General features: G+C 24.8%; 4 protein-coding genes and 1 long non-coding RNA gene across 5 annotated transcripts; 3 read left to right on the forward strand and 2 right to left on the reverse strand.

The window, feature by feature from the left end:
• Nucleotides 1-27869: 27869 nt before the first annotated feature.
• LOC129616221 (uncharacterized) lies at nt 27870-107250 on the reverse strand. The gene is made up of 3 exons (XR_008697525.1): nt 106888-107250; nt 64528-64650; nt 27870-28368 (listed from the first exon to the last, which is right to left on the reverse strand). It is a non-coding gene; the product is annotated as an uncharacterized LOC129616221 (long non-coding RNA).
• Nucleotides 107251-112024: 4774 nt separating this feature from the next.
• On the forward strand, nt 112025-113283 carry LOC129615928 (NAD-dependent protein deacylase Sirt4). Its single transcript, XM_055531392.1, has 3 exons — nt 112025-112321; nt 112437-112551; nt 112613-113283. The coding sequence occupies exons 1-3, from the start codon at nt 112144-112146 to the stop codon at nt 113238-113240; spliced, it is 921 nt and encodes a 306-aa protein (XP_055387367.1). The 5' UTR covers nt 112025-112143; the 3' UTR covers nt 113241-113283.
• Nucleotides 113284-113510: 227 nt separating this feature from the next.
• On the reverse strand, nt 113511-115472 carry LOC129615558 (zinc finger CCCH-type with G patch domain-containing protein). The gene is made up of 5 exons (XM_055530847.1): nt 115338-115472; nt 114952-115287; nt 114425-114890; nt 114204-114364; nt 113511-114121 (listed from the first exon to the last, which is right to left on the reverse strand). Exons 1-5 carry the CDS (start codon nt 115374-115376, stop codon nt 113516-113518), a joined length of 1608 nt encoding a protein of 535 aa, XP_055386822.1. The 5' UTR covers nt 115377-115472; the 3' UTR covers nt 113511-113515.
• Nucleotides 115473-116104: 632 nt separating this feature from the next.
• LOC129611417 (40S ribosomal protein S12, mitochondrial) lies at nt 116105-126377 on the forward strand. Its single transcript, XM_055524600.1, has 2 exons — nt 116105-116243; nt 125907-126377. The coding sequence occupies exons 1-2, from the start codon at nt 116192-116194 to the stop codon at nt 126287-126289; spliced, it is 435 nt and encodes a 144-aa protein (XP_055380575.1). The 5' UTR covers nt 116105-116191; the 3' UTR covers nt 126290-126377.
• LOC129612599 (uncharacterized) lies at nt 118770-121097 on the forward strand. The gene is made up of 4 exons (XM_055526330.1): nt 118770-118815; nt 119458-119666; nt 119744-120569; nt 120646-121097. Exons 1-4 carry the CDS (start codon nt 118770-118772, stop codon nt 121095-121097), a joined length of 1533 nt encoding a protein of 510 aa, XP_055382305.1.
• Nucleotides 126378-144179: the final 17802 nt, after the last annotated feature.

Here is a 144179-nt window from a genome sequence, read left to right on the forward strand (position 1 = left end):
GTCCCAATAAGATTTAAATGCTTTTACAACAAAGCATAATTTTTTTTCGATTCAATCCATAAACTGTTGAAAATTCCTTCGAATCAAATAACAAGAAAAAGATAAGAATAAAATCATCAAATCAAAAACATCCAAAAAAAAAATGAAGAAAGTCCTTACGCACTTATTTCTATCTATTTATTTCTTTATTATGTAAATTGCTATTATCCCTATTTTACTTGTCACATTCTATAAACACTTTAAGTAGACAATTTAAGTGTAGAAAAGAAAAACATCAAAAAATATGTACTTTTGTCATAGTAAATTACAACAATAATTATTTATTTTGTAATAAATACCAATAAAGTACATAGATGGCGTATAGATATTTGCATACACGTTATATACAAGGATAAAATAATGTACATACTCGTATTTGTGTTAAAAATGTTAATAAAGGAAAACGTTGAACATTAAACGTTTTGTTCCATAAAGCACGATTCCAAGAAAAAAATAATATGTCAAAAGCTCAAAAATTCAAGAAGCACTCATTCTTACTCGAACTTTTCTTCTTTTCGATGAACACACAAATTTGTATATCTACATATTTCGAACACATGAAAATATATTCAATAAACAATTTCAAAACAGAATCATAATGTTACTGTTTTCTAATGTGTTTCTATTATGCATATAAATATGTATATAATATATGTATATACGTATTTATTATTACTTATCCTTATACTATGAAAGGGTATGAATACTTGAGACTTTAAATAGTATATAATGGTCTTAATCAATATTACTACTTGGTCTATCCTTATTTAATCCCCATGATGTAAGTTTCAAGGATAAAATACTTATCATATCCAAAAGAAATGATTAAATATTATGTGATTTTATTATTATTTTGCTTCTTATATAAACAAGAATATTATAATCAAAAAGGACCTAACCTTTTTATTAAGTATGTATGTAATATCTAACTTTAATATAATAACAATATTGAATCTGACATTATTGTATCACAAAAAAAAAAAAAAAACAAATAAATCTTATCATTCCGTAACAATCATTAAGAATTTTGTAATATAAGAAATTGGCAAATCTTCAGTTAACTTTAACAACTCTGAGATCCACAGATACAAAATTTTAAATGTTCGAAAAATTTTAAATTTTCACTTTTGATTCAACTTTTACAAAATTTTAGTTTTCTAGATGACGTAATATTAGAGCTTTCTCCAATATAAGCGTATACGACACAAACTTGTCAAGTGAAATTTAATTTGGTATATGAGTTATCATGTTTTACGAAATACCAATGAATTTCTCCAGTTTTCTCTATACGACACGTACCATGAATTTATATCTGATTGCCTCAGGTAAACAACCTTAAAAAAATGACCTCCATATAACGCAAGTATTCACAATTCCACACTTAAATAAATAAGACTTTAGAGTCTAAACGTTAAATCAATATTTACATGTACAATTTATTTTCTGATTCCATTTGCCGCTACTTTGTGGAAACAGTTTTGCTACCCTTGTCATAATCAAAATCAAAGCCGGATATCTCAATTACGATGCGAATAACTCTATTCTATATCGAACATAGATTCGATTCACTAAAACATGAAAAACAGCTAGAAATATCTCCTTAGGTATTTAACATAAGTATGTATCATTAAATTAAAACAGTTTAACTTAAAATCAGAGAGAAAGTTAAAATAATTACTATTATTTTTTTTACTTTTAAGGGGAGGCGAACGGGCGCTTTAGTCCAGTTTAGAGGGGCAAACGCGAGAGAAGGTCGAGAAATATTTTAGAATAAAAGCGAATATATCTATATAAATTGTCATGCTCAAAATATGTACATATTATGATTTTTTGACAAAAAACAGCAAAAATTACCAAACATAACATCATTTTATTTCTACATTACGATTTTTTGTTATTAACAATTTATCAGAGAGACTTGCCACTTAATATTTGAAAAAAAGGCTACTAATATCCTTAAATAACTTTAGTTTTTACACGCGCCCAGTTTATATCAATGTATTTTAAATTATTCACGCGTAGAAATCTTATCGTACCACGCAAAAAAACAAAAATGTCGAGAAATCGTAAAATTAATTTATTGACTAGAATTTTATATAGAAATTTTGAAATTTTAATATCTACTGTTACTAAAAACTAAAGGGCACTTGTTTCTTTAGCAAGTTTCAAATTTAATTTAAGTACGCAAATTTAAAATCATTCACTTAATTCTTACAGAACTCCTGATTTTTTTAAAGAGAATACAAAACCTAAAACCAATTTTGTGAAACTAACTTAAAAAAATTACAATTTCATTTCATTTGATAAATTCATGTGATTTTTCTCTATATTTAGAGGTTTTATCATTTTTACACTTAAAGAATTATTTAAGTCTTTAAAGATCATAATTTACTGGTTTATATCGAATTAACACAAATGAATTTTGTTAATTTATGCATAATTTGTTTTCAAACACGGAATTTTAATTAACATAATAATAAATTCCGCAATATAAAATATTTTGGTATCCTTTATAATATTACAATATTAAAGTTGAATATAGAAATATATGTACATAATTTATATTGCCATAAGCTCATAAACAAACATATGTTACATAAACGCTTATTCAATTTTCAAGTCTTAATATGCAACATTCGTACACGTATTAAAATAGTTAATAATGATTTATAGTGCGTAAACGTAAAACACAGGCAAGTCATTAAAAAGTCACTATGAATATAGTTATTGAAAATTTCATATAAAAAATTTTTTTTGGAAAATTTATTGAGAGAACTGTCAGAATTGTGTTACTTAAACAATTTCAAAATTTGCAAGATTATGTTTATTAAATTTTTAATTGTAAAATTCTTAAAGAAATTCTAAATAATTTTGAAAAGAAAATAATCAAATTTCTAGCTTCCTTGACCTTTTTTCCTTTGTTAAAAATGATTTCAGTGTGTCTGTCAAATATTCAATATAATACGAGTATTAAACACAAAGTAGCAAGGCTCCAAAATCAAATTTTTGGGGAAAAAGCTAATATGAAATGATTTTGTAATACCATATTAGATATGATTTGTGAATCATGATTGTTATAGAAACACGAAATAATATAATAATAAATACTAAAATGGAAGCAAGTAACTTATTGGTTTAACAAGTAACTTATTGGAAAATTTGGTTTATTATGTGGTAATGTATATCCAAAACAAATGAATGAATATAATAACCTTTAGTTTAGTGAAAAGGGTACTCAGACGTAATTAAAATTACTAGTAGGTGCCGCACACTGCAAAAACTTGAAAATCATTTATGTATGTACAAACTTTAGGTTTAATAAATTCATACAAAATTTAGGTTTAACAAATTTAATAAACTAATTTAAAGTATATTAAGTTGCACATAGCTCTTGAATAAGTGAAATTACGTCCTAAAAAAATTTTCTTTTGTTTTAAAGATTTAATTAAATATTGCCACACAAAACAAAGATAAACATCGCTGTCAAAAGTTTGTTATTTTTCCCTTTTCATTTCAAAATAAACTTGTTCACCTAATTTAAGGTCTTTCGAATTTCAATGTAAAAACCATCGCAATTTGCAAAAGTTGGATCATATTATAAAATTTTTTCATTGAAAAAGACAAGCAAAATAAAAAATACTCCTAAAAAATACTATAAAAATTACGATCAAAATTACCAATTTAACAGTTTTTGGAAACTCACTATATTTAAATATTTGTTAAACAAAAGCGACATTTAAATTTTTATGTCGATATGGAATATTAAATATACTAAGGTTCTACCTAACTTAACAAATTTAAAAATTTTAGAACCCTATGAAAGTAATTATTATTCGCTGTATGTTCCAAGTTATTACAATATTTAAGTCGTAATCTTGTCCTGTATTCTTTCAATAAATATATTTAGAGAAGAAAATATTCCACTGAAAATCGTTCAATTTTTAATTTTTATTGATGTATAGCAAAAATTTTTAATTTTTAGCAGTTTAACTCACTCTTTAAATAATGTTCGCTACCTATGCCACAGCCTTTGTATCCAAGTTAATTAAGTTTTAGCAAATGATACAATATTTGAAAATTTTACAGACCCGTCTTCTATTTTATATAATCAAACAGCGACACTGTAATACATACCTTGCGCTTGTATAAATGTATGTAATTCTTTACGCATTTATGCTATCATAGCTATTGATTTCAATTTTAAAGAATTCAAGTTATTTCAATTTTAAAGAATTCAAAATTATAAAATTTGCATGTTCCGTCATATATGTATATACATATGTAGAAAAATTTCTATATATCTGAGTTACCTACCGAATCGTCTTATCTTAAATATTTATATGAAAAATTTTTACTTGTTGATTTTGTTAAAAAATGTAACCGGATCAAATTACAGGTGTGTAAAGTAGCGCCTTTTCCTTGAAAAAGTGTAAGTCTTTTAAAAAATGGTTTTTATTAATACCAAAATTATGTAGTTATATCAAGTTATTGCATACATTTAAGATTAAAAAAAAATATTCAAAGAAGCGCCAACTTATGAAAAGGAGAGGTTCGACAGGTAAGTAAGAAAGTTAAGAAAAATAATTATATTATTTAATAACATTATATCTTTGCTTTAATAGAAATTTGAAAACGTTTGCGGTTCCGAAAGTATAAAAGTCGATAATCCGAAAGTATATAAATCGATAAATTGTTTATTCATTTCTAGAAGCTGCTAACATTTCAGGCTCTCTTACAAGTTTCAGTTTACTGGAAAACCGATATTTAAAACTTACGTAGAAACGGGTTTAAAAATAGCAGTTAAGATTTTCGTATAAAGTATCAGTTTTCTTCCTCAAAAAGTCATAGCAATTTTGTAAACAGAAACACGAAAGTACTAACGGACAGACAGAGTGACACTAATTATCATTTTTCCACTTTTGTTGGAAAAGTGATGAAAACCGAAAATAAATAGAGAAACGTTAATTAAAGAGTAATGTTGTTTGTTTAGAGCAATCGTGGTATACTTAAATAAACATGATCCGTATATTCGTATGTATACATATATTATGTAAACACATTAAGAGTGCTAAATATTGGTTTTTAATAAAAAATTATTATATTTAAGCTGGAATAATTATATTTCGAAATTTCATTTTAAGGAAAAACTACATCTAATTGAGAAATATCTGATATTATATAAATAGGCAACGATTGTTTTTTTTTTACAAAAACAATTTACAATTAAATAATGTCCTGCAGAGCAGATATAACAACGATGTATCCACTTGGAAGTAGACAATTAAATGTATAAAATTTATTTATTTAAACAAACTATGTCTACATTGAATTTTTTTCATACATAGAAAGTGAGGTGTTTACGTTTATTTAGGCGCATATATAAACTTTAAAAGATAAATATTTGTAATACACCACGCAAAAAATTATATTAGGATTAAATTAAAGAAATATATGGATAATCTAAGCTGTTGGGTTTGTAAATAAAATTGAGAATTCAGAACTTTTTCAGATTGATTCAGTACCTTAATTTTTCAGTAACTAACTTTTGTTGTACATATTTGCATTTAAAACGTTTTCCTATCTATATAAATAAATTAGAAAAAGCCCGGAAATGTTGTTAACTTTGTTTACCACTTTTTAAACTGACCTCCCTTTTCACTTACCTGTACTAACGGCAAAATGGTTAATTAAAACCAACAATGAAATTAAAAATTATATTTAATAAAATAAAAACAATAAAATCGGTAAACGACCTTATCGATTTCATGCAATGTAATATTTGGTATTTAATTTCAGTAAAAAAATGTAGAAACTAGAAAAATTCTGTTCTGTTTTCAATAATTTTATCTTATTCATACATAAAATGGAAAATACATACATATACACACATATTCGCCTTTAAATTTCTATTTGATATTTGATTATTATTAAAAAATAATCAATAAAATTTTATTCATTTTGATAGTGCATATAGTTTTTATTGTATATATATATATATATATAACTTATTATATGATGCGTTCCTTATACGGATCAGTTATTTTGTTATACTGTATAAATCTTTTTACGAATTTTGGTCAATCTTAACTCTGAACATTAATATTGAAGGCTGATTTTTTTCAGAAATTCCAAAACTCTTTTAAATAATCGAAGATTGATTATATGAGCACTAAAAGGTAAATTAAACTATTTTGCAAAATTAACATCAAAAAACGAGTAATTGTACGAAATTGGATGATAATAAACATGCCTCCTCTATAGTCCTAGATTTTTTTTTTTGTAAATTCTATTATTGGCTCATTTTGTATTTTGTTCACGAAATAGATTCCGAGATGGGGGAAAAGATATCATGCAAATGTTTTCGTGTTGTATATTACAAAAAAAGGTTTTAAAAGTTGTACAAGTTTTATTGCGAGACGTTTTTAAAAAATAACCAGTCCTGAAACAAAAGATCCCAATCATACTCAGCAGGATAATGTAGAAACACTCTTCAAAAGTTACTAGTAATGTTGTAAAAGTTCAAAGATTTTCTTGAAAAATAATGCTAAGCAGGGCATGCTAATTTTGAAACAAAAATTTCATATATACTTTGTTTATAATTTATTTTATTTATTTAAAAATTTTATTTGTAGCCTAATCAATAAGCAATTATGATCTTAACTATAAAAGAGTTGGATAGCCATGATCTACATTATCATTTATTTTTGAAAAGGATTTTATTTAAGTATTCACAACTTTTTTTTTCTGTTTTAAATTAGTATGTCGAGCTAAAACCTTGATAATTAAAATTTTTTTCTGATTTCAACCATAACTGAATATGACAGCGCCAACAATAGATAATAAAAATTTTTTGCATTAATTATACACAGAAAAAAATGAATTAGATTTTTCAACTAATCGTAATTAGCTGGTTTCAAATTAGGTGTTTTATATAAACAATTAGAAGTATTGACAACTTCTTTAGCTGTTTTAAAATTCACTATTAGCTGGCTCAACTATTTGGAATTAGTTGAATGCAATATTTAAAAGATTAGGTGATTTGTCTACTCATTTAGATGTATTATCTAAAATAAATAGTTGAAAAAGTTCAACTAATTTAATTAGATATTTCATCTAAACATTTAGTTATTTTAGAAAAGAAAACAAAAAAATAAGTTTACAGTTTTTATGTAAATTCCTAATCAATGACTACATTTTTAAATATTTTGACTACAACTTTAGTTGATTCAGCTATTTCATTTTATTGCAAAAAATTGACTAAAACATTAGTTGAACTACTGAAAACATTGGTTGAGTTATCAAAAGATCAAATGTTTTACTTAGAAATAAATACCGTTACTTTTTTCTTCAATGACTACTTTTCTAGATATTTTAACTATTACCTTAGTTAATTCAGCCACTTTATTTTACTAAAAAAATAATTAACTAAAACAGTAGTTGAAATATCGAAAAAATTAGCTAAATTTAGAAAAAAACATTTGTTTTATCAAGAAAAAATTCAAAATACCGCTACTTTTTTTGTATTCTAATTTTTGAAGTTTTTGAACAGAAATTAGTACATGTTGAATATTGGCGTAGTAAATAAGCATAGTTTTATTATTGTAAAATAAATTTTTCGTGATTGAAATTAACTTAAAAATAATTATTATTATTTAAAAAAAAATTAAAAAAAATATTCAAAAAATTTACATATGGGACTAAATAAAAAAAGTGATAATCGTGTTAATAGTAATAAAAACAGCTTCTTACTTTCGAAGATATAGTTCTAGTATGATGTAGAAGTTTTGAAAAGTCAATCATTACATTTGCAGCCTGAAGGTAATTTTAATTTTATATAAATTTTATAATAATTATTATAACTTTAATATTAATTTCAAGTTTTAATTCCCAGTTTAAGAAAAAGGAGACTGAAACTTAAAGCAATGTAATTTGGCTCAAAAATAATATTAATCCTGAATAAATCGTAATTAAAAAGTGGAACTTGACTTTTGATATACGCAGAAAAGGCTTTTTAACACTAGGAAATTGGAAAGAAATTTTTAATAACACAATTTTGGAGCTTCTTTGGTAAGTTTTTATATGATCAATTAATTTTATTTTTTTCCCAACAAAAAATATGCAATTGAATTGTAGATTGAACTGGACTTCGAGAAATCATTTCCAATGAAAAATTCATTACTTTTTTTACTATTAAAACAAGATATTTATGAAGGTAATTTGAAAATAAATTTTCGCTTATTTTTCAAAATTTTTAGAAGAATTATTATTTTTAATTTATAGATTGAAAATAGATAATAATTATAGATTTGAAATCACAAACCATAAAGTCTTACATGTGGCGAAAAAAATAATGGAAACCTTCAAATTTAGATGTTTTGCATTACACCTTACGGTATTACAATACTTTGAATTTTTTTTTACTCTATTTGTTTATTAACGATATTAAAATTTATAAAATATTTTAAGCACACATCGTTCATCAAATTACAACTCAATGTTATAAAGGAGGAATATTAACTTGTCAATAATTTTAAAAATACAAAACCCATCATCATTGTTGTTGAATATTGCTTAGAAAAACTTTCGTGTTTTTACATTTAACATAATGTGACATTAACTGAAAAAATATTGGATAAAATAAAATTAAACGAAACAAAACTTAATTTTTAATTTATAGTACCTTTTTATTTTCAGGATTAAACCTAAATAAATTTAGAAACGAGCCTAATTTATTTAGATACTTTTTCTAATATAATAGGTAAAAACCCTATTATAATTAACTAAAAAATAGTTATATTTTCTATTTTCTAACTAAATAATTAGGTATATTATCTATTGTTGAGAATATTTTTTAACTATTTATTTAGGTGAAATTCCTATTTCTCTAGTTAAATTTCAAAAAGGTTTTAAAATAAATCAACTAAATGATTAGGTGAACCGACTATTTGCTTAGTTCTAATCCACCTAAATTTTTAGGTATTTTAGCTAGTATTGTAGATAAATCAGCAAATTTATTTGGTTAATTTTCCTAATTATTAAAAAGTAAATTCAGCTAATTTAAATTAGGCAATGTAGCTAAATAGTTTAGGAGGCTGAAAATCAAGCATTTCATTAGGTGATTTATACTATTGTTTTAGCTAAATGTTCTACTCTTTTTTTTCTGTGTAGTCTAGCTACCATATTTTAAGTTAGATACAATAGACTGATAGCAACAACATTGCACATAATATTTCTACATAAGTTTGAAAATATATGAAAGGACATTGAATTGCATTGAATAATATTCGAACGAAAAAAAACACAATATTAATTTCTAGATACATACATATTATATATGTACATATGTATTGCAATTATTGTTTAAAAAATATTTTTTATTATATTTAAATGAACGGATACGTATATGTATGTAAAACGATAAATAAAAAAGTTTATTTTAATATTCAGTCAATAATAAAAATGTAAAATTTACGCAAACAAATAATGTACATCTATTTTAAAATATACGAAAACTTGCACACATATGTATGTACTCGTATATATATATTTCATTATACCCTGCACTTCGTGAAGGGTATATTAACTTTGGTATGGAGTCTGTAACTACTTGAAAGAGTCATCTGCGGTATGGACATATATATATATTCTTGCTCAGCGTAAAATTCTGCGTCGATTTAGACATGTCCGTCCGTCCGTCCGTCCGTCCGTCCGTCCGTCCGTCCGTCCGATCGCACGATAACTCAAAAACGAATAACGCTATCGACACCAAACTTTCACAACTTTTTTCTTTTGTGCCAAGGACGAACCCTATTGTTATTGGACTAATTCGGACAACGGGTTCGGGTAGCTGCCATACAACTCAAAGAGTTTATTTTAAATATTTCAAAAACTAATAAAGCTATAAATATAAAATTTTGTACACATGTGTCCAATTACATTTTACACATGCTCTAAAAATTATAATGGGATAGCTGCACCGGTTCGGGTGGCTGCCATACAACTCCAACAGCAAATTTTTTATATTCGGCAAAATAATAAAGTCAGATTCATTAAACTTGGCAGTCATGTGTCCAATTATAGGTCAAATATATTTCTGAAGTTTTAGAAGAATTGCTTGACAGGTTCGGGTACCTGCCATACAACTCCAGAAGCTAATTTTAAATATTTGGAAAAATAATAAAGTCAGATTCATGAGACTTGGCAGTCGTGTGTCCAATTATAGGTCAGATATATTTCTAAAGTTTTGGTGGGATTGCTTGGCAGGTTCGAGTAGCTCCCATACAAGTCCAAAAGCTTATTCTTAATATTTCGAAAAATAATAAAGTCAGATTCATGAGACTTGGCAGTCGTGTGTCCAATTATAGGTCAGATATATTTCTAAAGTTTTGGTGGGATTGCTTGGCAGGTTCGAGTAGCTCCCATACAAGTCTAAAAGCTTATTCTTAATATTTGGAAAAATAATAAAGTCACATTCATGAAACTTGGCAGTTGTGTGTCCGATTATAGATCAGATATATTTGTGAAGTTTTAGTTGAATTGCTTAACAGGTTCGGGTACTTGCCATACAACTTCAACAGCAAATTTTTTATATTCGGCAAAATAATAAAGTCAGATTCATGAAACTTGGCAGTCATGTGTCCAATTATAGGCCAAATATATTTCTGAAGTTTTAGAAGAATTGCTTGACAGGTTCGGGTACCTGCCATATAACTCCAGAAGTTTTTTTAAATATTTGAAAAAATAATAAAGCCAGATTCATGAAACTTGGCAGTTGTGTGTCCGATTGTAGATCAGATATATGAAGTTTTGATGGAATTGCTTGACAGGTTCAGGTACCTGCCATACAACTGTAAAAGCTAATTTTAAATATTTGGAAAAATTATAAAGTCAGATTCATGAAACTTGACAGTCGGATGTCCAATAATAGGTCAGACATATCCGTGAAGTTTCTATAGAATGTCTTCACGTGTTCGAGTAATTGCTACACAATAACGAAAGGTGCAGGGTATAATTCAATCGGTTTATACCGACTGAAACGTTTTTACTTGTTTTAATATTCATTTCTTCCATTATTGAAAGTGATTAGAAAAAAAATTTTCAATTATAAAAGTTTACAAATTGAACAAAAAATTACAATTATAAATTGAAATTTTATAAACAATAGAAAATAAACAAATGCGCAAATGTGTGTCTATTAATTGGAACCCATTGTATATTTAATAACTTCTATTGTAAAAATTAGCGAGAATTTAACATTTATCATCAGCTTCCCCAAAATAATAATGGCACGTGATTTAAAATTAGATATTATTGATATTGTACATCCATACTCTACAATATTTATTGTAAAATTATTTCTACTGGTAATTTAGAAATGGCCACTCCTGTGAACAATAAAATCACAATTTTGCGAGATAAATGAATTTTTTAAGAAGCTCAAATTATTTTCCAAAAAAAACATATTTTTTAAAAAAATATATCAGCACTAAATTAATTAATTATTATAAGACTTCAAGCGGTATATTAAATAAATAATACACGATTTTTTATAGTTTCGAAAAGTAATTCTGCATCAAATGCCTGCAGAAATGTGTACGTTAATTTTTGAACTAAAACAGGCAAGTTAGTATTTTGGTCATATACAAAACATAATAGTAAAATTGGTTCGTATACAATAATTTAAGATGCGAATCATTTCAACTGGTGTCAAATCTAATTTAATACCGAAGTAAAACCGCCTTCGTTGTTTTACTTGTTTCGAAATATACTGTTATTGATTATTTGACTGAGAAAAAAAAAATTGTTAAATATTGCTTAAAATATATTTATGCATACATACGTATATATATGTATATACGCTGTATCCCTGTATATATATATATATATATATATACAGGGATATATATATATATATATATATATATATATGTATATATATATATACAGGGTGATTGAGAAAAATATACAAAATATACCATTGGTTAGAGGATTGAAAATGGTTAAAGCTCTTCCTCCGGACTAGGCGGGAAATCTCAAGGGATTCGGAGCTACAGATATTTTCACGAAATTTTTACTTATCTAAGTTTTTTTGATTATAACTTCCGTTCTAAAAAGGATAAGAACTTCAAATAAAAAGTTTTTGATATGCCTAGTAAAGAGCTTAAAATAAACAAGTTGCTCCATTCTGTATTTTATGTACCTGCGCAATACCAAGCATTCGAACTTTAGGGAAAATCTTGTTTTTTGAAACCTTGAAATTTTTTTATAGAATTTTGCTCAGCTGCTTAAGCTTTAATTTAAGTCCTCAAACATTAAAAAAATTTTTATGTTACAGAAGTTGTAGTACAAAAACCACAAATATTGTGAGATATAAATTCAATTAAAATCAAACCAGATGTAAATAAAACTAAAATCAAATTCAATTTAATATTCCAATTATTGTCAAAAAATTTAGAAAAATACGAATTCCTTATCCAAAACATTTACAAATTTCTCAAAACAAACCCCAAGTTCTCCTATGAAATTCACCTAAAAATTCAGTAAAAACTTATGTTTTTTCTCTTTCAAATCAATTTCTGTTCAATCGCATGTTTTAAATTAATTACTTTACTGGAACACTTTTTAAGTTGCATCAACCGTATGCCGATTTTAGCTTTTGCAGATATAATATGTTTAAAATTAATTAATCCCATTAAATTATTTATTTATTACCTTCATAATGTGATTCCATATCATTTATAAACTCCATTTTGTTAAAAAAAAAATTGAATTTTCTAATAAAAATTTTTTTTTTATTAAAATGTCAAAATTTATATGGCATGCCTTTAAAAATTCGCTCCAGCTGGATAATTTTAATAACTTCAGATGCCAAATGGTGTGTAGATTCCGAAAATATTTTTTTCAAATTTTTAAATTGCACTCAAACTAAGAAAAATGCATTTAAAAATCTCAAACCATATAGGTACCATTTCTTATAAAAATTGGCAAAAATTAAAAACCTATAATTTTCTTTACCAAGAAAAGTTTCGAAAAAAATTTTTTGATTACTAGATTTTTTTTTGTAATACAAAATTTTAGTTTTTCTTTTCAAAAATTTCAAATTTTTTAAAATCAATTTTTGTTTTTCAATTAAAAAGTTTGTATAAAATTTCGTTTCAATTTTATTATTATTGTTTCTTACATTTCAAGAAAAACATTTAAATCCGGATTTTTTATCAAATTAACGGTTCTTAAAAATGTCATCTGTGTTTTTTCGAGTGACTCTTGTCATCAAAAATTAATGATAGTTGATAATTACAGCATTTAAAGTCAATAAAAATCAAAAAAGTGAAAAATAGGTTCTTTAAAATCTTGCCATAGAAATGGTTTTTGTGCTATATCTTCTGTACCATAAAAAATTTTAAATTAAGGACTTAAATTAAAGCTTAAGCAGCTGGGCAAAATTCTATAAAAAAAAATTTCAAGGTTTCAAAAATACCTTACGAAATTATCTGGTAAGAAAAAACTAAAAAAATAAAACAAGTGAAAAATTTGATTTTTCCTATGGTGCGAACGCTTGGTATTGCACTGGTACATAAAATGTCTATTTTAAGCCCTTTACTAGGCATTTCAAAAACTGTTTGTTTGAAGTTCTTATTCTTTTTAGAACGGAAGTTATAATCAAAAAAACTTAGGTAAGTAGAAATGTCGTGAAAATCTTGTAGCTCCGAATCCTTTGAGATTTTCCTAATCCGGAGCAAAAGTTTTAACCATTTTCGATCCTCTATATGGTATATGTTGTATTTTCTGAATCACCCTGTATATATATATATATATATATATATATATATATAAGTATAAAAATTAAAATTTAAAATTCACAATTATGATAAATAGCATACTTACAAAATGTTTATCAAGTACGAAAATCCTAGCGAAACAATTTTTAGAGAAATGAAAATTTTCACGTAATATAAATGAACTTAAATGTTCTTATTTGAATTTTTCTATGAAAATAATATTTAAATATGTGATAAAACATTACACTACACATCTCTACAAATTACAGTAAAATGATTGAATTTTTATATGTACATACACACATATAAAATAGATGTTTAGTAAATCTATATAGTATCGATTTATTTACGTACGATAGAAAATTTAATGATACTCCTAGTATTGCATTATGAACTCTTAGTGTGATATTTACAATTTTCTTAAATTTAAATTTTATTTAAAAAAAAAATTACATAGTTAGGTGGAAATGCTTTTTTTTGAAACTTAGAAATTTTATTTTTGAGTCTTTTATTTTACTCAAAAATGTCAGAAATCATGTTATATTCGAATGTTATCAAAATTTTCTGAAAGACATATATAACTTCTAAAGCTTAAATATAATGAGTTCGAAAAACAACACTACGGAAAAATTGACAAATACAATTTTATTGTTGATAATTAAAAATGAAACATTAAAATTATAATATATTGGTATATTACTTACTAATCGTATAGTCTACCTATTTAGACAATATGGACTTTAAAAGTATGCCTTTATATTTTTTAATTTATATTTAATTGATTTGTTGATTAATCTTATGTGACTGGATTTCATAAATTATTTTATTTATTGACACAACGCGGACAATTATGAATAGTGAAATCAGAAAACTTTATATTCAAACATACATATAAGTACATATTAAATGGTATATCAAAAGGATTAATTTAAAACTTTTAACAAAATTTCTTTTCTCTCAAAACCAATTAAAATGATTTAATGCTAATATTATTCGAAGTTATATGAATTTAGATAAACAGAAAAATTCATTTAGCCAATTGAAAATAAAAGCATTGTAAATTTTTATTTGAAGAGTAAAATTAAAATTAAAAAATTAAATTTTTCATGCTCTTAGAAAATAATTTGAATATGCAATTAAACTTGAAGAGTAAATTGAATTTTTTTCAACTCATTTTTAACACTTTTCCAAAAAAAAATTTGAAAAAAAGTTCTTATTAGTTTCATTTCCGTCCATCCGTGGGCGTGTTTACAAAACTTCTACAAGCTTGAATATAGAAAGCTGAAATTTCATATTCTGAACTTATTACCGTAGAACAAATTTTTTACCTATCTCCACTTCTCTTGAAGCCCCTAAAAATTCCGTCTTTCAACTATTAATTACAGCAAAATAATAAACATTTTCTAAATTTTGCAAACGCTGAAAAGTAATGGGTGACTTCTTCTACCGTGCGATACCGTACTAGAACTTTAAAAAAAAGAAAATGGCTGCTAAAATTTACCGTTACCTAAAATCCGTTTTTACCAAATTTTTGTTATCGTTTTTCTTCTATACCGAAAGGTTCAGGAGTTTGAAATGTTAGCAGCTTTTAGACAACAATAACCAGTTCATTTCGTTAAAAGAAAATTTTTTTCTACCTCTACCCCTCTCTAATTATTGTCTCTAGAACTTTGTAAAATTTGTATTTTTGGAACCTTAAATTTCCGTAAGCTTTTCCAAATTTCTATAAACGCAGAAAGCTAACGATAAATTCCATGCCACTAAAAAATATAATTATTTTTCTTAACTCACGCAAATAACCTTTAAATCCGAGTATTATTTTAACGCCTCTTTTAACTTTTTTTTTGTTTATTGCAACGTATTAAGAATACTCAGCCTAAAAGCATGCAATTTTTTATTGAACCGATTGGAGACAAATTTTGGAATTCAACTTTGTTTAACACATTTACTAAAAACAAAGTTTTCTCGTTAAATTCTTTATTTCGAAAGTAATACGAAAAAAATACATGTAAGAAAAATTTTCTTAACGAGTCCAGTTCATTTCAAAACTTGCATATTATCATAATCAAGAACACAGACATGTGAGACAGTGTCAATGACCGTGAATGAATTGTATAAACACTTTACTAAGAGAACTTTTTGGGAAAATTAACCTTCTCACTGTTATAAACCCGATAAGATTTTTTTAAACAAATGAGAGAGATCCATAGCGAAAAGACTTACTTTAACTCCCTCGATTTTTGAACTTATTTTGTAAAAGACTTGATACACTTCAAAACTTAACACAGTCACAAAACCGATTTTGTATTAAAGGTATAAAAATATATTAAAGGTATAAAAAAGGTTTTACGAAAGGAATATTGAGAATTTTTTTAGACCCAATTCTTTTCCAAAACAGAATTTTAACCTTTACAAAAGTATAGCAAATAATTAGTTTTTGAAAACCATTGTATTTTATTTCTAAACATTTCTCTTTAACAACAAGCACGAAAATATTTCAATATCAAAACCTCATAGTTGAAAAAATCGCTTAAAAAACAATAATTTTTGTTTCTTTTTAATTTTTTTTCTAAAAAAATTTTTCGCGTTTTTTAAATTCCATTAATTTTTTTCATATCTTAAATACTTGCATTACATTATGATGAAAAACAAGAAAAACCAAGAAAAAAGCAATATGTGTAACCAAAACAAAAGCATAGCGTAGCAGCAAAACCCTATCATCTTTATACATAACACTATAATAATGTTATATAACATCCCCAAAACGAAAACCCCAACATATTTATAATATTTCCCAGAACAACGACAAGACAACAAAAATTAAAATAAAAAATCACAAGAAAATTGTTAAAAAAAATATCAAAAATTCTCATATTCCCTTGTCCTCAAATTTTATCTTTGTGTTTTCAAAAAATGTTTCCAGTATTTATTAAATGTCATAAATTCGTTTTTGAAAATAAAAACATAATAAATGAAAGAAGAAAAAAAGGTCTACAGCTGAAAAGAGGAAAAAGAAAAGGAACAATGTTTTCTCTCTCTTTCTCTTCAATCAGCTCCTATAGCTGCTTTTCTTGATCCAACTCATTGCTTTTTCTTTTTATTTTACATAATTTTCAGTAGAAACTTGGTATAAACTGTAACAAAAAATAAAAAGAAAAGTAAAATTCGTAACTTTTCGTTTTTTCTGTTTTTTTTCTTTTTTTGTCGCAGTACTCAGTTTCAAAATTATGTCTCGAAGCGAAATCAAATTAATCATATCTGGTGGCATTTCATATCAAATAAAAATATATAATAGTGTTAAAAATTTTTTGGGAAAAATATGAGATGACAACAAAATTTAATTCCAGACTTGGACATCTGAGACAAAAACAGAAATGATACATTGTAAACATGCTCATGGTATCAACTTCTGAATTAATATGTGAATGTATGTAGGTAAATATTTATAATTTGACATATACATTGTATATGTCATGTAATATGACTTCATAAAAAATTATGATTGAAATGCTACTAGACAGATTTCCTCTTTTTAATATTTAAAATTTACGAATTATATCAAAGGTTTCCATATGATGCATTAATGTACAAAAAAAAATAAAACATACAACAAAATATTTTATTGAATCAGTATTTTATTAATAAAATTTAATACAACTAATAGTCTCAGTCTATCTGACCATTGGTGCAGTGGTTATGGCACCGGTCCTTTAACCGAAGGGTCTCGGGTTCAAACCCCGGTCAGGTCACTATAAAAATTATATTCAATATTATTATAACTTAATATACAATACTAATAAATATTATACAAGTAATTTTCATATATTCATAATTCGATATTAAAAAAAACTAAGAAAAATAAACAGTAAATATTAATAACCTCAAAAATAAAACTACGGCAGATTAGTCACCTACCTAGTTAAACCCTATGACGCTATGAAACTAGTGCATGAGAAATCATGCACTAGCCCTATGCTCCTTCTAGGAGTGAATAAGGAAAAAAAAAAAAAAAAAAAAATAGTCTCAGTCTCATCTAACATTAGCCAAATTTATTTTTCCAATTTATTCACAATCAATATTTTTAATTCAACATTCATCTCAACACAAAACTTCCGCATAAATTCGACAGCTAAACTATTATAACAGTAAAAGTATAATCCGCAAATGCATAAGTGATTTATGTCTTCGACAACAAATAATTGTAGATTTGAATTTTCTAAAATTTTTTGGAAATGTTTATTTCAACGAAGAATCTGCGGTGTCATCATCTTTTTGACATGCAAAATTAACGTTCGGTATTATCCGATCTTAATAATTTTAAACAAAAGAATGTCGAAAAAAAACTTTTTTATGTAAAATATTGCTTTCAAAAATTGCAATATGTTGTAAGAAATTTATTAAAAATCTTGTATATGCGGTAAATTCATCTGTTACAAAGTGTCCTTAGAAAAGTATGTGTCGCAAATCATCTATTATATGTGCTACGAAAAACATTGTTATGTTGATCTAATATTGTTATACCATATGAGTAATATGACAAAACCCAAACCAAATACATATTTTTATAATCAATGCGGTTGTTATAATTGATGCAAAAACAAAAATGTAAAAAATCCTAAGTTAAATAAAAAAAATTTTTCAAACCAACTGTTGAATTTTATTTATTATAAGCACAACATATTGATTCACCGCATGTCATCGCAATTTAAGGAATATCTTTGAACTTTCCTTATTGTTTTGTAGCAACAAATCAAAAATAAATTTTAAGGTCATAAGTCATGACCTTGTAACAAGTTCTTATACCAAATTGTAAGTATCTGTAGAAAATAGTAAAATTCTTATATTTTACGTACGAATTTACAAACACTTTTACCCAAAGCAATGAATACTTAATATAGAAGTTAAAGATCCAATACATATAGTTCAATTTTTTTTAAAAGCTGATTTGATGCAAAATAAAAGACAAAAATTGTGGAACTCCGTGATAAACCTTTTTACTGGTCATCTTAAATTTTTTATACTGCGCTTTTTAGCCCATGTAAATTAAGCTGTATTTTAACAGGACATTTACGTCCAGAATCCGAACCAAGTGTTAAGTAACGTCTTTCATTACTTCGACAGGAAGCATATAATGTGGATATATTCGGTTGCATTTCAAACATTAGAGGATTCGAATTCAGGACTTATGTAGCATAAAAGCTGAAAAAAGCAAATTTCGAAAATATAGACAAGGCTTTAAAATTTTTTTAACAATATCATTTAATATTTTTTTTAAATTCGTAAATAATATATTCATGTCGAATGTTCGATTTTACAAGTAATTCTTCGGAATAAATTCTTCTCTCGGAAAAACATTTCTTCATAACATGTGAAAATTAGTTTTGTTTTTAATACTCTTTCAAAAAAACTGGAAAAAAAATTTCTTATTAATTTCACTCTGTCACACAGCCGGGTCTGTTCGGGCGGTGTCTGTTTGCAAAACTTGTTTACTTGACATCTTCTTCACTTTGTGAAGGTAAAAAGTTGAAATTTCATATGAAAATAGATCTTCAATAGAAACTTATTTCTATAGAAAAAGAAAAATTTTTACCTATCTCCCCTCTCTAAAAGTTATAGCCCGAATTTGTAAAAATCCCATTTTTTGACTGTTTATTGTATACGTGCTTTTTTTACGTTCCACATCGTATTTGAACATTTAAACAACAAAACGGCAGTTAAAATTAACCTTTATCTGAAATCCTTTTTCTTTTCAGCTTTTGAAAATTTTTTTCCACCTCCTCACCTTTCTAAGCTGTCACCTCACGAAATTAGCAAAAATTTGAATTTTGGGTGCCCTATATTTCTGAAACTGTATAGGGTTTTCTAAATTCAATTAACCGCTAAACTCAGCCATTATGTTAACGATTTTTTCAATTTTTTTCCTTCGGTCATCCTAAATGTATGCAATAAATTTTATACTTTTATATACGAGTATAAATTTAAGTATGTACATAATTCAAATAACAGATTGTTTTGAAAAGCCATTAGTTTGATCTAACTTAATGTTTTAACAATGTGCTTTATAAATAATTAATTTTTTTTTAATAAAGACAATATCTTGCTGTTAGTATAAAACAAATTATGTAACAATTTCCAGAATATGAGAAAAGAAGAACAATACCAAAAATTTTATGTCAATGAATTTATTTAATCAGTATCTTTAGTTCAATTATAGTTCAATTAAACTTCGGATTAAATTACTACAAGAGTCCTATTGTCTTAGTTTAACGTATCAGATTCCACCTCAATATTCGCAAATTTGATTCAAAAATAATTTTATAAATAATTGGCGTAATTAAATTTAACTCAGTTAATTAGCAAGAATCAAAATATGATCTAAAAATTATATTTAAATTCATCTAAAAGCAATCAACTAATAACCATATAGTTTTTAGCTTTTTATAAAATAAATAACAAAATATCAAATATTAAAATGCAATTTTCCCTCAACAAAAAAAATACTAATTACTCTCTGCTTGAAATCATCAATTTCACACGTTATTAAGCATTTAATTGTTGTGTTACAAATTATCGATCAACAGTAATATATAAGTTTCGAAATGCGCCTATTCAAATCAAAAACACGCAACACAGGTGTTTATACTCTAATTAATATGTATATGCAATACACTCATACTATTATATACGCGTTATAACAAAAGTACTAGAAAAATTATATTAAATCAATATAACAAAACTTTTCATATATCCGCTACTGCATTCTCTAAGGCATTAAAAGAATACAAAAAAAATTATTATATTAAATTTTCCGTTGATAAAATCACACTACGAGTATAAAACAATAAAATTTCAATTAATATCTTTAATAAAAAACAGCATTTTCACCTCAAGGGATTCATGAACTATCACACTATTAATTGCAATATGAATATAAAAGGCAATAAAATTTAACTACATTTATCCTTGTATTGGTAGAATGTGATAGTTACAAGATTGGTTGCGTATATAAAAAATTCAAGTGAGAATATGAAAAATATGTAAAATCCGCGGAAATTTTTAAATTTAAAAGTATTTCAATACTTATTCCTTTTAAAAAGTTATTAAGAAAATACCAAGTGCAATTGCTATCTATAGTGATTATATTCACATTTCAGTGTGGATATTAACTAAAATTTTTTACCCTTAAAGTGGAATGCTAAAAAATTTTGGTAAAAGGCGAAAGCCTTTAACGTTATCAATTCACAATAACTATGCTTTCTGCAGGAAAATTACCAATTGTTTCACTTTTTTAGATTTTGTTAGTAAGTTGTATCGCGATAACATATCGTCGGTATTATGGAAGAGCCATGAAACTGCTTTTCTTGTGTTTCGAAAAAAAAAACTCATATAGGTTTTTTTTATTTAGTAACTAAAGACATTATTTAAATTAATGCGTATTAAATTTTGTTAGTTTAAATCGTTGTTAACAAATGATACAGAACAGACCAAAATCAAAGAACAAATAAAAGTCAAATAATTATTAGCTTTTTTTAACTATAAGAAGTCAAACCGCATTGCTTTCTTTTCAACAAAAAAGCCAAAAAGAATACTATATATTTTTATAAACTATATATTTTTATGTATACGTGAGTGTGTGTGTATTGAAAACTTTCACAGCTTTACTTATTATAATTGTTTGACAAACAAAAATACTTCCGCTACCAGAAGACACAAAGTTAGTTAAAGAAAGAAAAACTGAAAACAATGACAGTTACAAAAATTCCAAAAAGAAAGAATTCACTTTTCTATTTAATTTTCAGGTTATTGTTTTCCTTTTTTTGCCTTTATAAAACAAACAGTTTGGAACAAACGAATAAGAAAAACAAAGAGAATTTATAAAAAAAATTATCTTTGAAACTCGCTTTTAATTTTGTATTTTTAGAAAACAAAAAATATAATAAAAAATTTTAATCTTAAAACGAGGAGAAAATTATCAAAAGAAGTTTTTCTCTTTTATTTTTACCCCCAATTTCTTTAGTTCTCAGATAGTTATAGTGTTCCCTTAATGTCTTTAGGTATCTTTCTTTACTATTAATAGTAGATGCAAAAAGTTGCAATAGTGTCCAAACCCAAATGCATTCTTAGAAAAACTAAAGTGTCTTAACAAAGTAAAATGAAAATCTTTTTGTTTTCGAGGTTGAATTTTCTTTTGGATTAGCCCTTAAACTATTGTACACGTATTCTAAAAAATGATTTGCCTTAATAAATTTAATTGCATTCTAATTTAGTTTAAAGTGGAATGTTTTTATTTAATAAAAACCAAATGTGTAAGTGTGCAACTTATACTTATATTACGAGTAGAACAGCTATAGAAAACTACTATAACAGAAATAACCATGAAAATGTAAAGTGTAATCAACTTTTTGTGTAAGAAATTTATTTTCAAACTAAATTTTTATTTGAAGATATTTTAATTAAATACAGATTCTAAATAATTTAGTTTACATTTTATAATCCTGTAAATTTTACATGACGGATAGACTCAACTCAATTGCCTTTGTCAGAAAAAAAACGAAAAAGAACTCTGCATTTCCTTCTTTTTTGCCAAATTGATAATTTGCCATCCTTATTTGAATCGAAACAATTTGAATCGAGACTATGGGCGAACAACTAATTGACAGTAACCCTTAAGATAATGGAATTATTATTTTCTTCCCAAAAATCAAATGCTTCTCATAAGTTTTAGTGTATGTGCTTTAGCTTTTACTCAAACTGATTTGTTTTAGAAAGCGTAAAAAGAATGAAAATATTACTCTTTCAAAATTAAACACATTTTTTTTTACATTATACAGGCTTTTATAAAAAGCATATGTCTACTTTTTTTTTGTCACCATTTTAAATTGTTATATTATTGTCGTTTGCACACAATTTTTGTGGTATAAGGAGTACAAATATAATGATGAAATGAGAAAAAAAATTTTGCATCGACGAAAGTCCTTTTCAATCTCTGAATATACATTAACACATACATCTTCATATTGAATTATATAATATAAGTGCCTGAAAATACAAATAATGAGGAAAAAATTCTGAAACTTCCAGCTAAAAATACATAAAAAGTGACTCTTTGGTTATTGTTATATTTAAGTTGGCAACGATACATTGTTATTTAGAGATATATAAAACTTGAAATTGTATAAACACATCTGTATGCACATAACATGAATATAAATGTATACATAAATATATTTTAATATTATATACATACATATATAAAGTTTATGGTCTTTCACTTCTAAACACTTATAAACGCCAAACAATAGGAGGCAGAAAACAATAAAAACATTAACAAAAGAACAATTTATTTTAAACTTTTCTAAATTTTCTAAATTTTTTTTTTTCTTTTGAAACTTTTTCTTGTTTCATCTGAAAAACACATTTATACTCACATAAGCTATATTCAAAAAAAAAAATGTAAGAAAAAAAGTAAAAATATTCTATTATATTATTTTGTTTAAATGTTTTTTAAATGCTGCAAAGTCGAATCCGAAGAAGCATAAATAAGTAAAAAGAAATTAATTTTGTTCTCGTTTTATTGTTTAAGTCAACATTATTTTTATATTATTTTTCTGCAAGCCAAATACGAGTAGTAAGTGAATTAAATATAACATAATATACAAAAAATGGACATTCTGACAAAAAGCCGACATGAAATTGTACCGCTAAATGAGAAATAAATTATCATATTTCATCTAGTTTTAATTTTCAATATCGAAACAATGGGTGATTTTTTTTTTTTCAATTTTGTTTCATTTTTTCACTTTTATGATTCGCAACAATTGTCAACGTCAAACAATTTGGAACGTCAAACAAATTGGTTTGTGGTTTCGAAAGTGGTAAGATTTGATGCGTCTTACACTCTTCGAAGGCACAAGAAATATCTTTTTTATATCGACTATGATAATAAACATTTATTAGAGAATTAACATTTTTGAGAAAGTTTAATGCAAACGTTAAATATAAAACTTTATATAAAAGAGACCATAAATGAAATTAATGTTAAAATGGCTTGAGTGTTTCAAACTATAAAAAACATTAAAATTGAAAAATATTAGAAAGATTATAATATATTCAATTGGTTATTTTTTGGTAAAATTATGACACACCACGAACACTGTACCAACTGCTCCAAAGTCGAAAAAGAAATAAATTTACCAGAAAAATAGAGAATAAAAATTTATTTATTTTATAAGCATCATGATTATAGTACAGAACATGAGTTTTCCCATTTTTAATTTCTTGTTAGTATAATCCAAAACATGCATGCAGTCAGCACATAACCGACCGCATTGTGTATTGTCTAGTTAAATGAAAGTGTTACAGAATATTATAAAAATGTCTGTTAAATACTTCTTTCCAATTTTTAGGCCATTAATAAGCTTATAGTTAACATACCTAGAAAAATGTAAATTTGGCTCTTAGTAGAGTTTCGCTTTGTGCTACCCGAATTCTCTGAAATGCTTGCCAGTTAGTTTCGGTAACAACCAGAACTGAAATATCAAATTTCAAGAAATTCCATCAATTCGTTCCGTAGATATGGTGAAAAATGTAAAATCGGCCCGCAGATCAGTTTTCGAGCCCTGATCTTTCCAAAAAATTTACATATTCATTTTTTTAATACGAGAAATTCAAATATTAAATGTCAATGAAATCGGTTGATTATTTCTCTTTAAATACACAAAAATGTATATTTGGCCCGTAGTAAACGTCCAGTTGCCGATGCCTGATTTGTTCCAAAAGTTAGGAATTTTCGCGAACGGTCGAGCAAAGCTCAAATATGTAATTTCAAGTAAATCGGTTGAATATTTTCTTCAAAATGTTGAAAAATGTAAAACAGGCCCGCTAAAAAGTGCAGTTCCCGGGGCCTGATATATACCAAAAGTTGATCAATCCGTGCCATGGTGGAAATAAACTTACATGTAAAATTTCATCAAAATCGGTTCAGCCGAACTTGAGATACACGCGTGCACACACAGACCGACAGACCGACAGACCGACGGACCGACAGGTTGCTAAAAATAGTTTACTTACACTTCCCTACTACGGAGAAGTGCATTTCCACCGAAAACTCGATATGCAAAATTTGTTGCATTCACATCACCTACCTATTGTTTACACAATACGGTCGATAAAAATAAAGCAAATAATAAAAAGCAATAGAAAAATTTTTTCTCTTCGACCATAGCAAAACCGCAGAATTTTTGTTTGCTATTTTTTCGTTTGTTCCTTCAACATAGATTTCATATAAATTGAGGTCAATTATGCACGAAAAAGAAGTATAACATCAAACCATTTCCACATAATTTACAAAGTAACGTTTTAAAGCAACAAAATATGTAGATTAAAATAGAAATATAGAAAGAAAAATAAGGTTTTTCCCGTTTATCTTTTCCAAAATCTTTACCTCACCTTCTTTTTTTTTATTATTCTTTATATTATAAATTATATTGCAGAGTTTTAAACTGGTTAAGAAGGTATTAAAGTTAAATTTTTCTTTTCCTTTTTTGAACTTTTCCAACAAAATTAAAAAAAAAAACGACTCCCACTGTTTAAAAAACTTCAATTAACCCTTTAAGACCGAAAACCAAAATTGAAAATAGAACAAATAGCTCTTTGCACGAAAACTGCTTCTCTAAAAGATAGTTTAAACTTATCTTTCTCTTTCTAAAAAGTTATAGCCCCTTGAGGCTCAAAAATTATTTCGTTGAAAGAAATTTTTTTTTTAATTTCCCTCTTCTTTTAAGTTAACGTCTCACGTATTTAGTAAATCCTCCCTTTCATTAAGTATATATAACGAAATATATGCTAAAATTTTCGCCCATGATACTTAAGTTTTTTGTTTGTGTCAATGAATTAATTTAAATAGTTAAATAATATTTTTTTCTTTAAAACGCATTTTTTGAGAAAAGGAAATTCAAAATAAAGATTTATGTAAGTCAAAATAATCATTATATGGTACCAAAATGGCAGATGTATTATGTCTAAAACAAATACGAACTACAAATATTTATTCTAACTTTTCCAAACATGCAAAAATTTATAATTATTCTCAAGGGCTTTTTTTCGTTCACATGATATTTCATTGATAATCAAATAGATAAAGAGACAGATGTATAACATAAATCAGTAGTTCGCATTTTATCAGAGTACACGTACGTTTCCTTACTACTATTCCTAGTTTTTATCAAAGAGCACTATTCTTAGTTAAAGCTTTTATTAAAGAAAACAAATTCTTTATTATTTTTTCTATGTTTTTCAAATTTTTTTAAAACTTTCTCTTAATTAATTTTAATTTAATGAATAAAATTGAAAAATTCAACTTATTTATTTAAAAATCCACTTTAATATTTTATTTACAAATGACAATATCATTAAAATTGTAATTTATTAGAAATACAAAACTTCTGAGTATAAATAAAATTGAATGCAAATACTGAAATATTTGTTTATAGATTTTAAAAAATTTGTTTAAAAATTTACATTTTATTCCCATATTTTTGAACAAATTTTGAAAGGTTTTTGTATAGTTTTATAGCAGTATATAAGAAGCTCCTGAAAAAGAACAGAAAATTTAAACTAGAACAAGGCATAGATATTGTATTCCGTGACATATGAACAATTCTCAAGGTTAATTAAACGAAGCAACTAGCAAATGCTTACTACATTTACTGCTTTATGTCACTCAATTGATAAAATTTGATTAATACTTCTTAAGTCTCTTCTTAGTTTTATAATGTTTCGCAATGGTTACAACTCAATTTCTTTCAAAATCACGTTAAGACAATTAATGGAAATAGGCCTATCACTTGGTTTATTTTTTGTAAAAATATTTTAAATCCATTCAGTTTATACAATTAATCATTAAAAACAAGTTAATTTTCCATAATTTTTTCCAAAATATCATTTTGTACGCCATATAGATATTAAAATGAATAATGTTATTTAAAAATTAATTTACATAATAATATTTATATATGTATGTAGAATTTTTTAAAAAAGATTATATAATAATAATGGCAATAATATATTCAAAAAGAAAAAATTGCAAAAAAAAAGTTAAGAAAAACTCACGTTGTGAATTTGATCGCCTTATAATGTTCTCTAAGAATGTATTTTGCGGTGCAACAAGTCCTCTTCGTCCTCCAGGCATTTTATTTTATTTAATTTAAATAACAAATTTAATTGCAATTATATTAATTACTTTCTTTTTTAATTTAATAACAAATTTAATTGCAATTATATTAAGTAATTTATTTTTCTTTATATGTGATAAATTATATATGAATATTTTTGTGTCCTTTGTATTTTTTAATACATTTCGTTATAATATTACTAACATTTTTAGAGATAGATTTTTTTCTTTTTAATATTTTAAAATTATTTTATATTTTTGAATAAAAATATAAGTAATTGACAGAAAGCGTATTGGTTTTAAGTAATTTTAAAAGCATTTTTAGGTTTTTGTTTTCTAATTACATAATTTCACAATTAATATTAATAAATATGTAAATTATAATTATCTAGATGATTTTCTAAAACGGTTCTTTTTTTAATTTATACAAATGCAACTTTTTTTTTTTTTTAAATATTTTTCTTTAATTTTTCTTATTGAGTATGTAACAGAAAAGAAAATAATTATTTTCTATTTAATTTTTTTTTTTTTTTGGTATCTATATATAAATTAATTTTCTTCTATCGATTTTATTTACAAAAATGTTTTAATTTAATCTAAGAATTTATGAACAAGTGAAATATTTTACTTTGACAACAAGTCAAATATTATTTAGTAAAGTGAAAACCATTATAATTGTGTGGTTTTCCTCATTTTTTGTTGAATAGAAAAAAAACGAATTAAAAATTCATATTATTGTTTTCTCTTTTTTTAATAAACTAGATTAATTCTAAACTCATTTTCTCTTAACTAATATTAAATAATTTATTTATTTAATTTATTTTAATAATTATTTACATACGTTTTAATTAAATTAAATTCACTTTTAATATATTTAATGTGTATGGAGGGAAATGTTTTTGGTTTTTTCTCATAATACTTATTAAATTTATTTTTTAATTATTTTATTAATTTTTTATTTTTATTATTTTACAATTTAAATAGAAGTAAAATAATTATTTTAAATAATTTATTTTTAGATTTTTCAATCATTTTTATATCATTTTTTTTTTATTTCTTATTATTTTGTCATTTATAATGCCTTTCATATTAATTTTATATTTAAAAAATAAAAAGCAGAAAAAACAGCGTGTGTTATAATATTGTCATATTTAAAATATATTTTAAAAGATTAAAAAATGAGTAAAAATAAAATAATTAACTAATTATTTATATTCAAGATTAACAGTTCAACATTTTTAAAATATATATGTATTAAAAATATCGTATATTTTTTCTTAATATCGTATTTTAATTTTAACAACAGACATACAACTTATTTCTGTACATATTTATATTGCTTTTTAAAATGCTATTTTAAATGCATTTTCAATAGGAAATCTGAAAAGAGAAAAGTAAAATTAAATTTTTATTATATTACATAAATTATTTAAATTATTATATTAATTATAGTAATCAAATAGTTTTGTGTGTTAAAAAATTATTTTTGTGCATTAGAAAAGTTTTATGTTAATTGAGTTTTGAATTACGAAAAAATCTTAAATCAAACTCAAATTTCATATTAAGGTATAATATTAAAATCTTTTCATCAAGCCATACGCCTAATTTTCCATATGTTAGAAGAAGTGAATTCGTATTTTAATGCGTTTATAAAATTTAAGAAAGCCCCTTAAATAATCTTATATATGAGGCTATCAATTTTGGAGTTCTGAAATAGAGGGGGAATTTAGATTGAAAATTTCTTCTTTTCCTTCACCAGAATTCATTTGTGTATATAAATTTAAGAATATCATTATAAAGCCTTTTCCATTATAAAGTTATTCAAGTAAATGAGCCATTGAATACATGAATGACAAGCACGTTATTTTCTTCTTTAAAATAAAGTATGTAACTTATTCCTCTCACTTGAGTATTTTTTTATAATTCGATAGCGTTTTTTTTATAAAACACTTTATTTATTTTATAAATTATCTATATTTTAATGTTAAATTATATATTCGATTTCAATTAAAAAAAAACTTATTTAGTTACGAATTGTAAATTCTAACTAAATTAATCAAATCATTATGGTATAAAAAAACAAATCTAAAATAAGGAAAGAAATACGTAGAACAATTAAAATTCCCAAAAAACCCATTAACTGACAATTTTACCAAAAATTTTTTGAATAACGTGTATCCGTAAATACGTATATTCAAACTATATAAACCTATATTACATACATATGTTTTTGAACAAGTATATTCCTTTAAAACCATAAATTTTATACAAATATTCATGTACAAAATTTAAATTGAATTATCAAATAGAGAAATAGATTATATAAGTGTTATTGAATACAAGTAAATTATGGTTACAAATTCAGTTATTTTTGTTTACTATTTTGTGTAAAAATAAATATTTCCCGGTAAATTTTATAATTAGATGACCACATTCATTAATATACCAAAAATATTGTACTAGTTTTGGTTTATAACAGACATTAGTTCCTCAAATGCTATACAATTTAATTTATCGAATCTGTACCACAAATTAACTTTAGTGTACAAGTTATTAAATTCAGTTTACAATTTAATTCCTTAACGTTAAATATTGATCTTTTTTGATTTTAGTGGTAGTAAATCGCTTGTTGTCTGCACCAATTACTGACAGAATTTTTTATTTTTTTATTAGATATAGCCATAATTTCAAATTCATTGAGTTTCAGATTGCATAATATTTTGCGTTATTCACCTACATACATAATTAGTATTATTACATATAATATTTGAAATTTTTATGAAATTTTAAATCTGCTATAATTTCGCAGTTACAAAGTCAAATTTTCTTATATTGTATATAAATTTTCATTTCGAATTGAAATTTCAATAAAATTCATAATTTTTAAACTCAGTAAAATTTATAATCTTCATACATTTTCAAATAATATAGGAACGAAGTTTGTTTAAAACAAAATTAAACTTATACACAAACACAAGGACGGAAATTATATATATATATATAGAGAATCACTGATGATCTTTAACCTAGTCATAGATTAGAACATTTATATATTTAATAAATTACTACACTTATCATAACATTTTATATAAATCAGCCTGTACTCAAACATACAACCATGTGTAATTTATAATATTTATATAATGGATAAGTATTTTATTGCATAAAATAGGGCGCTTCTATATCTAACTATAAAAGACATAATATTATAATATTCATGTTTTACAAAAAATCTCATTTTTCTTTTTCTGCCTTTATGATACTGCTCACGTAAAAGATAAGCGCAATGAAACCAATAGAATTAGAAATCATTCATGAATATTAATAAAAAAATATTTTTATATAAGTACGAGTATGTATAATATTTTTATGTAGATTTGTGTATTTCTATCCTCATTTTCCTTTCCATCAATTTTCCTACATATTACTCACATTTATATACAGATATCATACATACATACCATATAATATATACTAATCTAAATACCTATACATTTACCTTAAATTGCTAAAGGTGAAACTCATAGAAATGGCTTCCAAGTTGGTAAAAAACAAAATACCAGATTACTATTACACATTTTAATGTACACCGCTTATATACTTGTACATACGGTTGCGTATAAGTTTATCATATACTTAGGTAAGAATAAATATTAAAGAAAATTTTGTTATACATGCCTAGATATATATGCGGGTATATGCTACGTTATATATATGGCTTAGTTTATTTTCGTTCGTTTTTTTTTTCTTGACTAAAATTAACACGCAACACTCAACCTTATAACTTTTAAGTATAGCAGTGTGAATATTAAAATGAAAAAGTGGTTTATTCTCCAATGTGGTTTTGACTTGTTTTTATATTTCGACATCCATAATTCCTTTTACTTTTTCCTAAAAAAAATGTTTTTCTGTTTTTGTGATATTTTGTTGTTATATTTGTTCTTATTATTCCGTTTTCTGCTATGTGAAAGGCGAATTTAAATGGCTAAAAAAATATATAGAAAATTTATTAGAATTGCGTGTAATTCTTCATTTTAGGTAAATAAATAAATTAAGATTTCATTACAATAATAATTCCGAGTTTTTAGATTATAGTTAAGCTAGACAGAGTTAAAGTATAAAAATAAAAAATATATAGTTGAAAACGCTAACTCTAGGAAATTCATATATAAAGTTCAGAATTTACAAAAAATTGTTAAAATTTAATAGCCACAAAATAATTCGTAATTTTCGCGCAAGAATTGTTTTGAACTTTTGATTGTTGATATTTGAGTGACTTTTTAGTGCGCCGTACAAGATGAGAAACATTGTTCGAAAGTTTTCAGTGTTGTTAGATTTTAAGAAGAGATCATTTTCAAATACTGTCAGTGTTCTTAGATAAATTACACAAAGGCCACATAAGATGCATTTTAATAATGTTTTAGCAATACACCCTCTTTCCTTGCACAAAGGAAAATTTTTAAGTCGATATGTCAATCAACTAAATATTTATCATTTTTCATTCATCCCAACTCTGCTGCCCTTAAATTAAACCCTTCCATGTTCTAGCTAACAAATAACATAATTATTTTGCCCACTGTTGGAAAAATATTACTTTGCTCCAGAATCAGATCCAATTACTAATGGTATATCCTAAAAAATTACCTAAGAAAAGGCAAAAGAAGCTAAAATTTTGTTTACAACCATTTTCTGCAGATTAATCCATATAAAAACCTGCGACACTACTATAAATCTTAAATATTTATTACAAAGGAAACAAAAATTCGAGATATAAATTGATTGATTCAACATATAAATAAAAATAATATGGTTCATTTATTTTTTCTAATATTATTAACTGACATTAAAAACCACTCGACAATTTACTAATAAAAACAATTACTCTGAATACAAAATATTTTAATGTATCCTAATATAGTAATTATATAGTCTTAGCTACTAATTGAATACCTATAGCTCTATGCATTTATAAGCTATTGTATAATATAAAAAGTAAGAATATTTAAGAAGTTAGACCTTTAAATTTGTAACAATATTTATATTGTAGAAAAAAACAAATAATTTCAAGAACAAAAATTTATCATGAAATACGTCGTACCCTTGAATTAAATTTTCAAAAAAAAATTTTTTTTTGTTATGTAATCCCTGATAAGGTCAGTTACACCTTGAATAATCAACAATGCACAGCGTAATGAAGATAAACTTTAATAGATTACTTTAATAAATCTAAAGCATAAAACAAACTACTCATTATACCTTAAAGAATATTATATAAAGTCATGGGGATGAGCAGTTTTTACAAATGGGCTGGAAATTAATTTAAAATTAAATCGTGCCTTTTAGGTCACTATAAAAAATATTAGGTCTAATAAGTAACGGAAAAAAATCAGGATTTGACTACTCAATGAAGACTATTATAAACTAATTACATATTTACTCAATTGTGCGACTTAAGTTATTATTTAACCCTAATCATATAACCAATTCTTGAGTCATTTCACGAGTATTAGGAAGAAAGTAATTAAGGCAAATAAAAGTTTTTCAAAAAAAAATTAAAAATACATTAAGAAATTTTGAAAACTTTATAGAAAATTTAAGAAATTTTAAAAAATTAAAACTTCAAAATTTTAGCAAAAGTTGTGAGGTTTAACGGGATGCATCTACATTAGGTCTTTAGGATTTTAAAATTTGGCGTTTATAATAAGAAATATAGTGACAAATTTTTAATAAATAAAAGTAAGCAAAATTTTTTAAAAAATTCCGAAACAAACATCTGCCTTATTTACATCTTCTCAAATCGAAAAGATTATTCGAAATTATTAATTAAAAGAACTCTTAAAATTTCTTCAACTTCCAATAAAAATTAATCAATTGAATCGAGATTGTATCTATGAGAATAAGCTTCAAATTTCCAATCATTCAGCTCATATACTCATAGCTTCCATTTCTGCTTAATTCTTATTGTAAAAAATTAACGCTTAAATGACATTATTAAATAGGTTTAGAGTATATTTTGAACTTTTTATTATGAAAATAATATTATTTACTCTTTTAATTAAAGGCGAACAAAAAGGTACTCGAATGTAACTTTATTGATAATTTACTTTCAAACAAAAACAAATGGTAGAATCTTTACGGTACTAAAATAAATTTCTAAAACTGTGTAAAAAAATCATTTTAACTCTCTGTGATAAAAAAAAACAGCAATTTCTCAGAAGATTCCAAAGAATACTTTTTAAAACTTTTCGTAGCGAAAAATTCAAGCTTTTTTAGCACTTTTCCAAAAAACTTTTAAAAAAACTGCTTATTAGTTTGGCTCTGTTCGTCAGTCCGTCCATTCATCCTTGAACATATTTACAAAACTTCTACTTTCTTGAAGATAGAAAGCTGAAATTTAATATGTACATATATAGATCTTTACACGGTTTTTCTAAAAATGCCATTTTTCAACTATATATTACAGTGACAACGTTAGCATTTCTAAAATTTTGCAAACGCAGAAATGCAGTGGCTGCCTTCTACTAGGGCATACTACATTTGAACTTTAAAAGAACAAAATAGCTGTTCAAATTTACCGTTATTTAAAATCCGTTTTTTCCAAATTTTTTAAGTCGATTTTCTTCTAGACCCCAAGTTGTAGGAGCCTGAAATTAGCAACTTTTAGACGCTAGTAAATAGTTTATTTCGTTAGAAGAACATTTTTTTCCATCTCCACCACTCTCAAGTTATCGCCTCTTGAAATTTGTAAAATTTGAATTTTTGATACCTTATATTTCCGAAACCGCAAGTTAATTCAAATTTCTATAAACGCTAAAAGCAAACGTAAATTCCATGACATTAAAAACTGCAATTATTTTTCTTAACTGACGCAATTAACCCTTAAAATCGAGCATTATGTTAAACCCACTTTATATTAATTTTTGCTTTATTTCAAAGACTGCATAAATCGTTCATCCTAAATATATGCCATCGTAGAAATAATTTTGTATATGAATGAAAATAATTTTAATAGTTTGGTAAGTATACAAAGACTTTAAATACAGCAGTACTTTCACTTGTTGAAGGGAAAAGTGCTAAAATGCAAACCATTGGTTTGACCAAACTTTACGCTGTAGTGTTATAAAGAAGATATGGCATACATTGCTTTTTAACAGCGATTAATATGTATAAAAATATATTTCTGGGTATTAATTTTCTGAAAAAACGTTAAAAATTTTTGTCAGAATTTTTAGTATTCATATAGTAAACTTATCGGAAATGCGTTTTATTACGTTTGTACTGTTATGTGTAAGCTTATGTGTATTCGTTTGCTGAAAATGTTAGTTCCATGTAATATAAAGCAAAGCAGCCATTTAGCAGTTAATCAGATTCTTATTAAAATTCTATTTAAAGTATTTTAAATTTTTCAATTTGAAATTTTACAAAAATAAATTATTCCATCCAGCACTTTTTTAATAATCTAAACGGGTATGATAAATGCTTGCGACTGTATGTCCTCATTTTTAAAGATGATGTAATGTGGGCAATGTGTGCAATTTATGAGTTTAAATCAAAAATGGGTTAAACATATTTTGTAGATTTTTAAAAATGGGTGTTAAAGCACGACGGTTTCTAAATTATACACTAGATTTTTTTTTAGATTTGTTAAAAGAGAGCTCTCTTTTCTTCGGCAAACCATCTTTGATAAAGCGAGTATGTAGCGCATGAAATACATATATTAGCAAATATAAAAGTATTTTATTCCGAAGAAAAGGAAGTTTTATTTTAATACATCTAAAAAAAATCAATCTGTCAACATTTTCAACGAAACATTTTTTAATTATACAGGAGTTTTAAAACAATTTAAAAGTAAAAATTTGATCAAATGTTCTTAAAATCTCTGTGGTTCTCAAAACGTTGCACTTTAATACCCACTATAAACAAAGGTTATACTTATTATTGCGCTTAATATTGAAACAACCTCTATTATGTTATGGTGAATTATTAATGTCAATACTGACGATATTTCAAGTAAGAAGTGCTATACAAGCAGTATCGTGTATATTGTCATTACATGGAGGTTCAGTCGCGTCCAGCCCATTATTAAGAACAAATCCCATCGAAATTTTATTTTACAAAAATTTACTGACATATATATATATTATGTACAATATGTTTACATATGTTTTTAAAATTACAAGAACACAAAAGAAAAATAATGAATATTATGTAAGTAAAAAGAGTTAATCATCAATCATTTTGAAAGCCAATGTTATTTAAAATTATATATTGATATAAATACACATAATAATGTATATATATACATATGTATAAAATTTTAAACAAACACAAGTATAATACATGCATATTATTAATTTATTGGGAAAAGTAAATAAATAATAATCAATCAAATTGGCATCAGGTTTCATTTACTTTAGCAAGCGCCATTATAAATCACATAAAAAATAACTTTAGTAATAAATTTATTGTGAATCAACTGAGAATTAATTATATTATTTAGGTATACAATATAATACATAATTATTTAAATATAATATACAAATGGTGTTGACGTAGGCAGGAAGATTGTAAAATCGAAAATTTATACGTATTGGATTTAAGGTTAAAAGGTTTTCTGAGCAAAATAACTTGTTAAAAATCTCGAATTTCAATTGCATAAAAGCTAAATTCATAGTTATTTAATTAATTTATTTAAATTTTTTGTCGTTTAAAAAAAATTTGTATATACAAAAAAATTTACATACAAAAACAATAATTTTCTCACATAATAAGTGAAAATATTTAATAGTAAAATAGATAAGAAATGAAGAAAATTTGAAATTTGCATTTTTGATTGGTTAAGCTGTTCTGAATTTTTAAGTAATTTTCGAAATAAAATTTACAATATAAACCAACAATTAGGTATTGGACAATAAAGCAAAGATCAAGCATGTAGTATTTATTATTCATGATTACTTGCTCGTACTTGCTCTAACATCAACATTACCTATTTATTATATGTATATTAACATTATTATAAGCTAGTATAATATAAGAACTTATTAAAGCACTACCTTAAGCATTAACTTTACTTTAAGGTTTTCAATACACCTTAAAGTTAAAATTGTTAATCTAAATTCCTAATTTCTTAAATGAGGATAAACTGTGTTTTCGTTCTATTTATCATGATTTTATATGAATAATAAATTAAAAGTCTATATTTTGATATGAAATAAAATAGTGAAATTTATAATAAATTAAATCAGTTCCCCAGTTTTATATTTAAATAAAGAATGCTTTAAGATAATTGTCTTTTATATTTTTGCGTTTTTTTACATTATAAATAACATAATCCTTTTTTACACTCGAACAAAAATTTTATATAAATTATAGGGTTTTTTTTATATTCTATGTTATTTTCATAATTCATAATTAAAAAATATATAATATCATGAATATACAAGTTTTTTGTACACATTATAATAATATTTAGTTTAATAACACACAGTTTTTACTCATATAGAGTTTTTCAATAATACAAAAGGTATGGGTATATTATTTTAAATTTAAATGCTGTCACAAGTTAAAACTAAAAAAATAGAATAATAATAGAAATCCCATACGTTTAATTAGTTCTCAATTACAATGGGGAAATTGAAAATGTAATAAGCGTTCAAAGTTGAAATAAAAATTTAATATTATCATAACAATTTAAATAAGTATGAATATAATATAATATATGTAAGTGAATTTTAAAATAAAAATTGTAATTCCCTAGGTGCCTTATATTCAAAAGAATTCCTACAATTTTTGTTGTTGTTTAAAAGCTAAATTTTATTAATTTAGCTTTTCGTTATTATAAATGAATCAATATGAATAGTTCCAAACAAAACTAAAACTTTACAACTCAAGCGATCGAGTACATTGTGAAAGGAATAAAGGAAAAAAAATATTTCGATAGAATTTTTACTTAAAAAACTGAATCAAAAATAAAACATTTATGATATTAACGGAACTGTTTTTATAATTCCCTAGTTTTCATAATTTTTGTTTATAACATCGCCTAGCCTCTTTATATACATTCACGGGCTAACATACCTTTATATAATATGAAAAGCTTTAAACCTAACTTGAAGTTAACTTCCACCTCCTTTTTGTAAAACCCGTTTAGTATACACGTTCTATAATAAAAATAAAATATTTTTTATTTAAATATTTTTGAAGTAAATCCGCGGACTAAAACAAAAATAGTTTTACATTAAAGTTTTCAAACCTGTTATTTACATTTGCATATTTAGAGTGACAACAAATACTCGTAATACATTTTAAAAATTATATTTTAAAATTATTAAATACCCTGTATACAGTTATTTTCTAATATGTGTATATTTTTATATCCATATCATACTATTATGTAAATTCTACAGCTAGTAAATTATTATGACATTCATTTTGTTACTTCTGTTAATGGAAATAGCAGTAATTCTATTCAAAGCTTTAAATATAAAACAAAAAAAAATTATATGATTATAAAGACAACATGAGGGTAAAAACTTTATAAATGCACACATACCTATATGTGTATAAAATGGTATAAGTACTTTTTATAACATGAATTACGGTATTACGTATAATACGTAAGTTTAATTTTTATTATGTATTCATATTCATAATTAATAAATCGTACGCCTAAAAGAATGTAAAATTAGTACTGGGATTTGTTTGAATGAAAAAAAGATTTTTATCTGTTACATAACATTTATTTTAAAAATATTGTTCCTGTTTACTTTTTACAATTAACTTTAAAATATTCATACAGTTTTATAAAGGTATAAAATCTAGGTCTTTTATATTACATTACTATACGTAAATAACATGATAAAAGTAAATAAATGTGCATGTATTCTTATTGTAAGTTTATTACTTTTGTAAATTAAGTTAATTGAGGAAATTCATCATATTTCTATTTTTATACAAAATTATAAATATTCATGATACGTTTTTCGTAATGTTTTGCTGTATTAAATATTTTGTATTTAAATATTTTTTAGCATTCGAACAATTATGTATAGGCAATGCTTAAAATGTCATCGTTTTATAGTTCTTAACTACTGGTATATTTCAATTAATCCCGTTTCTATTTATAGTTAAATAAGCAAATTAAAAATTAAAACTTTTTTGAATATTTAGTAAATTTATTTACACACTCTGACAAACGTATTTAATAATTTAATTACATGAAAATTATGATAATCTTCATAATAACCTTATTTCTTCTTAATATATCTAAGCATTATACTGAAAAATTATTTCTAATTGCCAATAGTTATAAGAACATTTCAAATTTAAGTGCATTTTCTAATTTCAAAAATATGATTATATTTTAATTGCTCAAATTACATAGTCAATTACTATAATGCAAGAGTATAACCTTAAAATTTTTATTATTTTTAGTATATATAGTTAATTTATAATAAATTATTCCTATACATATACATACATATATAGACAGATAGACTTCGGAAATCTTTAAATAATTGAATGTATACTTAATTCTTTAAAACTATTATATACAGGAAATACTTAACGATTTAAAAAGAATAGAAAAACAAATACTGAAATTTCTAATTACCTGCCATAAATAAAAAATTATTAATAAATATAGTTCAAGAATATTGTCAAACAAGAAAGTCAATTGGTATTAAAAGAAAATCCAAAAGTGCAGGCCTTTTGAATAAAATTAAGAAAATCGGGTTTTTTTTTATTTTTTTCTTTCCTATTATAAAATTGATTTATTCTCGTGTATCATTTTCGAATTACATGAAAGAAAACGTTGGGTTAGATGGTTACTAAGGCTTCAATTAAAATTAAATGTTATAAAAAATAATACGAAAACAAATCTACCCGCATTTTTTAAGTATACATATATATAGGTATTCTTACGTGTGAACTATAGCCAGTGTTGCCAATCCTTAAAAATTTAATGTGCCAATTTCTACAAATAAAATTGTGACATTTTTTGCTGGTTTATTTTAATATAAAAATAAAGAAAAAATTTAAAGATAAGTCACAAAAATCAACTTTTTAAAAAATGACAACAATAATTAATTTTCTTCTTATATAATGACTAATAAAATAAAACAAAATGGAAGTAAATAGAATAAAAACCCGATCATGAAAAATATCTCGAAATCCTGAAATTAAAAGAATAATTAAATCGTTGTTAAAAAATTAAAAGTTTTGATCCAAAAATAATATAATTGAATAAAAACCCTGAAAAAAAGATATATTAAAAAAATTTCTTGATCTTAATAAAAATTATTTATAAATTCGAGTAGTTACACAAAAATGACCAAAGCAAGTAGACACTTTCAAAATATATTTTATAATAAATTTAAACTTAACCTTATTTTCAAATATTCTGAGTAAATTTTAAATTAAATTTTTTATACTATAAGAGCAGATCGTATGCACCAAAACTAGATTTAAGCCTCTGTTTTGTATAAAAATTAATAATGTCAAACTTTCATATGCAAAGGTAAAACATATTAAACTTTAAATTAAATATTTTTATTAAAGAGCTTTTCTAATACAAAATTTATATAATTTAATAACATTCATTAAGGCCACACACATTTGTTTTTAGAACAGTAGAGTTTTAAATAAAATTATTTTTTTATTTTTTTTGTGAAAAATTTAAAAATTTTAAAGAGTAAAAAAAGTTTACCACGTTAATTTTTTTTTTTACTTTTAGTTTTGTCATGTTATATAAGGTTGGAATTTAATTTCCCAAGCGGCATAGATAACTTTTTATAATGGAAAGGAAAATCTCTACAAACCCATTTAGCATGTATGTGTGTTTCTATACACGTATTTATGGAAATATAAACATGTATATGTGTTGTATTATCTGGTTCATGAAGTTTTTTTTTTTTACTTATATTTCTGTAAACTTTTTTAATCTAGAAACAATACAGAAAAAAAAACATATAGAAAAGTTAGCACCAACTTTAATTTTAAATTTACCAAATGTATAATTTTTCCAAAAACTCAAAAGAAAACAATGATAATTTATAGGTTATGAAACGTTAAAGTTAGTCTCGGGAAGAACTACTTGTAAATTTTCAAGTAGCTCCAAAAATGAAAACCTAATTTTACGTTTAAGTTTTTTAATTAGGTGAAAAAAAATTAAATAAGATTTCAAAATATTATTTATATAGTTAAGATATGTTTAGGGAACTAAATAATTACATGGAACTTCTACAAGCAATTGAGCTCATAGTTTAATAATTATTTCTATAAAGAAAATAAACGCCCTCTTTCTTGTAAGTCTTTCTCTTTCTCTTCTTAAACTGAAGGAAATATGGACTTCGTTGTGTCGGACAACTATAGAAATTTCTTTCTTGTGGGAACTAATTTCCATAGAAAAAAAATTTTACCTATCTCTCCCCAAGACTGAATTTTTTATAAATTTTCTTAAAAGGAAATCTTTTATCACCTCAACCCCTCCCAATATAAGTTGTCACTTCTCGTAAGTTGTAAAGTTTGAATTTTCGATTGTTATATTTCCGAAACAACAAGTTTTTCCGAACCTCTGTAAAAGCAAATATTTAACGGTAAATACAATGACATCAAAAATATAATTATTTGAATTTTCGGTGCTTATATTTCCGAAACAACAAGTTTTTCCGAACCTCTGTAAAAGCAAATATTTAACGGTAAATACAATGACATCAAAAATATAATTACTTGTCTAAACTAAATTTCTTAACCTATAGAATTCCCCCTAGTATGCAATAGTTTGATATACCAATGAAACCCATTTTAGATAAAATATTGCAGATTTCTTTTAAAGCTGCATTTTCAATTGTTCAAGAGAAAAGTACTATTTTACAAACTATCGATTTCATCCAACATTATTAATAGTTTACTTTTCTTCACGGTGTATAGAACTGGTTCAATTAAAATTTCTTTAATTAACATTATTTATGTTAAATTTTATAAATTTTAAAGAATTTTATTAAGGATAAATATAAGTAAATTAAACAATATTCAGTTTGTATACAAAACCCATTAAATGAATTTATTTTATCCTGTGTGTTAAAAATTTAAGTAGCTTAATTAGCAATAAATTAAAATACATCAAAATCAATGCACTCAAAGGTGATTTCCTTTTGAAATAAATTAAAACCATTGACTTTATTAAAAAAAAATTTAGCAAATAAGACAACGTACATTGTACAACAATGAAAATATTGAAAAATCCAATTTCAAAAATTTAACGTTATACTCTTACGTATTTATCAATATTTGTTTATCACCTACTCTCATAAACAAGAATTTTACCACAAAATATGCCTTTATTATTGTATTGTAGAAGCTAAAGAGCTTTATGACTCTTCATCGTACAATACCATTTTTCATTTAATTTTTAAGTGTTAAAATTTACATACAACTGTACATAAACGATAAATACTGTACATAGACGTAAATTTTTGCATATACACATCACACACAACATTGAAAAAAATTAAACATGTCAATAAATTCTCAAAGCCAACATTATAGAATCCACACTATCTGTATACTTTAACAGATTTACGCAGGTTCAAAATTATCTATTATTATATCTGTGATTGCATTTTCAAACTTAATTTGTTTTTGACTTATTAATGATAGATCCTGAATCCTCTGATTTAGGTTTTTCCTGTGGTAGAAAAAAGAACATTTCAATTCTATAATTATAATCCAACTTCTTAAAAGTGAATAACAGAAAATATGTATAATAGATGCTAGATGTATGAATAATATTGTGGAAATGTGTTGGTTTTTCAGATCACATTATTAGTTTGAAAAATGTGTCATACTTATTTTTACAGCATAATCGTTTATAGCTCACTTTTTACAAACTTGCTCTTCTTCTAGAACTAACCTCCAAAAACAAATAAAATAGCATTTATAAAATCACAAAGCGGCTAACATTTGAGTACATTTTGGAAAAAAACGAGATGCGCAATACAAAAAAATTTTCCCCACTAGAAGATTTCATTTTACGAAAATATGGACTCACTTTCTGATCATAATACACAATAAGGCCCCCTAGTAAAATGGATACTGATCTTCACCACTTTCAAAAAACCAGCTCTTGTTCCTCTCTTCTAAGCCCCTTTGGAAACTTTGAAAAGTTTGAAACCGGTACGCGAGCTAATAAGATTCAATTTGATCTCTAATGATTCATTTACTTACAGATTTAAATGGCATCCGTGTAGTGCTTTTCAAGTAAACGAATTTCAAAACATTTTAATTCCTTTTTTTTTATTTTACATTTTAACTTAACCCATTTTATAAAATTAATGTATATATACATACGTCTTCACAAAAACATAACATAGCATATACGAGTATGTTATGTAACTGTGAGAACACTTCAAAGGACACTCATGACCAAAATGTTTATTACCTGAAAATTCATACACAAACAATTTTTTTTTTTCGGTATTAATACTGAAGGATTTTTTTCCTTATTTTCTCGTGTTGACTTTTAAAGTAAAATTGCTGCAGTTGACTTAATATGTGATCTAGCATACAAACGTATGTACATGTATACTTTATTTGTTTTGGTATAATTTACTCGCAAATGCTGTTTTTTTTAAGATTACAATAATATAGTAAAATTTCCGCAGAGGTTTTTATATTCTATTTACACCGTTGTGGGGTTTGCTATAAAAAGCAGTACATAATGTTAAAAGCAAGTAGAAAAAAGCGAAAAGGAAAATCTATATGCAATGAGAAAATTAGAGAAATGAAATTTACGAACTATAGTTAAAGCATTGGTAAAATACGTTGAATATTTTAGATTTTTAATATTTTGAACTTTAACTTTATTTTTTTTTATATCCAACCCAACTGCATTCTTAATTAATGCGTATATAAAAAGAAAGTGCATTTCATATAAGATATTAGAGCTAATTTTAAAATTGCAACCATAGATCTTAAACTACTTTCGTTTACATTTGGGTTTGACAGCTTCGTAAAATTTCCAATGAAGCAAAAATTAAAGATGAATTAGTTTCACATAGCTATTATTATAAAAACTAATGTACTATGGAGACAGTGATTTTAGTTAAACCATTCTCAGAAAGCGTTATAGAAGTAAAAAATTCAAGGTGGCTTTCATAAAATTACAAAGTCACAAACGCTATTTATTATAGCTATCTATAATAAATAGCTTAATATTCAATACTTATAAAAAAGTTCAACAAATTAGTATACAATTTTAATATGTCCATAATACTCGATACACTTTTTCTTAGATTTAAAACCAAGAAAAATAAACAATAAATACCAATAACCTTAAGACTAGGCAGGCTATTCACCTATTCACCTATACGGCTATACCTAATTAAAATATCTATGACGCAATGAAACTGGAGCACAACTATCTATGATGGCATGCACTAGCCCTATGCTCCGCTTCTTCTAGGAGTGAACAAACGGCTCTTCTAGGATTAAATATAGTATTTTATTACCGTAATCAATATTTTTCAGTAATTTTTTCAAATTTGAAAAATTGTTTTGCTATTAATACCAGAAATATTAGTGAATCTCATTCATTCAATTGTATGTACGTTATGAACTCTCATATTAACGCTGTTTAGTTTTAATCACTTCACTTTTATTTCATAATTGGTTCACTTGACAAAAACTGTATAAAAAACTGAATAATTACTTCATTTAAAACTGGTTTCATATTATCAATGTACTGATTTTTTAGCATTCAAAGGTGGTCCATTCGGGTGGTTGAATTTAGTTCGGGTCGACTCAAAGTAAAAATAAATTAGCAAATTAATTTTTTCACAAGCTTATTTTTTTTGTCGCTACATTGTCTAATTGCAATTGTAAGCAATTTAAACCATAATACTCGTACCAAAATTATTATTAATTTAAAATTTTTTTTTAATTCTGTTAAATTCATGTACCTATGGTATGCGCTATTTATCTAAATGCCTACTAAATTTTTTCTTACTTTAAATTTTAAAATTAATACGTATGTATAATAATTATGTTATCATTAAAAATATAATCTTGACATTAAAGTTTGTTATTATTTATAAATAATAAAACAGCAATTAAACGAATTATAATTAGAAGAAACGTGAAACTAAACTTTAACTGACAACATTTTTATAATTTTTTATTACTTTTCATGATTTAATTTTGATTAGAATATTTAAATATAAAAAGTTTAAAATTTATGTGCATATTTTTATTTAAAAAAGAGAAAGCTTTCGCCTTTGTTAGTATAACAATAATTTAGATAACAATTAGGTTTGTCCCAGAAAATTTTAGAATAACTTTAATCGGTTATGCAAAATTTTAATACTAGGAAATATTGAATTTTTGATCATTAGAATTTTTGGTTCTTTTTGATTATTAAAAGATAAAACTGCAAAGGTAGCTTTGAGAATCAAAAAATCGATAATCAGAAAATGTTTAAATTTTATTGTTAGTTCCGCATGGTTTTGTCAATGTTTGAATTATTGCCAACAGTATTTAGCGCCTAAACCGACAAAAGTGAGTGATTCACGCAAATACTACGTGATATGCAGAAGGGAGTGAATTACGCAAATGAAATATTCGATACTTAAAACTAATATTGTAATTATAAATTATCCTAAGTAAAATCAATCGAAGACTTTCAGCTATATAAAAAAGTACTTGAAATTAAGGCACATTCAAATTTTATACTTACACAAATATAATGATAATCTTTACTATATGTCAAATCAAACAAAACTCATATTTTAAAGACTTAAGCTAATACTTCAAAAACATATTTTAATTATGTTAATCAACTGTTACAAACTAAAATACTAAAAAAAATACTTAAAAAAAAAGAAAAATTATTGTTATACTCGTAAAAACTATAACGGAATCAACATATAAAACTAAAATCAACATAAAATTGAAACTGCGGAATCAACATATAAAATTGAAATTGATATAAAAACTAAAACAGATTTTCCCAATCGCTTAGATTATTGATCTATTAGGCCAATTTTGAGAAATCAAAACTCGAGAACGGAGCTGAAAACAGGAAAGTATCTACACTTTTTTGTTCGCCGGAATTCATTTTGTTAACCTTCATCGAAAGTACCATTGAATCTAGGGCAGACTGCAGACATAAATTTTATACAATTAATGAAATGTTATGATTTTTTAATTTGCTCATTATTTAACTTGGGTCGATAAAGCCAGCTTTTCATAAAATTTTAATATAATATTTTTCTTCTAGCCGATTAGTTGCAGAAACCTATAATTTGTAAAAATTTTGTTTATATTATCACCACGAAATTTGCTTCCATCTCCTTTCCTTTCCAAGTTAATTTATCGACCTAATTAGCTGTAGAATTAAACTACGAATTAATAATATTAATTGTAGAATTATTAGTAAATGTATCACAATTGCATAACAAAATTATGAAATAATTTTGTATAAATGTGTTTATACATATAATTAGTATATAATATGTATGTCACACATGTTATATTTTGAATAAGAACAATTTATAAATGGAAGATTATTTTAATAACAAACCATTTGTTCCATTCATTGGATATTGTCTTTCTTATTTGATTTTGCTTATTGAATTTGTTTCTTTAAGTTTCGGAATTTGTTTTAAACGTTTCGACGTTATATCAATAATGTTGAGATGTAGAACGAAATAACTAGTTTCTAATGTCTTCTCAACATATTTCATATATGAATAAAACTCTTCTATAAAGTATTCTTCCATTAGCTATGTTTAACATAAAGAAAACTTTTTCATATTAAAACAAGAGATTAAAATAGTTTTTAATCTAACTTAGAAATAAATTAATTTTTAGATTAATTAAACCCTAAAGTTTTTAGAGACGTTCTTATGCAAAAGACAGAGAAAATTATGTAGATAAAAATTGCAAAAAGGAAACTTTTTTATTATAAATATTTATAAAAAAATTTTCAAAAGCTCTTTAAATTTTTTTTTATTATTTCCGTATATTTCTAGTATTTAATCTTAAGATTAATTAAAAATATTTTTTTTTTCAAATAATGCTAGATTATCAACTTTTCAATATAAAAATGTGTGACCATTTTACACTAAACTAACAAATTTTGTCTGTTATCGAATAAGATTTAATGTTCAATTCTTCAACAAATGGAAGTTCTCAAAAAATAAGAAATATTTCAGCAATCCTTTCAGAAATAAGAAACTCAAGTTCTGCTAAAAGTCTTACATTTATTAAATACTGATTAAAAAAAAATTGACGACATGTGATGTGATCCAGTGATCGGCAAAGGTTGTTACTCTTTATAAATCTGAACGTAAACCAAATATTAACATTCCAAAACCAAAATGAGGCCTCTAAGATCCTGCGTTATTCATTTTTCACACTGAAACGATCTTTAAACATGATCATTTTTACAATTCTGATCAATTTTTACAAACGGTTAGCCACACAGCCACATTTGCTAAGCGTTGGGTAGAACTATTTCAAGCTGAAAAAAATAAATATCCGAACTTTTTGAACCCTTTCCATTAATCAATTTGCTTCAGATCTCTATATTCCTTCTAAAATTTTCTGCTTTTTTGGCATAATTTTATGTATTATGGCATAATTTGCTATTACATAGTAGTTAGAAAAAACATAATTTCAATATACTCGTATCATATATAGATAAATTATCAAACCTGTTTCTAATTTGAATTGTATTATTTAGGCTACTTTATCTATTGCAATATTTTATAATTTTTATTCGCTTAACAACAATTATGGTACAGTTACGTTATAACGTACCGTGATGTACAGTAACACCTTGTTGCCTCGCCTATTTTGTCGTAAAAATTAGGCAGCTATGTCAAAAAAGCAATTAAAACAATTCTTTTAGCTGCACAATTGATGCACTTAACTGAACCCGCTTAACTGCCTTAAACGGGCTGTTAAATAAAATAAAAGAAAATAGTAATGTCAAACAAATGTGTACATGTATTCATATTTATCCAAAGTTTTATACTATGTACGATACTACGCAAATATGTAATATTTATCACTTTAAATAACAAAAACCAGGTTGTTCTACCACTTTTTGCGTATTAATTAAATTTCAGTAACTAAAAAATCTGATGTGATCAGCACATAACCGACCGCAATGTGTATTGTCTGGTTAAAAATACCTTTTAAACACTTTCTGATTGTTATGGTTTTAATTAACTTTTAATTAACACCATAATCTTAATTAAAGCTTTTAATTAACACACCTAGAAAAATATAAATTTGGCCCTTAGTAGAATTTCGCTTTGGACACTACGAATTCCCTAAAAAGCTCGCCAGTTAGTTTCGATAACAACCAGAGCTCAAATATCAAATTTCAAGAAATTCCATCAATTAGTTCCATCATATGATAAAAAATGTAAAATTAGCTCCAGTTTGCTTCCCGAGTCCCGATCGTTCCAAAAATATTTTATTTTCATTGTTTTAACACTCCAAATTTAAATATTAAATTTCAAGGAAATTGGTTGATTATTTATTTTTATATGCGCGAAAATCTAAAATGGGTCCGCAAAATCGTCCAGTCACAAGGCCTGATATATCCGAACAATGATCAATCCGAGACTAAACTGTTATGTATTTAATTAAGTAACCTGATAACTAATTATAGTTATCAACTTAATTTAATTATTACAATATTTTTTCCCTTTTTCTTATTTTTATTGACCTTTACAAAACATTTATTAAAAACGATCTTAAGCAATCACGTGCAAAGGAAAGACTAAGTCGAATGTTCATTTTGGCTATTAAAGAAAATGAGAAATGAGAAATTTTTGGTTAATGGGAAATAAATATGTTATGTGCTGAATTATAATTTATGTGTTTATTAATTAACCCTTTTCAAATGGTAATTATTTTAGGTTATTACTTAACCCTTTAGGTTTTAATTTTAATATTTTTTATTGCTATATAACAATAGCCAAAACAAACTCACATATAAAATTTCACGAAAATCGGTTTACCCGAACTTGAGATACACGCGTCCACACACAGATAGACAGATAGGCCGACAGACCGGCAGAACAACAGACCGACAGACCGACTTCTCTCTAAAAATAGTTTATTTACACTTCCCTAATATGGAGAAGTGCGTACCCACAGAAAACTCGATATGCAAAATTTGTTGCCATCAAATCACCTCCCTTTTTGTATACAATGAGGCTGAATTTGAAAAATGTGTAAATCATATGTAAATGCTTGTAATCAGTGGCAAATATTAGCAACATACAGTTTAAGGTTATTAATAAAAATTTTTGTTTCTGCGATGGTTTGGTTATGTTTGCTATAAAAAGAATTTTTTAATATAAAGACGAAAAAAGCGTTCGGAATTTGATGCATTAAAGTAAAATTGTGTAACTAAAAAATGCATTTAAAAGAATTCTTTTGCATGTAAGTAAATGGGGAATAAAATGAGACCACAAAACTTTGTGTTGGTATGTAAAAAACGCTATTAAAAGGGGAGCGGCTAACGGGGTTTTACAGTAGTAAATAAATTTCGTTGCCTTCAAAATTCTGCAAAAATTTAATTTAATTTTCACCTAAGCAAAAAATTTTTTAATAAATCGGGTGCAGGAAAAATGCTAAAGAAAATATTTTTATTTCTTCTTCAATCTTTATGACAGTGTTGTGCATTATGTATGCAGTGTTGTGCATTATGCCAGTGAAAGCAGCAATTATATTATGTACATTGTACATAATTTAAAATTCGTCTAAATTATCAGAAATACGAGTACTACTTTTCTGTTTTTACTTGTAAAATATACTAAATAATTGAATTGGTGTAAATAAAAATTTTTAAGCATTTTAACATTTTTTTATTTTATATTATTTTTAATTTGACAAGTATTCTTATTGAATAAATAATGTAGTTCACACATGTTTTGTAAAACCTTGATTCGTACAAATATCCTTCTTTTGTTTAATATAATTTTATCTTTTTATCAACAGAAGCGTAAATCTTAAATTATATTACCGCAATTATTTCGTCTATGTAGAAGAAGAGTAACATCAAGAGAGTTAATATTATATTGAAGGAATATTATGGAATTAAAATCTCCAGATCAGGGATACTTTAAATTGCTGATGTTCTTATATACTTACATAATAAATACATACATATTAAATGCAATCATGATTACATAAACATGTTCCGCTCGAAAATAAAAATAAATGAGAAAATTTAATATCTTCTTATAATCTGCAAATATTAATAACGAAATTATTTTTTTATATAATATTTAACAGATTTTGCCGTTCCACACACACATTTTTATTATTATTTTTTTTGCAAGCTTTTAAATTAATATTTATGATACATCTGCATGTGAAAAAATCTAAAACAAATACTAAAATAAAAAAAAATTCTTTGCTATACGTTCTTTTAACGTAATATGACACTAATAAATAAAAAGGATATTTTCATTAAAAAAAACATAAATGTCCAATAAAAAATCAAAAAAGATTTTAATATTTTACAATTCTTTGGCAAAACTTACATTCAATTATAAAAGTAAAAGAGATTTCGTTCTTTCAATTACAAGTAAGCAAGTAATATAAAAAATAGTGAATTCGAATAATTCGAACCTATTGATTAGATAGGCTTGAACGAAATTCTCAATTTACAATCCATTATTAAGTATGTATGCCAAATAATTTCCCATAGCGTATATAGAAATTTTCCTTGGGAACTTTACGTTATGTTTCAAAATTTAATCAAAATTTCAACTTTCGTATTAGCACGCATTTCAGAAAATCTGACTTCAATACGTTTACAAAATACAAGGTGAATTTCCCTTTAGTATTTAAATGAAAACACCAAGTCAATTGTTTGACTTGATTAAAAATTTGAGATACATGTACAAAAAGATAATTGCAAAACCATGTTACATTTTCTTTAACTCATATAACTGTTTATTTGTATAACTTAATTCTTACTAATATAACTAAAAATTTCATTTCACAACTTTTTTCTTAAAAAAGGAAAATGATAATATAAGATTCATGGACCTAGTATTTGAAGATTATTATTTAAAAACTTGGTTTTTTTACTATATAAAATTCAACTCGGCTCACGATACTGACAATCCGTTATATAAACCGCATAGTAGCAAAAGAAATCAAAATATTATATTTATACCAGCTTGTTTATTGAATTTCTTCTCATGCTAGATACTATCATGAACATTTAGGGCACATGGACTTAATAAATTCCATAAGAGAACAAAATTAACATTATATAACATGTACATTCTACATATACAAAAAAATTTAACAAAATTCAATTGTGATCATAAAAATAAATAATAATTTTATTTTATTTTTGTTATTAATTTTATACTTTTCATTCGTCACACCAAATCACATTTTTATAACCATACAAATTTAATTTACAAAAGTACTGTAACGTAACTAAAATTTCTTTTCAATTTTATAACACCATAAATGAATTGTAATAAGATCGGACACCTGACCAATGGTGTAGTGGTTATAGCATTGAAGAGTCTCATAAAAATTTTCGATATTAAAAAATTCGATAGCTTTATACACATTACATATAAAAATAAAAATTATTATTTACTAATTGCCATATTTCAACATTATCCAATGTCGAAAGAAAACAAGAAAATAAAGCAATAAATATCAATTTCCTTAAATATTTAATATAAAGAAAAAGCTTCGGTAGGCTGGTCACCTACCTAGTAAACTCAATGACGTAAGAAACTGGTTTATGGTTATCTGGAACATCATGTACCAACCCTATGCTACTCCCAGGAGCGAAGTAAGATAAAAAAATAAGATCGGATTCATAACATAATTTGAGATAAATTTTAAACTAGAAGCTATCTACATACAATACATTACTACTTTAACTGAAAGAAGGCTATTTTTTTTCCAGAAATACATTTTTTAAAAAAATTTTTAAAAAAGCTAAAAAATTTCCATTCATAATATAATGAAATTTTTAAATGATAAGGGCTTCAATAAACTTGATTAACTTTTACAAAATTAAAAACTTTTGAAAATTTATCAATTTAAGCCTGAATTAATGAAGAACGATTTACAAATTATTGAAAATTAGAATCTATAAAACCACTGAATTGAGATTTTTTTTGATGTATTTATTGAATTCACTTAATACACACTTATAACGTAAGCATAAGTGTATATTAAGTGAAGAACAATATTACGTAAGAAGAACAATATTACAAGAACTTTGTACCATAATGACATCTCAGTTTTGACAGAACAACTTCAAATTTACACACAAACATTTATGTGTTAATTCTTTTTGTTCTTCATTTTTATTTTTCCTAGAGACCATAAAAAAAATATGTTTAAATAGAAGAAAAATTGTTTTGCTTTGCTACAAACCATACAATTATCAAAATAATTTCAGTCTTTTTCAAAAAAGGAATAAAAACCATATTTTTTTTGTGATTTATGAGTATTATTCCTATTTTTTTTTATAACAAAAAACCCAATAACAATATATGAAAACAAAAGCAGAAAATTAATAATAAAAAGTTTCATATTACAAAGAAGCTTTAAATTATTAAAGCATTCTTAAATTTTATACAAAAATCAAATCGCCTAACATGAGTTTTAATATTTTTTACTTAAAACTTTTACAAATTTAAAAATTAAAGTGCTATGCAACTTCAAATATCGCCGCAAACTATGTATGAAATGTGTTCAAAAAGGTAAAAGATGGTCCGAAACTGTTATAATTATTCTCCATAATAAACCTATAAAGTTTTAATAAAATATATTAGTAAGTCTAATATAGAATACACTAAACTAACTTTATATATTAAACCGTCCATAACCTATGATGGAATATTGCTGCCAAATGGTAATAATGAGACAGTTTGAAAAGGAAATTTCCCTTTTTTTTTGATTATACTGTTTTTACGCAATAAAAATTTTTAAAATTTAACATAATAAAAAATATTTGACATTAGCTATTGATTTTAATAGGTAAAAATTTTATAGATAAAGCTTATATTGCATGCAATAAGGGCATAATGGCATAAAATCTGGTATGTGGAATTTCCAGCGGAAATTAACTATTTTTATGGTCTATCTGTGCGCTCAGTTTACTTTGGTAGAGATATGAACGGCATCAAAAACCGAACCTTTGATATGAGATGATTTCATATCTATTTTTGGTTATTTTTAAATAATAACCAGAGCATTTTTTTGAAGTCCTTAATTCTTTCCTTCATAATACAAGTAGGACTTTACATTTGCATAGCAATAAGATGCCAACAACAGACTTTACTTTTCAGAGGATTCGATTCTGCATTTTTAATCATATGTCTATGGAATGAATCAACAGCATTTCTTAAAATTTAATCTATGTTAACTAAAGAATTACTAGTTTTCTTAAAACTTGAGTTGAGTATATAAAGGATATTTTCAGAATCTCGTGCTACCCTCGTATATCAAGGACATTTTCAGAAGGACCTTGTATAGTATAATAAGGACATTTTCTGAATTTCGTGCTACCCTTGTCTCAAACTAATAAAAATAATTTCATAAGGATTTCTTATTATTATTCACATTACAACCGGTTACGTGCCACTCACTTCAAATTTATTTTGTTTGCCACTAACAAACTCGAAAAAGACGAAAAATTTTACGTACAATTTTATATAGTTCCTTTAAAATATTTATGCATTTAATACATAGAAATAAAATTTATCAACTTATAAATCCTATTAGTTTTCAGGATATAAGAGTTGCTGGCTATAGCAAATTAAATGAAAATAAAATGTAATAATTAACATATACATACAGTACGTATATTCACTCTATATATTGATTAACTATACTATATATTCTTTTCAAATATGGCATTTATTTTCCAATATAATAACTATGAAATAAATATCCTTTTACAAAATAACAGAAATTAATACACATCCAAAAATTTGTTCTTGATGACAGTTATTATTTAGATGATGATGATTATGATGACGATGACAATTATGATAGTTCCAACAACAATACTGTTACTGATTGTTAGATATTAACAGTATAAGATATCTGTTTTCGCGTTTATGATTGCGTATACCGAACTTTTATAATAGATTTATATATATAGCATAATTCATTTATGTACACATTCATTATTATATTATATACTGGTATAGTTGATGTTATTATATAAAAAATTCATTTATGTGGAAATTATAATGAAAGATGAATTCATATTTGTTTTAACCATTATTTTTTTTCATAATGTCATAAATCCAATTTTTATTTCATAATGGCAATATACAATGAGATTGTACTAATTGTACATTTCACTATTATGACTTTAATAAAAAGCCACGTAAAATTTAACATCAAAATTATGTATTAGTGCTTATTGTGCTAATATCATTTCATTATTTTTGTTTTTTATATGGAAAAATAGTGTTTCATAATTGTTATATTTATATTAATTTTACTACATTTTAGAATTAAATTTCAGAAATGAAAACTTATATGCAATTTATAGTAAATTGTATACACTTATGTTGTTTTCATTGTAAATTGTGTTCATGCACTCAGACGTAATACACGTTTACGTAGCCACGTAGCCAATAATACAACCCTTAAGAAAAAATTATAATTTTTCACACAAACACTCTAAAATTGAAAAATTTCAAAATACACAAATTTTTTATTAGCAAAATTTTCATACGCACAACTTTTTATAAAAACTCATTTGTTTCAAAAACGTTTTGTCATATTATTTTGAGCTAATTTTTACCCCTTTGCGCATAATTTTTTACCCGTTGCGCGTCATATTTGCGTATAATGCCATTTTCAAATGAAAATAATATTTTTCGCATATTTTTTTTGAAAATAAAAATAATAATATTGGAACAATTGTAAATGAAACTGAGTAACTGAACTGATATAATTCTAACTCGATATTTTGTTATTATGGTTTTTCAAAGTAAAATTTCGGAAAGTTGTCCGAAAAATTATGGATACGAGTATAAGAGATTAAAATGTGGCATAGTATAGCATTTATAATTTAAAATATGTACAATTTAATAAAACTACGTATAAGAATATAAGAATATTTTTAAAAACAACATAATATTGCACGACATTTCCAAGAAACGAGGTGGTATCGCCTTACCTATTAAATTATTATATAAAAATATTCCATATGAAGAAAATTTTTGATTTAAACAGTTGATGCTGAAACGATTTTTCTAGACTTGACGATATTGTTATTATGTACAACTACAGAAGCTGTTTAAGACGTATTTTAAATAACAAAATTTATAATTCGAATAAACTATATTATAGAAACATATAAATATCATATCGTTTTTCTAAAATTTATTTCTAACTAATTAAATTGAATATGAAATACTATATAAGAAAAACAGTTTTTATAATTCATAAAATGTATTTGAATTTACTATATCTTATTTTTGAAAGAGTTTTTACAATGCCATCTCCTATTCATATTTCATTTTTATATACCCACTTTTTATGTATTTATGTATATATTGTAAAATGGAAATGTATCATTAAATATTTCAGATTAATATGCTAGAAAAGGACGGAATTTTTTCAAAAAATATTTTTCAATATGATTCATAAGGAGAAAATATAAAGGATAAAATATTTTAATATTTTAAAAAGTAAGAGAAAAAGTCATGAGACGACAAGTTATTTTCCAAGAAATAATGTAAGAAATTCAATCCTATCATCATTATCATTATACTCTTCAAAATTCTTGTCATCATCAACATCATCATCATCATCATTATGGCTTACGAAATAAAGAGAAAAAAATTTTTTTCGTTTTTCAACCCTCTCTCCACCCATTCATTGTTCCAAAAACAAAAATTCACGGTTTTATATTCTTTTTTTTTATTTTTTCATAACCACAAAATTCTATACGACATAAAAGATATAGAACACTAACAAAAAATTATAACAATAATAACATTAAAAGAAAAGAATAACGCTTTTACCCTTGTAGGAAATATTCATTTCATCTATGATGCCATTTTCCTTTTGATAGGTTGTTCTGTAACTAATATTACATAAGCAACACATTGGTACTATGCAATATACTATTTTATACATTAGGTTCACACATTTTGAAACACACTTCACAAATACCGCAAATACAGAAACTTACATCAATATTATGTAAGAACAAATACAATTATGTATCAAAAGCTTACGGCGACTGCTCTAAACCTTTTATTTTTACTAAAAATATTTTTAATGGGAGCTACTGTTCTTGGTACCATCAATCAAACTGCAATAATTTTCTACAACTTGAACTACTCTTTAGGTCTAAATTATTTCTATTAGCTTAGATTACAGTTATTTTGATCGTTGCGATATTTTCTCGACATTTTGTTTGATTCTTGTAATGAATGTTCCATTGTAAATTGGAATTGTTAATATGGGGTATATATCAAGAACATTATTTAATTATTATCTTACTCTGTCTTCAAAAAATTGTCTTAAAACAGATTTAGTCTATTCTTACTTTGTGTCTTTCTTCTTTCTCTCCTCCTTTCCATCTTTGAGATTTTTTTCTTTTTTTATATTTCGCATTGCCAAAAAAGGTAAAATAATAGTTTCCTGCTGAATTATGGTACTTATAGTATCGCAAATTATAAATCAACTTACTAATTGAATTTTTTGATGGCTTTAAACAGCTTAACACAGCATTACACAATCTTTTTTTTCATTTAGCAGCTTAACACAGTTTTCCTCGCTCAGCTTTTTTAGTTGATTAGTAACTATGTTAAACTAGTAAGAATGAAACCTGTCTCTTAGTCACCTTGATTAGTCACTTAAAGAATTACGTAATTATATTTCCGAGAGTTGGCTTCGCACAAATTATATATAACAACATAATTTACACAAAGCTTTTGTATCAAATTACTTTCAAAGATAGCATCGTACTACGTATATTCATTCGTAATATACGTATGATTTTATGTTTGATGTATATAGGTATAGAGTAAGTAAAGAACGGTTTAGATTGAGTGGCTGTGATATGATCCTGTCAATCAGCAAAATGTAATGGAAACAATAAGAAAATAAAAAGAAGTATAAATAAAATTATTTTTTTTCGTTCTCTTTTAGTTTGTCTTATATTCGCACAACAAAGTTTTCGAATAAAGGTGGTGTTAGTATATGTGTATACTAACTACACGTACAAGTTACTAAAAATACAGTATAAACCCAAAATTTATACATCAGGCATACATAATATACGAATAATATACTTATATATATAAAACTAATAAATGAAAAAAAAATTCAATGCTTTTCAAGTAAACTTACAAATGAAAAATCAACACAAAAAAGTAAAATAAAGTAAAGAAACGAAAAAAAAAATAAAAATACTGCAAAACTGATTTGGGACCTATTTTAGTTGTTGCCATTTTTTATCTCTTCTTTTTAATTTTTTCTTTTTGTAAAATTCAATTTGTCGTTTTTGTATTTGTTTAATTTTTTCTGTTAATATTTCACTCAGGAAAAGGAATTTTATCCTTTAAATCTGTTCACTCATTTTAAGGAAATTATAAAAAATCAAAGAGTGTATAGATTTCAAGTTAATTGCGTGGAAATATCAGATTTTAATTGAAAGAATAAATAAATAAATTTAAAGTTTTGTCCTTTTTCGGCTTCTTTCTCTCTATTTCCCCACACCCCTTTCAATTTTATTGAATATTTTTACAATTCAACAAACAAGCTACTTATCAGTAAATAAATTTAATACTTATCAAAATACAATAATAAGGTTAATAAATATTTAATATTTACAAAAAACGTTAAAGACGTGAAGAAATCAAAAGATCAATAAAAAAATTAAGTTTCTGTGTGTTTATTTTATAAATTTTTTGAATATACACACTTTCTTATGCAATATTCTCTAGAATTGATTCGAACTTTTTGCAAATTTCAATTTTTCGAACTTTTTACAAATTTATTCTAGAGTTTTCATGTTCTAAAGTTGATTTTTATGTCACAGCTCCTTTTCAAATCAAACTATGCATATTTCTATGTCATAACTGTATACATGCATATTGGATATTATTTTATAAAAATTATTTTTACGTATTATTAAAAAACATTAATTTAAATTTTATTTTTTAAATGGCCAAATTTTTTAATGGCACCGAAATTTTGGCAAAAACGCAATCGTTTCAGGAAGGTTAGCGTAAATAAAATAATTTTTGAATAGATTTTAACTAATTTACTTTAAGTTTGTTAGGCATTGGTCAACTGAGACCTATTCAGGTCTCAGAAATTTATTCTATATTATACAGACCAATTTTGCATTTTCAAAAAAATATTCAACACATCATCTTAAAATATACATATATAATATTTGTACATACTGGGACTGTTACTTCGACTCAAATTTACATTTTTGTGTATATATATAGAAAAGTGATTAACTAAATTCCTTAAAATTTAAAATTTAAGCTCCAAACGTTCAAACTTTTATTTAGCAAATTTTTTAGAATATCAGAGCCCGGGAACCGAACTTTTATTAGAGATCAGCTTTATATTTTGTACCATATCTTTGAAATTAATTGACGGATTTTCTTGAAACTTAATATTTTGGCTCTGTCTGCTACTGAAATTAACCGAGGAATTTTTCAGAGAATTCGGGTAGCATAAAGTAGGCACCAATTATCCTAAGTATGTTAACTAAAAGTTTACACATCGTTGCAATACACATACAAATAATTAGCTACTAATTCGTCAAACATTTTGATTCGCCAAATTTTGTTAAATTTAATATTGAAGTTAAATATAAATTTCTCATATGGATCTATAGACGCAAACCAGCCCCCAAATATTTTACCGATACTGTAATTCCCTCCTATAAATTTTATTGCGGAAAACATTTAAGAAAATGAGGATATAAATTTGATGGTTCAATTATTGCCTACATGCATTTATAAATAATAATTTTTTACATTCGTTTCTTATCTTTATTTTGAGTTTCTTTATTATGAACAGATAAAGTTTATCATATAAACAATTTATTTAACTTTTACCTTTTACTTAAGAATTTCAAATTCATACAATACATACTTGTATATGCTTTAAAACTGTTGGCATAAGGCGTATATTATGATGTACGTGTAGATGTGTGCATTGTTAAAATAACATAGAACATTTATGATTTAGCTATTATAGCAAATGTTCTAACCATTTCTCACATCATTTATTTCGTTTCAATCATTAATTTTTTTTCAAAAGGAACTTTATTATAAAATAAAATATCATAGAGTGAACATATAGAAACAAATTAAACGAGAAAAAAAATAGAGTTGACCTTGTCAACTCTGTGATACCCGTACGAATTTGTTATCCTATGTGCGAATAACTAATGTGCCATAACTAACTATGGGGCAGACTATGACTTTAAGTTGCCGTATTATCATATTAATTTATGCAAAATTTCAGTACTATGTGTTATTCAAAATACTGGTTGTGCTAAACTGCTATTGATGTTGTATGGCAGCTACAAGAAAGAGCCAAGAAATTTTAGCGAATTTTATCAAGCACATCGGCCCTACTAATATACTCACTTGTGTGAAATCTCAATATCACAGCTTTTATAGTTTCTGAGATATGGTCAAATAACTTTTGAAGTTGTATGGCAGGTACCAGAAGGAGCCAAGTAATTTCAACGACTTTTATAAGCCACATTGGCCCTACTAATATATTCGTTTGTGTGAAATTTCAATACCATAGCTTTAATAGTTTCTGAAATATAGTCAAATAACTTTTGAAGTTGTATGGCAGGTACCAGAAGGAGCCAAGTAATTTCAACGACTTTTACCAGACACATCGGCCCTACTAATATATTCACTTGTGTGAAATATCAATATCACAGCTTTTATAGTTTCTGAGATATAGCCAAATAACTTTTGAAGTTGTATGGCAGGTACCAGAAGGAGCCAAGTAATTTCAACGACTTTTATGTGACACATTGGCCCTACTGATATATTCGTTTAAGTGAAATTTCAATACCATAGCTTTAATAGTTTCTGAAATATAGCCAAATAATTTTTGAAGTTGTATGGCAGGTACCAGAAGGAGCCAAGTAATTTCAACGACTTTTATGGGGCATATAGGCCCTAATAATATATTCGTTTGTGTGAAATTTCAATACCATAACTTTTATAGTTTCTGAGATATAGCCAAATAAATTTTGAAGTTGTATGGCAGCTACCCGAACCGGTACTCCGATCATGTCCAATTTAAATAGGGTTCTGGCACTTACTACAATAAATCATTTGTGAAAATTTGGCGAACTTAGCTCAATTATTTTTTGAGTTATCGTTCGGACGGACGGACGGACGGACGGACGGACGGACGGACGGACAGACAAAGCTAAATCAACTCAGAATTTGACGCTGATCAAAAACATACACTTGAGTCTATATCTAACACCGTTATTTCTTAGCGTTACAAACGGTAAGGCAAATTTAGTATACCCTTCGAACATACGTTCGTACGGGTATAATTACTAAGTCATAAGAACAACCAAATTATGATTTTATTAAATTTTTTAATAAAAATTAAGTCAGAATATTGTTGTATTAATGTCATTATATATTATAATAGTTATTGAGTCCAATATAACCCATCTTCTGCGACTTTCGTCGAATACAAAATTCGAGTTACGTACATACATATATAGTTATTTGAGTTAGAGAAATAAAAATAATTAATATATAAATAATCGGGACTTCGATTTTCATTGATGAATTTGCGCGAAGCCAAACAATTCTATATTCATATGGTATATTTTAAAGGAACTTACTGCAATTCAGACGTTCATGTTAAAAATAAAAGAAACCGAGGAATTAAATTTGAAAAAACACCTTTAACACCGTAATATTGTTATAAAACACAATAACTTATTCTAAAATTCTTCTTAATTATAATTTTTTTACAATCATACTCTTTAATTATAATTTCAAGCAACTTATAGAATTCCTTGAGTTACCGATAATTTAATTCAAAATTTATAAAAATATTCAAATTTAATCGCATTTCAATATTCGAATTTGGAAAAAATAATAAAAATACACAAAAAAAATCGTATTTAGAGCAATTTATAAGAAAAAAAATCCTATTGAAATTTCTATAATATTTCGGATTTCCAATTGATTTGTTCATTTTAATTCGATTACTAAAATTTCATTGAAATGACAAATTTGAATAAGTACAATGCGAAGAAGAACAATTTAATATATGTACCTAAAAAATTGTTTAATCCCAGAAAATATTGAAAAATTTATTGAAGAATAAAAGTATAAAATGATTTTTTTCAATAATTGGAAAATATAAATTTTTTTTAAATTCTTAAAGCTTTTTTTCCTTTAATAATAGTGGCTTATATTTCGATATTAATTGTATAGAGATATTTTAAGTATTTTGATCGTTTGCACAGAAATTTTAAGTATTATGGAATCGTATCTTTTTATTTATATGTATAAAATAAAGATGAAATTCACGTTATCATATTTTTTGCGTATTATCCTGTTAAGCGTAATTAAATATGGCAAAAACAATAAGAAATTTAAAAAATAGACAGCTATTAAAATGGTTATTGCTATCGTACCCATAATAATGCGACAACTGCAACAAACAGTTGACGATCTTTGCAACCAAAGAATTTTTAATCAGCTTATCTTTTAAGCAAACCGAAGTTTACAAGTTTGACATTTGTTTTCAAACATTTTTTCTATAATCATCTGGAAAAATACTCTCAGTACGGAATACGCACACTAAGATCAAATATTTTTCATTCATTGCTCTTATCAATTTCATAAAGATTTTGCCAATTCTTTATATAACCGGAAGGCATTAAGAACGATAACTGAATATGATAATATTAATATATGCAAAAAATTATTTTAAAAATTTCTGTTTTCAAATAATTTTAAAAATCATTTACATATGCATTTGCATTTGCATGCACATTATAGAGAATACTCAAATATTGTATATATGTACTTGTGTTTGTTGGAAAAAATCAAATTAAAATGATCTCTGAATATATTCTGGCTTCGGAAATTATTCAAATGTTGTGAACAATAACAAATTTATTGTTATTGGTAATTTATTTGGTGTACTATCGCCTTATACATAAAAATTTGCTTAATACACTTTTTACACATTTAACAGTTCTTTAATGTTATAAGGGGACACTTGCATATTAAATTGTCAGCTTATTTTATATCCTATTACATCCAAGTACATTACATTTTCCTGGACTTCTTTTAAACATTTTCTTGTCTATAATTTAAAGTCCACAATACGTTTAAACTGCTTAAAATAGAATACTTCTTAAGTCTTTTAAATTTAAGTTCTACTCTTTTGTACACAACATACGAGTATAACATTAATATTTCTTTTATTAAAAAAAAGAACAAAAAATTTTACTTTTATTTTACTAAAAGTAAGAAAATTATTCAAATGTTCACTGATCTTTAAAAAGTCTCGAAATTTTACATTTTCCTACTGTTTTGTAATTAAATGAAGCACTTTATATAAATATAAAATTTTCTTTTTATCCTTATTATATTTATTCAGTGAAGATGAACAAAAAAGTAAGGAGCAATAGAAATCCTTAAAAAAATTTATGTGCATTTTAAAAAAAACTTTTCTCAATTTGCCTTTGGAATGCACTTTTTTTTCAAAAAAAAACAAAACATAACAGATAAAATCACGTTTTGCCTTTTTGATCTTTGATATTAAAAAGTATAAAACCCCTGCAGTTTTTCTATCTTAAAATTTGCATTTACTTTATGTGTACTTAAATGAATTTCATATAAATAAAATCTGAATAACATAAATACTTAAATATATTATACACACTTACATACTTAGTATATTTTATAGCCATAAAATTTTTAATGAGAAAAAATAAAGATATCTAAGGTTTTTACTCTGTGTGCTCCATATTTAGCAATTTGTTGCGTAACTTTATAGTCCAAATTAAAGTTCCTTAAAATAGCAGAAATATAGACACTTATAGATTTAGTCCATGTTTAATCTAACAAATTCGAAAATAAAGACGATTTTATTGCTTTTTTGCATATATGGTAAAATAAACCAAATTACAGATTTGCTTCCTCATCCTCGTATATAACTTAATAATTTTAATTTATTCCATATTACTTTATCCAACGCTTTGATGATTAAATTGCTAACAAATTAAAATTCATTATTTTTTATAATTCAAGTAGAAGTGGTTTTTAATTCTAAGTAAAAATTTCACAAATTTTAAAAGTTTGTCTTGAAATTTTATATTTTGCTTTCGAACAATGTCTGGAGATATACTGTTAATGCTTACATTAAAATAAAGTTGGGTCAAATCAATGGTTTGTATTGTAGCACTTTTCGCTTCAACAAGTGAAAATACTGCTTTGCAAAACAATCGATGTATGCCCACCAAACTATTAAAATTCATATACGAAACTATTTCTGGGATTGCATATATTTAGGATGAACAGTTAATGCAGTTTTTAAAATAAAGCAAAAATAAATTTAAAGAGGGGTTAACATAATGCTCAATTTTGAGGGTTAATTGCGTGAGTTAAGAAAAATAATTATATGTTTTAATGTCATGGAATTTACCGTTACCTTTCTGCATTTATAGAAATTTAGAATTGCGGTTTCGGAAGTAGAAAGTATCAAAAATTCAAAATTTACAAATTTCAAGAGACGATAACTTGAGAAGGGGGAGAGATGGAAAAAAATTTTCTTCTAACGAAATGAACTATTAGTTAATACCTAAAAGCTCCTAAAATTTTAGGCTCCCACATCCTAGAAGAAGGGTCTAGAAGAAAAACAACATCAAAAATTTGAAAAAAAACGGATTTTATGTAACGGTAAATTTTAATGGCCATTTTGTTATTTTAAAGTTCAAGTATAGTATGCCGTGATATAAAAAGCATCCCACTGCTTTTCTGCGTTTATAAAATTTGAAAAATGCATATGATTTAACTACACCACATTTTTTCAAAAATTTTTTGAAAAAATGCTAAAAAATAATAATTTTTAAATGTAAAATGAGTCTAACTTCGATTTTTTCGTTTTTAATTCTAATAGTTCAAGATAAAATTTAATTTTCATGGGCCATATTAAACATATATTAATTAAACATATATTTTATTTCTATATTTTATCTTGAACCTATATTCTATCATGATATCTGAGGCAGAAAGTTTCTTTATATAGAACTAACTAGCAAAAATATTTTTTTCTTTACAAATAAAAATACCAAATAATATAATATTGCCTGAGTGGTGTGAAATATTTTATATTTTATTCTTTCTTAATATTAAGAGTCTATCTTAATTGAATATGTACATAAACAGAAAATGTATTTTTGTTTTTAAAATATTCGTAACTCGAAGTCTCTGTACCTTGAACTTTTTTTCGACAATCAGAGAGCTTACGATATTGTGTTCACCTGTAGTGGCGTCAAATAGAATTTTTTAAAACTAAGCTTAATGTCTTTAATTTAAAATAGATATTTTTTTACGAAAGGAGCAATCAAAAAACGGAAAAATTGAACTCGCAAAGCTTATGTACAATAATAAAATTTAAAGAAATGTAAAATTTTCCAGAGATACCAATTAAATTTATATGTGCCAATTAAACTAAACTATGGTTATTATGATACTTTAAACCATACAAATACTGTTCTATGAAAAAATTAACTGAAATTATATAACAGATTTTCAATGGTAAAGTTACAATTTTCAATGTAAAAATTTTAGAGTTTTGTGCTTGCATGCTTGTATTTGTAATACAATTTAGAAAAACTAGATGGATTTTTGACAAAATAAAAGAACTACACTTGCAAACTCTTGGATAATTCGGATTCATATATCTAATTAGGACAATAGAAAGTTAATTTTTTTTAAATAAATAATTACGTATATTATTATAAAATATATTTTCAAGTTTAATTTAAATAATTTCACCACCTCAAGTATTCCGCTAAATTCATAATGATAGCCAAAAATTAATACTTATGGAAAAACGGCTAAAGAAAATAAATACTTTGCTTTGGAATGCGATCAGGAACGGAACCCATAGTCAGCAGTGCAAACTGCTTTCTAAAAAAACTGCTTTCTTTTTTAAATAATGAAATAACGCTGATTTCTAAATTATAGACGCGTGCAAGTATAATGTACGCAAACTTGCAAGAAATTAGTGCAACCACTTTCTCTTGTTATAGATTTTTTTTAGTTTTTTTATAAATTTATCAAAAAATTATGACTGTTGTAATAAAAGCAATGTTTGTTTTGTTAAAATATTTCATAAAGAACATACCCACATATATAAACAAATTTATATAGCATTTAATATCTACATTTAGAATTTTAATTTTTTTTTAAATTTATTTAAAAAAAAAAGAAAAACTTTTTAAACACTTACATAAAATCATTGTAATATTAAAATTCAATCAAGATTCTATTCTATTTTATTTTCATCGCCTTTACTCTAACGTTCCTCATAAAAATTCCATCAGCATAACACGAGCACTTTGCAAAAGGAAGACTAAAAAACACAAAAAAAAAATAAGAAATTAAAAGAAAATAAAAAGTATCCTCAGGAATTTTAATTTGTTTTCTATAGACAGGCACGATGTACGTGCAAAAAATTATGCAGTAAGTACCGTAAGTATGAAACAATAGTGTAGAAAAGCATTTAGCAATGTACACAATTAAAAAATTACATTTTTACATCAATTATAATTTAACATTAAAATTTTATATATTTTCAAAAAAGCATTTTAGATGAGTTCCTTGCATAAATTGTACACATATTTTTCCTCATAAAAAATTTTCTTAAAATGTGTCCTGTTCGTTTTTATATGCTTTTCCTATATGTGTATATAGAAAGTAATTATTTCATATTCAAAGTATACGTTTATAATATATAAGAATCATTTCTTAAGGTACTTTTAAATACTATAGGATTAATATAGAAGTTCATGAGAAATATACATTCAATCCTTGCAAGAATTTTGTGAAATATGGTTTATATTTTATGTATCAATGCTTGCGATCAAACATAAAATTCTGACTTCTACATTGAATATGTAGAACTACATCGTTTTTAGCACTTTTCCAAAAAATTTTTTTGAAAAAACTGCTTATTAGTTTCACTCTGTCCGTCCGTCCGTCCGTGGACACTTTTTTTGTTTACAAAACTTCTACACCCTTACACCCTTGAAGATAGAAAGCTGAAATTTTATACGTACATAGATCTTTACTAAAAACTTACTTCCGTAGAACAAAATTTTTACCTGTCTCCTCCCCTCTAGAAGTTATACCCCCCCAAAACCCTAAAAATGGCCTTTTTTAACTATTTGTTGCAATGAAACCATAAGCATTTTTGAAATTTTGCAAACGCAGAAAGGCAGCGGCTTGCTTTCCCTAGCGCCGTATACTATAGTTAAATTTTAGAAAAACAAAATAGCCGTTCAAATTTACCGTTATCTAAAGTCCTTTTTTTCCAAATTTTTGATGTCGTTTTTCTTCTAGACCCCAGTCTGTAGAAGCTTGAAATTTTAGGTACTTTTAGACATTAACAAATAGTTCATTTCGTTAGAAGAAAATTTTTTTCCATCTCCACCCCCTCTCAAGTTATCGCCCCTTGAAATTTGTAAAATTTGAATTTTTGACGCCTTATATTTCCGAAACCGCACGTTTTTTCAAATTTCTATAAACACAAAAAGCTAACGGTAAATTCCATGACATTAAAAAATATAATTATTTTCCTTAACTCACACAATTAACCCTTAAAATCGAGCATTATGTTAACCCCTTTTTATATTAATTTTTGCTTTATTTCAAATACTGCTTAAATCGTTCATCCTAAAAATATGCAATCCTAGAAAGAGTTTTGTATATGAATGAAAATAATTTTAATAGTGTGATAGGTATACATAGACTGTATTTAAAAGCAGAATTTTCACTTGTTGAAGGGAAAAGTGCTACAATACAAACCATTGGTTTGACCCAACTTTATTTAATAAATACTCGTATATTCATTTATTATAACTATTAATTTTACCACATATATGTATTTTCTATTTATATGATACTATAACAACTAAATTAAAAAATTTCTTAATACTTTGAATTAATATTTAATCTTAATACTATTTATAAACCATATTACATTTATTGGTACTTATACATTGTATTTTGTTCCCTAAAAATATGCAATGCCAAATAAATTTTTTATTACTGTCAAAAATGTTTGATCATACAAAAAAAGGAACATAAACTATATTGATATGAATACCGTAAATATAGTATATCGAATACCGTAACTATAGTAAATTGTAGTGTTTATCGAATAAGTTTTACAGGGTGCAAGAAAATATTATAAGAGTGAAGACATATACGAAAAATTATAGAATTTCGTCTAAACCTTTTAATCTATTTAACAAAATTTTATTTCACTTGTTTTTTTAATTTCGGATCCGGCATACAATTTTCTAAACGTCACTCATTGAATAAGTTTACATAATTATCATAATTATCGAAAAATAATTATAACTAATACAAGAAGAACCGGAATATATGCTAACATACAAAATCTTATATAAAACTAAAATTTAAATTGCGGCATTTGTAGTTACAGTCATTAATAGTTGACACAAAGAATTATTTTTAAAGTTATGTAAAATTTATTTGCTTTTGATGTTGGAGCAGGAAAAAATCGACAGAAAATTAACATAAATAATAACCAAAATGTTGTGATAATAAGTTAAGAAATACACTTTTAGTAACTTAAGTATACTTTTGCCAATAACTTAATTATATATGGAAACCACTGTTCCACTGTATGGAGTTTGTAGTATTCTGATTTCTTCTAATCTTGACAAACTTCATACAAGAGTAAATTGTTTAAGTAATCTAAAGAATTTATTATTTTCTAAATAGATTATTAATTACAAATCAATACACAATACAACTCCTAGTACAGCGAAAAAATTTTAAATGACGTTATGACTGTAACAATGTATAAATTTTAATATTTACAAAAATATTAAATACAAATATAATGTGAGATCATTAATCATATTTTTCACTAAAATCATGACATATGAATTTCTCAAAAAAATTTTAATCCAAAAATTCACAACGAAACACGTTGACATTTTTAAATATTCTGAAATTTTATTGACGTTATTAATATTAAATGAAAGATAAATTTTCTAATATATATACATATATACTCAGGCCTGATTTCTCTTATACCTTAATATCATCTTTTATATCGTCCATTATTAAAACTTATAATAAGAAAAAACCCTAACCTTTTTGGGATATTTAATAAATTTTACAGTATGTTAAAAAAATATATCACAGTAATTGAACCACGCATCAAGAAATTACGTTATGCTTTTTGATTCAGAGCATATCAAAATTTTTTACAATTAAAGAAAATTTTCAAATTTTTTTAATATAGCCCTTTATTACTGCAAGATATTTAGTATTAGTAAGCTTTTTCTAAAAAGTTACAGTTTTCATTTAAATAAAATACACTTGTTATTTAAATATTAAGACAAATTATTATGCAAAATTTAAAAATATTATCGAAAGTCCAATTTAATTCGTCTATGCCACAAAATCAGGCAATTAATGTTATAATCATCTCGATTTTCCATATTTCGTGATGTGTTTTGACATAATTGATTGTTTTGACAAATTTGAATATTTGCTCTCTAGAAAGTTACAATTCATTTGGAAATCACAAGAAATGTTAAAATAAAATTCATAGCAGTTTTTTATTAAAATTATGTGAGCAAATTAATAATGAAAATTATGTAGTTTTTGATTCTGTTAAGTACTGAAACATAACAACCACTATTAACGAAATTTGCTCTACTTACAGTTATTTGTTCTTCAGTTTTTATATTTGATTATTTAGCCCTATATAAAAATTAGCCCTATAATTTCAATAATTTTAAAAGCAGTGCCATTTTACTTTTTAAGTTCTTTGATAGTTCGTTAGCCATTAACATTATTGCCAGAATCGTAAAATAAACAGTGTTTACTATTTTATTTGGCATTTACTACCCATTTCGAAAAATTTGACAAGCTTAACCTAATTACTTTTTAAACTAAAGTAGACACTAGCAGACAGATACAGTAAGTGCAAATACAATTTATTTGTGAAACTACTATGACTCTGCGTAAATATTAGAATTTTACTTGCATAATATAGAGAAATAATTTAGTATTCGTTTACGAAAACCATGTTTCATCAAATAATTATTATAAAAAATTATAATGATTTTCATTTCATAAATTAAACTAGAATTTTAATCAAACCTAATTTTGCTTTCCTATTTTCAGTTTTAAATTTTTTTTCTCTTTCAAAATTTAAAAACTACATTCTGAAAAGAAGAGACCATATTAACAAACAAATTTCAAAATATAGATACTATGCGGTCTGCAATACAAGTACATATGCAAAATTTCTCTAGAGAAAATCCCAATTACTTTAATAAATTAAAGTGATCCTAATTTAAATAAAATAAATGTGGTCAAAATGTGACATACGTAATATAAACAATATACACATATGTAGTAGCATATTATGTTTATTTAATATTACATTTATAATACAACATTCATATATTTAGAATCATGCAAATTTAATGGTATTGCTGTGTAAGTAATTTGTATTAAGCATAAAAAAATTTTTATGTAAATATACGAGCATTTTATTTGGTCCATCAATGTGACAAGGATTTAAAAACAAAAAAAAAACAAGATTATCAAACCTCCATTTGTCTTTTTGAAGGATTTTATCAGTAAAAATGTAAGCACGTTTTCCCATTAATATATACACATACATACATATATAATTCGTTTTTATTTCTAAATAAAAACTGAACAAAATAAAAAAAGTTCAAGGTCCGATTGGTCGGTATAGTTTTCTTTTCATTGTTTGTTGCATATTTTTAGAGTAACAAAAATCAATCACTTTCATGTAAAATATTGCTTATGCATATGTATGTATATATAACATTTTTACATATTTACTCAAAATACAAAAATATTAAGAAAGCTTCAAAAAATTCTTAGAAAATTTGGAAGAAATATACTAAGTTCATTTTCTACGTAGCAAATATCGAACTCTTATGTTCATAATTCCATTTTCTTTGTAATATTTAATACAAATCGCTCTATGCTAAGTTTTGAATATTTGAAAATTCTTATTTATTAGAGTTGATCAAGCATATTGTAAAATGTTCAGGATTAGATGAAGTTCCTGAAGTAAAGCCAAAATGAGCCTAAGTGTAAACTAGCCTATAAACCTAATGAGCCCTTGCTGAAAAATATTTCGTTTTACTTATAGACTGGTAATTCGTATAATTCTTCTTACCATATATTTGAAATTGAATTGAATTCTAAAATAGCATATTTTACTTTAGAAAACGAATCTTATAAGCTTTAAAATGAGTAAACAAAGTTGGAAGTATCTGTCAAACCTTCGAAATTATAAGAAATTATTATAAACGAGAAAAAAAAGTAGAGTTGACTTTGTCAACTCTGTGATACCCGTACGAATTTGTGATCCTATGTGCGAATAACTAATGTGCCATAACTAACTATAGGGCAGACTATGACTTTAAGTTGCCGTATTACCATATTAATTTATGCAAAATTTCAGTACTATGTGTTTTTCAAAATACTGGTTGTGCCAAACTACTATTGAAGTTGTATGTCAGCTACCAGAAAGAGCCAAGAAATTTTAGCGAATTTTATCAAGCACATCGGCCCTAATAATATATTCACTTGTGTGAAATCTCAATATCACAGCTTTTATAGTTTCTGAGATAGAGCCAAATAACTTTTGAAGTTGTATGGCAGGTACCAGAAGGAGCCAAGTAATTTCAACGACTTTTATGAGACACATTGGCCCTACTTATATATTCCTTTGTGTGAAATTTCAATACCATAGCTTTAATAGTTTCTGAAATATAGTCAAATAACTTTTGAAGTTGTATGGCAGGTACCAGAAGGAGCCAAGTAATTTCAACGACTTTTATGAGTCACATTGGCCCTACTAATATATTCGTGAAATTTCAATACCACATCTTTTATAGTTTCTGAGATATAGCCAAATAAATTTTGAAGTTGTATGGCAGCTACCTGAACCGGTACCCCGATCACGTCCAATTTAAATAGGGTTCTGGCACTTACTACAATAAATCATTTGTGAAAATTTGGTGAACTTAGCTCAATTAGTTTTTGAGTTATCGTTCAGACGGACGGACGGACGGACGGAGGGACAGACAAAGCTAAATCAACTCAGAATTTGACGCTGATCAAAAACATACACTTGAGTCTATATCTAACACCGTTATTTCTTAGCGTTACAAACGGTAAGGCAAATTTAGTATACTCTTCGAACATACGTTCGTACGGGTATAAAAATGCAAAGAGATAAATGATTTTAACAAAAACAAACTCGAAAACAACATTGAAAAAGAAAAATATATTTTCCTACTTTTTATTCGTAGAACTTCAAAGAAATATTTTATTCTGACAACAATATCAAACTTGCACACTCTGTATTATATTACCATATATGTACATTAATGGGACAGAGAAAAAATTATTAAAACAACATTTATGAGACAACACTTTATCAAACTCTATTGTAACAATATTTGAATTACTAAATTATCAAGATTTGCTAATTACCTATAATTGTTAGTCAAATAAAGTAAATATTTTACTTAAAACTATGAAGTAACAAAAATAAGTAAAGTACAAAGAATATTCTAACATTATAACGCACAATACTATGTATCTGTCTTGTCATACTTGCTCAACTATTATTGACTGACTAATTAGATTACCAAAATCATTCTGAAGTCAATTGAAATTAAGTTAATTGGAGATGATACAGCAATATTATATAAAATTGAATAAATTGACTAAAAACTTAAAATTTAAATTTACTGTTAACCTTAAATATAATTAACCATTATGTATAATTTTAAAGTTTTTAAACAGCCTGGTCGTCTGTCTGGAAGCCAGTTTAAAGGAACTCTTACATCCATTAACAAGTAAGCTAAAATTTTATATGCAAATCAATCTAAGCAAAAGTTATTATGTAGTTTTAGAAATTGTGGTAAGAACTTATCTCTCGCCCATCTTTGAGTACGTGAAAGTTTTCGCTACGCAATGCGGCTATAAAGCAAACCAACAGTAGGTACGAAAATTGAACGAAACGTAGCGCCACCAGATATTTTCGTTCTTAACCTTATACTCGTCGCATGAAGGATCTTATGTGACTCCCTTGGGGTGACATCGGATCAGTAATGGGTCTTATATTTGGGCGAACACGACAGGACATAATGCCCATAGAACGCCCCGGTAGCGATCTCTACTGTAACGAGGAGAAAGAGGTCTCACTCACCTCATATGTTGTAAACACACATTAAATGATGCCAGAATGCATGCATCTATTGGTAATTTATTGTCAATTAAAAGCTGTTTATATCTTACATATGTTGTTTGAGATATAGACACAAGCGTATGTTTTTATAGCGTCGAATTCTGAGTGGATTTAGTTTTGTCGGTCGTCCGCCCGTTCGCCTATCCCAACGACAGCTCAAAAACTAATTGAGCTAAGGTCATCAAAATGTTCACAAATGATTTATTATAGTAAATGCCAGAACCCTATATTTAAATAGAATATAATCGAGGTAGTGGTTCGGATAGCTGTCATATAACTTGAAAATCTATTTGGCTATATCTGGTAATTATAGAAGCTGTAGTATCGAATTTTCGCAGAAGCACATATATTATTAGGACCATTGTGTTTGATAAAAATCATTGAAATTGCTTGTCTCCTTCTGGTAGCTGCCATAAAACTTGAAAAGTTATTTGACTATATCTTAAAAACTGTTCAACCTACTTTACTGAAATTTTGTAAAATTAAAGATGGTAAAGTGGCAGCTATATTCATTAAAAGTTGTTGAGATCTCCTTAGACCTTGTGATAGCTGCCATACAACACCAAAAGTTATTTGGCATTATCTCAGAAATTATTGGAGCTATTATGTGGAAATTTCATGAAAACAAATGTATTATTAGGGCTGTTATGTGTGATACAAATCGTTCATATTTCTTGACTCGATGTCGTAGCTACCATGCAAGTTCAATAGCAGTTTGGCCATATCTTAGAAAATATTGAAAACAAAACACTGAAATTTTGCATAAATTAATATGGTAATACATCAAACTTAAATTCTGTCCCATAATCAGCTATGACATATATACTCGCACATAGGATAACAAATACAAATTCACGAGTATCACAGAGAGCGGACACGGTCAACTCTATTTTTTCTCGATTTTTTCTCTATGTACTAATTTTTCTTATACTTAACTATTGCTGTTATGTTAAGTTCGATAGTAATATTATACCAAACTTGAACACAAAAATATGTATACACAAATTTTATATACATTTATACGCTTATGTACATTATATAACGTAATAAATTAAGTAGGTAAGTGTATAATACTTAAATTGATTTTTAAATTTGCTTTGATTTTAAATATCAAACCAATAGATATAGGTAAATTATTTAATTATTTAAACCTTAAAAATGTATTACACCTTCGTAAAAATATTAAATTACAAATGCGTTATAATGTTAAAGCCCAGTTTTGGGAAGAGGAAAGCAGAAGTCCTTTGAGACACACTTCTTTTTGCAAGTAGCGAATGGCAAACGGATTTGAAGAATGTAAATGCCAATGGGATTTTTACAGATTGATATAGAACTTAAAATTTTTCATTTTATTTTGTTAGAATAAAATGTTTTTTATTTTTTTTTTAATAATGCTTACAATTATTTTTTTTGTTAAAAAAGTCTGAAATTTCAATAAAAATTTCAAGTTTTAAACGAGTTGTGAAAATTGATTTCTGACTCAATTTTCAAAACAAAATGTACTGCTTTCCAAGCTATTGATGTGATATAGATTTTTTACTTTTATGTTTTGTGGTATACTCAATGCCTAAAAAGCATCTACATAATAAAACAGGAAAACAAAATGTAAAAAATTTGTAAATTCTTAATTTGAATTACTGAACAACGACTTCCATTCAATCAATCGAATTATTTGTTTTGAGAGTATTTATTTACTTTTTTTATGTTCTTTTTATTGGGTTTCATTAATTTTAATGTCCCTGTCAGAATCAAATAAAACACACAGAGAATAAGAATAACATCAATAAAAAAGAAAGTTAAAAAAAGAATTGACGTATGTATAAGCACCGAAACAGAAAGAAAGGACATTGAATACAATAATTGTACATATTATATTATGTACATATACCTAAATATGTACACAAGTTCGTTTATTTACAGTTAGTTTCCTTTAAGAATTTTCAAAAAAAAAAAAAGAAAAAGCATTAAAAATAACAAAATAAAGTGAAAATAAAGAAAAAATATCAAAAAGATATACGAATGTCAATACATAGGCGATCATATACTGGTAATCAATTTTGTTTCGTAATTGTGTCAAAGATTCCTTATCTTTTTCTCTTGTCCTTGTACTGCCTGTCTTTGCCTTGTAAACCGGATTTTAAATGAAATCAAAATTAAAAGGAGCATACATACCAACACATAGAAAAATCTTGTTTGTTTTTTTTACTCAAGTTTTCCTATTTTTTTGGTTTTCGATTACACACAATACAAAAGTAATAAATGTTTTCTTTCCATTTAGTTGAGGGTTTCTGCCAACTTAAAGTGATGATTCGTCTTTTTTTGTTGAAAATTATAATAAAAATTATTTAATATTAATACTCGTAATGTAAAGGAAAAGCTAATAAAAAAAATCTGATGTGACCAACACAGAAGCAACTACAAGGTGTATTTTCTAGTTTAGCAAAAGTGTTGCACAATTTAAGATTATGAAAACGGCCTTCAAACACTTCTTTAAAATTTTAATGTCGCAAACTTTTAATTAACATACTTAGAAAAAAAATGCTTTTTAGTTTCGCTCTGTCTGTCGTCCGTCCGTGGACATTAACTTCTACACCCTTGAAGTTGGAAAACTGAAATTTCATACGTACGTATATCTTAATATATCCAATTATTTCCGTAGAAGAAAATGTTTACCGGTCTCCCTCCTCTAATAATTATAACACCCCAAAATTCTATAAATGCCATTTTTTAACTATTTATTGCAGCGAAACCATAAGCATTTTTCAAATGTTGCAAACGCGGAACAGTAGTTGCTGGCATCTTCAACCGCCGCACATCAAGTTGAACCGAACTTTAAAAAAGCAAACTGGCTGCTAAAATTTGCCGTGACATAAAATATTTTTTTTTCTCTTAGATATTCGTATAAATAGCTCATTTCGTTAAAAGAATTTTTGTTTCCACCTCCACATCCATGCAAGTTATCGCTTCACAAAATTTTAAAAATTCAAATTTTTAGTACCTTACATTTCCGAAACTTCAAGGTTTTCTATATTTCTATAAATGCATAAAGCTAACAGTAAATGCCATGTTATTAAAAAATATAATTATTTTTCTTAACTCAATCAATGGCTTGACACTTGCTGAAGGGAAAAGTGCTTCATTACAAATCATTGGCTTGACCCAATTTTATTTTATTTGATTACAAAATAAATTTTATTTATTTATAAAATTTACTTTTTTTTTAACCAATTATTCAATGAAAAATTCATTTAATTTAAGAAATATTATTTTAAAGAAAAAGTTTGAATCTTAAATTTATAATCTTCTTTTATGTCTTAATCTACAAAAATTGTAAACTTTAACCAAATTTTGACAGAACATATAAATAAAATAACGATCTCCAATTTAGAAAGTTTTTATTTCTAGCAAAAAAACGATTATAACCTAAAAGATTACTTTTTTATCAGGAAAATTCAATTAAATTTTTCTAAATCAATAACAATAATTATTTTTATAATTTATTAACAGAGTTTCTTTTGGCAATTTAAAAATTCTTATTATTTCAAGGATATTTTTTATCAACTATCATAAAGACAAGGCTAATAATAAGCTGTAAATTTGATTGAATCAAAAAATTTGTTACAATATCATTCCATAGAAGGAGCAAGTTATCAGCGTGTTTTTCAAGTCGATTGCATTATTTTTCGAAAACTCTTCATTTTCTGCACCCTATATAAAAAAAGATTGTAATTAATTACAGTGTTTTCAAATTAATTATTTTTGAAGAATTTAAATTGTGAAAAAAAAATTCTTGTTTTTTTCAACCTCTAACTTCTTTCTTACATCTTTATTTTATGTTGTTGAACTTTTAGACACACATTGTATGCACACATTAACATATTATACGAGTAAACATTATTTATCTATGCATAAATAATTTATAAAACCATATAACAATTTATTTATGTACAAATAATTTTTGGGGTGACTGTACATAGAATAACTTATAATTTTAAAAATTACATTCTTCGAGAATATATTAAGAAAAATATTTTTCCATTAATGAAAATTTACTTTAAGAAAAAGTGGAAAAAAAGTTAAATTAGCTTAATTACACTTTCAAAAGGAAAATCAACAAAAAAACAATAATATTAAGATTAATTTAAAATAAAAAAGAAGAACAATTTTTATTCCCACTTTGTCTTTTTTTTCCTTTTAAACTCTTTAACTCTTTTTAGCACTTTTCCAAAAATTTTTTGAAAAAAAAGCGCTTATTAGTTCCACTCTGTTCGTTTGTCCGTCCGTGGACATGTTTATAAAACTTCTACATCCTTGAAGATAGAAAGCTGAAATTTAATATATACATAGATCCATAGATAGAGAAAATTAATTCCATAGAACAAAATTTTTACCTATCTCCCACCCAAAACCCTAAAAATAGCCTTTTTTAACTATTTGTTGCAATGAAAACGTAAGCATTTTTCAAATTTTGCAAAAGTAGAAAGGCAGTGGCTTGCTTCTCCTATCGCTTCTCCTATAGTTAAACTTTAAAAATACAAAATGGCGGTTCAAATTTACCGTTATCTAAAATTCGTTTTTTTCAAATTTTTGATGTCGTTTTTCTTCTAGACCCAAGGTTGTAGGAGCCTGAAATTTCAGCCGTTGTTAGACACTAATAAATAGTTTATTTCCTTAGAAAAAATTTTTTTTTCATCTCTACCCCCTCTCAAGTTATCGGCTCTTGAAATTTGTGAAATTTTAATTTTTGACGCCTTATATTTCCGAAACTGCAAACTTTTTCAAATTTCTATAAACGCAAAAAGCTAATGGTAAATTCCATGACATTAAAAGATATAATTATTTTTCTTAACTCAAAATGGCTTAACTTAAAATCGAGTATTATGGTAAGCCCTCTTTAAATTGATTGTTGCTTTATTTCAAAGACTGCATAAATCGTTTATCCGAAATATATGCAATCCCAGAAATAATTTCGTTTATAAATGAAAATAATTTTAATAGTTTAGTAAGTCTAGGTAGACTGTATTTAAAAGCAATATTTTCACTTGTTGAACGGAAATGTGCTACAATACAAACCATTGGCTTGACCCAACTTTATTCTTATATCCTTTTAATTTTATCTTTTTCTTTGATTCAATTTCTTCATCTCATTTTGCCACATTCATAATTTACGGTTTTAATTTATTAAAAAAAAGAAGAAAAAATAATTTGTTTTTACGTTATTCTAGTTAACATTAGATTACATAAACTCTTTCTTGACAATAAATACCAACGCAATTAAAGACGAGAGGGCAATAATAAGATAACTAACAATTTTTAAATTTTTCAGGAGAAACAAAAAACTGTTTTGAAAAGAAACTATAATATTTTTGGCAAAATGTGTCTATATATTTTGAAGTTCTAATAAAACTCAATATTATTTTATAACAAAAAGATAAATTAAACGTTTTTTCATACATAAAAAGCAAAAACAAAAAAATTCATTGTCGGATTCTTGCCCAAAAAGTCGAAATTTGAGGTGATACATTAATAAATTGTTGTTTAAATTTCATTTTCAATCTCCAAATTCACTAGTCAGTAGAAGATTTTATATTTAAAAAAAATATCATCTTGAGGAACATATTTTTCATCCTAATTGCATCACATCTGTATACTTTTTTGAGTTGATTGGCAAGGTTTCTTCACGCAATAGTCGTGGTTAAAATGGGTTTCCACTAATATTAACTTAAGTATATAGCGTCTGCACCGAAATGGCTAATTGAAGCTGTGACACCACGAGTACTTGAAATAGATTTATTTATAGGTGAAATAGATTTATCGCTTTTTTCTGATGAAGTAGATGACTCATATTCAGGTTCTGAAATACTAAAATTTTAAATATATATATTTAATATTTCAACAAAAAAACAAAGTTAAATGTAATTATATCGAAAAAAAACGCAACTGATATGCAAACAAATTGTTAAGAATATGATCCAAAACAGACAACGCAAAAACATTTTGTAGGATGACTTTAGTGCATAAAGAAGACAATTGCATATTTTATCTGGTTTGTACAGTAAAAGTATATGGCACATAACTAAAAAATTTATAGAAATGCTTTAATAATACATATTCTATATCTGGTTTTAGTTTAAAATGATAGGTTTTCTATTTTTATTCTAAATAATTGAAAAAAGACATTTCGCCCAAAAGTGTAGTTATTTGGGTTTTGCCGTCACAACTTCAATTTAGAATTGAAAAATGTTCATTTGAAACGAAATTAAAAATAGAACGAGAATAGTAGATAAAAAATTAATATGGCAAATTTATTTGCACAATTCTGATCTTAAAATTCTCCTGAAACTTTTCTAATTATTAAACTTTTCTGACACTAAAGATTAGGCAATTCTTGAAATAAAGGCAATGGCGAATAATTAGTCTAAACAATGATTTTAAATAAAATTTTAAATTTAATTTATTATCTAATTACAATTTATTAATTCAAACAATTCTAATAACAATTCTAATAAAAACCTTGGTCTGATAGGCTTATAGCAATACGGCGTTTACGATGCTATTATAATCTCAGAATATTAATTTTGTTTGTGTAATATTTTGTGACATCCTGAAAATCAAATTGCAAGTTACAGTTGAGGAAGTACTGTTGCGTCTGTGAAAATTACATGGTTTGAATAACATACGTTTTTTTTGAACATAAAAACATTTAGTGTTAGTAATAACATTTAGAAACTTTTTGATAAAAGATAAAATGTTCTTATCCAAAAATCATTTGAATTTGCAAACATTATAGCTACATGTATATTTTGTTTATGGACGCATTACTAAAGTAAAAAGAAATTTCTACCATATTTAAGTATTTAAATGACAAAATATAAAAAAAAAATACTCAATCTATATACCGTACATTATTTCAAAGTTTATCCTGTATTTAATCTATGTTTTCAACCCATATTTTAGCTTTAATAGAAATATGTAAATTAATATTTTATGAAAACTTATATATATATATTTTTAATTTTAAACGTTTTGAATCAAGAGAATAGAAAAAACTTTTTTCCTTCCTCTATACAATTAACTAAGAAAAAATTGTCGCCAAAGATTCTCCTAATATGATAAAAAAGGAAACCAAATACATATATACAAAAATTTAACTAAATCATATGTGCACAAACACATAACATTAAAAAATACTATAAAATTAAGTGAACAACATTGGCAAAAAACACACAAGAAAAACTCGAACCAAATGAGGAAAAAAAAGGAGAAATAAGAAAATGCAAGGATAAAATATTAATTTTACGTTCTGACGTAATTTCTCAAATAAATATTAAACAAAGAAAAAAATTCAATGAAATTTATATCTTATAAGGATGATAATTTAAGTTTCTTCTAATGGTTGGTCCCTTTCCCCTCCTCTCTGATTTCCCTTCTCTTCTAATGGTTTTTTTTATATTATATTTATATCACTTCTGGATCATAAATGTCATTTTAAGATTAACAAAATACGACAAAGTTGCAAAATTTAACAAAATTTTTTAATAAGAAATAGGGAAAAGAGAGATACTCGTGCACGTTGGACATTACCATATAGTTATTACTTTTAATTTCGTTTTGACAACTTTCTATTTTAATAATGTTCACATTTTCCTCACACAAATTTGTGTGCAAAACGGCTTTGCTAAGTTTTTTAAGAACTTTATACTTTCAGGGTCAATTTTTTCAACGGTTTTTATTAATTCATTCACATTTTATTAATTTTTTTCTAAAGAACTTGAAAGAGCTATAGTTGAAATTTCAAAAGAGTAAATTTTCGAACTGACTTATTTTATACATACATATGAGTATTCTAATTCAATTTTTAAATCAAGAATATTATAATTTTTTGGAAAAAACACAGTTGTGCATATGCAAATGACAATATCATGGACAAGGCAAATAAAATAGACATTGCAAAGTTAAGGTAAAAATTCAAGGGAAATCTAAAGCAAAAAAAAAAAAACAAAAATTATTTTCTCAGCAAAAAAAAATAACGCTAATAGAGAAAATAACAAAGCAAAACATAAATTTTTTTTCAGCCTTAATATATGCAATATTATAATTATTCACGTGTGTATATACATACTTATAGAGAGTACGTACCTAAGAAAATAAAAACGTACACGTAAAAATTTCCATTATCCGCATTAAAGGTTGTCCTTGAAATTGTCAATTAATCGGATTTATAAAACCAATACATTTGCATATTGGAATCGTATATTTTACAATATGTACATGTAAATATAAAAGTTATATGCGTTTGGATATATTTTTTTAAGTAACAAGTATATGTATATAATATGTGAGTACATATACATATAATTATTTAGACTGAATATTCATTTAAAATGTGTAAGGTCATTTTCCGGTATTTTCTTTAACTAGATTTTTTTTTCTTCGTTTCTATTACACTTTTATATTTTCTTATAATTAAATTGAAATGTAAAAAATAAGGTAGTTACACGTATACGGCTTTGTTTTTTCTTTTTGAGTAATTTTGTTTTCGTTTTTGCTTTCACTGAAAATGTTGTACACTATTTTACTGATACAGAAATTTTATAACATGGAATCATAGTGAATTTTTTCTTTGAATGTATTTGTATGTAAGTATATGTGGTTTTAAAATATAATTTGTTTTATCGAGCAAACGTATTTCAAGTAAACTTACTTAATTAATACTTAATTTTTGAGAAAAAACTTGTAAATTATTTAATTCTCAATTATAATTTAAAAGTTTTGTAAGGCAAATTAAACTGAAAAAAAAACAAGCAAAACCACAAACCAGTCCAATTCTATTTACTACTAAAAATCTGCCAAAATCGGTTTAACAAATTTAAAGTTCAAAATTAATTATTGGTTTTGAAACAATTTTTAGCACATTGCACTTTTCTGCAAAATGTGTAATTAAGCTAACATTAACCAAATTTATTTAACATGAAAGTTTACTTATTAAAAATTTGAATTTTATAAAGTAAATAAAAAACTATCAAAGTCAACTCAGTGGGTTTTTGCTTGTAAACATACATTTATAAATTATGTCAGGATGTATGCGTGTATTGGTAATTTATTGTCAATTAAATGCTGTTTTTTTTTCTCTGTACTCCCTGTTTTTATACTTAACTATTGCTGTAATGTTAAATTCGATACTAATCTGTAAATCGATTTTTTACCAAACTTGAATACATAAATATGTATATACAAATTTTATATACAGTTATTCGCTTATGTATATTATAGAACGAAATAAATTAAGTAGGTAAATGTATAATATTTAAATTGATTTTTTAATTTCCTTTATACCAATTGACTATTAATATTATTTACCCACATAACATATTTATATAGATTATAAATATCAAAGCAACATTCAATAGATATAGGTAAATTAATAAAAAAAACAAAAGAAAAACATTATAAGTTTGAAATGAATGTTTTTCTGGAAAAATTACTTCATTATATGTAATGTTAACACAAAGTTGAAACTTTACTGCTTGAATTAGATATACTCTAAATTAGACTATAAATATATTTATTATATTTCCAGGAAGCCCAGCCAGAGTTTTGAATTAAAATAATTCTTAAAAAATATATTTATGTAAATAATAAAAAATTGAATGGAGGAACAAACAAGTATCACGAAATTTATGCAATAATTTCATTAGAGCCTATACGTAGATATTGTAAACATAATTGACTGACTAAGAATTTATAACCGGTATAATATTCAAATTCGATTAAAAGTTTTAAAGGCAAATTTTTAGCAAAAAATATTCAAGAGATTTCATAAAATCAAAAAACCCGTAATTTTGCTTATAAACAAAATAATAGAAATACGAGTATGTATGTATTTTTTTTTTAATTTTCTAAGAAAAAACAAAACAAAAATCAACAAAATCGTCAGAAATGAACAGTCAAAATTGAGTCAAACTGATAGCTTTTAAAGAAGGACTTTTCCTGTGAACAAGTGAAAATACTGCTTTTTAAAGCAACCTACATTATTTAATTAATTTACTATTACTAAAATATGTATATTAAATTGTTGCATACATTTAGGACGAGCCAAAAAAAAAATTTCAAGGTAGCATTTTATAACATTAATAAATAATAATTATTAACCATCAAAATGATCGAATTGGACCGTTAAGTGACTTAAGATAAATAATTATATTTTTTCATATTGTGGCATTTTCCGATAGATAGGATAGTTTCGGATATATAAGACACTGCAAACTCAAATTTTACGAATTTCGAAATGTGATAACTTAGAATGTTTGTCGTTTCGATCCAATAAAAAAATAAAAAAATTTCTTGAGTGAAGCTAATAACAACTTTCCAAGTTTTTTTTTTGAAAAAGTCCTAAAAAAATAAACAACTTGATGTTATTGTTCAGTTGTACTGAGATACGATTAAGGTCTTGTAATATTAACTTATTTAAAATTTTAACGAACTAACATTTTGGAAAATAAAAAGAAAATATCAATGTATATTTCTAAAGGTCAAAAATATTTACAAAGCAAATAAAGTAGTTTTTATTAAATTAAAAGAATTAAAACTAAATTGGGTATAAAAGATTATATTAAAGGACATTTGAGGACATTTTATATTATTACACATATAATATGATATAATCATAAACTTTATTTTTTAATCAAGGTCAAAAAAATTTCTTTTGTATAGGATTTGATAATTTTAATTAGAAATAACAATTAATTTAATGATCATTCGAATAAAATATACGAAAAATACACTTGAAATTTCAATTTAATAAGTTAAGTAGCTTATATAAAGAAATCTTACCAAATTATCGTGTATATTCAATTGATTTTTGAATTGTTAAGTTTTTTTTTTTTTGCGTTATAAATAAAATTCTAAGTAAAATGAAAAATGATAATAAAATTTCATAACATAAAATTACTAATAAGATTTATTTTTGTTTAAAGCAATTTAACAATACTAAATCAAAATACAAAATCTATTAAAAGAGCTTAAGTTGTTTCATATTATATTACACTACGAAAATGTCAAGTGTGTAATGTATAATTCAATTGTATAATTTCCGCTATTCTTTTATATTTTGAATGAAAAAAATATAGAAAAAACCTTTAAAACATCAGGCTTTAAAATGAAACGGACATACGAAAGTTTATTCAGCGTGAAATGCTCTTAAACTATAAAAAATACTCATAATTAAAATTTTATTTAAATTTTCCCTAAAATATAAAAATTCTAAATAAAGCATCTTTATATGAAGTTTGGTTTAGTAAATTTATATGGAGTTGGGTATACGAGTAGTAAATATGCATTTAAATTTTGAAAATCATTTTATAAAACATATTCCAAATTGTACTTGAACGCTTTTGTATAAGATAAAAGATTATACTGCGTGACTCTGCAAAGAGTACAGTATTATATATCATTGTTTAGGGTATCGGAAATTCGAAAATGTTTGGAACTAGTTGTCAAAAGTCAACGGTTTTCGAGATACAGGAATTTTACCGAATTTTCACGAAATTTCTACTTTCACTACTACAAGCTTTTTTGCTTATAACTCCTCTTCCAAGAAAGATAAAAGCTTCAAATAAAAAGTTACTGAAACGGCAAGTAAAGTGCTTGAAAGCAACATATTTTGAATTTATGTACTTTCGGAATACCAAGCAATCGAACTTTGGAAAAACACCAATTTTTTCCACTTTATATTTTTTAATTTTCTTTATCCCCACAATTTTGTGTGAACGTTTTAGAAACTTTAATTTTTTTTAATACAAAACTTTTTGGCTTCTTTAATTTGAGTCCTCACCCCTTACAATATATTTTACGGTACAGAAGATATAGCATAAAAACCATTTAAAATCCATGTGAAAATTTTAAGGACTGTAATTAATCAACTAATACTAATTTTTGATCACAATAGTCATTTTGAAATGGCTAAAACGGCTTACGGATTAAAAAACCGGAATAAGCTGGACGCAACTAGCTAGCGTCCTCAGAAAGAGTGAGGGAGATGACAACAGTTGGTCCTTTGAGAAGTTCGGCAATCGTTGGTTCAATTTTGCTCGGAACGCCCCTCAAAAAGATTTTTTTTGTAAAAAGAGGTTCCAAAAAAAATCAAGAATTGTGATTTTACTGTAAAATTTATTGCACTTCAATAAAAATGTTAAAATATCGTTTTTTTAACTAATGTAACGGTTTTTGAAATTGCCAACTGCTTTTTAGAGTGACTCTTTTAATCAAAAAACTACTCTTTTCAAAAACCGTTTATTTGAAACTTGTAACTTTTGCAGAAATAAAGTTATAATCAAAAAAGCATGGTCAAGCAAAAATTTCGTATAAATTCGTTAAAATTCCTGTATCTCGAAAACCATTGAATTTTGGCAACTACTTGTAAAATTTTACCCATTTTTGATGCCGTGAACAATGATATATAATATTGTATTTTTTACTGAATCGCCCTCTATATATATATTTCAGATTGTTGAGAGTTGGATAGGTGGATGAATTTTCAAAAAGAATATTACTTAGATTACCTACCATTTTATATAATCTTTTGGAATAATATCTTCTTCCTTACTCCTCTTAAAAGCATTACGGCCTTCCACTTGACTTTTTAGAATCAAGTTTCATTTTCATAAATCATTGAGTTAACAAGGCGGGTGACTAGTTTGATGTAGTTTTTTCTTTTATAATAAATATTGAAGGGTATTGAAATTTATTGTTTAGATTTAATCGAATATTATGGGCCTAGGAATAATTATTTTTATATTATTATGTATTAAACTGTATAAAATGGAGTACAATTTTTATAGTGTTCTGACCTTGAGCCCAGACCATTCGCCTACAAGGCTGTTGTCGTAATAACTGCGCCGTTGGTGAAATATTGGCGCCATTGGTGAAATTATAATATTCTAAATGTTAAGAATAAAAATTATTAAAAATATTTTTTTTAATGTACAGGAAACTTAACTAAAAACGTAAAATATATAAAAAAAAAATTTTCTTTTTTGCTTTCACTCGGTTTTATTGAATATAAATTCTGTTCGCTTTTTCGTAATAGAAAAAAAAAATCAATTTTTTATAAAACAATATAACGGCGATTATTGTAACCATAACCATAATCATAAGGATCAAAAGGGAAACACATAAAGCAATTTAAAACTATATTCCAAGGATTAATTTTTCTTTATTTTTCACTTTCATTTTTATTATTATTGCACACAGACACACTCCAAACAAAAGATCCTTTTTGTATTTTTATACACCATACCACAACAAAGAATTTAATATTTTATGTAATAACTACCCATTTGCATTTTGTTGGGCTTATTGAAAATTTAAAAAAAAATAAAGCAACGATTTTTTATCTATTAAATTTTATAAACATTGTAAAAAAAAATTTAAAACAGTCACACCCTAATAAAATGAACTCTAACTTACTGAAATATTTTGCCCCACTTATAACTAAAATTCTGATGGTATTTTTTGTATTAATTCAATTAATCCATAATACATTTAAAATGCATACGCACAAACACTCAAATTCGAATTAAAATATTTTTAATAACTGAGTTTTTCTCTTTCTCCAACTTCATTTATCTTGCTTAGATTTGACGGCTTTGTTTCATAACCCATAACTATATTATATATTTATGCTTCATGTATACATAACTTACTGACTCTCTAAATTATTTGTTTAACTATAGTATAACACTTTTGCAATAAATGTAAAATCGATTATCAAATTAATAAAATTTAATTATCTTTCTATATCTGTACAATGCCATAACTAATTTTAAATAATTTCTAGAAATCCATTTTAGAAAAAAACGCCATACAAACATAATGCTACATTAATATCTGTACATTACAACCCATAAATTTTTATGAAATTTTTAATGTTTAAGAAAATATTTAACTAAATTTCTCATGCATTAATATTATTTATCAATATTATTTGCAAATAAAATATCATTTCTCTTTTTGTATAAAAGAATCTAAATAGTTCAATAGTATTATACAAAACTCGATGATATTTAAGAGTTTAATAATTACGTTAGCTTTAAACTAATAGTGATCTTTGAAGAAGTTAAATAATCTCCACAAACTTTAAAGCTTCCGATTTAAGAATTGACAAATTGAATTCTTTTTTTTCATTAAAATCACTGATGAAAAATAATTTTCACTCGATTTCAATTTACATTTACATTATGATCAAATAAGCTACAGTATTCCAATATGAAACCGAAAAAAACGTTTTAGAGTTAGCAACTTGCAGTTAATTACAACAACTTTTAATCTACAGTATCAGATCCAAATCCTAAATGGTTGCAACTACTTAAGTTTGTTATGTGAATTGAAGTAATTTAAATAATGAAATACCTAGATTGTTTGAGAGTTGTATTTTCGCTTGTTGAAGGGGAAAGGTCTACTTTACAAACGATTGGTTTGAAACCATTTTATTAATCGAATATGTACATGTGAAATTTCAGCTTTCTTTCTTCAGGTTCGAAAAGTTTTGTAAACCTGTTCACGGACGAACGGACGGACAAAATGAAATTAATAAGCACTTATTTTCAAAAAATTTTTGGAAAAGTGCTAAAAATTCGATTAAGGAAGTAATCTTATGGTTAGCATTATTTTCAGTTTGCAAAGAATGTTCTCTCAGCTCTCTCAGAAGTAAATATTAAAAACAAATCCATTAACTGCGAACAGTTATATATATGTATATATAACTGTGGCCGTACTGGTGGCCGTCTATATTTTTATTAATTCAAAATAAAAATGAAAAAAATAAATTAAATTGTAGCAATATTTTTTTTAAAATATTTTTTCGAATTCGCAGAATAACTACGATTTTAATTATAATTTTATTTTTTACAATAAATATTAATTTTTTTTTATATATTTTTATATTCTCTCTTTTTTTATTGTCCACTTTATATTTTTTATTTACATACATAAGTACATTTAATAAAAACGTTTTCGTTTTATTTTTGTTTCCATTCCATTCACAAATTTGTCATTTAAATTTTCACCAAAAAAAAAAAAAACACGAAAAGCAAAGTAAAAAAGGAAAAGTGAAAAGAGTAAAGAAACAAAGATATCATCGCCTACATTTTACATTACTAAACTGCACGTTCCATTGATTTTATTTGGACGCCTAAGGTAACTAACATCATTAATATGTTTTTTTTTTAAATTCCACTCTATGTGTTTTTATTATATTCAAAATGATGGTTATGGCATTATAGTCATTTATATTTTTTTTGTCCCCTCAAAATTTTTATCTTTAACATTTTTTTTTGTTGCATTATAAAAATTTAAAAATTTACTGAATATAAAAATAAAATGCTGGTAGATTTATACACTTGAAAAATTTGTTAGTAAAATTAATGCAGCACAATACTATAAGAAAGGACAGACAGTCATCTACAACAATTTCATATAGATACTTTCAAATTATTTTTTAAGAAGCAAAGAATTTAATTTAAAATATAAAATCTTTAATTTTGATTATAATTATTAAAGCTTTGTCGACCCTAGCTATGTCTACATCATCATCATTTTTAGATCAGCTCTAATCACATCTAAAAAATTATTTTCCAAAAAGGTGTATTTAAATAGTTCAATAATTTGCTATTTATACCGACATAAATTTTGACTTTTTAAAATTTTTATTCTATAACCAAACAACAAAATAAAATTTATAGTTTTAAGGAGATTTTAAATTGAAATTTTAAATGTGATCTAAATTTAAAATTTAAATTAAGATTCGATAAATTTGAATATAAATTCGATTGAACTCGATTTAATTTGAACCAGAAGCCTAGATTTCTAGGCAGATACGCTACAAATTATGACGAGAAGATTTAATATTTCTTATTGGAAAGGGGTTTACAAAGTAATTTTTAAATTACCAAAAACACTATATGAGGGTATAGTGTTCTCGGGACAGTAAATGCATTCCTTAAATGTTAATTATTATGAAAATACCACCAACATGATGAGACGCTACCAATTTTTCGTGCCAATTGGTTAATATTGCCAATTTTTAAGAATTAAAGTTTTCGATAAAAAATCAATAGTAACCAATAATATTTTTTTAAATATTTGATAATTTTTTGGGGTGTATATTTATGTATGTATGTATTAAAACTATACATATTTAAACACAAACATATTAAAATACATATATTTATTTTCAAACACTAAAGATGTTCTTAAAAAAATTGTGAAAACGCTTACTTTCTTGTTATTTTTATAATACATATTTAAGTCCTACTTTATTTGGTTTCTTATTTCTTCTTCTTATTACTACTTGTATTATTATAATGATTTTGGTTACAGTTTCGGTTTATTATAAACATTTATAAATATATTTTATTTAATGGAATATTTTTATCTTTTTTTCTATATATCGTTTTTCTCATATTTTTGTGTTTTGTTTTTTTGTCATTTTTTGTTCTCTTCTTAACTCAAGGACATTTTAATCCAACAAGAATAAAAAAAACAAAAACCAATGTATGGAATCAACACTGTTAAAATATTTTTTTAAAATGTTTTTTTTTTTGGTTTTTATATAGCGAAAACAAACATTTGCGAACAAAAAAAAAATAAGCATAAGTACTATATACATACAACAAAATATGTACATTCTTAAGTTTACCCATATATACATATATTATTTTGTATTAATAATATTTATAAGACATTGTAAATTTATGTAAAAGGTACATTTCTACTGGTTTCTTAAGAACACATACTATAACGAACCATTGTGTACCAGCCAGTATAGAAGAAATTTAAAAATATAAAAGATACACAATTCAAAAAATGTGTTTCCTCAAAAAGTTAAAAACTAGAGTTAAGTGTACCCATCATGAATTAAATATTTAAAAAAGTCAAAAAAATTATATAGGCCAATGTCATCTTCCTGAAATGCTTTTTCAAATAAACTATTAATACAAAGCTTTCACTAACTTTTGAGGTAATGTCTCCGTGACTTCAATAATGCGCTCACGACGTAAATTTTACTATCAAATTCCAAAAAGTTTAGTAAAAACTCTTGACATTGTACACTTTTCTTAAATGCGTTTTATACGTAGTGGAGACATAAAATAAAAGTAAATCGGATATCGAAAAAATCGAACACGCTTTTCTTATACCTTGTCATATAAATATTGCCAGAAATAACCGATAAAATAAACTAGCATATATTTTTAGCAATATAGTTCTAGTTATAAAGTTATTTTCCTAAAATGCAGCATAAAAATGCTATGTTTTTAATGATGTGGTAACGTTTTATAAAAATTAACATTTGCACAGAACTTTAAATTGAAATTTTCAAATAAACGTCAAAGTTGTATTGACATGGTAAAAATTATATTCCAAAATGTACGAAAAGCTTTAGTAGTTTTTTTACAATATAAAGATATTGAAAGCTCTGAGACGGTACTACAACCGTATTAATACCGTACTTAAAATTTTTTTAAAGCATTATTGAAGTCACGGTCTTTTCCACAATGTCAAATTTTCAAAATGTATAAAATTTGATAAATTTTTTACTTCCAAAATACAGTACTGAGTAGCTTACATTTCAAGTATTGCAAAATCTCATTTGTTGGGGCACCAAATTCTTCGGCTCTGATTTTCATCAAAGATTAACAAAGATAATAAAAAATTAATTGCAAAGACATAAAATTAATTGATATTTATTAATTGATATTGACAAAATTATTTTAAAAAAATAAAAACATTTCGAACATTTAGAGGGAAAACTATTTTAAATAGACTCAAAATTCGAAAACAAATATGGTGTTCCATGTAAGTCCAAATTTTATGAAAAGTATAGGTTCATAAAATTTGGATACTTTTAACTTTACGGTACACCCTATATGTATACATGGCTACACTTTATATTATAAATGTATTAAAAAATAAATTTGTAAAAGCTTTAAATGTCAGTTATCAAAGATATTTCTTTATTTGATATTATTAAAAACCAAAAACTTTAATGTCAAAGGACATATCATAAAAAATCAGGATATTTTAAAAGTTAGGTTAATTTACTGTGAAGTTGTTACCAATTTTACTTATTTTCCATTTTGTTTGTTTTATTCATGTTTCTTATTAAGTAGAAAGTCTTATCCAAAATAACAAAATGAACAAAAAATTAAAAGACATCAAGTAGTAAAAAAGAGCGGAGGCGTAACATGAGCATTTTATTTTTTTTATTTTTTGAATTGTTTTATTTCTTTGTTTTCCTTTTTTTTTGATTAAACATAATTTTTTTTGTGAATTTTTTCCAAGTATAGCATTCTTATATTTGGGATACCCATTTTATATTCTCTTTTTTTATATTAGTCTATGTGGAGTCTTTTTTTTTTGTTTAAAATTTTTATAATATCCTTGCATATTTTATGAAAGAAAAAAATCCACCTTTTTTGAAAGAAGAATGCGAACGTCATAGAAAATCATATGAAAAGTGAGTAAATTTTTGGATTTTTAATATCACTTGTTATTTGTATATGATTGGAATTAGAATGAGAATTTTAGTTAACTTTATAAATTTCCAAAAATAATTATGTAGAAAAACTCTGATGAAAAAGCATAATCTAAAATGCAAGATAGGCTCTGGATTTTACTCTATATATCTGTCCAAATTTTAAAGTTTTATAAGGTAAATAGCATTTTTTATGATACATATTATAATATATTTAATTCCGGAGCACTTTCATCACAAAATTCATCTACAGTTAAGAAAACAGTTTACTCAATTTACTTATTATGGAATTTTCAATATTAATCCAAGGCGTTTGAAATAATTTTCGTCGAAAATTCTTTTTTAAAAATATTTTATTTTACAAAATTTACACACTTCCAATAATTTTAAGTAAAATTCGTTAAAAATTTCACAAAAATTTCGAAATAAGGACAAAAATGATAATTTTCATGAAGAAGACTTCGTCGAATCAACTAGAGTTAATTGGATGTATAACCGAAAATTACTGAACCTTAATGTCTATTTTTGAAGCATTCTTTATTTTATTAATGAAACCAAATAATTTTTGTGTGAAATTCGCTGAATGTTTCGAAAACGGATTTGTCGAACTTTACAAAATTAACATTTCCAAAGTGGATATAGTCTAGTACAAACAGCTTTATTTAAAAACACTTGTTTTAATCTAGAAAATCTGATATTATAACGTAAATTTTTGATATGATACATTACAGTGTTATTGTTTTATACAAATAAAGTGTCATTCTCGCTTTTTTGTAGATTGTTTTGTAGATTTTTCAACCACAGGCAATCGCTACTTAATGTACTCTCCCCACGCTCTCGTCTCCAAGCTTTATACTTGGAATAATATCCTTATTATGGAATATAAGGATATTTATAAACCTGGAGATGTAACAAAGGGAATCGTTTAGCAGTTCCCGAATGCCTATAGATGCTTAGCTTGTTGAAAAATAATTATTTAAAAGCACCTTCCGGACAACAATCTTGTTTTTATCTGTTATAAACTATTAATATAACAATAAAGAAAGAAATTTAATAAAAAGATCTTTTTAAGTGTTTAAATAGTAAAGAAACCTTTTAAGACCACGTGTAAGATTTTCTTGCACAAATTATACCACGAATTTCCAAATAAAAATGTGCAAATACATAAAAAAAATTTGAGAAAAAATTCATTTTATTTAAATTTTTATAAATATTAATTTTATTTTCTGCAGTTTTTTCTTTTTTAAAAGATTTCATTTCCTCTTACAAGAATAATAAGTAGAAAATTCATAAAAATGGTTTCCTTTTTCCTTTACTGTTTTCCTTTACTTTTTACTATACTTTGTTTTTTCTTCTTTTGTTTCATTCACTTATTATAAAATAAATTCAATTTTTATGTTTTACTTACTTTTATCATGTAAATAAAAGGAAATCAAGCTGCCTATCGATTTCTTTTTCTCATTTTGTTATATAACTGTACTCATATGTTACACACTAATGCAACTAGCACTTACGTAAACCTCGTGTGAAAATTTTGTAACGAAAATTTAAAAAATATCGTAATTTACAATTTCAAATTTATTGATTATTCGTCAATTATTTCGAAAAATTCCATTTATTTATCATTAATTTAAAAAACCGATTTAAAAATATTGTCCACAAAAACAGTGAAACACTTTGTTTAATGTTCATTATTTCTCTTTGAAAAATAGCTCTTACACGTTAACTGACTTTGATTTTTGAACTTGTTAATTATATTTTTGATTCAGACTTCATTATTTATTTAAGTGGTTTTCTATTTATTGATCTATTCTCGACCATTGACCAAATGAATTTCAGTTAAGATTATCAACGAGGAAAGAAATATGTAGTTGCCTCCCCGTTAGATATAGGGAAGAGTTCTAACATTCAAAAACAGAATTTAACCTTAAGTCAAACTAAAAGTCCCCAAATCCATTAAAATTATTTTATATTATAATTTTATAATATACAAATTTTTTTTTGTTAACTATTATAAATAGTATTACTTTTTAGTACTATAACAAATTACCAATATTAATACTATATTAAGTTCTAGGAACAGTACAGGATCTACCTTATATGTAAAGTAGGCATTTGAAATAGGCGCCATTGAAAACCTTTCCATATTTTTCAAAAAAACATTTTTTCCTATTTACAGCGAAATTTACACAAATGATTTATAATAGTAAATGCCAGAACCCTATTTAAATTGAATATGATTGAGGTACTGCTTCGGTTAGCTGCCAACAACTTCACAATGCATGGTATAGAAATTTCAAAAGCGAATATATTAGCAAGGCCATAATGCGTTTGTTAGAAATCGTTGAAATTGTTTGGCTCCTTCTGGTAGCTGCCATGCAACTTTATGTTTTTTCATTTCTTTATTTCATTTTAATATGTATAGGGTGATTCAGAAAGGTATACAACAACATATAACATTGGTTAGAGGATCGAAAATAGGTAAAACATTTGTTCTGGATTGGGTGCCAAATCTCATGGGCTTCTGAGTTCCAGGGATTTTAACGAATTTTCACGAAATTTTTACTTATTCAAGTTTTTTTTTATTATAATTTCCGTTATGAAAAAGACGGGAACTTCAAACAAACAGTTTCTCAAAGACCTAGTAAAGGGCTTAAAATAAACATGTTGCTTGATTCTGTACTTGTACGTATACAATTTTGTCGTCACAATATACAAGTCGTCAAGCATAAAAAAAATTTTTATGGTACAGAAGATATAGAGCACAAAAACCACAAATTCAATTAAAATCAAACCCAGATGTTGACAAAACTAAAATTAAATTCAATTTAATATTCCTTTATTCAAAAATTTTACAAATTTCTCAAAACAAACACCAAATTTTCCTATGAAATTTACCTAAATCGGCAAAATTTTATGATTTTCTTCTTTCAAGTCTATTTCTATTAAATCACATATTTCAAATTAATTGCTTTACAGGAATTACTTTTTAGTTGCATCAACCGTATACCAATTCTAGCTTTTTAAAAATTTGTTGAAAATGTATTGATATATTTTATTATTCGGTTAAATTATTTATTTATAGCTTCATAATGTTAATACCAAATCAATTACAAACTCCATTTTGTGCAAAAAAATTAAATTTTTTTTAAAAAAATTTTCTATTAAAATAAATGTCAAAATTTATATGGCATGTCTTTAAAAATTCGTTCCAGCTGGGTAATTTTAATAACTTCAGATGCCAAATGGTGCCTAGATTCCGAAAATTATTTTTTCAAATTTTTAAATTGCACCCAATCTGAGAAAAATGCATTTAAAAACTTCAAACCATATAGGTACCATTTTTTACAAAAATTGGCAAAAATTAAAAACCTATAATTTTCTTTACCAAGAAAAGTTTCGAAAAAAATTTTTTGATTACTAGATTTTTTTTTATTTTTCGTAATACAAAATTCTAGTTTTTCTTTTCAAAAACATCAAATTTTTTAAAAACAATTTTTGTTTTTCAAATTAAAAGTTTGTATAAAATTTCTATTCAATTTTGTTATTATTTGCTAGATTTCAATAAAAACACTAAAATTCAGATTTTTTACAAAATAACTTGATGTTCATCCAAAGCAACACTTTCGTTATCCAAAATTAATAATAGTTGATAATTACAGCGCTTAAAATAAGCAAGAATCAAAAATAGTGAAAAATAGGAACTTTAAAATCTTTACATAGAAATGCTTTTTGTGCTAAATTTTCTGTACCATTAAAATTTTTTAATGCTTGAGGACTTAAAAATAAAGGTTAAGCAGCTGGGTAAAACTCTATAAAAAAATTTCTTATGAAATTAATTTATAGTTAGAAAAAACTTAAAAAACAAGGGAAAAATTTGATTTTGCCTAAAGGAGTTCGAAGTTCCCATCTTTTTCAGAACGGAAGTTATAATCCAAAAAACTTGGATACGTAAAAATTTCGTGAAAATTCGTTAAAATCCCTGAAACTTGGAAACCCTTGAAATTTGGCACGCTGTCCAGAACAAATGTTTTATCCTTTTTCGATCCTCTAACCAATGGAATATGTTGTTGTATATACATTTAAGAATCACCCTGTATACTCATTTAAGTTCCAGTGCCTAAATTGACATTATAGGAACAAATAATACTTGGAAGGTTATTTTTACTTGAAGGTTATATCTTGAAAACTGTTCAACCTGCAGTACTGAAACGTTACCAAAACAAATATGATATTACGTCAGCTATATCCGTTAATAGTTCGTAAGATCCCTTAATCCGTTAATAGTTGAGATAGTTGCAATACAACTCCAAAAGTTATATGGCCACATCTCAGAAACTAGTGTGTTACGTTTGATGAAAGCCGCTGAAATGTCTCGACTGCTTGTGATAACTGCCACACAACTTCATAAGCTGTTTGTTCATAGCTCAGAAACTATTAAAGCTACATAGCTGAAATTTTAAACAATATGAGTTTATAAAAAGCAAGATGAAGTATTAAAATTCAAGATGATATATGAAACCCTATGACAATTATCGCCGAAATTTAAAATTATTTATTCGTATGGGTATCACAGAGCTGACACGGTCAACTATATCTATTTTCATTTTTATACAGAATGTATAAATTTAGATTTAAAATATCTCAAGTTGAATATCCTTCAAAAATTTCATTAAATTTAATTTTCAAATTTCAATGGTAGTCAGTCTTGTTTTGATAGCTCTTGATTTTGATTTCTTTTTACAGTAATTACGTTTGAATTGTTTTAAATTCGAATTCGATTTAATAAAATAAAAAAAAAAGCAAAACAAGATCTTTCTAGGTGGGCCACCTAAAAATTTTGTTATAATGAATAGAATATATATTTTATACATATTATATGAAATTAAGAATATGATTTCGCCTTAAATTAAAAAAGTGTTCTTTTGCATTGAGTGTACCTTCCCTAAACAGTTTAACAAATTTGTACAGATTTTTCAAACTTTTTCAAATCCTTGCCTGATTTTAAATCTAATTTTTGATTTATAAATTTACAATATTCGTTTTAACTACAAGTCAATAGTTGACAGTTTTAGTTATGTCTAAGGATTCGCTCTTGAATAAATATTCTCTTTTAAAAAAATGTTGACGTTTTATTAATCTTTAAGATAAATATACGAGTACATCGCCAACAACCGTTTAATAGCACTCAACTGCAGTTTCTTAATGACAAATAATGAAACAATTGTCGTTAGTATATGTTTCATAACGCAGGGTAAACCTTCTTGCAAAGTAATTTGACATTTCAAAGCAATGTAGTAAGAATAACTATTTTAACTATCTAATGCCAGTATATAACATACTGCCAAAAATCAAGTAAGAAGAATAATTGTCGTCAATGTGCAACAATTGAGTTAATTAAAAATACGATAGATGGCCCACACTTTTGTACGTTTATATTCTCTACACAGAAACTTCATTGTTTTAATAAAAAATCCACACACACATACATTATAATATTATATTTATTTTTTTCTAAAAAAAAAAAATGAATGACTTTTACGTTGAAAAAATTTTTTTTTGTTGTTCTTAAGAAAAACTGTAAAAAAAGAAAAAATTCTACATAAAAAAAATATAATATTCAAAATGTGTTTAAGAATTTGAGTTTATTTTAATGATAAATTCATAATTTTTATTACAAATTCATAATAAGTCCATAATTTTTTATAATTTCATACGTATTTATAGTACGTGAATGTGTATGTATTGTTATTTATAATTTAATTTTTAACATTACTCAGTTTAATTTTTCCAAGAAAAATTTTGAAAAAGAAAATTTTCCTCGAGCTATTGAGATTTAGTTGCCTAGAAAATTTACCGATAAAAATGAGTACATACATGAATCCCACAAAGTTTTTTTTCAAGTCGAGATAAATAAAAAATTTAGAAAAATTACTGATGCTTTCTAAAGAAATTTTTAAAATAATTTGATTAATTTAATGACGTTTCATCCCTTTAAGTTTGATTCAAGTATTTCTCAAAACTGATATTATAAAAAAAAAGGTTATAAGATTTCATTTCTTTTAGTACGAAACTTCCCATTTAAACAAGAGAATTAAAAGAAGAAATTTATAGTTTCGCAATGTATGAATAACCAAGAAAATTTAAACACTTCATTATTTATACAATATTAATAATTGCGCTTAATAACTAGCCCAATTAACATCTTGGAACTTGTAAATATATAAGGAACTTTCATTTGAAATCTGACATGTTCACATATTTTCTACGGAATTGAAAATCCCGTCAATTTACTCAATTGGGAAATACTTTAAGAAGAAGCTTAACAATTTAAATTATAAGCAAATTTAAATTATAAACAATTTTCCTTCTCTTCTTGTTTTTTTCTCTTTGTTTCATTAACGATTTAAAACTCCAAAATTTATTTAAAAATCTTTTTAAATATTATCAGATGCAAATTACTTAAAACATAAAAGGACAGTGATAACTTTTTTTTAACTATATAAAAGGAAAATGAGAGTTACTCTCTCTACTTGATTGCCTGTCTACTCCAGGGCAATGTGAGGCTCCAAATTTCAAAAGGAATCCAAATTGTAAAGGAACCTGTGGTGGGTTAACATGAATGAGTATTCCATGTGGGCGAGGACCAAAATTAATTTTTTTACTTGTGCAATTATACATTTGGCTTCCGTTCAGAATACCAAGAACTTATAATTCCAACACTAGTTCTAGTTCTAGTCTGCTAGTTTCCAAATTATCTTCAATAAGTGCAAAGTAGAAATTGTAATCTTTTTCACTATAGTAATGGTATTTCAAACTTAACATTATTTCATTATTTGTTTATATATGTATATAGACATGTATGTAAATTTAATGCAACAGAATATTTTCAAAAAATTCTACAGTTTCGTTAAATACAAAATTTAAAAATAATTTAAGTATAATTTAGATTTTTATAATTTACTTAAAATTTTCTCAAGATTAGAACATGTTATCAAAAATTTTAGAATAATACGAATCTATCGGATCTAAAATCATATTTAGATTTCAACATCAAAAATTCAAAATATTTTTATATTCAAAATACACTTGAAGTATGCTGATGTACTATTTTAAGTATGTATAAGCAAATCCCTTAAAATATTAAATATTTATGTTTGAAAAACACAAGGACTATAAATATTTTTTTAAAATTATAATGTACTACACAAGTATTATGCAAAGTAATTGTTGTATATCCTGTTTGCCTAATGACTTTTTATACACATAAGAGAATCGTTTTGCAAATTTGTTAACAAAAACAAAATAGAAGCATTTTCAGAAAATTCATGTACATAATATTTTTTTAATAATATTTTTGTCTATATGCATTATATAATATAAAAATTGTTTTTTTGGTTTTCTTTTTTTAAAAAATTCCCTTATATTTCTTTTTCTTTTACTTTCAAAAACCGAAATTGAAAGATTCTTAAAAGGATTTCTTTTATTACAGTTGAAATATTTTTTTTACAAAATATATTACATATTTTATGATAGGAATACATTTACTAGCCCTAGTGTACTATAATTCGAATAAATTGTAAATTTTAATATGCTGTGACAATTAAAATTTAAGGAATACTCGTAGCTACAAAACTAAGGTTTTAATGATAGCAGTTTTTATAGTGCGATGTATTGATGCAAAAAAAAATTTAAATGTAAAATCAAATGAAAACTTGCTAGTGTACAATTACATAATAGTAACAATCATACAGATTCACCTACTTTAATGATATATGCACAAATGGTTGTTGTATAGTAATGCAACAACAGTTGCAGTTATTAACCGATGGCTTTTTTATTCAGTTAAACTCTTGTTCATTCTTATTTTACATTTACAATAATCTGCTGGAAATAAAGAGTCTACTGAAGTTAGATTATATCAAGGCTTCAAGGGTTTCAATTTTATTTTTTTTTTATAAAAATATAGGCAATTGGAATCAACAACGAAGTACAAACTGGCCAACTTGCTTAAAACTTCATGATTCTAAATTTCGTTATTTTTAATATTGAAATAAAAGGATTTACGTACACACACACATATTTCCTAGAATTTATTCTAATCAAAATTTTTAAAGAGACAGTTTTTAAAGTTTTTTCGTTCTTTCAAAATTTTAAAGTAACAAACCGTACCACAATGCCAAATAGATTAAAAATATGAATATAGGTATTTAGGCAAATCATTTCGGATCATGGGTATTAAAATAAATATTTAACAAATAAAAAAATATATATGCTTAACCTTAAAAATATATATGAATAGTTAAGTGAATATTTATTGCAAAACAGTATTTGTAGAAACCGTTACACATTATTTCTTGCATTAAGTAATGCAAAAGCATTAAAACATTTAATATGATATTAAATAATAATTATGCAAACCATTAGGAATGTTACTTCTAAGGGCATTAATATTTTATGACAAAAGATTATCTCTTCGGGATATTAAATACGTAATTCCCATTGAGATCAATAAGTTTCTATCACATTAAATTATATGCTTATATAGCAATTTTTTAAAATCTGTCAATCACACAATACTAGCATACAGATATTAAATACTCCTTGCATGTTACTAGATTATAGTAAATATTAAAGATTATAGCAAATTTAATCTAGTTAAAAATAAACTTTAGTTTCAATAAGCACCATATTCATTTATTAGATAAGTAGATATTCAATTTTTTTTTATTTTATAAGAACTGGTTAATAAAACTGTTATTGAAATTTTTTCATCCAAGATTACAGAACAGCTGAGATTTTGGAACAACATTACAGAACGGCTATCACAATTAAAGTGAATGAAAAATTTTCCAAAATACCATCCAAAATTTGCTGAAATGCACTTTGAAAGTTAAAATCATATTGTTGTGTGAAAACAACTTTAAATAATCTTTTTTTGTAGAACAATGTAAGACAAATCAATATTAATTTATAAAGTATTAGTTAGTCTTTTTAATGATCATGTTAGTTTTTATAATGACAAGTTTCAAATGTTTAATGCTTAATTCCAAAATGATAACAGAAAATTTGTCTATGTATTTAAAATGAAATTTCTAAAGCCTGTAAAAATGAGTGCTATCGAAGTGTCGCAATTAGTTTTAAGAAATTACCAGTGTTGAAAATTTAAGATTTTTTCTTTCAAATACAAAATTCGATTTTTGATATCGATAAACTTAATGAGCGGAATACAGTACACCATCGATCAACATTCAAAATGGCATCCCAATATTAAAAAATTTCAACTCTCTAATCAAATTAAAATTGTTCTAATAATTATTGATAAAATGAATTGAGTAAACTTGAAATAATTCAAAATGCATACACAGTACATTCTTATTTCCCATTCCAAAAGAACATTTTTTTAATTTCACTATGATTGTGATAAAATGATAATACAAGAAAATATATTTGTAGGCATAGTAGTTAAAATGTACATATAAATGTATTTGTAAAAACTTATTTCCTCTGGTAAGTAATTAAAACTACACTAGTTTCAATATTGTATACATATGTAACATTTCAATTATCCACATTAAAATCTTCAACAATAAAAAAATATTCTTTGAAAAATTTTTATAAAGTTGTGTTATTCATTAAATTTATTTTTCAATACTGTAAAATCTCCAAGTACCTTTGTTGTTTTTACCATCACAAAAATTTTTCCTATACAAAAGAAAAACTTTTAAATAACATTTGAATTTAAATTGGAATTTATTTTAGTATGGGGTGTCTCGTATCTAAATGGACTGCCATTATTTAATTATACAGACCCTCATTACTATGTTTAAAACGTTCATATGGCAATAATGTTCCAGCTCAACAGGTTCCGATTTGGAGGTACTTAAAATGAATCTCGACCTGTATCAGATAGGTATTAGACTTGTTTGTAATTCTCAATATATAAAAATTGTGCAAATACATTTAACATTTGATAAATGAGCTCATAATAAATAGAATTTATTTTTGAATATTTAATTTAATAAAATAAAACGAGATGAAAAAATTTAAACTACCGTTTCATTATAACATTACTTTTATTATAAAGTTAAATCTTAAATCAGCATTGTCTTAAAAGTAAAATCAAGTGTATAGCATCTGTGAAACATAAAAAAATCCATAACGGTCACATTTCTTTTAGACTCTCAGTAGAAAACCCTATAATAAAAAAAGTAAGTGGAGTACTTTCGCATATTTATTGTATAACTTCATATTTTTATACAGAAAATAAATTTAAAATCCTTAAAATATAAATTGATTGGTGGTTTTTTACTCATGTATAACACAATTCAGACATAAAAGAGTGGTCCATTTGTAAACTACCCCCGACTAATTCAGGAGCAGGGATTGAAGAGCAAAAGCTAATGTTTTTTAGTCACAACTGTATATAATGTATGTATGTATGTTTACGTATTTTTGCTCAAAAAATTTTTTTATCATATCAAAATTGGAATTTTTTGCTCTATATCTAGTCAAAATTAAAAATTTAATTTTTCAGATATTTTCAACACAGTAATTTTGTATACATACACACAATAAGCTAGAAGAATTTTATAAAATAAACAAAATATAGACACAAAATATAAAAGCATAATATATAACAGTTATACAAAAGTTCTCAATTGATGTGTGCATATGCAAACAATTTTTCAATTATATTCAATTTTTTTTTTTTGCCTTTTTCTTTTTCCTCATCACTAAATTTTTCTATTTAGCATTTTGTGTATTTTAGTATGAGTATATTTTAGTTTGATATATTTCAAAATTCTTCATAATATATATGATTGTATCCTTGTAACCCAACATAAAAATATTTATTTTTTGGTTTTTCACATTTCATTTTTCTCGATAAATTTTTTTTAAAAAACATTAATAAAATAGCAAAAAGAAAAAAACCAAAATCTCAGCTGTTTGCCTTTGGGTCCTTTTAGTCCTTTTTCATTTACATTCAATTTTATCTTTTAAATTTATTTTTCGAATATATTATGTGTGTATGTATATGAGTCTGTACATATACCTATATATGTTTCCTTAACATCAAGAATCAATGTTCAATAAATAAAAATTAAACTAGAAGCAAGTGTAGTAGAAAAAATAAAAGAAAATAAAAAAATAGTAAAAATGAAAAAAAGGACAATTTGAGAAATTCCATAGAGAAATGACTTGAAAGAAGAAAGTGAAAATATTTTTGTTCTTCTAATATAAAGAAAAAGGACAAGTTTATTTTTCTTAAATGATTTTAAAAACATTTTATCATTTTACAGTTTCTTCCAATGAAATTCTCTATGATATGTAAAAATATTTCCTTTAGTTTATGTATGCATGCATACATATATAAATACGTATAAATAATGTTTGCTAAGATTCTTTTAATATATCAAAAAAAAATCTACATTCCAATACTTTCAACTTATAACTAAATAAATGAACGATGGTAATAATTTTCTATTTCACTGCATTTTTTCAAAAACTATATGCCTATTTTTTTTAAATTTCATAGGTAAAGGACATCAAAATAGTTGAACAAATCTACCTTAAGATAAAAATATGAGTATTTAATTTTACTTAAGATTCGGGACGCTTTTCTATAAAGCTTAAAATCGTTAAAGATTTGACGTATAAAGCATTTAAAGAATTTAGAAAGAAACTAAATAATGTTGCATAATTAACAAAAAAGCAGGAATTTGATACATGTTATGTAAATATACGAGTTCACGGCCACGTTACTGAAAAAGAGGCTACATAAAAGCAAAATAAATAGCAATAATTAGAGCTATAGGCGAATATTTTTTTTTGCTAGTGAAACAATCTATATCTAACCTTTTATTCAACGAATCTATACTGTCAATTTAAATAACTAAAAAATTTTATTATGATTTACAAGATGAAGGACTCAATATACATACATGTATAAATTTTATAATGTTTATATGTCATATAGTTCAAAAATTTTAAATACAATTTTCTTTTCCCATACATACATTTCAAATGAACGGGAGGTTTTACAACACTTTCTTCATTGTTATAAATAAACCGCAATATTCAAATGACGAAATAAAGAATTTTTTATATTGTGATCTTACTGCAAGAACATCAACAAAAAACTCATTTTTCAATTGAATTAATCTTGATCGATTTCAATAGAAAATTTAAAATAATAATAAAAATAGAGACCCAATATTAGGAAATCAACAAAATGTTATTATAGAAAAAAGCAACCTTTTTCTGTTCTTTTATTTTTGTTGTAGTTGAAAAATAGAACAGAAGATTGGAAAAATTTCATTAAAAGCAAAATAATTTTACGGTCATTTCTTCAATTTTTCTATTATCTGATTTTCGTTTCCTGCAATTTTTATACTATATTTATAATATTTTGTCTATTCTCACATTGAATGCTATTAAATTTTTCTTTGGTGAAGAAAATTTTTTTTCATACTTGTATACCATGTATATATTGATCTTCGTTAGCTTTTTTTACTATCATAGAGACAAAATATTTTGATAAAATAAAGAAAATATTAAATTTTCAATGTGTCATAAATGGGTCATCCAAACTTTAGTTCGTAAACAGAAGAAGCAATTTATAATTTTCTTTTATTTTTTTTTATTTTCAACGTTATTATTTAAGTATTTTTGTAAGAAATAGTTTTATGATAAAATAAATTAAATTTTTAATAATTTCAACTCTATATAGCAATAAATTTTTGACAATAATTGTGTAGTTCAAAGCAACAACAGCCTAAATCGACTTTAGTTATATTTTTTATAAATTTAAATTCGTCATAAATAAATTTGTTCAATATTCATCAATTATAAGATTAGCAAACACTTATACATTAACAATTTTTAATTAAATTCAAACTTTAAACTTAATTTATTTAAAACACAATTTCTCGACTTGGAATTCTGATTATTTAACAGAAATTATTTAATAATATTTTTGAATTAATGTCAAATTTCGTAAAGTAAAATTAATATTCGCGGGTTTGGAGTTGTGAAATTCACTTAAAATTCATTTATGGTAATAATTTAAAATAACATAGAATAAATTGATTGCAAGAAGCTATTAAAAAATTCACAATATTAACTATATTGTTATAATTCACAATATTAACTATATTGTTATAATTCACAATATTAACTACATATATACAATTTAAATACAACCATGTTCTGTCAGAATTATGATATCTTAAATTGATACACGATATTAAATTTTATCTATCAACGTAATTTTTAATTCATCCAATGTGACAAAACTTTATTTAATCTGCTTCATTTTTCAAAAATTGGTTACTTTTACATTAAAAATAATTTTTTTTAACTATACATTCATTCACAATTTTTTTATGACAATTTTTTTTATGCAAACTTTAAAACACCATTAAATTATTTCACAAAATTAATATGATACCTATAAATAAATTTAATTAGCTCATTACAATTAGTATCTATTTATTAATTGCTCTATTAATCATATAAAAATAACATATTTTTTATATTAATTAATAGTTAAATAGATATTTCAAAAATTTTAATTTCTTAATAACAAAAACTACCGAACACACATTTATTATTTATTATTATTATTACATAGTTTATTGTTATTAAAGCCTAAATATTTTTATGATTACTATAATAAATAATGATTTGTTATATTCAATTAATTTTATTATAAAAACAAATTATAATAATGTTGCATTAATTTAATTTCACGTGTTCATGTTCATGTTTTTAAAATTTGAAATTCAAACTTTAAATTTGTTTTTAATTTAATTTGAAAACTAAAATGTAAAATATTTTAAATATTCAATATTTGCAATTGCTTTAAGTTAAAATTGATTGAAATATTTCCATAAATTTAATTCTTAAAAATATTCTATGAAATATAAATATAATATGGAATCAAAAATATTGCTATTTATTGTTCTTTGTTAACAATGAATATCAATTTAGAAAAATTAGTTAATTATGAATATCAATTGTGAAATTTAATCTTGAACACTCTGGCGAAAATGTATTTTATTTTAAATTTTTTTAACTCATGAATTTGAAAAAATTTAATGAAATTTGTATGTAAAAAATTCGCATAAAATAGAATGGCACTATTCTAAAACTGTGTTGCTAAAAAGCCTCAACCTATAGAGTTATAACTAAAATAAAAGTTTCAATAAAAAGACTAATTTAGATAGATTTATTCCAAATTTATGTTGATTCTTACACAAAATCGTTGTTTAAGCACTAAACAAACAAAACTATTTATCATTATCGTACATTTTGTGAATTTATACAATAAAATAATATTTTTATTATAAAAGTGTTATACAGCATTTTAAAAGAAAGATCAAATGTGTTTTGGTAAAATTTTCTAATTTCACTCTTATAATTTATAATGTATATATGCTTGTTCACAGAACAAAACCCACACCATAAATTTAATTCATGTTTAAGGACCAAATTTAACAATTTCCGTCTCTCTACAAATTATCACCGTTTCACTACTCTTAATTTTTTTCCATTATATTCATACACACATAAAAATATCTTTATACATACTCGTATATATTGGCTAATTGTAATTATTTTAATATATGTTCAAAATATGAAACTTTTTAATTAAAAATAAAACTTTAAATTGTTACACATATAACATTCTTTTCATTTTCATTTACATTTTATAAAAAATTTATTATACCATCATTATTTATAAACATAACAAGATTTTTATAAGATTAAAACAAAAATAAAGGAAATTAAAAAGCAGAACTCGTTAATGTTAATAATAATAATGCTTATCAGACTCAGAGAATTTTCACGCACATACATATATAAATTATCATCTTTATAAAATTAAAAGAATTTAGAAACAAATAAATACAAACAGACAATTTTATATGAAAGAAAGAAAATAAGCAAATATAAAGGTTATTATAGCATTGCGTCTTACATGGGAAAAAAAAATTAAAAAAAAAATTTAAGCGAATTTTTGCTTCATTTTTTCATCCTTATTCTCTTTTATATAATGACTTCTAGATATACATACGAGTACATATAATTTTACCTACATTTGACATATATCGTCTTTTCTCTCTTTCGAGATATCACAAAAAATTTTCGTATTATAATATTCCTGCTATTTTATTATTACATATTGTAATAATTTATCCTCTTGTCAGTTATAGTAACCCTCATGCTATATATTAATATATTCCAATATTTTCAGAAGTTATTAGCAAATTAAAATTGATATATATACATATATATCAATTGATATATATAATATATAAATATAAAAGGCATATATATATATATATATATATATATATATATATATATATATATATATATATATATATATATATATATATATATATACATATATATATGCCTGTTTCTGAATTCTCTTTTTTTTTATAAAAATTTACAAAAAATATGTTATTACTCTAGCTTATACTTCCCTCAAAAGTAACTATTGAATTTTAATATTGGCTCAACTTTACGATAACATGAAATCATTTTAAAACTTATGCATAACATAAAAATATGTTATTTTCAAAATAATTTGTTTTATATAGGAATGAAAATTATTTTATTATCCTTTTTTCGGGTCTCTTTTTTTTTTTTTGATTTGAAACATATTAACACTTTTCAATGTATAGGTGTTAAAAAGTCATATATAATGTGTCTTGTACATCATTAACTCACTAACCAACTAGTGTGTATCGTAAGAAAATGTGTATTATTTAATTGTACCTTTCTTTTTAATGCAAGAGAGAAATTATAATTAATTAAAGAGCTAACGAGATAATTATTTATACGAACGTCAGGCAAAAACGTAAAAAAGAAGAGAGAACGAATAATGTTGAGTAAAAGTAGAGCGAAATAAAAGAGAAAACAAAAGAGAGTAGGTACCTCAATTTATAATTTTTAATCGAATGTAGAACAGAAAATTTTCATTATTATTATGTAAAAAATAAAATTAAAGAAAATTATAATTTCTTTTGTAATTTTTTTTAACTGGAATAGGAGTTTTTATTTAAATATAAAATATGCAATATTTATTATAAAATATTTTATTAAAATTATTATTCGTTTTCGCTTTTTTAGAACTAATAAGCAGATTTATTAAATAATGAATAGTTTTTGCATTATTTATTATCAAAGCGAATTCAAAATAAATAATTTTATTTAGAATATTAATTTTTGCATATTATAGAAGGAAAAAAAGAATAAATTGCGATGATTATAAATATTTTGAAACAGTTATAAATTGTAAAGCTAATTTTGAATTAATTAAACATAAAAATCTACTAAAAGACTATATTTTAATATAAATGTAAAAAATATATTAAATATACAATTTTCAAATTTTGTGAATTATAAGTTACTTATAATATATAATAAGAATATTACTTTTTTTTCCAAAATTTCTTAATTCATAAGTATTAATTTGGTTATTGTAATTAATCTCATACATACATATATTATAATTATTCATTTTTTTGATAATGATTACTAAAACTGAATCAACAGTATAAAAATATTTCAAAATTTTTTTTCTGAATTAAATTAATTTAATTTATATTTTCATATTTTACGTGTAAACTTTGAATTGTACAACAACATATTAAAACCAAAATATTTTTTACACTGTTATGATCCTAATTTGAATCAATAATTTAAAAAAAAAAATTAACAAAATAAAATAATAAAAAATTTTTACTCACGCTATATTATTTTTTTCTGTTTTTTCTTACTTTTGTTCCATCTTATAGTAATTAAATAATAGTTAATTTTTCAACAATAAATAATGAAAAAATAAAACTTCTGCAATTTTTGAAAATTATACTATATCTTTCTTTAATTTTTTATAATATTCTTGTCAGCATATTTAGATATATGTAAATGTTAGTAATCATAATTTTCATATTTTATGCATGCTTTTATAAATATTTTGTTTATAAAACTTATAATATGACAAAGATATTAATTAAAACTTTTTTCTATATAACACTTTATTTTAGTATTTCCCTAAAATATATACTTTTCATTTCATATATATGAAGTATATAGTACCGTTAATTTTATTAAATAACATTTATTTCATATTCTATAAGAATGCATAAAGAGAATATATGAGAGATTAATTAAAAACAAAAATATTCAATCTTTCTTGTTATACAAAAATTTCGTTTTTAAATGTAAAATTCGGAAAAATTTAAAGTAAAAGGAATACTGTCAATATTGCAGGAAAAAGTTAATTTATTGCACATAATTATATATACTATATATATATATATGTAGTATAGAGATATCACAAAATTATATATATATATATATATATATATATATATATATATAGTATATACATATCACATAATACAATTCCAAAACCAAATGTAATAATTGTGTTTTATGAAATAGTATGAATTTTTTAAAATTAATAGTAAGTGTTGTATTTATATATTTTTATGTATATTTTTTTTACAGGTTATGAGCGCAGCGTAATAATTTAATGTTAAATTATAATTTTTTAATGATTTAATGTATATACATTCATAAAAAGGGACAAAAGTATAAATATAATTTAATAAAAATATTTTTGTGTAATTTTAACTGAATTATTAATTTTATTATTTTCCTGTGTGTGTGTTTAAAATAATACGTGTATGAGATTATTATAAATTTAAATACAGGATGTATGTATATGCAAATAATGATATATATTTATTTATATTATATTTATGCAGTTTTACCTAAAAACAAAATGTATAATCACATACATATATTCCTATGTATATATGCATATATTCCAAGGTTTGCAGAAATACAAATGAAAAAATGTAGTTTTTATTTTAATACTACTTGTATGTATACAAATAAAAAAGTATGTATATATTTTACGAATATATTATGTACAATGTATATACTAAAAGTACACGTAAATGTATATTTAAGATATAGTACGTATAAAGTATAATAACTTTTTTTTTGTTTCTCCTTATGAAATTATTTATTAAAAATATTCACTTTACTTAACTATTATTTCAAAAACTTTGTCTTTATATTAAATAAAATTTTTCAATTTATATTAAAATTTTATTATTCTTATTTTAAATATTAATATTAATTATTATTTTTTTAATTTTTGCTTGTGTAATAAATAACATAATAATAATAATTATTAGGTAAGTATTATGTAGGCAAAAATATTTTCACGTTACTTTTTATTTTAAACTTGTATATTTGATGCAGGCGCTTTTTTATTTTTATCCTATATATATGCAAATAAATATCGAACATTCAAAAAATTATTTGAAAAGAAAAATTGACATTTTTCTTCTCATATAATTTGTTACCCTTTTTTTGATTTTGTTTAACTATTATATATTAGTGATATTATTCCAATACATTCTATATATGTATGTAACTACATAGTTTTATTTTTTTTGTATTTTTTGCATATCCATACTTAGTTATATTGTATATTATTGTAGAATTTTATTTTAGTTGATTTGTCGAAAAAATTTTCATATAATAGTTATAATTACTATGTTATACTATAGTTTAGATATACATATATAATTATGTAGACAAAAAATATGTCATTTATATGAAAATTTTATTTGTAACTTTGAACCGACTTTTATTTTCCTTTTTTTTTTAGTTTTTTTTTAATTAATTTATATTTTTATATTTGAAATTTGTTATACGTAATTCTGTTGAATACGTAATTTTAATTTTTATTGAACTTTTTGTTTTTTTTTTTCTTTCTGAATTTTCCAATGACAATAAAAAAACGAACAAAACCAAAAATACAATTTTTTTTTATATAAATTTTTTTATTATTTTCTTTAATTTTTTATTATTCGCAATTTCCAGAAAAAAAAAACCGTTATGATATAAATTGTTGCAATCCTAAAAGTCGACTAATATAATAAATATTTAAAATTATTATCAAAGGACAAAAAAAATTAAATATATACATACTTTTCATAAAAATCAACATCATCTATTTCAAATTTTTCTCTGAGTGATTAAAAAGAGAGTGTTTGAGAAGAACGTAATTTCGCAAATTCGCCGGAATTTATAATAACGCATAACTGACAGGCGCATTTGTTAAAACTTTATGTAAGAAAAAGAATATGTACTCGTACATTGTAGTGTTGTAATGTAATATAGTTTTTAAGAAAAGGAGTAAAAACATAATATAATGATTGAGTATATGGAAGAAAAGGTAAAGAAATTTTATACCGTAAACCGTAATCAAAAATGAAAATTCAGGTTTTTTGTTAAATAATTCATATTTATGTTATTATTTTTTATAATATGTTGTATGCAAAACAAGTATATTTATGACGTATTTTAGTATATGATATTTAAATTTCTAGTTCATGTATATACATAATATTATAGTGTAACATTAGGTAAAATAAAATAATATGAGGCTAAAGAATGTCAAATATATGAAAATTGCTCTGAATGTTTTTTCTTATCGCCTTTTTTTGTTTTTTTATTTTTTATATGCACTTTTTTGTTATCCTCTAATTTTGTGGATGAAAAACATAAGCTTATAATTTAGACAAGAAGTAATTTTTGGATTTTGCAGGTCTTAATAAAATTTTTGCTATAGATCTGTAAAAAAAAAAATGAAACCATAAAACAAACTGTTAATTATATCTGCATGCAGGTATACAATTCAATCAGCTGTTATATTATTTTCGTTTTTATTCATATTTATTATATTTCTTTTTGTCAGGAATTTCGAAAAAGCATATCTATAGATTAACACATAAAATACATTTATATTATGTTAAGTATTAATATATTGACATTTACATATGTGTACATAAATTTGTATACGTGTTTACAGTAACTATAAGAGAATTTTTTTTTCATATAATGGAAAGCACATATAATTAACATTTAATCTATCAAAAAAATTTTGGGTCGTATACACTTAGTCTTGTAACTTTTCAATGAAGAAGAATGAAAAATTTACCAAATTTTCCAGAAATATTGCCATTATTTCAGAAATATTCGAACTAATTTCAATATTATTTGTCTTTTTAAAATTTATTTTTATAATGTTTTTATAATTATATAATATAAATAATAATTATTATTTTTTATTTTTATTATTTTTGATTTTAGGCGTCTTTATAATGCTTAATATTTTTCCCTATACTTTATATACGAATATTATTCTTTTGTGCGCCTTTAATAATACATAAAATACTTTTTATGTTAAATGGGTTTCAAATTTTTTTGTGATAGAAAAGATTTAAAATTCATTGAGTCGCATTGAAGCAAGAAATATGACATTCTTCAAGATTTCAAACCTTACGACCTCTTTCAGAAATAAAGACGAAAAAATGATCAAAATTTGCTTTATAATTCTTTTAATATAAAAAATATTCGATGTTATATGTTATTAAGCTTTGTGGTATCTGGCAGGTGCAACCTTGTGCTTTGTCTTATCAGCACGACAAGGTCGAATGAGGCCTGAAAACTAAGAGAATCATCTGGACGTGAAGTCTTTTAGTTGGTATACTAGTTAGTTGGTATACCGGATGATACACTGGTTACCGCTAATGGAGCCTCTCCCTGAGTGGTGAACTCAGAATAGAAACTTGAGGAAACAAACATAAATAAAGCGAAAAACCAAAACAAGAAATAAAAATCATCAACACTATGAGAAAACACTTTCATAGTACGAGAACAGATATCGATGACTCACAAAAAGAACCGACAGATGGGGATTGGCATCCTAGTGTGAAACTTGATGACTTCAACAACCTTCAATATAAAAAATATTACGACAGGCTGGTCACCGCCAAGTAAATCAATAAACTCTGAAACTTGTGCTTAAATATATAAAGTTAAGTGGAACGTCCCAATGCTTCCAAGTGGAATAAGAAAAAAAAATCAGTTTAAGAAAATTATAAAGTTAGGCAAGAAACAGGCGAGAATCCTCACCGCGTTCTTTTTGTGGCACTGCACACTTTGAGGACCTCAGTTAGCTGGATCTAGAAAGTATAGGAACTTGAAAATTCTGTGAGAAAATTAGGCAGACCCAAATACACATTCTGTGAGAATGTGATCCCTCCACTCGTAGGAGAAAGGGGATACTGAAAAAGTTTGGGAACGATGTACTGCGAAAGACAGAATTGTGGTATTTCATACTTCACAAGGTACTCCGAAGGCTGCCACTCGACAAAGTTCTATAGGGGATGCAATAGATCCTTATACACGCTTGCAGTGCACTTTTCGTTAAAATTAATGCATTTAAGCAAAAAAATTAAATCAACTGATAATTTACAATTTTCAGCAAAGATTATATTGAAAACTGAATTTTCAATTTTTAATTCGCACAAAATTTTTCAAGAAGACCCAACCGACCAACACAATAAACCGACTTTTAAATTTAATGAAATTTAGCGACCTCAAAATAGGGATTTGATAAGAAATAAATATTTTATGCTGTTTTCAAGTTTATAAATATAGCAATGTTCTTAAAATAATGCCAGAATCCAATCATCTAAATTTTTTTTATGATAAAAAAATGTGTGTAATGAAGTATTAAGTTACTTTCAAAATAGAAATCTTTTAGCATTTTACCCGAATTGAATTTCCCGCTTAACTTATACTTAACTGCTAAACTGCTTTTAATCTGCAAAAATTGTTGAAAAACAACCGTTTTCTTGCTTTACTCTTCTGTTTTTCAAATAAAATGAGAAAGAAAGAAGAAAGATATATTTTTTTTATTTTTTGTGGAACTTGACATTTCGTTCGTTACCCAACAAACTAAAAGTGTCAAAAGAAAGATTAAATCAGCTGATTTTTATTATTATGGAACGAAATCAAAATAATCAGGTGTAAATAGTTTCTATTGTTTTGAATAGGATTAGGTACAAATATTTAAAAAATTCGAAGAGCAAAATAAATTTTGTAACCGCCTTTTATTCAACTATAATCAAATTATGAAATTTTCACATTTGTTAAATTTAAAAAACAATTTGCCTAATTTAAAATCGATAATGGAATTTGTACCGCATCATAAACCAGTACAAGAAAACGAAATCAAAATGTTAGAAGAGTTTTTGATGCCAAGACCAAACATATTGGTTTTAACTGGAGCTGGAATTTCCACAGAATCAGGTAATTATATTTAATTACCTGGTTCGCGAAAACTTACGTATTTACGTTTACTATGTTACTATTATATGTATACCTGTATGTACGTAATTACATACTTATTTTATCTCTAATCTAGGAATTCCAGATTACAGATCAGAAGGAGTTGGTCTTTATGCAAGATCAAATCACAAACCTATCCAACATCCGGATTTTGTAAAATATGAATCAGTACGTCTTAGATATTGGACAAGGTTAACTAAAAAAGCTGAAATTTTTATTACCCATTTTATTTAAAATTCAAATTAATTTTAGGAATTACGTTGGATGGCCAACATTTTCCGCTAAAGAACCAAATTCTACGCATCATGCATTATCTCGTTTTGAACGTGAAGGTCGAATACTGGGCATCGTTACTCAAAATGTGGATCGATTACATGGAAAAGCTGGTTCGAAAAATGTAATTGAGATTCATGGCTGTGGTTACGATGTTATATGTCTTTCATGTGATTATCGTATCGATCGACATGAATTTCAAAATATTCTAAATACACTGAACCCAGAGTTTCATTTTAAGGCCCCCACAATGATGAGACCTGATGGCGATGTTGACATACCACAAAAAGAAGTGGATTCTTTTAAAATACCACCTTGTCCAAAGTGCGGTGGTAATCTTAAACCTGAAATTGTTTTCTTTGGAGATAATATACCTTTAGAAAGAGTAGAAAGAGTTTCTGAAATGGTCTGTCAAAGCGATGGAGTTTTAGTATTAGGTTCGAGCTTATTAGTTTTTTCTGGTTATAGAATAATATTGCAAGCTAAAGATTTGCAATTACCTGTTGCTATCGTAAACATTGGTGAAACAAGAGGTGATCACTTAGCGGATATTAAAATTTCTGCGAAGTGTGGTGATATTATACCTAAATTATTCAATTTTATGTAGATATATTCATTGTTCATATTAAATAAAATAGTTTTAAAAAAATTTTAAACTCTATTGCGTGTTTTTCTGTATTGGAAATACAGAAACGTACACTTTTAAGTGCTGTTTCCAACTATGTAATTAAGATAACTTTCAAAAATTTCTTCAAAAGATCATTCTTAGCAAGAAAACCTTTTAAATTTATAAAAAACGTGCCTACCTAAAACAATTTTGGTATAACAAAGAACTTAAATTCAATTATTTTCGTAAAAAAAATCATGCTTATTTCGAGTTTCTCAAAAAATGTCTAATTTATTTTTATTTTTTCTCGCATTTTGTTCCTTACTCAAATAATGCTCAGATTTTTTTAAATTTTCTAGTTCTAAGTCTTTAGCAGACCTTATTTTCAGCAATTTATTATGCATATCACTTCCACTGACATGCCTTTTCAAACTTTGCTGCAATTTTTCAATTTCCTTTTCTTTTTTTCGTATATCATCTGCAATCCTCACACTTTCAACATTTAGGTTTTTATTAGAATGATTTTTGTAATCACTTGAATTAGGCTTTTGAATGTTTTTCTTGTTTGAATCCTCATTTTGTAATGATCCTGTCAAAATATTTTCGTTTAGAAATGAGAACATATCCGATCTGTTTATTTCCTTTCCATATTGTTTAGCACTTTTCAGTTCAGCTTTTTGCTGATCTTTCATCATTTTACGTTCAACACTGAATAAATTTTCATCACCATTTGCCAATTCTCGCAATTCCATACAGTGATCTAAAGAACGTCCTGGTGGTAATATTTGAGCACTAACAGGTACAACAATACCTTCACCACTAGCACCAAGGCCAGTGCCTACAATATAACCCATTTTTTGAAGTAATTTTGAACCAATACCCTAAAAGAGTTCATATAGCTTAAAAACAACTACAATACTAAACTTATTTTTTATTTTCACAATTATATAGATAATTTATTACTTTTGTATACTTCTCCCATTCTCCAAGCTTTTGGCTAGCGTTTGGACTTAATAAGCTTTGTTCTATGAGCTTAGCTTCACGTGCTTTATTTATATCATCCTCAAAGTGTGAGGAATTGCTATCACTATCACTGCTCAAATCACTGCTGTATGATTCATTATCTTGAAATGAACGTTTCACAATATTAATAACATTTTCGTTTTACAAAAATTTAAACTTACCAAAAACCATTGGCAGTAAATCCTCAAAATGAAAATCCATTTCACATTTACCACGATCTATTAGTATGCGGCACATATTTTGTTCAAAATTTGCATTTAAAACTTTTCCTTTGTGCCATAATTTGTCATCCATTTTAGCTAATACCACACAATTCTTCTCTAATTTTGAAAAGTCTGGCTCGTGATACTCCTGTAAATCACCAAATGGAACTAATTCTCCATGCGAAAACCGACATTTATCTACGTCAAAGCGGCATTCCCCATTTAAAAAGTATGAACACGGAACCATTTCTTGATGTGTGGGATTTGTAAACATAATTCGTACGCAAAAATTTTTTATATCATCTAATTCATACTCTTTAGTATCATCTATACCGCATATTAATGCATTATGGTAGGCTTTGACTCCCCATGAATGCAGGTGTGGCGCAGAGCACTTTTTACCTATCATTGAAAGAAGTTCCTTCTAAAATAAAGCAGAATTGATATTTCCATTTTAAAAATTGTATTATAATATATTAGCCTACCTTAACATCTTCTAATTTTAAATTCGCCTCTTTTTCATCTGTACAGTTTTTTACAATTTCTGATGTATTTTCAATTTGCTTTATTTCAGACATAAAAAGTGCCATTTCATCATCAAATTCTCCTTCAGTGTTTTGTTTAATTTCCGATTCAAGAACAAGTTGATCATTGCATTCGCCATTTCCAGTTGAACCAATCAGTGTATCTTCTTCTTGGGGTTTCAAGCATTGCTCACGTGCTGTTAACTCAAGCAGTTCATTTAAATCAGTTTTTAAACTTTCTAATGATGCTCTTTCTGCATCTTCACAATATTTTAAAGCTTCCTCTACTTGTATCAACTGAAAATGATACCCTCTTATTCAAACTTAAATATACTCTATAAAATTACCTGTTCCAGATATTGCTGGATTTCCGAAGGGTCACACATTTTTTCTTATAATTTATTTAAAATTTACAATTTAAATTTGGAAATCAAAGAATTTTGCTATAACTCTAAAATAATAATAACAAAACTAAACAAAATTACAAAATTCTAATTGACAAACCGTTTAGAAACCACAGTTTAAACCAAAATAAATTTATACCAGTTGCTCTTAAGCTATAACAAATTTTCTCATTATCATTTCTCATTACAATCATTTTCTCAATATTTTTGTTGCAACTTTATAACTTTATATTATACCAGGCGCTACAAAAACCTTGTAAAATCGCTTAACATACTATTAATTTAAAATTGACATACTAAGAAAAAGTGCAATTTTGAATTTTTTATTGTTTTTATTCTCATATTTATTATTACCACAAAAATATCATTAAGCTTTTAAGATTAATGGACTGAATGAAATTTTTGTGGGAAATGACGACTGACCGTAACTTTTATATTTCTGTTAGGTTTCGATCCACACTTAATCATAAAACCAGAAACTATTTTACTTATTTCTGATTAGATTTTAAGAGTAAAAAATAAATTAAAATTTATTGATAATTTAACAGCGAGATCTAGTGAGATGGAGAATCAACATTTTAGGTAGGAATAAAAATTTTATTTGAAATTAGAATATCAAAGATTTTTACCAAAATTGAAATGTCATTTACTTCAAAATTTATTGTTTACAACTACATAACCTCTATATAAATAACATATGTCAAAAAATGTTTTGATATTTTAAGCCAAATGTGAAAAGTTTTGTAAAAAATAAAAGAATTTTAAAAAGTATAAATAAGTTCTAATATTTTTTTGAAATGAATTTTCTGAAGCAAACATTGTCGATTTCAAGACATTTAGCTTGTCAAGGTTAGTGCAGAAATAATTTTATTTCATTATAAACTTAATATAAGTTATGTATGTTTCCAATATTGTAGGTGGGTAAGTAGGTACTTTATAATAGCAAAGTAAAATTATATTTTCTTAACTCATATTATTAATAGCGGTTATAATTTACCTAAAATGAATAAAAGATATTTTAAACCAAAGCTTTTGATATTTTTTATAAAATGTACAGTTTAGTGAAAAAAATAGACCTACATATGTACCTATTTACTCCCTTATAATAACTTTATAATGTATCATAATAGCATACCTATTTGTATATCGTATAGCGTATCTATTTAAATTATTACAAAAATTTACAATCAAGTGTATGTGGAACCAGCGCTAGTCTATTAATATGAGATAAAGTTGCTATTCTTTACTGTAAATAATAATTATACTTAACTCAGAAATACTTACCTACATAACATACATACATGTATGTAGGTAAATAGTAAAATGTATTATTTATAAAACAATTAAAAAGTGGTCTTCAGTTAAAGATCTAAGAAAACTCTATTGCAAATAAAAAACATACGTACAATATGTGCATATGTAGCGTCGTACATAATTGTACAAATTATTTTCAATAACACCTATTTCATTTAAAAAAAATTTTATCGAGTCTTTTAAATTATAAAAACACCATTCTTTTAGAGTCAAAAAAAAATTCCATCAATCTAATTAAGAATTTGCAAAAAAAAAAATAATCAACAATATATTTTTAACAAAAGAACAAATTTTTTGTTAGCTGCAAACAAAACATTCTTTTATATTTGGTCTTATAGGATTTAAAAAAATAAAATTAAAAAATTTTTCACACTAACAATGCAAATTCAGGTGTGAGTTTTTATACCCTGATATGTACCAAGCAATATATTGGAATAATATAAATATGTATGTATGTATTAACTTTATGTTTCACGGTCAAAAAACAAAAAAACACTTAACTAAATTTGTTACAAATAGCCAGAAGAAAAAACAAAAAATTTTGCTATTTCGAATTTTTTTTTTCCTATTATTAATTTAAAAAATATTCACCACCATCTGGTCAGTATTGTTAATTTATAAGAATAGATTTATTTTTTGAATAGAAATTCCTGTAAGGATTAGTGAAATTCCTGCAAAGATTAATATAATATAAAATTTTGACCACGAAATAACTTTTAACTGAGAATCTTAAATGTTTAAAAATTGAATGTGGGTATAAGGAATATAATAAGAAGTTTTATATGTTTTTCCACTTAAATTCTTTTAAGATATTTTTAAGGCATTTATAAAATTTCTTAAAGGAATTATTTGAATATCAATGTTCTTTATTCTACAAAAAGATTCTGGCAGAATAGTATAAGAAAAATATATTAGGAAAAATCTATAGCTACAATGTTTTCATATTTACTTATATATTCGACGTAAATATCCAATTACTTAGTTACAGACAGTACGAGAAGCTCATCATTTAAGAAAGTTAAAAAATATTCCCGCAATTTGCTAAATTTAATATTTTAAAAATATTTAATATGTAATATTAGAATATCGCTTTATAAAATTTCCAGATGGTCAACCAAAAAAAAAAAAATTCTCTTTTTGCAAATCATCTAATCTGAAAGTAATTCAAAAATAAAAAAATAATACATAAAATTTCTGTGGACATTTGTATTATTTCTTCTAAAGTTATAAGCCTTTGGCAGAAAAGGATTGTATTACTTTTGAAAGAACAGATTTAAATTGACCCTTAGTTCAAAAAACAGGGCTATTTCTCTTTAACATTTTTGTTTTTTTCAAAAATATTTCCTTTTACACTAAATACAAATATTATTTCAAGATTTATCACCAAAGAATTCTAAACCATATTCGTTCTCTTGAATTTTTCAATCCATATTTTATAATATTCCTTATATGAGTTTAAGATCAACTTTTCTTGAAAATGATCATATTCTTTGATCGTGTGCCATAACGTGTTTATCCTGCTGTTTTTGATAAAAATCAATTTCATCATAACCTTTTTATTTTAATATTTCGCTTTATTACTTTAAAAGTATTTAGCCAATCATTATTTGATTTTTTATTATTGTTTTTAAAAATTGAAACAACAAAAGTAAAATTAGGAAACAAAAAAATGAAAAGGATAACAAAGGTAAAAAATTATGACATTTCAGTTTCCTAGAATAAGAAAGTAAAGATTCAGGTTATGAACATATTTTCTTAAAATTAAAGGGTGACTGGAATATTTGACAATTTTTTTTTTTTTTGCAATATACTCTGTTTAAATTCATAGATTTTAGCAAAATAGAGGTCAACTGATTCGTAGAGATCTAAAATTATGACGAATTACTTTTCATAAGAATAGTAACAAAAGACATAAATCTATTGTATTTTTTTATTGTTAAATATACGCAATGGTCAAAAATTGGTTAAGAAGTAATTTAAACGTAACCATAAAATGACTGATTATTATAACCTAAAAGAATTCACTTCTATACGAATTTGTAAGTACCTGCATTCGTAAACATGCATAAAAAAAGATGTTTTTTAAGATATGCTTTGGAAAAAAAGAGTAAGAAATTAAAATTTGATGGTTTGCATTTAGATTATAGATTGACGTAACCCAGTTCTTAAGGATCTATTGTTTTTTACTGAATGTGAAACATTCATCCCCCAAACTTAGCCATTGTAAGGAACTTGAAGAGAGTGTTTATTATGGATGCTTATGTAAATTCTGCTTACAGTATTCAAAAGTATTTACATTATTATAACATGTTATTACTTCCTGTAAACTGATACAAAATTGATATTTTACATTTAAGGCTCAAAGATTAAAAGTTTTCAATATTATTTTTTATTAAAACGGAGTTACCGTAAGAGACAAAATTTGTGAGAGGATATGTTTGTGAGATTATAGGTTATTCAGTTCCTTCGAATGTGTTATTTTCTATAATTATTTCAATTTTTTGCACCATTTCTTAAATATTGGTTGGCAGATTTCAGTTGCAACCTTACCAGTATACGAACTTCAATAACAATAATTCAAAGCTAGAGTTAAATTGTTATTAAAAATAATTTAGTTAAAAATATTAACCAATCAGTGATTTTATTTGAAAAAAATATGTGACTTTCTTTAAAAATACTAAAATATGTCACTTGAAAATAAACGAACTTTGAAGAAATTCCAGTTATAAATAAAATAAAAACATTGCAGATTTAGAATCTGAAGCAATGAAACTTTATATGGAATGGAATTTATCAAATCATGCAATTCTTGTACTTTCGGAATGTTGCATAAATTCGATAGAAATTTTAAAAATGATTCACAGCCATGATATTGATGAAATATTTAATACCAGACAACTGATAGGTGATAAAATAAAATTTCGTTATAATTTACAAAAGTGGCGCATACAAAATAAAGTAAGTACTGCTATGTAAAAATAATTTTTATTTATAATTGTCTACTTTCTTTAACATTTTCTTTTTTGTTTGTTCAGTTTGAATCATTAACATGTACAGATAATAGCACGACTTCAATAAATACAGCAGTAGAACACTTTCCAAATAATTCATTTGTAGAAAAAGAACCACAAATTGACCCTCCTAACTTAGATGTAAGAAAGATTTTGTCTAAAACATTGGCTGGTAATGATATCTTAACCAAATTTGAATACAAAAAACATTTAACTGAAATTGATCAAACAGCGATTGTTAGAATAATTGTAGATCATTATCTATATAAGGAACACAGTATGGATTCAGTTACTATGAAAAATGTTGCTAAAGAAATTATAGAAGTTTTTCCATCAGAAAATGAATCAACATATTATATACCAAGGGGTCGAAATAAGCGCCCATCGGGTAAACTATACGATAGATATTTAAATGCTAAATATAAGCGGAAACTAAAAACTTTAAGAAATCATTCAGAAAAGAAATCAAGAAAATCAACAGAAAATACCAACAAGCATACTGATAGCACTCCGGAGTACAATGATTTTCAGACAAAGAAACAATTTTTATTGTATAATACACCTTCAGATATTGAAATTTTATGGAAAGAAACTTCATTTTTGCGAATGCAAGAAAATAAAGACTCTTGGACAAATTTTATAAATGACTGGCCTAGATATAAAGACCCTAATGGATATGAGCTAATTAAAATAGATTTTGAAACAATTCATCCTGGAAAATATAATAAATTATTTGAAAAAATACAAGATTTTGAACAAAAAATGGATAAAGTCTTTTTCTCTTCTGGAATCAAAGACAAATTGAATTATCAAAATTATCAAGAAATGAAATTAAAGGACATTTCAAAAGGTTATTTAAACTTTAACAAGAATATATTGTTTTTATTTTTTGTTAAAGACTTTTTTAAAACACGTTTTCTTTTTAGATTCGAGACATTTTCATTTTTTCAATTTATTACACACAGTAATTCCACCACCGCGTATTAACAAAAACACGAAACCTTCGATAGCAGATGCCCAGCTTGACATGATTTCACTAATAACTAATTTAGAAAATTTCAAACAAGAAGACAATGATCTTGCAGAACTAACAATAAATGAAAATTTGACTGTTTATCCCCAGGTTTTGGTGATTGGAGAATCAGTTCAAACTATAAATGAGTTCTTTGTGTCTATTAGTGGAATACGTTATAAAGTACCAAATTTATTAAGTGCCATTGATTTAATAATGAAAATATATTTTGTATTTAATTTAAATTATTCTAAAACGAGTAAATACGTATTAATGTTTCTGCAGGAATTAATTTATGAAATTCCATGCGAAGAAAATATTCCAAAAATTAAAAATTGTATTACCAGACTAAAAAATTTTAAATAAGTACAATTTACCAAAGCAATTGATGAAAATCGATTTTTTGTCCTTAAAACTTCCTTTAAGTTTAAATCTATACGTAATGTACATATTAATATGTTCTATAATTTAAGTGATTTATCTATCTTTTTATACATTTTTTTTAGTTTTAATAAAAAATAGATTTTTTAATTTTTTTAGTGTACATACAAACAGTTTATATTGCCATTCAAAACTTAAACAAAGTTAAGTTAACTCGGCTAATGGTTGAGTTAATTTTCTTCGAAAATCTTTAATTGCGTATTTCGAAATGCAAAATGTTTGCATTTAAAAATCTTAGCTATATAATCTTAACTACGAGTATATCTTAGCTATTAAAATTTCAGCTATATCATCAAAAGTATATTTTATCCTACTTGTTTGAACCTATTTGAAATGTTCTGTTGAAATACAATATTTACCTAAACTTTTAAATTTAAAAATATGTGAATATTCTTTTCTGGACATTTTTTGAAAAAAAAAATTAAATATTGTAAAATTAAAATAAGTTTTAATTAGTTTCTAAATAATTAATTGATAATAAAATATTATATATGAATGATTTTATGGTTCAGCTTTAAATAATATTTTAATAAAGTTGGGTCAAACCAATGGTTTGTATTGTAGCACTTTTCCCTTCAACAAGTGAAAATTCTGCTTTTAAATACAGTCTATGTATAGCTATCACACTATTAAAATTATTTTCATTCATATACAAAACTATTTCTAGGATTGCATATATTTAGGATGACGCATATATGCAGTCTTTGAAATAAAGCAAAAATTAATATAAAAAGGGGTTAACATAATGCTCGATTTTAAGGGTTAATTGTGTGAGTTAAGAAAAATTATTATATTTTTTAATTTCACGGAATTTACCGTTAGCTTCTTACGTTTATAAAAATTTGGAAAAGCTTGCGGTTTCGGAAATATAAGGTGTCAAAAATTCAAATTTTACGAATTTCAAGAGGTGATAACTTGAGAGGGGGTGGAGATGCAAAAAAATTTTCTTCTAACAAAATGAACTGCTTATTAATATCTAAAAGTTCCTAAAATTTCAAGCTTCTACAGTCTGGGGTCTAGAAGAAAAACGACATCAAAAATTTGGAAAAAAAGGACTTTAAATAACGGTAAATTTGAGCGGCCATTTTGTTTTTCTTAAGTTGAACTATAGTATACCGCGCAAGGGGAAGCAAGCCACTGCCTTTCTGCGTTTGCAAAATTTCAAAAATGCTTATGGTTTCATTGCAACTAATATTTAAAAAAGGCCATTTTTAGGGTTTTGGGGGGGTATAACTTCTAGAGGAGGGGAGATAGATAAAAATTTTGTTCTACGGAAATAAGTTTCTAGTGAAGATCTATGTACGTATGAAATTTCAGCTTTCTATCTTCAAAGGTGTAGTAGTTTTGTAAACAGACACACGGACGGACGGACGGACGGACAGAGTGAAACTAATAAGCACTTTTTTCAAAAAATTTTTTGGAAAAGTGCTAAAAACTACTAAATAATTTGAAGACTGATTGATCAATGTGAATAAGAATTTTCCCGACCGAGACCAAATAAAATCTAAAAGCCATCTCAGATTAATATTAAATATTATTTAATTTTTAATTGTTAAATTTTTAATGTGCACAATTGATTATGTTTTATTAAACCAAAGAACTCATTCTATATTATGCCGTTAATTTGAGCCTGAACTAGTACTTCATGGATTGAAGTTGTTATATCAGATGAAAAATTCCATTTCAAATAATTATTGTAATGTAACACTTAATAGTAAAACATATATTATAACTGAATTAAAAAAATTACAATGTAAATCTTTTCCTATGATAAATTTTTTAATATTAAATAATAAAGTTTTAATTTTTAATTATTAAGTTTTATTGAAACATAGTTTTAGCTTCAAAAACAAAATGAAGATATTTGCAATGAATGAGTTGATAATTTTGTTTTAAATGTTAAATTGCATTAAATTTAATATTTATCGAAAAAACTAATTAATTTTTAATGTGTAGAATTGCATAAACTGTAATTGGGTCAATGCACATATCTCATGACGGTCCCAATAACCTTACCATGGATAATCTTAAAAACGAGTGTCGTGTTAATATCGCAAAATAATTTAAAACGAATGTCGTGTGTGTTTTGTTAGAAATAATAAGATAATACTATTTTTTAAATAATTAATTAAACTAACTGTTTTTTAATATTTCGAAAGTTACGGGAATTTAACCAAATTATTATAGAAATTCCTTAAAATTCTGTAATGAGTAAATTTTAAAATTTAAAAAGAAATTGTTTTCGATATTTAATATAATTTGTATTAAGTAACATATGATTCTTCAAAAAAGGGAAATCAGTAATAAGAAAAACAATAAAACATTAAAATAACTCAAGAAATTTCCTTTAGTTTTTCTTAGATTTTTATTCCTTACAATAAAATTTGATAGCGCTATATGATCTATAATACATACACAAGTTATTATATTAGCTACATACTTTAAATAAAAGAAACAAAATAATCATCTTAACGAAGTAAAATATATTTGTACTCAAGAATATTGAAAGCAGATGCTGTTAAAAATAAAACTTCTTATTAATTATATTTTATTATAACTCTTAAAATTATTATCTCTCTTAGAAAAAAAGAAAAGAATTGAAGGTTTAAATCACATTTCATGAAATTAAAATAATTTCCTAGTTAAATTCAATCTTTCCTATATCTAAATATTATATATTATGATTTTTAACAATCAAAATCATAACAAAAAAGGATAACAAATAAAATAGGATGCAAAAAATATGAAGAGAAATTGACAGCAGATGACCATTTCACTTTACATATTTTAATGTTATATGTTATACATGAACATTGATAACAAAAAAACAAACTAAAACTTCCTTATAATCCTTAAAAATAATGAACAATAGGTAAAGGATTCAAATTTTTAATACTACATATTTATATATTGATATTCGTAATATCCTCATAGAAATATCCTTTTTAATGAAAATAATAATAATAAAAATGAAAACTCTTTCAATATTACAAACATTTATTATTATTTTAACGTTTTAGTTGTATATATTTGGTCAGCCCATACAAATATCTTTTAATAAAATATCAATGCATACCGTGTAATGTTAAAATATGTTTATTGTTAAAATTGAAAAGAAAACGAATTTTAAAGACAACAATAATGTGTCTATATTATTTTTTTCCTCCTATATAACATTTAATCATACTTTGATATTGGAAAAACTGTACTTGAGAATTAGACCTCTGGTCATGATCTTACTTTTCTAAAATTTTGTTTATTGTACTTATTATATTATTATTATAATGAATGCGATGATATTGACGGATTTATACGAAATAAAGGATAATATTTTTTTAATAATAATTTCAGTATTCAATAATACAGTAAATATCAGAAAAATGTTGTACATGATTAAATTTATAATATTTTACTTAATTCCTCTTGATTATTCGAAAATTTGAAATACTCGTACTTCAAGTTAGGCTAATTTATTGGAAGCCATAGTCTAAAAAATCTTTAAATTAAAACTTATCTAGATTATTGTTTCATTAAATATTTGCAAAATTTAAACACAAAGTTTACCATGTCTGTGCTAGCATTGATACATAATCTTGAGTCATAAGAAAAAATGAAAAGGGAAGACCATTTTCGGTTGTAGTAAATCGAATAACATACGAGGCACTTACAACTCATACAACAAAATATGCTATTAGACACTTTTATATATAAGAAACCACTTGTATATCAGAATAAGCTAAACTTATAAATTTAATTGTAAAGTAATCTTGAAATTTGCTCTGAATTAAATAAAATGGTGAAACAAAATATTCAAACTTGTCAGGTTACAAAATAATTTTATTAGTATTTTACATTGATGTAACCTTTGCCAAGTACATAACAGATTATGTATAATCACATTAGATCCGTTAAATCGGATTGTACTGTAAAATTTTCAGTATTTATAATTTGAAAATAAATGAAAAAACTCATAAACTATCGAAGATTTTGTTTTTAAAAATTTTTTCTCAAGCCTTTTGATGAGAAATATATTGAATTTTTATTGAAATTTTTTGTACTCGTAATACATGTCAAAAAAAAGAGTTATTCACATTTGTTGTTAAATTTTTGGATAAATTGAAAAATCATGGAAAGAGAGGGAAGTAAAGCAAAAAGAAAATATTCTATTATCCCTCTATTGAAAAGGGATTATAAAAAGAAACCTAATTAAGTAAAATTTTGTAGAGGCATGAGAATTTTTAATGTGAACATTATTTTGTATGTGAATATTAGATACAAAATTTTGGTAGAAGCTTTTACATGATTCCGTCTTTATACAAATTTAAAAGATAGTTTACGTTCTGAATAAATAATTTTTATGAAGTATTGAAGTTCAATTTTAATTTTAAAGCTTTTTCTCAACAATCTTTGTTTTATTATTTAAATTTTTTATTTTCTATTTAGAATAAGTAACTACAAGAAGAATAAAAGGCATTGTATATTTTTTACTAAAAAATATGTTCGTAACAATTCTCTTTACATAATATAACAAAAATTTTATATTGATAAAAATCATTATTTGATTCTGTACTTGTTTTATTCTTCCACTTTTGTAAAATAAACTAATTTAATATGATTTGCATTTCTTCTTGTATTCCGCTTCAATTAATCAATTAATACTTTTTTCTTTATTATCTATATTTTGTTTTCCTATAATAAATTAATTAATTTTCTTATTTTTATGTATATTTTTAGTATATAGCAATACATTTAATAGCAATTCATCGATAATAACACGATATATGGCATCGTTACAACAAATGCATCGAACTGGACCACATTTTAAAACAAGACCACCACGTCAGCCATTGGACGGGAAACCATTTGCTAAAGGAGTTATTTTAAAAACATTAATTAAAAAACCTAAAAAACCGAATTCCGCTAATCGAAAATGTGTTTTAGTACGTTTATCAACCGGTAAAGAAATGGTAGCTTATATTCCAGGTATTGGACATAATTTACAAGAACATAATATTGTTTTAACACGAGTAGGACGTTTACAAGATGTTCCTGGCGTTAAATTAAAATGCGTACGTGGTGTATATGACTTACCTCATGTTATTAAAAAACAAAAGTAATAAAACATTGTAAATTTGTCAAATTAAAATTTTATTTTAAACCGAAATTATTAGCAAAAAATAAAAATGAAACTTTAAATTGTTAAAATTTTAAATTCTTTTAATTTTACTTTATTTAACTAGATTCAAAGATTTAAAAAAATTATAATAATATTTTACAACTCTAATGTGGTAAAATATATCAATAGGTTTATACCATGGATAATATCACAAAAAAATCAACTCTGTTAAATGTCTTACATGGTTACAATTTTCCGTAAGGGTGTACTAGGAAATCAAATTTTTTAATAATAAAATCAATTTCTGTTTACTTAATTTTTAAGAATAATTTCTTACCCCTAATATCTGCAAAATCCATTTTTTTAAATTTTGAAATAACTTTTCTAAGTTTTCTTACTAAGCAAAACATCATGTTTTGTGGATTTGTAATTGTGAATACAATAATTATAAAATGAAAAGTGAATGTATTGTAGCCTCTTATTACGAAAAACATTTTTAAAATTCTATTTTAATACAAAATTTCCATTAACACATTCTCTTTTTGGAATTTGCCTGGTAAAAGTTATATGATTTTAAGAAAATGAAATTTTTTTAAAGTAGCAATTTAGAAAAAGAATATTCTTAAATCTACAAACAATTAAAGATATTTTATTACTTTGCGTAAACTTATGAATAATATTCCAAAGGGATTTAAATATATGTGAATTAAGGAATTAATTTTTGAAAATAAGTTTTGAATATGTTCATAGTCTAGTTTAAAGTAACATTTAAAATATCATATTTTAGTTTATTAAACTGCACTATATTGGACTAAAAACTGGTTTTTGAACACGAAGTGGATGATCTTGTAAGATCGTGTTAATAGAATATTTTGCATATTACTATATTACAAGCAATGTTACTAGCACATCTTATAATGGGGAGCGACGGTCTGCAATTATTTTATAAAGTTTCAAACAAGAACCAATTCGAAATATTCAAATTTTAAAATCATACGAAACTACCCCTATAATTTGTGTAAAATTGTAAAATTATAACCGAAAATTAAAATATACTATAAAAGTTCCAAATTTTTTTCTTATTCTCTTGAATGAAAACCAATAATTTTTAACATAGCATTTTCAATTCAGTGCTAATATTAAATAAATATTAAATGTAAATTTAGTGATGGTGAACCAAAGAAATCTGATTTAAAACAATCTCATGAAAATATACAAGTTTACTCATATTGTAACCAAAGACAAAAACTAAAAAATATTAAAATATTATATTATTAATTTTAATACCCATATTTATAAAATTTAAATAACACACAAATCTTGTCTTTATATTCTTTTATTATTGTTCACAGAAATAATATGCAAGAACCTGACTCAACAAAAAAGTTCTTTAAATTTTTTTTTCCTTTTCGCATCCATATAAATATATTCGTGTATATATATTATATATATATTATATATATATGTATACTTAATATTATAATCTATGTATTTTAAGGATAAAAATAATTTTTTTGGTTTTATCCTTTTAATTTCTAATACTCAAACATTCTTTAAGAAATACAAGAAATTTAGCTCTAACTGTATAAGATTTTTATTGTGTAAAAACACATTTTTTTATAATTTGAACATGAACATAATATGAAAAAGAAATTTATAAGTTGAGAGTCATTTTTTCTTCATTTAATATTTCAATTATAAAAATTTTTGAAATTTCAAAATTGCCAGAAAGTTTTTGTTTAATGTAATTTCAATATGGTATTCTTTTTAACCATATATATTCCAAACTGTGGTTGAAAAGAAGAAAAATTGGAAATGTTAACGCATAATAAATGTTGCACAAATAAAAAAACGTTTCGTTTTACTCTTAAAGTCTAACATTGTCATACAAAATCATTGCAAAATTTTCATTGAAATAAAAAAAAAAACCCGAAATCCTTAAGGACTTTCCTTTCCTTTTTCAATTTTTTTCTAATGTATAATGCAAAACATATTGCTTAATTGATTGTTGTAGACGAAATAATAAGAAAATGAAAAGGACATTAGTGTTATAGTTGGACAAAAAAAAAGGACATAATGATTAGCATAAAATTGTTTGTATTTATTAAAATTCTATTAATAATTATTGAATATGTATGCACAATATTTCATGGAATATCCTTTAAAAAAATTCACAAAATTATATTGGTTAAAAATAGAGAAAACAAAAAAAAAGTGATACCGACAAAAAAACAAATTTATGAAATATTTTTGCGAAAAAAATTAGTTATTAAAATTATAAATAGGAAGAATTGTTTTTCAATTCGGCATTTTATAAAAGTTACAATGAGATGGACAGTAGCTAAAGAAAATTGTTTTTGTATAGTTAATACAAAAATTTATCATAAAAATCATTTATAATTTTTTAATATTATTGTTAGCACATAACAACATTTACTTCCTGCTTAAATGAATAAAAATCGTAATAAACTTGTTCGTAGATACTTTTCACCTATAAATATAAGTATAATAAGTGAAATCAAAAATTTATATTACTGCCGAATTAAGTATATTATAAGTAAATATTAATTTCATCTTAGATTTTTTAAAGAACACTTAAATATTACCTGCTAATGTAAACGTTTAAATATTAATTTTGTAGCGTTATAAATTTAAACTAAGATGCAACTTTTATTTTTTCAAAATTTATTTTTTTTCACTTTACCAGCTAATATTCTAATAAATTGATATATCGAACCAAAAATGTACTTATCCTTTGTAAAAAGTTCGTTTGTTGGACAGTCTGTATAGTTCTGTATCCAAGCTGAAATCATTTTAGCAAAACTTAATATTTTAATTAACTAAAAAACAATACTGAGACACATTGAGTGCCTGAAAGCTTGCCCTTACATACACTAACAAAGCCCAAGCAGAGATTTCTTAGGTTTGACTTCTTCCAGTGTCCTACGGACTTAGCGATTTTAAATTCTAGGGATATTAACCGGTATTCAGAATTCTAGAGATCCGGTAGTACTACAATTACAAAAAAGTGGCCTACAGGTTTACCCTTCCAAGGAACGCAATAATTTAACTTAAACGAACCTGGAATAACTTATTAATGTTTAAATTAAGCCGAAAATCTTGTTTAGTAATTCACGGACATAATTAATAATTCTAATACCATAATAACACACCTGCATAACGGTAAATAATTTATGAACTTAAGTAAAGAATGTGCATACATACCATACTTTACAATATACTTTTATAACAATTGATTTTTCAATTAAATTGACATTTTTAAATATGTCCTTAAGGTTTTTATTCACATAATTATAATACATAATAATCAATTTTTAATGACAGTCTATGTTATAATTTGAAAAAGAAGCACTATGATTGACAAAAGGTGCATAAAAAATTTAACAAGAAAAAAATATTTTACAAGGGTTATGAAAAATTGATAATGAAGAAAAAAAAATGAAAACGGATAATCCAACATTATTCTCTGTTTGTAAGGATCTCCTTTTGTAAATTACTACAATTCATTCAATTCTCCGACCAATTTGAATGCAATTAAGAAAAAAGTACCTATACATTTTCGATCTTTTTATATGAGAATTATGAAAAGTGTTAAATACAAAATCGAAGTTAAAGTCCAGTGTACTGCACATACATGTATGAATATGAAATCTTTAACAAAACTCTTCCGAAAATAGTTAGTCTTCCGAAATAGTTATCTTCCAAAAGTTATATTAGTTCTAGCATATGGGTCAACTTATTTCGTAAAAATATATTAGCAAAAAAACAATTTTACAAATTCGTTGGGAAGTTATATGACGCTCTCCTTTTTTTTGCCTTAATTATTATTAAAGAGTGATTTAGAAGGATAAAACTTAAGAAAATTGAAATGCATACTAATGAATAATCTGGAATGATCAAAGCGATTAGTTCTAATATAGCGCAGTTTTCATTTCGCTCTATTTTCAAACTAGTCCCAACTATACTTAGAAGTACATTCAAGTATTGTGCAGGAGTAGTTCATTACTGCTTTGCTGTTCCATTATTTAAAGGGAATCGAAAATAGGTACAATTCTTTTTTATCCATTTTCGGTTTCAGATTTTTAAAAAAACTGGAATTTTAAGAAAAGCTTATTACTCATAACTTCTGTTTCAGAAAACGTAAAAGATTTAAGTATAACATTTTTATATATATATATATGTACATTATTTCGTATTTTATTCACTATCGTGACTCACAAGCACACACTAATTTTAGAAAAACTTCTACTTTTTTTTTGACATTTCTTTGTCCTGACAATTTCATACTGTGGCTCAAACAATTGTCTATATTTTCACTTTTTATTAATTTTAAATGCTGTAATCCTCAATCTTCTTATTTATTATAACTGAACAACTATAGTCAGATATTTTGGCCAATATGCGCTAAAATATATTTCTCCTGATGTATAAATATCAAGTTAATCATTACTATATACAATAATTATATTTTAATCATGAGAAATATTCAAATATTTTCAATACAATTAAAATCTTAAAATTATTAACGAAAGTAATTTCATTTTTATTTTTAATATTAACGTTATTAACAAACCAATTTCATATAATATGGTTTTCTATAAAAAGACAAAAAAGCTGAAATACCCAAAAATTCACATGTCAAACATGTATGTATGTATATAAAAAATTACTTTTTAATATTTTTATTACAAAAATGTAGGTAAATTTCATATACATAAGTTTATTAAGGCATACATAAATAAACTTAAAAAATTTTTAAAATGTCATCCTATATCGGAACCTCTAATTTGAAACGGCTCATCTATTAAAAATGAAAAAAAAATTCACTAAAATAAATATTAAAAGAACAAATAAAATTTATTATAACAGGACAAGATATTACTATATTAATATCCTTTAATCAACAGAAAGATATAAACTTGCATTAGAAAAACCAAAATAGCATACCGATGTATTCTATACGATTTAAAAATATTTTTTCACATAATTTTAATCAATAAATTTCATTGAAATAAAATTTATCTATATACATATGCGTATATCCTTTTCATAATTTTGTTAATATTCTATAACGGTTTTAAAATATTATAATAACAAAAATATCTAAAATTTATTTAAATCTCAACTCTCCCGGAAGAACAAACTATGCATATAGGTTCTTAAAAAAAAAGAATAATATTTCGCCACTGTTACTTTCATAATTATATATACATCGATTTATTTTTTTTTTTTGACTCTCAACAATTATTTGAAAAGGATTTTTCAGTTTATAATAGAAAATAATTTTATATCCTTTAATATTAGTTCAGGAATTTGAGTTTTTGTTTTTCTTATTTAGCTACATTAATATAGCCATTGTGTAGGTACACATATTGTAAAAGAACTCTTTAATAAAATCACCTGCTGATACGGTAAATAATATAAAATACCGTTTTTAGTTTTCTTTTTTCGTTCTCAAAATTTAATTCCCATATACCTACATATATGATACAAATACAAAATGTATAGTATATATACGTACATATGAATAAAATTGCAATATCATTTTATCCAACATCTACAATTTATTTTCGCATTTCAATACGGTTTTAATTCAATCCCTTTATGTATAGTATGTATTAGTGGCGCGTGCAACATTTCAAGATAGTGATTTAAAGATTTGTAAATCTAAAGGTTCTATTCTTCTATTCTGCATATTATGAAAATGGTTTATATCTTTATAAAGTTTTGTAAAATTGGATTCTTTTATATATCCGAAAACAACTATATTTAGATATAAATGAAATGCATTTTTTTAACAGAATTGATGAAGGATTTGTGGTTTTAATAAACCAATATGTATATCTGTATCTAAAATAAATATACATGTATTAGGTGTATATTTAAAGATTTGTATGACAATAGGTAGGCGAAAACAGATATAAATAAATTTAAAAATTAAAATTTGATAAAAAATATAATAATTTCAAGCAACAAGACTTTCGATTAATATCGTAATATTACGGCAGAATAGTCACATACCTAGCTAATTCTACGACGCTATGAAACTAGGGCATAATATCATACACTAGCTCTATGCTCCTCCTAGGAGTAAAGAAGGAAAAGAAAAAAATATCGGGTAATGAAGTCTAATATTGTGGAAAGTTGTCTTATTAAGAAATAAATAATTTGCATTTTATTATTCTTTCCAGATTCAGACGAAATTCTAACTGGAATAATCTTGAGAAATGATTTGCGTTCTCTAAAATTGAATGTGTTTATGTTTTGGCTAAGTCCAAAACGATGCGGTCGTAATATCACATTAAAATTAAGAAATTTCAACGTGTAACGTATATCAAAAGAATGTCCTAATAAAGCTTCTTCAAACCAATCGTTTGTAATTTAGCACTTTTCCCTTCAACAAGGGAAAATACTGCTTTTAAGAACTATTGTTAAAATTACTGTTATTCATAGACGAATATATTTCAAAAATTGCATACCTTTAGCATGACCAATGTTGAATACACTGCAATAAACTAAACAAAAATTTAAAGATACGTTTAAATAATGCTCAAATATAAGAGTTAATTGCGTGAAATAAGAAAAATAATTATATTTTTTTAATGGCATGACATTTAGCGTTAGCTTTCGGCATTTATAGAAATTCGGAAGAACTTACGGTTTCAGAAATATAAGGTGCCAAAAATTTGAATTTTACAAATTTCGAAAGGTGATAACTTGAGGGGAGATGGAGGTGGAAAAAAATTTACTTCTAATGAAATGAACAATAATGATAGTTATTAGTGTCTAAATGCTGCTAAAATTTCAGACTCCAAGCCTTTCTGTCTAGAAAAAAAAAAAAATAAAAATTTGGTAAAAAACGTGTTTTGCGTAACGGTAAATTTGAACAGCCATTTTGTTTTTTTAAAGTTCAAGCATGGTATGGCACGGTAGAAGGAAATATCAAGTTTCTTTTCGTTCGTCTTCTGTCTGAGGGTTTCTTTGTTGCGTTTGGAACTCCAATATGTTTGGAACTCCATTATATCAATAAACGATTAATCAGGTTCTATGACGGACTCTAAACTGAATAATTTTGCACATGGCACAGAGTTTAGTAAAACCACTTTTTCTGAGAACGATTATTTAGTGTTCTAGAACGACTTGAACGATTTTAATTTGCGGTGTCATAATAATGATCATAGGAACTGAGTCAAATGTCAGACTTTAATTTTTTCTTCCAAGCTCTTGTAAGTAATCTTCGGGCCATGCCCGACTAGATACTAAATAAGGTTGATTCTATAGGTGGCTAAGGAGTTGGCTGACCCCTCCATTTAAGTATATTTGGGATATGCTGTTTCGTCATTTTTATTAGGACATATCAAAAACATTATATCTTTTATATTTGAATATCGGAGTTCTTGATTATCTTATATTACTATAAGTTTATAGGAATTTGTATAATATTAAAGTAATTATAGAGGCATAGAAATTCCTTCAATATTTTGTATTATGTTTTAGATTTCTTTTACCAGATTTTATAACTCTGAAATTACCATACTATGTCAAAGAATTCTTAAAACCGATTTTAGGCCACATTATATAAATTTTATTATATAAACATGTTTATTATGTTGGAATATTTATAATAATTCAGAGAAATTCAAAAAAAAAAAATTATTGAGAGATGAAAGAAAATTAAGAAAACCCTAAAGGAAAAGGCTTGATAATGTTTTCTCAGGATAAGTTTTTTCTTTCTTTTTATTATGATAAAAGAAAGTAAGAAAGGAAATGTTTGTTGTCTGTAGTTTTTAACTTTTTCGTTAATTTTTTTTTACTATAACAATATTTGATTATTGGCGTCAGGATTTTTTTTCTATTCAATATTTTTCAATAGTTTCTTAACAATTTTACTGTTAGCGAATTATTTCGGCAAAATAGTAAAAAGAATAATAAATTGAAGTGTTAAACAAATGAATAAATAAAAAGGTAGAAACAGATATAATTTTAAACTGATGACCATTTTAATGCAACTGAAATAACAAATTATATAAAGTTACCAAGTTACAAGGATCTACAATAGCTGTTGGAAATAGAAATGTGAATGTTATTCATTTGAAAAGATGTATACATATGTATGTATTTATATGTCATGTGTATGTATGTACATATTTGCATATAATATTTTTCGTCAAAATTATTGCTTGTCTTAATTATTAGTTATCGATGGTTTCAAGACAAAAATTGAAATAAATTTCGGAATTATTAGGATTTCAATGGAAAAAGCTAAAGATTTGAGAATATTAAAGAGAATCGAAAATTAATTATTTAAAATTTAATTAACTAAATATTGAATCCGTCCTTCATAAAAGTTACTACCAACTTGAAAAACAATTAAGCTAACAGAAGTTATTTCCAAATCTTAAATTAAAGGAAATATAACATGTATAAAAGTATAAGTAATTTAAATTTCAAAAAAATTAAAATATTATTGAATTTTGAATTAAAGATATAAGGGCAAAAAATATTTTTTGCAATGATTAGAAGTAGGTTTTTTTTGGATCATCTCAACTGTTCAGTCAAATATAATGTGAATTTTGATTTTATATTTTGTACTATAATAAATAAAATTTAAGTTTAATAAAAGCTAACTAAATTAAACATCCTATAAAGTTAGCAATTTTGAAACTGCGTATAGAGGTTGTTGATAGTTTGTGAAACCATTATACTTTTCACAAACTTTTGAATAATTTGCAATTTCTAAATTTCAAATGATTTACATTTATTTCAATATACTTTTGTAGATTTGAACAAAATCAATTTTAATTTAGATTTCAACTCCCTATCAATCATAACATATATGTATGTATATAAAAATATATATATGATAATTTCATGAATTAACAAACTTGAAAATTACTAAAACATCTGCCATAATGAAAATCATATAATTGCATAGTGTCCGAATATTATCTGAATTTTACATTTCTTGTACTCTTTACTTCCTTAATTGTAGATGTGCCAGATAATACATGTCACATTCATTTCCTATATGTACTTATATTTTATTTATTTTTCTATTCTTGCTCAATATTATTTTTTTACTTTTAATAATAAAAATTAATCATTTTAAGGATAAAGTTCATAATTATAAGGATGGAGTAACAAATTACAAATAACAAATCATTTTATTTAAACCGATAATATAAACATAGCTTATAAACTATGTGGAGAGTTGTTGAAATTGTAATTATCACTGTAAAATTAAATGTTGACGAAATCAAATTTGTTTCAAAGAAATATTTTACTTTACATTTATTCTTTTTTAAATTTTAAAGTACAAAATAATTTAGAACTATACCATACTACTATTCAAATTTACTTCGAGAATTTGGACTTCGACGAAACGTTTTTTAAAGAGGTTATTGAGGGAATTAACGTAGTGTCCTTAATTATTTGATTTTGTACCCCCCTATATGTACTTCCGGAATTAAACGCTATCAAATTTTCTTAAAATCCCTCTAACGTTTAATTTCAATCAAAAATTTTAATAAAACTGTTTTAAATTATAGAATAAGTCAAAGCATTCATTACGAAATCATCCTATATGTAGATATGTATGTATAAATTGATAGTTATAATTTGGCATTTATTAATGTATCAAAAACATACGCATTGATGTTATATTTAATTCTAAATTTACTGATTTTGAACTGATTTTTACAGTTTTCTTTAATATAACTGTTTTAAATTATATTATAATTCTAAATGTTTAATCCTACCTCACTATTACCTAAAATGGATGTGAAAAGTAAATAAGAAATTTTTCCATCGCAATTTATTGTCAAATAACCCTTCTCTTTTATTGAAATATTATAAAGAAGCACCGTTATAATATGTCGCCCTATAACCATTAAATAACAAAAATTGACTAATACAATATTATATACGTTTGTACTAAACTTTATGAGTATAAATCCAAATCAGCATACATACGAGTATAACATTAAATTTGTATAGAAATTTTTAACCAGTAAAATAAAATGAATTTAAAAGTAAAAAAAAAATAATAATAATCCCGCCATCACTTATTCAAGGGCATTTTGTTCAATTCTAGATGTAATACTCGTAATGTAATAACATGAGAATACGGAAGGGTTACGCTTCCTTCTATAATACTTGCATTAAATTTTTGTTATTATATTAGAAAAAGAATAACAAAAAAATGTGTGAGCTGTTCGGATCATACAAGGAAGTAAGAATTTTTTTTTTATAAAAAAAAATAAATTAGAAGTGCAGAAAATTTATTGAATCTCCCCCGCATAGTTTGATTCTATTGCCTCAATTCAACCAACCATTCATTTTGAATTTTTTGTTTTTTTTTTGTTGCCTTCATAAATGATGGCTAAGGATTAATATTTATATTTTGCTTTTTATATAATATTGTGTTTTGTGACGCTTTGATAAATTATACAGGGTATTTCGCATAAGGTGGCAAATAATTTCGAGCATGATTCTTTATAATGAGTTTCCAGCAAAAAATTGCATGAGTGAGGAGGGGGACGCAGATACACTCGTTTTCGAGCTACAGCCTGTTGAAAAAAAAGGGACCAGATCTTTCCTGCATATAAATAAACACGTTTAGCTTCAAAACCATGGAACAAAGAGTAACTATTGAGGGCTGGTTTTTCGCAGGCAATTGCTTGCTCTTTGTTTTCGGTTTTACAATCAATTTTATTTAAGTCACATACGATTTTTGCTAGAAATTGATGAAAGAATCATCCCTGAAATTATTTGTTACCTTATGGGAAGCACTCTCTATGAATTGTTATATAAATTTAAAAAAGATTCTGTATTGCAGAGGGTTAAAATTATATTTTATAAAAAAGGGTAGTAAAAATTGCATACAACTTCGTCGAAATTATGTAGAATTGCAGATAGGGTGTGGTAAAATAATTTAATTTGTGGTTGTGGAAAGAAAAATAAAAAAAAAAATTTCAAAATATATGTATATGAACATACAATAAGGGAGGTTATGTGATAGCACCAAATTCTGCATGTCCAGTTTTTGATGGAAACGCATTTCTCCACGACAGGGAAGCGTAAATAAACTGCTTTTGGAAAGATGTCGGTCTATCGATTTATGTATATGCACGCGTGTATCTCGAGTTCGGCTGAACCGACTTTAAAGAAAATTTATATTATTAATTAAATTTATATTAGCTTATTATTGACATGAATATGTCAATATCTGGGATATGTCAGGCCTCGGAAACTGGACCTTTTTGCAGATCAAATTTATCTTTTAAAATTGATCTTTTTTAAGAATATTCAAAACGAGAAACCAATTCAATTATAGAAGAAATCAAGTGTCAACAACTTTTTTACGGACAGGCCTGATTTACATTTTCGTGCATATAAAGAGAATGAATCCAATTTTCTTCAAATTTTATATATAAATTCCAGATGAATAAATTATAATTCTTTTAGCTCAGAAACCGAACTTATAGAGGTTGATTTTATATTTTTTACCTTATCTAAGAAATTAATTAACAGAATTGGTTGAAATTTAATATTTGAATTCTGGTTGTTACCGAAATTAACTGCCAAATTTTTCAGGAAATGCAAATGACATTAAGTGAACCTACTTAAAGAATCAAATCCACATTTATCTATAGCTATGTTAATTAAAAGCTTACTAGCCTCCTTCATTTTTGTAAGGAGTATTAAAAGACATTTTCATATAATCTTGTGCAACATAATTTGCAAAATTAGACAATATAACTTGTGGTCGTCTATGTGCTGATCATATCAATTTCTTTTTAATAAAATTAAGATATGACTAAACAAACCACCATTTTGTTTGTCGAATTATGCTGTTTAATCTGCAATTTCCATGAATGCATGCAAAGTTATATAGAAATTTTAATAGAATCCAAATATATATATATATTTTATTATCATATTGAGTATATTTTACAAAAATTTAATTTTGGATGAAACAACTAACAAGTAAAAGGAAACTTATAAATTTTACTTTTCTTGAACAATAGTTTTGTACAATGTATAATGGTAAATTAAAATATTAAAATTTCTATATCCCACTGTATATGTGATATGAAATTAAATGTGCAACACAAGAGTATAAATAAGTACAAAAAGTATTCTTAGCAAATTTATCAAAATAAATCTTCTACATACTATACAAATGCACATTAAACTGAACTCATCATAAATTCATTTGTAATGCCATAAAAATTATAAAATATAACATTAAAACTATTGAAATTTCTAAACTAATATTATATTACTCAATATTAAGCAATTTTCAAAATTTTTCAATTCCTTAATGATTTCTTAATGAACTTTTAAATCTGTTAAATTCAAAAAATTAATGTTTTTCAAAACCAGCTAATGAGTGTCATTAAATTACAACCTTTTCAATCGAATTTGATAATATCTTTTTAAATTAGTAACAGAGAGTTATTTTGCTTTTTATGAATTAAAAATGATAGAAAAGACAACTAGTTTATAATGCAATATGAGTTCTGGTACAATACACAATTTTATTTAAAATATAATTAGGAAAGAAATTTTTTAAAAATGTTTGAACATTAAAATATTTTTAATTTTTTCGAAATATTTTGCTACCTATGTATGTGCGCATGCCCTAAGGGTGAGAAATTTCAATTAAATAGAAAAAGTATAAATTCATTAAAATTTTTTACATCATAAATAAATGAATATACACCTAAATAGGTAAGTAATTAGGTATTTTGTGAAATTTTCACTTTACTTACCTTACAATTATTGATTTTAAGAATTTTTAATTTTGCTGTCTCATAAATAAGAAAAATTGTTGAACTCAATTTTGTTTTAAATTTAGATACATATAAATACCTGGAGGTAGTTTTAGACGAAGATTTAAGTTGGACTCAATGAAATACTACCGAAAATTCAAAGAATAGTAGGATTTCTTAAAAAATTAGGAGCAAGACTTCCAACCAACATCAAAAAGTGAGTTTATTATAGTCTGCTTCACAACGTAATTTCGTACGGTATTGGAGTTTGGGCTAATACCCTCAACAAAAATGTTAGGATTCTCCAGAGACTCCAAAAGAAAGCTATTAAGAATTTATTTGTATTACCCATGCGAACCCTAACATACCTTATTCACAAAAAGCATGAACTTATCAACATATTCACAAAATAAGAACAAACGGGATAGAAACAGACATAGACATAGCCACCAATAGTGATGTACATCATTATTGCCCCCGAGGTGCACAACAAATAAGATATCCAACGAACCACAATTTACAAGGCCTGGAATCAATATTTTGCAATGGTATAAAAGAGTACAATGCGTTGTCACTCGATATAAAAAATTTAAATGAGTACAAATTCAAAAAAAAAAACAATGAGTCTGATCTTATTTAATTACTAAATGAATTTAATATTTTTGTATTTGGCTTTTGTTATTGTTACTATATTCTATAATTTTTATTGTCATCTACTGTATATATAGAAATTCTTTTATTGAATTATTTATTGTTTGCCATTTTACACAATCTGTACGAGCTAGTTAGCTCTTTTCGAATTTATATAATAAAATATACATATTTTATAATATACATATTAAGTATATAATGTATACATACATAACTGGCATCTGATCTTAAAGTAATTGTTCAAAACAATTGAACAGCTTCTTAACAAAGTAAAGTAATTTAATAATCCGAAAAAAATAAATGTAGTGAATGATAAGGGAATTATTTGTCGGGTACATTAAAGTATTATAAAATGTAAAATAAATTTATGAATGTGAAATTATATTAAATTTAGGTTATTTTTCAAAATCAGTAGTTTATTTAAAATTAAATTTTTAATTTCAACTAATTCTGTAACACTTATATATGTATGTAGATGCTTTATATTTGAGTATAATAATAACCAATTAATAGTCAACACTCAATTTAATTTATAAAAATATCACAACAATCTCGAATTATTCTTCTCAGTTACTTGTTCTTTGATTTTTTCTCACTTAGGCACATGAAGTTTATAGTGGACAGTTAATCTTGGATATAGACTCATTCAAAAGGAAAATTTAAATAACTTAATTTTGAATTATCGGAAAAAATAAACTGCAATTATTTCTATTTCATTAACATGAAATCGTGCGTTTCATGTAAATGAAATTGAAAAATATATTTCAAGTGGTTTAAAAACCGATTTAAGTTTTTCATACATTTAATAAACAATATAAAGCCATTCTGAAAAAAAAAACATAAGGAAAAGGTATTTTAGCTTAAAACCATAACTTATGTCATCTGTTCAGCGTTTTACACTATAAATTTTTAAATTTATAAATAGCACTAAAATAAACTCAAATATATTCTGAATAATAATAAAAACTTTCCGTTTAAAAATTTCATTTATTACAAAATTGAAATTTAATTATGGCGCAATAAATGAGATAAAACATATGTACATACATATGTACACTGGTAGCTAAGTAGTTATTAGCAATTTTAATGTTCTGTAGATATCATTTATTTATGTGTGTATGTTGCGCATATTATACATTTTATTCGGCTATAGTACACATATTTTTATTCTTATTCTCTAATATATTTGTACGTATTTACTAATATATTTGTACGTATGAACATATGTATAAAATATATTATTTCTTGTTTTTAAAATATTTGGTAATTATCAACTGATACAATAATACTTGATTTATTTAGACATATTATTAGTAAGTATACATATATATGCATGTATTACAAATAAGTTAAATTTAATATTAGTTGAAACAGGTTAAAAATTTTTAATCTTGCAATAAACTATTCCAAATATACAATATAACAATATAAAATAAATGATTACAATTTAATTTACCATGTCTACAATATACATACATGTATATAAGCGGGTATATAATTATAATTACATTTTATATTTAAACATGGTGTCTCTATATAAGTGCAATGATATTATGTCATTGTTTAGACCCTTTATGAGTAGAAAAACTTTTGTGGGGTCTACTTTTTCTCAATGCGACATTGGAACTATTTCTAGTTTTAGAATGGATGGCAAAGAGTTGTTGAGAAAAAAATCACTACAAATGTTTTCTTATAACAAATGTTTTTTTTTCAATGACTTAAAAAAATGTACGACAACCATTTAAAATGGTGTCTCGGTTCTGTTACACAAATGTTCATACATTTGCAAAACTTAATAGCACGGAGAATATCATATGGCGTCTTTCATTAATGCAGCCCTGTAAGTCAGTTTTGATTTCATCAATCATTTGACAAAAAAAGATTTTTAAGAGGTCCATAGGTACCGCACATGATAAAGAACGATAAGCGAAAATAGTCGTTTTCTCATCATGGATGAAAGACACCTTGTATATATATATATATAAATTAATATAAGTATATGTATACAAATGTAATAATTTGTATAAAATATAAGAAATTAAGTAATAAATTTATTGTGATTTAAGCAAAGTACATGTATGTACATACTTTCGTACATTTATGTTAAAGGAAAAGATAAAATAAAGAAAGGTCAAGGTCTTAAAATTAAAGACGCAAATTAATTTTATATAACAAAAGTAATTGAATACAAGTTAGGAATTTCACATTTTCAGCTTAAGATTTTTAATAGCTGAATTGGGTGGCGATACATTATTACTGCAATTATTAAAAGTTGTAGATAGAAGAAGAAAAAGTGTGAAACAAACGACCTCATCAATTTTAATCATATATGCATACGTATACATGTTTTAAATTCGAAAAATCGACGCTATAACAAGGTAAAATATTTGTGCACTTTTTATATTTTATATAGCCAGAACAGGCATCATACGATTTTAAGATGAATTATTTTTGGCATCATTATCAATCTTATTGACGTTGAATAAATTTTTAAACTGTAATACATAATGTTGCGAATTTTTACTATGACCTCCATTTTACCTATAAAACTAACAATGTCACATGATCCAAGTTGCAAACTACAAATTTTTGACAATGTCATATGGTCGAAATTGTAAATTTACGTTTTGGAGATGCAAAAATTATGTTTTCTAATGATCTAATGAATCTATAAATGTTTTCTAATAACGCTTTCATAGTGCAAATAAATTTTTTGTGTTTGCATTTCTTTCAGCTCTTCTCTAAAATAGATTTTCAATTAAAATGAATGCTTATTTAGTTAAGTGTAAATTATTAGAGTAAAATTTTAAAAAATAGTTCTGTCAAAAATCATTTGACAATAATATTATGAACCTCTGTCAAAAGTTCAAAATTTTGATCCAAAATGCAAATTATAAGCAATACACAATTTTTGTAAAACAAAAAGAGTGTCTTATAAGCAAAGCTTTATTTTGTTGTGCTTAATTTTTCAGGAGAAGTCATATAGATTTTGTTTTACTTTTGCCTTTTCTTTGTCATTTTTTTTGCATGTGACGATAATTGACCTGATGAAATTGAATGGAAACCTATTGAATATTTTTTTTAAATTTTAGAACTTAAGAACATTCAACATGAATATTTTATTTTAATTTTTTTTACGTCAATCAATTTATGTCAATAAAATTGATGAACAAAGTTTAAACTTTCAATTTCCCAAATTTTGCAAATTGGAAAAAAATCAATTGTTCAATTCTTCAAGTTTAGTCTTGAAGGTATTTGATTCTTGATTTGATAGATTCAAGAATTCTTAATTTGGTGATTAATATTGTACTATATTTATTCGCATGTTGCTATTTTGTAAAAAAGCACATAATCGAACATTGAATAAAAAACTGTCATACATAACACTTCATCTTATACCAGTGCCATTATTTCAAAACTTATGCAAATTTTTTTAAATTTACCTGTATAAGATAAACCTTTATAATTACTTAGAATTTTCTCATTTAGGAACAGTATTCTTGTGCCCTATAGGTATGGAAAATAATTTCCATAATTTATTTTAAAACCACTTCTTGCTTATGTATAATATACATACATACATACATACATAAATACATAATATTTATTATAGGAATGAAAATATGAATGTACCTTTTGAAATGTACCTTTTGAAAAAATATACCTCCATTTAAATATTGTAAAAAAATTAACTTTAAAATTAATGTTAGTTTTTGCCATTGTATTCAGTTCAATTTTGCAACTTCTGTAAATAATAATAAAGTAATAAAAGAATATTAAACAATATTTTTTCTTAAAATAAAGCTGTACAAGAGTATATGAAGTCTTAACCATTTAAAGGATTAACCCATAAAAGCTATAAGTACATGAGTATTTGCAATATACTCGTATATACATTTACAATGAATATACAATAATTTATGTCAATATATATTTTCTAAAAATGTATGTATACATACTTATTTGTGTAATAATAATAAATGAATAGCATTACTAATCTTTCTCAAGAAATATATGCAAAAAGAAATTTAAGGTAAAAAAAAATTGCCCATAACATCAGGTAACTAACAGAGAAAAATTCCCTACATTGACATTCTTAAAATTTAGTTTGTTCAACAGAAGAATGTTAAAAATGTTGAGGTAAAAATGTGTTAAGTTAGAATGCAACTCATTTTTCAAAAAACGATATTATATATAGAAATTTAAACTTTTTCAATATCGCTTCATTTTATAAGTGGAACAGAATTCTTATAGTGGAATATATAACCATAAATCTAAGTTCTCACCGTGTATCCAAAATTGATATCATTATTTCGATTATCAAATTTAATAACTGTACATATACACATATTATAAATCCAATGCAATTATAAAATTAAAAAAATGAATGTTAAGTTATAATAAAGAACACTATTGCACAAAAGAAGCCAGGACCGTGATAGG

Source organism: Condylostylus longicornis, unplaced genomic scaffold (genome assembly GCF_029603195.1).
Source record: "Condylostylus longicornis isolate FDR11 unplaced genomic scaffold, ASM2960319v2 ptg000001l, whole genome shotgun sequence".
NCBI lineage: Eukaryota > Metazoa > Arthropoda > Insecta > Diptera > Dolichopodidae > Condylostylus > Condylostylus longicornis.

Bases quoted from the DNA above. Each gene is read 5' to 3' on its own strand.
- LOC129615928 (XM_055531392.1), top strand. From the start codon at position 112,144: ATGAAATTTTCACATTTGTTAAATTTAAAAAACAATTTGCCTAATTTA. The intron at 112,322-112,436 runs GTAATTATATTT...TCTCTAATCTAG, and splicing joins TGGAATTTCCACAGAATCAG to GAATTCCAGATTACAGATCA. The intron at 112,552-112,612 runs GTTAACTAAAAA...AATTAATTTTAG, and splicing joins CGTCTTAGATATTGGACAAG to GAATTACGTTGGATGGCCAA.
- LOC129615558 (XM_055530847.1), bottom strand. From the start codon at position 115,376: ATGTGTGACCCTTCGGAAATCCAGCAATATCTGGAACAG. The intron at 115,288-115,337 runs GTAATTTTATAG...TATCATTTTCAG, and splicing joins TCCAGCAATATCTGGAACAG to TTGATACAAGTAGAGGAAGC. The intron at 114,891-114,951 runs GTAGGCTAATAT...GCTTTATTTTAG, and splicing joins TAAAATTAGAAGATGTTAAG to AAGGAACTTCTTTCAATGAT.
- LOC129611417 (XM_055524600.1), top strand. From the start codon at position 116,192: ATGAATTTTCTGAAGCAAACATTGTCGATTTCAAGACATTTAGCTTGT. The intron at 116,244-125,906 runs GTTAGTGCAGAA...GTATATTTTTAG, and splicing joins AAGACATTTAGCTTGTCAAG to TATATAGCAATACATTTAAT.
- LOC129612599 (XM_055526330.1), top strand. From the start codon at position 118,770: ATGCATAAAAAAAGATGTTTTTTAAGATATGCTTTGGAAAAAAAGA. The intron at 119,667-119,743 runs GTAAGTACTGCT...TTGTTTGTTCAG, and splicing joins AGTGGCGCATACAAAATAAA to TTTGAATCATTAACATGTAC. The intron at 120,570-120,645 runs GTTATTTAAACT...TTTTCTTTTTAG, and splicing joins ATTAAAGGACATTTCAAAAG to ATTCGAGACATTTTCATTTT.